This window comes from Nomascus leucogenys, chromosome 2 (genome assembly GCF_006542625.1).
Source record: "Nomascus leucogenys isolate Asia chromosome 2, Asia_NLE_v1, whole genome shotgun sequence".
Lineage (NCBI taxonomy): Eukaryota > Metazoa > Chordata > Mammalia > Primates > Hylobatidae > Nomascus > Nomascus leucogenys.
This window is the reverse complement of record NC_044382.1, coordinates 62,762,676-62,901,578: the sequence shown is the minus strand read 5'-3', so window position 1 is coordinate 62,901,578 and position 138,903 is coordinate 62,762,676. Positions and strand designations below refer to the sequence as shown.

The following is a 138,903-nucleotide window of genomic DNA, read 5'->3' as shown; positions in this document are numbered from 1 at the left end:
GTGAAGGAATCCTGGGTAGAGACCATTCTCAGGTGGTCAGGCCAGGCTAAAGACTGGGATTTGGGTCTATCTATGCCTTTCTGGCTGATTTTTTAGAGACGGGGTTTTGCCATGTTACCCAGGCTGGTCTCAAACTCCTGGGCTCAAGCGATCCTCCTGGCTCAGCCTCCCAAAGTGCTGGGATTACACGCATGAGTCACCGCACCTGGCCTCCTCTTCCTGTTGAGAAATATTCTTTTCATACAGCCGGTATGGGACAGCAGTGTCCCAGGTAAAGGACATAAATGTTACAAGTATCTGATCCTTTCTGAGGGAGCCTGGTGCCGCTCTGTAGGGTATTTGAAGCTGTGGAACTGGAGGAGGCCATTTCACTCCCTGAACCCAGCCTGACAAATCACAGTGAGAATGTCCACCTTATAGGCTTGCTGTGGGGCTCAGGTTGAAAGTGTGGGGGGTGACACTGCCTAGGCATCCAGCTCAGTGTCATCCAGGCCCTGTGTCCCTCCCAAACCCAGGGTCAACCTGCCTGCCACAGGCATTAGAAGGACTAATCTGCCTACTGCCCATGAACGGGGCCTTCAAGCGTCCTGGGATCTCCTTCTCCCTCCTGTCCTGTCCTTGCCCCTCAGGACTTCTGGAAAATAAATCCTTTAAAATAGTGTCTGCTTTGGTTTCCCGGCATTTGCTCTCCCTGTGAGATGGGGCAGGGGGCACCATGATTCCCTCTATCCCACTGGGGAAGCCTTCCCATTGAAATAGGTGGTGACTTGCCCAAGGTCACCCTGTGAGTGGTGGGAGTCAGGGATGAACACAAGGGCCTGGGAGGTGGCTGCATAGGTGCTGATGGAGAAGCCCAGACATTTGTCCCTGAGTTCCCAGCCCACCTTGGGACCAGCTGTCAGGAAGATTTGATGAAACCATTAAAGCAGTCCCCACATCTCGAGCTTTCAGCAGCATAATCACTCAACTACTCAGCCTTCACCTTCCCCCTGCACGGGCAGACACTGGAGAAAGGGAGGGAGTATTAGTCAGGAAAGGCTACCTCCTGCAACAAACACCTCCAAATCTCAGTGGCTCAACTCAGCAGAAGCTATTTCTTCTCACACGAAGTCTAATCAAGCATTCTCAGTCTTAGGCAACCTTCCACGTGGTCACTTCTGGGATCGAGGCCCCTTCCTTCTGGTACAGCCAGCGTGGTCACAGGCAGAGGAAATGCTAAGCACACGTGGGCAATCCTCCTTACTGGCCAGAAAAGATAAGCTGGGAGAGCTGGGTGGGGCTCGGCCCCAGGGGCCCTGGAGGTGGCGGCAAGGGTGGCCCCCTGGTTATGCCCATCCCTTCTCCCACCCTGGTCCTGCAGGAGTGCCCCCATCTCCCCATCCTCCTCTCCAGAGCTGTTTCTGTGCTACTTCCGGGGCTGGGGGCGTCCCTCATGTCCCTCAAGAACAGCACAGGCTCCCTGCTCTCTGGGGCACAGGGTCCTGGCCACCTGAGGGCTTGTGGAAGGTGGGGACAAGGACACCCCCATTCTCACCACCCCCACCGCACCCCAGAGGAAACTTTTTGCTGTCCAGTGCTACCCATTTTTTTTTTCTCATCATTACTCTAGTTATCCCTCAGTCCAAGACCTTCCCAGCTCTCAGGCCTGTGAACAGCATCCTCATTCTTCACTCCCGCTTCACAATTCTCTGCAGTTGGGCCCAGCCACAGCCTCCATTGGAGCCAATGGCATCTGGCCATTCCTCACCCCTGAATACATACTGTGCCTTCCACCCTGGTGAGGCTCTCACCTCTGCCTGGAATGGTCTGTCAAAATCTTGCCTAGGTGCATGCGGCAGGGTGCCAGCCCAGCATGCCACAGTTGACTTGCAAATCACAAGGGGACTAATTCTTCTACAATAAAGATGTCTAGCAATCACCCACCGATCCATCAATCCCACCCATCCAAGGAAAAGTGGAGCAACTGGTCCATGTGAAGTGTACAGTATTACTCATAATAGATTCTTGCCAAGAATATGTAGCCTGGGTCTAATCAAGCCTTTAGATCTAACTCTCAGTTTACAGGAAATAAATAGGATAGAGGAACAAATTAGGTGACATCACAAGGAAATAACTAAATAACTAAATTAAGAATGAGAACACCATATAAGACAATGGACTTGACTTTGCTCTTTTTTTTTTTTTTTTTTTTTGAGACAGAGTCTCACTCTGTCGCCCAGGCTGGATTGCAGTGGCGTGATCTCAGCTCACTGCAACCTCCACCTCCGGGGTTCAAGCAATTCCCTAGCCTCAGCCTCCCAAGTAGCTGGGATTATAGGCGCATGCCACCATGCCCACCTAATTTTTGTATTTTTAGTACAGACAGGGTTTCACCATGTTGGCCAGGCTGGTCTCAAATTCCTGACCTCAAGTAATCTTCCTGCCTTGGCCTCCCAAAGTGCTGGGATTACAGGCATGAGCCACTACACCCGGCCGACTTGACTCTTAAGAAAGTTGAAGTCATTAAAAAATGTTCAAGTGGTCTATGTAGACTCAAAAATACCCATATGCAGCACATAAACCTAGATTGGATCCTCCTTCAAAAAATAAAAGAAAGGAGGGAATAAAGGATAGAAAGAAGGAAGGGAGGGAGGGAGGTGCCAGGTGTGGTACCTCACGCCTATAATTCCAGCACTTTGGGAGGCCAAGGTGGGCAGATCGCTGGAGCCCAGGAGTTTGAGACCAGCCTGGGCAACATGGGAAAACCCCATCTCTACAAAAAAAAAAATACAGTAATTAGCCAGGCATGGTGGCGTGAGCCTGTGGTCCCAGCTACTTGGGAGGTTGAGCTGGGAGGATCGCTTGTGCCTGGGAAGTCAAGGCTGCAGTGAGCTGAGATTACACCATTGCACTCCCGCCTGGGTGACAGAGAGGGACCCTGTCTCAAAAAAATAAATAAATGGCCGGGCGTGGTGGCTCACGCCTGTAATCCCACCACTTTGGGATGCCAAGGCGGGCGGATCACAAGGTCAGGAGATAGAGACCATCCTGGCTAACACAGTGAAACCCCGTCTCTACTAAAAAAAACTACAAAAAAAAAAAAAAAAATTAGCAGGGCGTGGCGGCGTGCGCCTGTAGTCCCAGCTATTTGGGAGGCTGAGGCAGGAGAATGGCGTGAACCCGGGAGGCGGAGCTCGCGGTGAGCCAAGACGGTGCCACTGCACTCCAGCCTGGGTGACAGAGCGAGACTCCGTCTCAAAAAATAAAATAAAAAATAAAATAAAATAAAATAAAATAAGATAAAATAAAAATAAATAAAAAAGAAAGGGAGTGAGGGAGAGAAGAAAGGAGGCAGGAAGAAGGAAACAGAGAGAGGAGAAACTACAAAATACATTTTTGGGACAACTGGAGAAATTTGGATATGAATTGGGTGTTAGATGACATATAGGAATTACTGTTAATTTTGTTAGATGGGATGATATTATATTTATGTAAGACAATAGCTTTATTCTAAGGAGATGCATGCTGGAATATTTTGGGGCAAAGTGTCAAGCATCTATAATTTACTTTGTAATGGTTTGGCTAAAAAATAAAAATAAAAAAGATAAAACAAATATTAAAAAATGCTAATCATTGGTGGTAGAGGCTTTGTTTGTTTGTTTGTTTGAGGCAGAGTTTCTCTCTTGTTGCCCAGGCTGAAGTGCAGTGGTGCAATCTCGGCTCACTGCAACCTCTGCCTCCCAAGTTCAAGCAATTCTCCTCTCCCAGCCTCCCAAGTAGCTGAGATTACAGGCACCCGCCGCCACACTCGGCTAATTTTTTGTATTTCTAATAGAGACAGGATTCCACCATGTTGGCCAGGCTGATCTCCAACTCCTGAGCTCAAGTGATCCATCCACCTCGGCCTCCCAAAGTGCTGGGATTATAGGCGTGAGCCACTGCGCCCAGCCATTGGTGGAGATTTGAAAGTCTGTACGATTTTGTCTTTTGTATTGTTGAATATTTTCCAAAACAGAAATTTTAAAGACACTAAGCAAAATTCTGCCCATCTTCGGATGGAAAGATCATCTCTCTCACCCACCTTTCTTGTTTCCCCAACAAGCATGCAGTTCTCCCTTCCTCCCCGAGCCCACAGACTCTAGCCCTCTGGTAGGGCTGGCAACTTCTCTCTCCTACTGAGCTACAGCTCCTGGGGGCAAGGACTTCAGCTCACTTGCCTTTGTGTACCCCATCCCACCACATTGCCCGGCACGCACCGGGCTCAATAACAGATACTAATGTCTCCTGCTTGCCAGGCACTGTGAAAGTCCTTAGTTTTATTCACTGTCATGGTGGCTTGATGAGGTGGCTGTTTGCATCCCATTTTACATATAGGGAAGCTGAAATGCAGAGAGGGGTTAAGTCACTTGCCTAAGGGAACACCCCTTATCCGGGGTGGAGTCCTGCTGATGTATTTATTTATTTTTTTCAGACAGGGTCCCACTCCGTGCCCAAGCTGGAGTGCAGTGGCATGATCACAGCTCAGTGCAGCCTCAACCTCCCCGGGCTCACTTGATCCTTCCACTTTAGCCTCCTGAGCAGCTGGGACTGCAGGCACAGGCCACCACACTAATTTTCGTATATTTTTTGTAGGGAGGGGGTTTCACCATGTTTGTAGAGAGGGGGTTTCGCCAGGCTGGTCTCAGATTCCTGGGCTCAAGTCATCCTCCTGCCTCGGCCTCCCAAAGTGCTGGGATTACAGGTGTGAGCCACCGCATCCAGCCTGGAGTCCTGTTTAGCCTCAGGTCTGGCTAGCCTGAAAGCCTGGTTATTGTGTCCAAATTAAATCTAAATTCAGTACTTAACATCCTAATGAGATAGATGGGGGTGATCATTCCCATTTTATGGGGGTAGAAGCTGGACCTGGGAAGGGTAGAGGGTGCCCAAAGGGTCGAATGAGGAAAAGCAGAGCTGTGCTTTGCATTCTGTATTCTATTTTATGCCAGGTTCTGACCCGCACCCTATGGACATAAACTCACTTAGTCTTCACATTGGTCCTCGCAGTGGGGGTGGAGGCAGGTGGTGGACCCTACTGGTCTTGAGCTCAGACCTCAGAGCCAGCTGGCTGGGACGAATCCAGGATCCCTCATTTCCTGGCTAGTGAACCTAAGAAAATGTCTTTTTTTTTTTTCTTTTTTTAGACAGCGTCTCACTCTGTCACCCAGGCTAGAGTGCGGTGGCGTGATCTTGGCTCACTGCAACCTCTGCCTCCCAGGCTCAAGCGATTCTCCTGCCTCAGCCCCCCAAGTAGCTGGGATTACAGGTGTGCACCACGCCCAGCTAATTTTTGTATTTTTAGTAGAGACGAGGTTTCACCGTGTTGGCCAGGCTGGTCTCGAACTCCTGACCTCAGGTGATCCACCCATCTCGGCCTCCCAAAGTGCTGGGATTACAGGCATGAGCCATCGCACCCGGCCTCCTCCTCTGTTCTTACATGAATAGAGCAGAAAAAACACGACCTCAGTTTTTATCCCTCCTTGTCCCTCTCTGGGCCTCAGTTTCCCCAGTTATAAAAAGAGGGATTGGACATTGGGAATGAGAAGGCTACTAGCTTCCCATGTCCACAGGCCAGGACAGATTCTCTGAGCATGAGTGGACCTTGGCTCTTGACAAGGGTGCTCCGCTACTTCAAGAAGTATCTAGCCTGCTAAACCCTAACCCCATGCCCCAGGCAGCCCATTGGGTCGGGGGGGCGGTGATTGAGGAGAGAGAGGTCCCTGGCCTTGGGATCTGTGGCCCCTCTGCCCAGCCCAACTGGCTCATAGCGTGGGATGCTGGCTCCACAACTGGTTTCCCTCAGATTGGCAGCCCGGAGATACCAGTACAGCTCAGTCTTAGACCAAGGCGGAGCTGCTGATTCTTCTGGAGTCTCAGGGATTGTTGCCACTGCCTTTAGGGAAGGCTGCCATGAAGGCAGACTGTGTTTTAATGTGCTCCCAAGGCTGGTAAGCCTCTGCACCCTTCGGTGAGAGCGTGTTGGCTGGCCCTGTGTGGTCCTGTCGCCACCTCTCATGGAGAATGACCTGGGAGGGCCGGTGCTGAGAAGCCCCCTCCCCAGTGCACTAGCCCAATGCTCTCCTTGGGCAGATAGAGAACTCAGGCCCCACGAGAGGCAAGGCTTATCCAGGGCATGGCTGCAGAGTTGAGGAGCCAAGAGCCACAGAGTTATCAGGGATGGGTTGGCAGCCACCTTGTTCTTTGGGCTAACAGGGGCCACAGCAGAGGTGGGAGTGGGTGCAAAGCAGGGAGCGGGAGGCCGGGAGGTGGAGGCAGGGAGGCCAGGGCTCTCTCCTGGGTCCTGAGCTGTCCACATTCTGCTCATCATGGTGGTGGGAGGGGGGTCCTCCACTCTGATGCTGTGGATAACCTGGGGTGGCTGCGGGTCTCCGTTTCCCCATCTATCCATATGAAGTTGGACTCAATCCTTCTTTCAGCAGACCCTGCACTGAGCCCCTGCTGACTTCAGGCTCCCTGCTGGGCTCTGGAGATGCATAGATCAATAAGGTCCCCCAGGAGCTTGGGATTCTAAGAGGGGAAATTTGGGGGTCCATCTTGATGTGGGCAAGGCATTCCCTGGATCAAAGAAGAGTTTGTCAGACCCAGGATGGAGGGGCCCTGAGTCCCTCCCAGCCCCTTGGCACCCCACTCTCTATTTCATGGCCTGCTGGCCTTTTGTGTGTTGCCCACTTAGGAGCAAGGGCCCCAGGCCAGATCCTAGGGCGTGTTCCCAGCTCATGGCAGGAGAGGAGGCCTTTGTACCCAGGCAGGCCTGGTCCAGCCTCCCGGGGAAGGTCCCAGTATGACGAGCCTAGGATGGTGAGAAGCCCAGGGCCACAAAGCCGGCTTGGTTCCTTGGCAACATCCTGAGGAATCCAGCGGCTGCACACTGGCTCCCTTCCTCTCCCCTCCCACCCTCCTGCCTGCGGGGGCTGGAGGCGGAGGCAGCCAACCCCATTATAAAAAGCCACAGAGCTCTGGCGGCGGCGAGGGGACAGCACTGAGCTCTGCCGCCTGGCTCTAGCCGCCTGCCTGGCCCCCGCCGGGACTGTTGCCCACCCTCAGCCATGGCTCCGATATCTCTCTCGTGGCTGCTCTGCTTGGCCACCCTCTGCCATCTGACCGTCCTGCTGGCCGGTAAGTGGGTCCTGGACTTGGGCACGAACAGGGTAGGGAGCCCCCAGCCCCTTGTCCATCCCTCAAGCCTGACATCAGGGTCCCCAGACCCTGCCTGGGTAAAGCTCAAGGCTGGTGGCAGCCCCTTCCCCAGGGATGTGCGGGAGGGGGCGGGGAGCCTCCCTTCCCCCAGATGCAGCGCTGGACAGATTTCCAGTTGCCAGCGACTGCCCTGCCTGGCCCAGTGAGCAAAGTGGCTGTGCCTGGAAGCACGGAGAGGTGGTGTGGGTGGCATAAGGGAGCCAGATGTGGGTGTGCAAGGAGGGTGGGGGTGGAGGGAGCCTGCAGAGGCTCCTGGTGGGCACCGGGGTGGGAGGCCCTGGCTGACAGTGGCTGGCTCTTTCCATCAGGCGTTAATATGTAACCCGCAGCCCTGGCCCTGGGCCAGGCCACAGTTGGAACTTTCTCCTGTCCTGTTTTCAAAGCCCCCAGGATTAGGGGGCCCAGGACGAGTGAAGGTCAAGGTCACTGCAGCTCATGGTTGGGGCTTGCCGCTGCTGTGCTAGTCTATAGCCCCAGTTTTGCTCTGCCTGTGTCTACCCATCATGCTGTCTTCCTCCTCCAAGCACAGTGTAGAAAATGCTTTTGCCTCTAGTCACTTGCTTACTGAAGCCCAGGACCTGGTAGGGGTACATAATTAACCATCCTACCTGATATGGATAAGATGGAGGCCCAGAGAGGTTTAGAAACTGGCCCGAGGATGCACAGCCAGCAAGTAGGGCAGGAGAGGGTAAGACTCATGGGACTGAATGCAGGAGAGAGCACAGATGCACACTCACCACCTTTGTGGGCCACATCATCTGTATGAACCGCTAGCCAGCCCCCTCCTCAGGGAGTGCCCCCACCATCTGGCAGGGTGACATTCAGAGAAGGTGAGACTTTGCCTGTGGGCACACAGCAAGTCTGGGAGAATGAGAAGTAGTCCCCAGCATCCAGATATTTCCATGGAGCAAACTCACCCTGGGGCAGGGAGCAGGTGCGTGGGTGGGTGGGCACGTGAGGGTGGTGGAGGTGAATTCCTGCTGGCTTCCTGCTTTCTGGGCTTGGGCCCTGAAGCCTGAGGTGTCTGGGGACAGTGAGATCTGGAAAGTGGGGAGTCAGATGGTGGCTGCTTTGCCACAGTCTTGCTGTGTGACCCTGAGCAGGGTCTTGCCTCCTCTGGTCCCAGCTGCTGCATCTTTAAATATAGCTATTACCTCTCCGGTGGATTGGGGGAGGTTGATGAGGTTCCAATGCCTATGGGGGTGTTTTGAAGAGGGCGGAGGAGGAGGATTACTTTTACTAAGCTGAGAGGGGGAAGGGTCCTAGGCTAGGATGGAAAGGGGACCCTGGGGGACCCTGGGTGCTCAGACTAGCAGCCTGAGGCTTTAGAACCAGGCTTCTGCCCTCATCTTGGTCATTGGCTTTACTGGAAGATCCTGGGCATTATTGGAACCTTTCTCAGCCTCAGTTTCTCCTCCTGTAAAACTGGGCATTTGACCAGGCTCACCATGGAAGTCCTCTCCCGCGCTGACATGTATGGCTCTGAGAGGCCCTCGGGAGCCCCTACAGGACGAGGAGGTGGTTTGGAAGCCAGAGAGACCCCAAGAGGAGGCTGGGGGTTTCGTAGCTGCTGCCCTGACTAGTGTGGGGCAGCTGCGTCAGTCCCCAAATGTGGGTTTGTGGGGCTGTGTCAAGCAGGAGGCTTCTGTGCTTTATATAACAAACCTGCAGCTACGAGTCAGTGCAGAGCATTGCCCGCCCCCACCACTCCAAGAGCTGACGCATTCACTCCCACTCAAGTCCTGGCAAGAAAGAGAAAAAAACGAATCTGTTTTAAGCTCCCATAGCCTACCCGCCTCATTAGCAGTGGGGGTGGATGGGGAGGGCATGGGAGGATAAATTCAAGAGTGTCAGATCCAGGCCCCTGTCGAATTTAAATAAAAATTCCTCCATTTTTCTGTTGATTAAGGTATTATGTCACAAAGCGCTTCCTTAGGCATTTTGTCCATTCATTCAACAAATAGTTATTGGACACCTACTCTGTGACAAGCCTGGTTCTAGGTACTGGGACAACATCAATAAATAAAACAGCCAAGGACCTCAGCCCTCGGGGTGCTGTAATTCAACTGCAGAGGACAGATAATACACAAAGTAAATCAGTAAACAGTGTGGTCTGTTGGAAGGAGAAAAGGCACTGTGATCAAACAATAGAGAGGGGTGGCTGGGCGCAGGGGCTCATGCCTGTAATCCCAGCACATTGGGAGGCCAAGGTGGACAGATCACCTGAGGTCAGGAGTTCAAGACCAACCTGGCCAACATCGTGAAACACTGTCTCTACTAAAAATACAAAATTAGCTGGGTGTGGTGGTGCATGCCTGTAGTCCCAGCTACTTGGGAGGCTGAGGCAGGAGAATTGCTTGAACCTGGGAGGCAGAGGTTGGAGTGAGCCCAGATTGTGCCAGTGCACCCCAGCCTGGGTGACAGAGTGAGACTCCATTTCAAAAAAAAAAAAAAAATAGAAAGAAAAGAAAAGGAAAAGAAAAATAGAGAGGGGAGAAGAGAGGTGTTGACATTTTAAATAGGGGGTTAGGGTGGCCGACTGAGTAGGTGGCTTTGCACAGTTTGGAGGGGGGTGACGGAGGGAGCCATGTGGATATCTCTAGAGCAATGGTCTTCAGTGAGTAACTTTGCTCCCCCATGGGCCATTTGGCAATTTCTAAAGACATTTTTTACTTGTTACAAATGTCCCAATGTTTTTGGTTCAGTTGAGCTACTCGCCTCTAGTGTGTAGAGGCCAGAGATGCTGCTAAACCTCCTACAGTGCACGAGGCAGCCCCCAAAACAAAGAATTGTCTGGTCCAAAATGTCAGTAGTGTCACTGTTGAGAAACCCTGCCCTAAGGGAAAAATGCTCCAGATGTTAAAAAATGCTTATTCTCACAACCACACTGTGAAGCAGGTATTGTCATGTCCATTTTACAAGTAAGGAAACTGAGGCTCAGAGAGTCCGAGTGACTTACTCAGGACACACAGCTGGGCAATGGCTCAAGCTCTCTCTTTATCACCTCATCCAGCAACCCAGGACATTCCCTGAGTCTCCTTCTAAGACCCTGGAAGACTCTTAGAAGTCCTTGAGGTCCAGCCTAAAGGAGACTTCCTCCAAGAAGCCTCCCCTGATCATTTGAAGTTGGAAGTGGCCTCTCCCTCATGTAAACCCCAGTATGTTCGTGGTATGTTCTGGAACACTGTGTTTCTACCTGGCATCTAGGGTAGCCTGGAACAGTGGGGTGTTTAGGGACGGGGTAGAAAACTAGCTCTGCCACCACGCAGCTGTGTGGCACTGGGCACATTTAACCTCTCTTATTCCCAGCTTCTGCATCCGTAAAGTGGGGATAATAATACTCCCTTTGCAGGGATGTTGGGAATTAAAGAGAGCAGATGTGTACACGCTGGACACAGGGTCCGATACACAGTAGGTGCTCAATTAAAAATAAATAAATAAAAGCTCTGATACTTTGTGTGCCTGTTTTACCTGTCCATCAGGCTGGGAGCCTTCTGAGGCCAGAGGCATTCCTTGTTCATCTCACTGTACCTCACAGCACCCAGCACAGGGCCTGGCAAGAGCAACAAGCATTTGTTGGTTGACTGAATAAACAGAGTGATCTGATGGCATTTATTGGGATGGAAGCACTCTCTCCAAGCTCAGCACCAGTGCCTATGGGAGAAAGAGCTCAAGGTTAAGGATAAGAGGGCCTGAGATTTTTGTATATACTCAAAAGTAATTCCAGCCAGTGTTGGCGGAATCAGGAAGTGGATGGATGGATGGATGGATGGATGGATGGATGGAAGAAGGGATGGGGAGGGGATGATGAGGGATGGATGAGTGGGTGAGATAAAAGGGGGTGGAAGATTGATAGGTGGTAGGCAGGGGAGAGGGAGTGGGTAGATGGATGAATGGAGATGAATAGGGGATGGGCAGGAGGTGGCAGGTGGGTGAGGAATGGGTAGAAGATTGATAAGAGTGGGTGGACTGATGGATGGATAGGTAGATAGATGCATTAAAGAGAGATAAGTAAATTGAGAATAATTTCATTCAATGAATATTGATTGAGTATCCACCTTGTGCTTGATGCTGGGAAACTGTGATACCAAGACAGACGAGGTCCCTGCCTTCCTGACACTCCTATGACAGATAATATATGACTGGCTGGATGAGGCATTGCCTCCATTTACAGAAAGGAAAACAGCTCTGAGAAGGGACAGGCTCCCCAGGTTAGTTAAACAATCTTCCTGGCAGAACCAAGAACTGAGCCGGGCCAGGACCACTCAGGGACCGTGGCAGAGGGTGGGGACTTTGGAGACAGGATGACTCTGTGGCTCTTTAAAGCCCTGGAGGTGGGCAATGGCTTTCCCCATCTTGGATTTGGGACGCACAGAATGGACCTTCTTTCCTATCCACTGGGCAGCCTCCCTTGCCTCCTCCTGTCTCTGGTCACTCAGGGGCACCGTATTTTCTGGGGCTTCCCAAAGAAGACACCTGCAGGCCATTTTAGGGGACTGCTACCTGGCTTCACTCAATAGGGCCTGGGGAGGCTGCAGGTGAGTCAGTCTGAGGTCCCATTGCAGAAGGAGGGTGGCCAGCCCACACAGTGACTTTTATATCCTGGTTACTCAGAGAGAAAGGACAGCCCTGTGACCTGGGGAGCCCCTCCTGCACGCAGCCCCCAACCCCCTGAAGCTACTAGTGCTGCTCCTTGGTGACTCAACCCAGACCTGTCAGCTCTAAACCACCTTCCCACAAAGCAGGGTGGGCCAAAGCTAAGGGGGAGCGATGGAGAGAGGAAGCAGCAGACTCTACAAAGTCTCTGTGTGTGCGCACGCGTGCATGCGTCTGTATTTGGGAAAGTGGAGTATGTTTGCATGGCCACATATATGTAAGTATTTATGCATGAGCAGTTCATGTTCTGGTGGAGCCCAGGGATGCGCTGGGGGTTTCCCAGGCTCTGAAGGGCTAGATAAGATCAGCTTGCTCTCTTGACTGCCCTGGCCTCCAGATGTTTGCAAAACCCTCTGGGGTCTTGCTTTTGCTGCACATAACCTTGACCCAGATCTGAAACTCAAGCTCTTCCTTGTTTTTTTGTTTGTTTGTTTGTTTGTTTTTGAGACGGAGTCCCGCTGTCGCCCAGGCTGGAGTGCAGTGGCGCCATCTCGGCTCACTGCAAGCTCCGCCTCCCGGGTTCACGCCATTCTCCTGCCTCAGCCTCCGGAGTAGCTGGGACTACAGGCGCCCGCCACCGCGCCCAGCTAATTTTTATTTTTTTCTGTATTTTTAGTAGAGACGGGGTTTCACCGTGGTGTCGATCTCCTGACCTCGTGATCCACCCACCTCGGCCTCCCAAAGTGCTGGGATTACAGGCGTGAGCCACCGCGCCTGGCCTCTTCCTTGTTTTTTATACTTATCCTCCTTGAGCTCACACTAAGCAGAAAAAAATTTGCTGGAGATTATAGGGGAAGAGAAAAGGTGGAAATGCAATGTAAACAACTTCAAATGTTTATATCAAATAGTTGGGTTTATTTGTCCTGTCCCGGGGTTTCTCTCTGGTTCCACGTGACACTCAGCTACTGCCTGCCCCTTCCGCCCCGCTCTGCCCCCACCCTATTCATACCGTCCATCTCCAACCCTCCTCCTTACTCTTCTCGCTCCAGGAATTTCAAATGCCTCTTCCCTCCTAGGCAGGATGACTCAGTACCTTTCAGCAACTGCTCTCAGGCTCATTCTGGCTCTTAGCAGCAGAACAAAGGATCATCTATTCAGCAGACCCCACCTTCCTTAGAAAGCAGTTGTACTTATATTTTTTTTAAAAAGTTTATTGCTGGGCGTGGTGGCTTGCATCTATAATCCCAGCCATTCCGGAGGTTGAAGTGGGAGAATCGCTTGAGATCAGGGGTTCAAGACCAGCCTGGGCAACATAGCAAGACCCTGTCTCTTAAAACAATTAGCCAGGCATGGTAGCATGCACCTGTAGTCCCAGCTACTTGGGAGGCTGAGGCAAGAGATCTCTTTTTTTTTTTTTTTTTTGAGACGGAGTCTTGTTCTGTCACCCAGGCTTCAGTGCAGTGGTATGATCTCAGCTCACTGCAACCTCTGCCTCCCGGATTCAAGCAATTCTCCTGTCTCAGTTTCCCAAGTAGCTGGGACTAAAGGTGCACACCATCATGCCAGGCTAATTTTTGCATTTGTAGTAGAGACAAGGTTTCACCACATTGATCAGGCTGGTCGCAAACTCCTGACCTCAGGTGATCTATCTGCCTTGGCCTCCCAAAGTGCTGGGATTACAGGTGTGAGCCACTACACTTGGCCAGGAGGATCTCTTGAGTGCAGGATTTTGAGGTTGCAGTGAGCTAGGATTATATCACTGCACTCCAGCCTGGGCAACAGAACAAGACCCTATCTCTTAAAAAAAAAAAAAAAAAAAAGACAGCAGGAAGAAATAAGGCAGAGGTGAGGGGATAGGCAAGGCCACAGGCCCGGTGGGAACTAGAGCCGGCCTGGTAGGATAACCTGTTCCATCACTTGCTGGCTGTGTGACCTTAGCAGGTCCCTGTCACTCTCAGATTCATCCCCCCTGCTGCACAATGGACCACTTAATTTTAAAAATTAATCCGGGCATGGTGGCTCATGCCTGTAATCCCAGCACTTTGGGACGCCAAGGAGGGCAGATCACCTGAGGTCGGGAGTTTGAGACCAGCCTGACCAACATGGAGAAACCCCGTCTCTACTAAAAATACACAATTAGCCAGGCGTCATGGCACATGCCTGTAATCCTAGCTACTCAGGCAGGTGCGGCAGGAGAATCACTTGAACCCAGGAGGTGGAGGTTGCAGTGAGCTGAGATCATGCCATTGCACTCCAGCCTGGGCAACAAGAGCAAAACTCCATCTCAAAAAAAAAAAAAATTAAACTCCTAATATGTGCCAGGCAAAAAGAACTCTATAAATAAGAATTCACGTTTCTTATTCTTACAATAAGACTATGAGGTAGATACTATTTTTGTTCCTATTTTACAGGTGGGGAAACTGAGGCATACAGAAGTTTGGCGGGGGAGGGAGGCTGAGTCAAAGGCCTTGAAGGCCAGGGCGTACAGGGGATCAGCTTTGGCTTGGGTGGTGTGGCTGGGACAATCTGGCATGGGGTTGGGAAGCCAGATGCCCACAGACATCCCTGCTGACCAGGAACCTCTTTGGACTCAGGACAGCACCACGGTGTGACGAAATGCAAAATCACGTGCAGCAAGATGACGTCAAAGATACCTGTAGCTTTGCTCATCCACTATCAACAGAACCAGGCATCGTGCGGCAAACGTGCAATCGTGTAGGTACTGCCCTCGAGGCCTCTGAAATCCCGTACGGGCCCTTGGAATATTCCCAGACCTCTGAGAATCTACGTCCACACCTCTGCTCCCAGACCTGGGCCCCCAGGCAAAGGCCTCAGCACACGATTCTCTTGCCCCTGGCCTGCAGGCCACCTCAGTGACCTTAATTTCTGTGCCACATGGCTAAGGTGGAGAGTGGCTTCCTGAATGGCCCAGTGTGGCTGGGTGGCAGCCACCCTGGCTTGTGGCCTGTAGCAGCCATGAAGGGTGGTAATTCCTCTTGGGCTGAAGCACATGTTACCCCACGCTCGAACCCACTGTTTTTCATGGGGCGGTGTGGGTAGGCGTAAAGCATGACGGTCTTACTTAAAATGCAGTTTCCAGACTCTAACAGACCTGATGCAAATCCTGCCTTCCCTCTTACTGGCCGGGTGGCCCTGCTTCCATTGCTTACTTTTTGCACCTTGGTTTCCTTGTCTGTAAAATGGGTAGCTAGGACAGGATGTAACTAAAGTGCTTGGCAAGGGCGCAGTGGCTAATGCCTGTAATACCAGCACTTTTGAAGGCCAAGGCTGGTGGATCACTTGAGGCCAGGAGTTCAAGACCAGGCTGGCCAACATGGTGAAACCCCATCTCTACTAAAAATCCAAAAACTAGCCAGGCATGGTGGTGGGCGCCTGTAATCCCAGCTACTCGGGAGGTTGAGGCAGGAGAATCGCTTGAACCGGAGAGGTGGAGGTTGCAGTGAGCCAAGATGGCACCACTGCACTGTGGCCTGGGCAACACTGTGAGACTCCATCTCAAAAAAAAAGAAAGAAAGAAAAAGAAAAGAAAAAAAGAAAAAGAGAGAAAGACAAAGAGAAATAAATAAAGTACCTGGCAGGGTGCTGTCAGTAGGAGCTGCAGAGATCACTCTCTCCATTTGACAGACAGGAAACAGGGCCATTTCGAGACTTGGGGGAGGGAGTGAGCCATTGTCCCCCTGGCTGTTGAGGACCCTGGCCATCTTGGTCACTTGCTCCTCCTGGGGGCTCTCTTGGGTCCTGTCTAACCAGCCAGCCCTGAGGCCTTTCCCCAGGACTGACTTTTGGGACCTAAAGCAGCCTCAGCCAGACCTAGGGGCCGGGCAGCAGGAAATGGCCAATGGCCCTTTGCTTTCTAGGCTCAGCTAAAGGAAGTCTGGCACTTCCTCTCCTCAATTATGCAGTTTCTAAGGTGAGCAAGGTACTGAGCGTGCTCCTGCCAGACCTCTTTGCTGATCGGTCAAGGCTTACTTCCCCAAGACACCCCCAAGTATTTTTTGTTTTCTAGATGAAGGGGAAGAAGGAAGTGGGGGAGGGGATCACTGTGCCCAGGGGGCCTGCAGGGTCAGACTTGCTTCCTGGACTTCTCTGGCTTTCCGGCATCCTGGGGCCAGGTGCCCTTACTTCACCTCTCTGAGCCTTGGTTTCCTCATCTGTAAAATGGGGATGAGCCTGGTAGCCACCCTGTGGAATGAATATAAGGTTTAAACATGGGCAAAATGCCAAGCACAGGCCTTGGCATGGAGCCAGGGCCTCTGTCAGCTCTGAGCTGTGTGGCTTGGTGGTGAACCAGCCACACAGGGCTTCAGAGGAAGTTCAAGATTTGGAAGGCACCCGGGATCCCAGTGAGGCTGCCACATATTTGGCTCTAGCCCCTTCTGCCCATGAACATACATCAGGAGGGGAGGAGAGGGGCCCAGAGCACAGCCTGTAGCTGTGAAACCGAAGGAGAGGAGCAACAAGACTCAAAAAGTCTCATAAGGCCTGTTCCAGAGTGAGGAGGCCCCATACAGAGCTCACCTGAAGTCCCCCCCAGCAGAAGACTCAAAGCCCAGAGCCCCCTGCCTTAATGGTAACAATGTTATCGACATTGTGATTATTTTCAGCTACTACTGATCTATTCTGAGCCAGGTGCTTCACATAATTTACCTTTTTTTACAGTAACACAGAAGTAGGGTGATCAACTCATCCCTGTTTGCCTGGGGACTTCCCCAGTTTTAAAATGGAAAGTCCCCCATCCTGAGCACCCCCTCCATCCCAATTTTTCTGGGATGGCTGGTCACCCTACAGATGGGAGGCTTTCCTATCTCCATTTCTCGGATGAGGACCTGGGAGCTCAGAAGGGCAGGTTGCCCCAGCTGGTCAGTTGCCTCACAGCCGCTAAGAGGGAGGGCAGGGTTTCCAGCCGGGTGTGTTCACCTGCAGAGCATTGGTGCTGTGCCCCCACACCACGCTGGCCTGGGTTTCTGGTATCTGGGCATCACTGGATCCCTGTCTTCCTCCCTTGTAGCTTGGAGACGAGACAGCACAGGCTGTTCTGTGCCGACCCGAAGGAGCAATGGGTCAAGGACGCGATGCAGCATCTGGACCGCCAGGCTGCTGCCCTATCTCGAAATGGCGGCACCTTCGAGAAGCAGATAGGCGAGGTGAAGCCCAGGACCACCCCTGCTGCCAGGGGAATGGACGAGTCTGTGGTCCTGGAGCCCAAAGCCACAGGCGAAAGCAGTAGCCTGGAGCCGACTCCTTCTTCCCAGGAGGCACAGAGGGCCCTGGGGACCTCCCCAGAGCTGCCGACGGGCGTGACTGGTTCCTCAGGGACCGGGCTCCCCCTGACACCAAAGGCTCAGGATGGAGGGCCTGTGGGCACGGAGCTTTTCCGAGTGCCTCCCGCCTCCACTGCCGCCACGTGGCAGAGTTCTGCTCCCCACCAACCTGGGCCCGGCCTCTGGGCTGAGGGAAAGACCTCTGAGGCCCCATCCACCAAGGACCCCTCCACCCAGGCCTCCACTACGTCCTCCCCAGCCCCAGAGGAGAATGCTCCGTCTGAAGGCCAGCGTGTGTGGGGTCAGGGACAGAGCCCCAGGCCAGAGAACTCTCTGGAGCGGGAGGAGATGGGTCCCGTGCCAGCGCACACGGATGCCTTCCAGGACTGGGGGCCTGGCAGCATGGCCCACGTCTCTGTGGTCCCTGTCTCCTCAGAAAGGACCCCCAGCAGGGAGCCAGTGGCTTCAGGCAGCTGGACCCCTAAGGCTGAGGAACCCATCCATGCCACCATGGACCCCCAGAGGCTGGGCGTCCTTATCACTCCTGTCCCTGACGCCCAGGCTGCCACCCGGAGGCAGGCGGTGGGGCTGCTGGCCTTCCTTGGCCTCCTCTTCTGCCTGGGGGTGGCCATGTTCACCTACCAGAGCCTCCAAGGCTGCCCTCGAAAGATGGCGGGAGAGATGGCGGAGGGCCTTCGCTACATCCCCCGGAGCTGTGGTAGTAACTCATATGTCCTGGTGCCCGTGTGAACTCCTCCGGCCTGTGTCTAGTTGTTTGATTCAGACAGCTGCCTGGGATCCCTCATCCTCATACCCACCCCCACCCAAGGGCCTGGCCTGAGCTGGGATGATTGGAGCAGGGAGGTGGGATCCTCCAGGTGCACAAGCTCCAAGCTCCCAAGCACACCGCAGGAGGCCAGCCTTGACCATTCTCCACCTGCCAGGGACAGAGGGGGTAGCCTCCCAGCTCACCCCAGCCCCAAAACTCTCCTCTGCTGCTGGCTGGTTAGAGGTTCCCTTTGACACCATCCCAGCCCCAATGAACAATTATTTATTAAATGCCCAGCCCCCTCTGACCCACGCTGCCCTGTGAGTACTACAGTCCTCCCATCTCACACATGAGCATCAGGCCAGGCCCTCTGCCCACTCCCCACAACCTCATTGTGTCTCTTGGTCCTGCTGCAGTTGCCAGTCACCCCGGCCACCTGCGGTGCTATCTCCCCCAGCCCCGTCTTCTGTACAGAGCCCATGCCCCCACTGGTGACATGTCTTTTCTTGCATGAGGCTAGTGTGGTCTTTCCTGGCACTGCTACCAGTGAGGCTCTGCCCTTGGTTAGGCATTGTGGGAAGGGGAGATAAGGGTATCTGGTGGCTTTCCTCTTTGGTCTACACTGTGCTAAGTCTGAAGGCTGGGTTCTGATCCTAGTTCCACCATCAACCCACCAACATACTCCCATCTGTGAAAGGAAAGAGGGAGGTAAGGAATACCTGTCCCCCTGACATCACTCATTGACCTGAGGCCCTTCTCTCCAGCCCCTGGATGCAGCCTCACAGTCCTTATCAGCAGAGCACCTTAGACAGTCGCTGCCAATGGACTAACTTGTCTTTGGACCCCGAGGCCCAGAGGGCCTGCAAGGGAGTGAGTTGATAGCACAGATCCTGCCCTGTGGGCCCCCAAATGGAAGTGGGCAGAGCAGAGACCATCCCTGAAGGCCCTGCCCAGGCTTAGCCACTGACATAGCCTGGGCTCTGCCTCCCATCACCCCCTAAGAGGGAGGAGGGAGGGCTCCAGACACCTGTCTAAGAAGCCCAGGAAAGGCTCCAGGAGCAGCCACATTCCTGACGCTTCTTCAGAGACTCCTGCAGGCAGCCAGGCCACAAGACCCTTGTGGTCCCACCCCACACATGCCAGATTCTTTCCTGAGGCTGGGTTCCCCTCCCACCTCTCTCACTCCTTGAAAACACTGTTCTCTGCCCTCCAAGACCTTCTCCTTCATCTTTGTCCCCACCGCAGACAGGACCAGGGATTTCCATGATGTTTTCCATGAGTCCCTTGTTTGTTTCTGAAAGGGACGCTACCCGGGAAGGGGGCTGGGACACGGGAAAGGGGAAGTTGTAGGCATAAAGTCAGCGGTTCCCTTTTTTGCCTGCTGAAGGCTTGAGCATGCCTGGATGGGGCCGCACCAGCTGGCCTGGCCCCTCAGGGTCCCTGGTGGCAGCTCACCTCTCCCTTGGATTGTCCCCGACCCTTGCCCTCTACCTGAGGGGCCTCTTATGGGCTGGGTTCTACCCAGGTGCTAGGAAGACTCCTTCACAGATGGGTGCTTGGGGGAAGGAAACCCAGCTCTGCTCCACAGAGAGCAAGACGCTGTGCCGCCCTGCCCACCCAGCCTCTGCACTCCCGTGCTGGGCGTGGCGCAGTATATTCAGGAAGCTCAGGCCTGGCTCAGGTGGGGTCACTCTAACAGCTCAGAGAGGGTGGGAGTGGGTCCGATGCACTTTGTTCTGGCTCTTCCAGGCTGGGAGAGCCTTCCAGGGGTGGGACACCCTGTGATAGGGCCCTGCCTCCTTTGTGAGGAAGCTGCTGGGGCCAGCTGGTCCCCCTTCCATGGACTTTGTTCATTTCTCCAAGCAGGACATGGACAAGGATGATCTAGGAAGACTTTGGAAAGAGTAGGTTGATCCTTTTACTTTTCCAACCCTCATCACCAATGTCTGTGCCATTTTGTATTTTACTAATAAAATTTAAAAGTCTTGTGAATCAATATGGGTGATTTCTCTGGGGACAAGTCCAGCAACCAGGGCTTCAGAGGGGAAGGAGTGGGGCGGGAGCGGAGGGGTCGGGGGGTGGCGGCAAGACCCCTTTCAGCCCTGGAGACCCCCATCTCCAGTTCACCTGGGGCAGAAGAGCAGACATTTTTACAGTCAGCAAGAGAAGAAGCACCAGGGATTGGAGTGAGGAGTGCTGAGCCCTCAGTCCAGCTCTGTTCTGCCCGGCTGTGTGATGTTGGGCCAGGGCCCTCGCCTCTCTGGGTCTTATACATGTGAGTGTGAGGCCTCTCCTAGTCTGGCAGGACTCAGAATCCCTCATGAAGCCCTACCCCATGCCTGCTGAACCACCATCCCAGGGGCCCTGGGACCACTCTCAGTGAACTGGTGCCCCATGGGAGGAAACTGGCCCGTAGTTTCCTCTTTGCGGCCTTCCTGTTCAGATGAAGATCAAAGAGGGATTACTTCTTAAGGGACCTGGGAGTTCATAGATGTGCCCCAAGCGTGAGCCTTGTGGTGGCCCCTAAGCTCTTCAGTGTTCTGGGAGGCTTCATAAGAGCTGCTGTGTACAGTTGTGCAGGTTGGAAACTGCACAAGGCTGCCACAGACCAAGTCCAGCCTACTGGCATCCAATATTTCACGAATGTTAGGATGCATCCTTTTCACATTGTGACATGTGTGGAATTGAGACTTGTTTTGTAATCAATGGCTTGTCACAGCTTAATTGGCAGGCTTTTTTCTTTATTAGTAATTTGTTAAATATCAGAACATCTTACCATCAATCGTATCTTAGATTCAATGTCTACATGAATGGTGTTTTTTAGTAGGCAGGTCCAGGCAGCAGCTGCCATTTGAGATAGAGCAGGCTTGGGTCAGGAATCCGGTTTCCTACCATCCCCTCCACCTCCTGGATCTCCTGGACCTTGTGGCCACATCAGTTACCATTTATCATTGCTTTTCTCTTGTTTTTCTTGTAGTGAGGATATTTTTCTCTGAGCCAAGTCTCCATCAAAAGTAGGTCAAGGGTCGGCGTGGTGCCTCACACCTATAATCCCAGCACTTTGAGAGGCCGAGGTGGGCAGAGCACTTGAAGTCAGGAGTTCAAGACCAGCCTGGCCAACATGGTGAAACCCTGTCTCTACTAAAACTACAAAAATTAGCCAGGTGTCGTGGCACACCCCAGTAATCCCGCCTGCTTGGGAGGCAGAGGCAGGAGAATGGCTTGAACCTCTGAGGCAGAGGCTGCAGTGAGCTGAGATCCCACCACTGCACTCACTCCAGGCCAGGTGACAGCAAGACTCCGTCTAAAAAAAAAAAAAAAAAAAAAAAAGTAGGTCAAGGAAAGCCAGACCATGATGGGCACATGGCTTCTCTCATACCCTGCTGGCTTCCCTTGTTTCACTACCTGCTAAACCTCATAGATTCGGGCTTGTAGGAATCACTCTGCCTCTGTGCAATGCTGTAAATTCCGGCTCTCCCCTATGCAGTGAGCTCCCCCTGCTCTGCCCCAAACCCAAGCTTGTGTAGCTTTTGCCCCTTCCCACCCCCAGGAAGGAGGTCCACCGCAGGCCTCGTTCCAGCCCCCAAACTCTCCCTGCCCACCACCCAGCAGCAACACAAAACACCAACAGAGGCTTTGAAATGAAAAGATGTGTCTCTGTCTTTTCATCACATTCTTAGGTAAGATTGCAGCCTTCTCAGCAGGCTCAGGATGAGAAGCAGGAGTGGGAGAGACTTGTATTCTGGCTCAGTCCAGAGCAATTCCACAGGGATCCTGGAGTGTTTGTGTCGTTTCATTTTCTTTCAGTTTCAGAGCTAAATGTTAGCTGAAGCCATTCCCACAATTAATGCACAGTTTGGACGGGACCATTTTTTTTTTTTGAGACAGAGTCTCACTCTGCCACCCAGGCTGGAGTGCAGTGGGCGATCTTGGCTCACTGCAGCCTCCACCTCCCAGGTTCAAGGGATTCTCCTGCCTCAGCCTCCTGAGTAGCTGGGACTACAGGCGCGTGCCACCATGCCCAGCTAATTTTTTTTTTTTTTTGTATTTTTAGTAGAGATGGGGTTTCACCATGTTAACCAGGATGGTCTCGATCTCCTGACCTTGTGATCCGCCCCCCTCGGCCTCCCAAAGTTCTAGGATTACAGGCATGAGCCACCACGCCTGGCCCTTGACCTACTTTTGATGGAGACTTGGGCTCAGAGATAAATATCCTCACTATAAGAAAAACAAGAGAAAGGCAGTGATAAATGGTAACTGATGTGGGCACAAGGTCTGGGGGATCCAGCAGGTAGAGGGGATGGTAGGAAACGGGAGAGCTGACCCAAGCCTGCTCTATCTCAAATGGCAGCTGCTGCCTGGACCTGCCCACTGTCACCCTGGGGGAGTACGGGTGTTATTATATGACATTAGTTATAAAATAATAGCAGACATTGTTCATGTAATGTTTACCGTGTGCCAGGCAATGGGTGAAATTCTTTATGTACAATGATCCTCATCTTACTAATGATGAAAGCAAGGCTCTCAGGTTGGGCGTGGTGGCTCAAGCCTGTGGTCCCAGTTCTTGGGGAGGCAGAGGCGGGCAGATCACCTGAGCCCAGAAATTAGAGACCAGCCTGGGCAACATGGTGAAACCGCATCTCTACAAAAATACAAAATTAGCTGGGCCCAGTGGCATAGTGCCTGTAGTGCCTGTTACTTGGGAGGCCGAGGTGGGAGAATCACCTGAGCCCAGGGAGGTCGAGGCTGCAGTGAGCCACGATCATGCATGTGCATTCCAGCCTGGACAAAAGAGCAAGACTCTGCCTCAAAAAAACGAAAAAAAGAAACGGGAGAGAGAGAGAGAGAGAGAAAGGGAGCGAGAGAGAGGGAGGGAGGAAGGAAGGAAGGAAGGAAGGAAGGAAGGGAGGGAGGGAGGGAGGGAGGGAGGGAGGGAGGGAAGGGAGGGAAAAGAGGGAAGGAGAGAGAAAGAGAGAAGAAAGAAAGAGAAAGAAAGAAAGAAAGAAGAAAGAGAAAGAGGAAAGAAAGAAAGAAGAAAGAGAGAGAAAGAGGAAAGAAAGAAAGGAAAGAAAGAAAGAAAAAGGAAAGAAAGAAGGATAGAAAGAAAGAAAGACAAGAAAGAAAGAAAGAAAAAAAAGAAAAGAGAGAGAAAGGCTCTCAAAGGACACGTGACTTGCTCAGGGTGACGCAGCTTGTAAGCAGCAGAGCAGGGAGAGAACTCAAGGTCTTTCTCCAGAACTCAGCCTGAGCATTACAGAGAAAAGTGTGAGACACAGAGTCTCAAGAGTGCAGGCTCCTGAGCCCCACTTCTGACCTGCTGAGTTCAGGCTTCAGGCGTGGGGGTTGCTCCTTCAAGCTGCACCATTCTCCGACCCCTGCCTCAGCCTCCTTCTCTCTCCTCTTCCTCAGTTCACCCTGCACTGCCTCCAAATTAGGGGATTTGATGCCTGGCCAAAGTTTTGGAGCTCACTACACCGGACCACCGGCCCCCACCCCCCAAGGTTCTCAGGCGCTGAGCTTCTCACCCTCTGATCTTTGGCGTTGAGTCCCCTGTGTCCTCTGTACATTCCCCAAAAGGGTGAGGCCAGACAGAAAAACACAGAAATGAATGGCTGGGAATTTCCTGCTTGAGGTTGAATAACAGGCGCCCGGAAGGCATGGTGTATGTGTGTGTATTGTGTGTATGGGTGTAGTGTGTGTGTGTGTGAGCATTATGTGTACATGTGTAGTATGTGTGTATATGTGTAATATGTGTGCATATGTGTGTATGTGTATTGTGTGTATGTGTGTAGTATGTGTGTATATGTGTATAGTGTATTGTGTAGTATGTGTGTGTATATGTGTGTGTTCATTGTGTGTATGTGTGTAGTATGTGTGTATATGTGTGTAGTGTATGTGTGTGGTATGTTTGTATATGTGTGTATGTGTATTGTGTGAATGTGTGTAGTGTGTCTGTGCACCGTGTGTATGTGTGTAGCATGTATATATGTATGTATGTGTATTGTCTGTATGTGTGTAGTGCATGTATGCATGTGTTTATGCATATGTGTATATGTGTATGTGTGTGCTGCACATATGTGTGCATTGTACATATGTGTAGTGAATAGATGTGTGTAGTGTATGTATGTATGTGTGTGCTATGAATATGTGTGCATTGTGTGCATGTGTGTGTAGTGTGTGTATGCATGTGTTTATGTGTATGCATGTGTATGTGTGTACTGTGCATGTGTGTGCATTTTGTGTATGTGTAGTGTATATGTGTGTATTCATGTAGTGTATGTATGCATATGTTATGTGTGTGTATGCATGCATATGTGTATACTGTGCATGTATGCGCATTGTATGTATGTGTAGTGTATGTTTATGTGAGTGTGTGTAGTTTGCATATGCGTGTGTTTATGCGTATGTGTGTATATGTGTGTTCTGTGTGTATATGTGTCTGTGCTCTGCACATGTGTGTCTTTGTGTGTGCGCACATGCCCAGCTCCTCCCAGATGTACATAAGCGCTCAGGAGACCACCTGTGCCCTGTTCACTTCTGCTCAGTCATGTGCTTTCCTGGATAAATAATGATTTAGCTGCAAAGACTTAAGAAAAGATCTACTGCCAGGCTGGCTTTCCTGAACTGGCAGCAAAGTTCAATGGCTGAAACCCATGCAGGATCTCTTTAATCGTGCCAAACTGAGGTGAGGAGTGTGCCTCTGAACCCAGGAGAATTCCAGAGCAGCACTTGTTTTGAAGAGATGCCCCTCTCTTACCTTCAGGGGATCCTGTTATCCCCAGAGGCCAGAATAGTATTATTTGCAATGAGCAATTTCTAGCAATGCAGGAGCAAAACATAACATGGGACTCCCTGGCTGCGTGACTTTGGGCAGGTTACTTAACCTCTCTGGGTCTTGGTTTTCTCTGTTGTAAAATGGGAATAATAACAACTCATCTCAGGGGTGAAGATATCATGAGATAACCCTTAAACACGTAGAAAAATGACATTCCCATAGTGAGCTCTCAGTAAATAGACGTATGATCATGCAATAGATGTTTTCAAAGGGTTTGAAGTAACCTATTTATATTTGCTTTTGTTATTGGGTACCCAAACAAGACTATAGAATTATAAGATATCTATAAAGAAATGCAGTCTTCTTGGTTTTCAGTAAAGTAGGGTGAAGAAACATTATAGTGTCATTAACGAGAGCAGAATAATTTGTGACTGAGTGCAGTGTCTCACACCTGTAATCCTAGCACTTTGGGAGGCCAAGGCAGGAGGATTGCTTGAGGTCGGGAGTTTGAGATCAGCCTGGGCAGCATAGTGATACCCCATATATACAAAAAATAAAAAATTAGCCAGGCATGGTGGCACATATCTGTATTCCCATCTATTCAGGATGCTGAGGCAGGAGGATTGCTTGAGCCAGGAGTCCGAGGTTACAGTGAGCTATGATTGCACCACTGCACTTCAGCCTAGGTGGCACAGTGAGACCCTGTTTCTAAAAATAAATAAATAAATTGATTAATTAAAAAATAATCATCTTAATTTGCATAATTTTTCCCTAAGCTCATAGATGCTGTTCAAGTTGATGTAACTTTTCTAAATTACTTTTAAACTTGGTGCTATTGCTTGAATATGACTCCCAAAAGTTTGTGTGTTGGAAACTTGGTCTCCAATGGCGGCAATGTTGAGAGGTGGGATCTTTTGAAGGTGATTGGGTCATGAGAACTCTGCCCTCATGAATGAATTAATCCATTCATGGATTAATGGGTTATTGGCAGGGGGTTAGTTATCACAAGATTGTGTCTGTTATAAAAACCAGTTTCACTCTCTCTTGTGAGGCCCCTCACCATGTGATACCCTGCCCCACCTTGGGACTCTGTAGAGGCCCCATCAGCAGGATGGTTCTCACCAGATGCAGCCCTTCAACCTTGTGCTCTCTAGCGTGCAGAACTGTAAGAAACAAATTTCCTTTTGCCATAAATTGCCCAGTCTGTGGTATTCAGTTAAGCAACAGAAAATAGGCTGAGATACTTGGTAAGGTCAAAATGCACAAATCTCAACTAATTAATTGTTGGCTAGCAGGCTGACTTGGGACAGAAAGGAAAGTCTGTTTGCTTTCAAGAACTTGGCGACTGGAGTATTCAGTTTCCTGAATATTTCTGGTTGCTGCCTCCTGAGCACTCAAGGGGACTGCTCTTCCTGAGCCTTTTTGGGTTTTGATGGGGGTCAAATGACCAGTTCTGGCCAGTGATCTGGGAGTGGAAGCAGCGTGTGTCACACAAGCTTCAAGCATTTAATTGCTGGTGGAAGACCCACCAGAGCTTTCAGTACCTCCAGCACAGCATCTGACAACACTCCAGAAAATGGCTGGGTCCTAGAGTGAGGGTGACTCAGAGCCTCCAGCCATGGAAAGAGCCCCAGCTAATCTATGTCACGAAGTGTGAGGAAGAAATAAACCTTCGCGGTTTAAGCCACAGAGAGTTTGAGGATATTTGTTATTGCAGCATATCCTAGCCCATCCTGATGGATACAGCATCCAGGAAGAAAAAATATGACTGCTTGGACTAAATAGGCATGACTTGTCAGTAATCTGCATGATGCTATTAAAACGCTTGAAAACACCAGGCCCAGTAGCTCACACCTGTAATCCCAGCACTTTGAGAGGCTGAGACAGGTGGATCACTTGATCCCAGGAATTCGAAATCAGCCTGGGCAATGTGGGGAGACCCCGTCTGTACTACAAACACAAAAATTAGCCTGGTGTAGTGGTGTGCATCTATAGTCCAATTCCAGCTACAGGGACTCCAAAAAAAAAAAAAAAGAAAGAAAAAAAAAGCTTGAAAACAAGCTGGACTTGGGTGGCTCACATCCAGCGCTTTGGGAGGCTGAGGCGGGAGGATCGCTTGAGTCCAGGAGTTGGACAGCAGCCTGGGCAACATAGGGAGAGCCTGTTTCTACAAGAAAAACAAAACAAAACAAAAACAAACAAACAAACAAAAAACAAGTGTGGTGCCACGCACCTGTAGCTCCAGCTACTGAGGTAAGAGGATCTCTTGAGCTTGGGAGGTTGAGGCTACACTGAGCCATGATCATGCTGCTGCACTCCAGCCTGGGCAACAGAGCAATTCCTTGTCTCAAAAAAAAAAAAAAAAAAAAGCTTGAAAACATGCTGTTATCTGGCTTTCCTCTTCATCTCTTCATTCGTCCTTTTTGCAGATGCTTGGAGGTCACCCTCAGCACGGCCCACTGTCTATGGTGTCTATGAATTTATCTGGAATCCTCACTGAGTGGAGTTGGAAAGAGGAAAGGCTTTACAGTTCCCCTGAAATATGTTGGTGCTCGAGAGTTTTAATGGCTCAGATGTTGTGATGGTTAATGTTGAGTGTCAACTTGATTGGATTGAAGGATGCAAAGTATTGTTCCAAGGTGTGTCTGTGAGGGTGTTGCCGAAGGAGATCAACAGTTGAGTCAGTGGACTGGAAGAGGCAGACCCACCCTCAATCTGGGTGGACCCAATCTAATCATCTGTCAGCATAGCCAGAATAAAAGCAGGCAGAAGAACGTGAAAAGACTAGACTGGCTTAGCCTCCCAGCCTACATTTTTCTCCCATGCTGGATGCTTCCTGCCCTCGAACATCAGACTCCAAGTTCTTCAGCTTTGGGACTCAGGCTGGTTTCCTTGATCCTCGGCTTGCAGATGGCCTGTTGTGGAATGTCACCTTGTGATCATGTGAGTCAATACTCCTTAATAAATTTCCCTTTATATATACATCTATCTTATTAGTTCTGTCCCTCTAGAGAACCCTGACTAATACGGATATGCTTCAGCAGACAAGGAAGTAAATAGGGAAAAGAATAGTAACATTATCCAGCCTCACCTCGTTGCCAGTTGATCTGGGTCAGCCAATTTTGCAAGCACCTCCTAAGCCCAGAAGCCAAACCAGGGTAACCTGGGCCTGTGGGCACAGGAATCAGGTGTATAGGCACAGCTCTAGGGACCAGCAAGGGCAGTTTCTGCATCTTAGTTTTCCTGGAGGGTTTCCATGGGTCAACTGGCTTTACCCTCATCCTCCTACTGCCAGTTCCCATCCTTCTCACCCTCTCCCAGCACCTTTGTCCACAGATTTTTTTTTTTTTTTTTTTTGAGATTGAGTCTCGCTTTGTCACCCAGGGTGGACTGCAGTGGCACACTCTTGGCTCACTGCAATCTCCACCTCCTAGGTTCAAGCAATTCTCCTGTCTCAGCCTCCTGAGTAGCTGAGTTTACAGGCACACGCCATCACACCCAGCTAATTTTTTGTGTGTGGTTTTTTTTTGTTTTTGTTTTTGTTTTCGTTTTGTGTGTGTGTGTGTGTGTATTTTTTGTATCTTTAGTAGAGATGGGGTCTCACCATGTTGGCCAGGCTCATCTCGAACTCCTGACCTCAGGTGATCCACCTGCCTCCCAAAGTGATTGGTACTGATTGGTGCATTTTACAGATTTTTAAGTATTTTTTTTCTTTTTCTTTTTTGAAACAGAGTTTTTGCTCTTATTGCCCAGGCTGGAGTGCAATGGCACAATCTCGGCTCACTGCAACCTCTGCCTTCTGGGTTCAAGTGATTCTCCTGCCTCAGCCTTTCAAGTAGCTGGGTCTACGGGTGCATGCCACCACGCCTGGCTAATTATTTGTATATAGTATAGACAGGGTTTCACCATATTGGTCAGGCTGGTCTCAAACTCCTGACCTCAGGTGATCTACCCACCTCAGCCTCCCAAAATGCTGGGATTGCAGGTATCAGCCACTGCACCCCGCTGATTTTCTTTGTATTTCAAGTCAATCTTCTCTCTGTCTGAGAGAACTTACCCCTTCACTAGTCCCCTGGCCAACTTCTATTCATCCTTTGTCTCAGCTTAGACGTCACCTCTTCCAGGAGGCCTTCCCTGACTTCTAAGTTTAAGGAAGGTTTCCTGCTAGGGGGACTCACGGCCCCTGGGGTCTTCCCTCATAACCCTCACGTGACCTGGCTGTACCTGCCTGCCCCACTGTGTTTCTGAAAGATCTGTGAGGGAAGGCATGGATGTGTCCTGTTCCCCTTTGTGTCCCAGTGACCACTGCAGGTCCTGGAAAGGGTGAAGGGGAGAAAGGCCAGAGCCCACTCTTCTGTGTCTTTTCACACTCCTTGTGCCGTGCCCCTTTCCAACTGATGGAAAGCCCACCTTGTCCTTGTGGGGCGCCGCATTTCTAGGAATTTCCTGGTGGAAAATATTTAACTCCCTCAAAGGACTGTCAGAGACTGAAAGTGATCATCTGTGTTGTGTTCAAGTCACTCCTGAGCTCCTCGAATCCTCCAATTGTTACCAAGTAATGGACTTGCTGCCTGACATGAATAGAAGCCAATATTATAGCACCACTTTTGCAAAAAGAAAAGCTTTATTCCAAGTCACCTGGCAAGGAGACAGGAGACAACACTCAAATCTGCCTCCCGGATCCCCGGGTGGGTCAAGTTTTTATGGCACAGCTAACTAGTCCCAGGGGATGCCAATGTGGCCGGTTGCCACGTTGGTGGTGCTAATGATCAGGAGGGAGAAGTTTTCTCTGATTGCACCCAGCCAGGCTACATGGCATGCAGTTTTGGCTTGGTGCCATCTGTAACAACTTAAGCAATGGTTAATTGGTTTGAGCTGGTCCTGTGGTTACGCAATCACCAGCACATCCTGGCCAAGACATTGTCCCCAGGCAGGCCAGAATCCCCAGGAAGACTGGACTGGGTCATGCCCTGCTTGTCGCTCAATCTCTCCAGAAGAGTGAGGAGGCAAGGGAGAATCTAGAAGCTCTGGAGTCTCAGTGTGTCTTCAGTTGGTTCCTGCCAGTGGGTTCATGGTCTCGCTGACTTCAAGAATGAAGCCGCTGACCTTTGCAGTGAGTGCTACAGCTCTTAAAGATGGCACAGACCCAAAGAGTGAGTGGTAGCAAGGTTTACTGTGAAGAGCAAAAGGACAAAGCTTCCACAGCATGTAAGGGGACCCAAGAGGGTTGCCGCTGCTGGCTGGGGGTGGGCAGCATTTAGTCTCTTATTGGCCCCACCCATGTTCCATTTCCGTCCTATCAGAGTGCTCTTTTTTTCAATCCTCCCCATGATTGGCTACTTTTAGAATCCTGCCGATTGGTGTGTTTTACAGAGCACTGATTTGTGCATTTTACAGAGTGCTGGTTGGTGCATTTTACAGAGTGCTGATTGGTGCATTTTACAATCCTCTTGCTAGCTACAGAGTGCTGATTGGTGCGTTGTTACAGAGCACTGATTGTGGCATTTTACAATCCACTTGCTAGCTACAGAGTGCTGATTGGTGCATTTTTACAGAGTGCTGATTGGTGCATTTTACAATCCCCTTGCTAGCTGCAGAGCGCTGATTGGTGCATTTTACAATGCTAGCTACAGAGTGCTGATTGGTGCGTTTTACATTCCTCTTGCTAGACAGAAAAGTTCTCCAAGTCCCCACCCGACCCAGGAAGTCCAGCTGGCTTTACCTCTCAATCCCTGCTCTAAACAGGACACCCCAACTGTTGTTGGGAATTGGGTGATGACTGCTCTAGCTACTTCCTGCTGGATAGGGGCAAAGAAGGGGCCCTGTAGCGGTAGTGTCCTCCAGAGGGGAACTCAATGGGCCAAAGGGCCAAAAGGTCGATCCAGGGGTCCTCGGTAGAAGTTGTTAGTTGAGCTCATTTGGGGTTCCATTTGTAAGACCATCTATAGCTTGATGGCCTCAATCCTGGAGGAAACAAATTTGGCAAGGAGGTCAAAAATACAGGGCACGAAGGCAAATAATAGCAAGATGGCTCTCATGGGACCTAGAAAGGGGAGAAGCCATGTCGCCCAACTCCAGAAGTGGGTATGAGTTTGAAAGGCATTGTCTGATTTCAGAAGCCTTTTCCTGTAAAGACCGGACAATGTCTCATACTATCCCTGACAGGTTAGTGTAAAAACAACACTCTTCCCCAAAAAGGTACAGAGTCTTCCTTTCTCAGCAGTGAGGAGGTCTAGGTCTCAGCAGTTTTGGAGAGTCACTGCTGCCAAAGAGTCTATTTGGGATTGTAGAGTAAGAATAGATTTTGTTATTTCTTGCAAACTATCTGAGAAATCCTTTGAGAGTGTGTGGTAGTAGGATAATGAAGTAGACACACTGGCTATTCTGGTTCCTGTAACAGTGGCCATTCCTAACCCTGTAAGTAGGGGTATTAGTTGTATTGCTCTGCGCTGACAGACTTGAGCTTTGGGGGCACTGATAGGGTCTGATTTCGTGGGGCAATGTCAATGTTGGGACTTAGGAAGACTAAGGTTCATGTGCCTGTCCAGTTGGTGGGGAGGCAGATATAGGATGAAGTTCCACATAAGAAGAATATGCCTTGGCTAGGTAGACAGAACTGGTTGTGTATGTTAAAAAGGTGTGTGAGTTTGTTGTTTTCATTTTCCCGTACTCCTAGAGTACTTGCCAAGGTAGCTCTGGTGAGTGGTTGTAAAGGAGTGTTGGGAGGAAACTGAGTGGCTCCGTGTGTTCTATTTTACCGTTGGAGAAAAAATTGTTTTGTATCTACTAGGAAACATTCAAGAGAGTGATTGAAATAGGGGATGAGAAGGCATTCACTAGTGGTGGGGGCAGTGCTGCAGGAGGTCCAGGGGTGAATGGTCATGCAGGGAATATGTTTGCCATTACAAAACCTGGACTGTTTGTTAAGCTGGAAGCAGGAGATGATTTTTGGAGGCCCTGAGAAGCGGACAAGCCATCTGAATGGAGCTGTTTGGGTGAGTCAGAAGTTACTATGATCAGTTGGGGCTTGAAGTTGTAGGGTGTAATTACACTGATGGGATAGTAGGTGCCCCAGGGACAGGCCTGATAACAAGTTGCGTTGGATGCATAAAAGGGCTTGGAAAGTTAAGATGGTATTCGTGGTTACAGGGCTGTGTATGGGTTTTTCATTGCTTGTGTAATAGGTGAGGTTGGAAATGTAAGAGTGTAAAAGCTGGATTGCGAAGCTTTGGGAAAGCCCAAATCTAGGAATTATTTCATGAATTAGGACTTTAACCACTTCCTGATCCTTCTCTGTCTTGCAAGGGAAGGCTTCTATCCAATTTGTAAAGGTATCAACACAGACCAACAAGTATTGAAATCCCCTTGACTTAGGCATATGAGTGATGTCTAACTGCCAGTCCTCTCTAGGATAGAGCCCTATTCTTTGTTCCCCCAGAGGGGCCTTACGATGGGCCAAGGGATTATTCCTTTGGCACACATCACAGGCTTTGACTACTTGTCGGATTGTCTGGAGGAGATTTGGCCCTGTAAATAGGGATTTGGCCATTTGATGAGTGTTCTCAATACCCATATGAAAAGTTTGGTGGAGGGTCTTAAGTATTTTCCACTGGCCGCCTTCGGGTATGAGTGCCTTTCCCTCTTCTGTTATTAACCATTCCAAGGGGAGAAAACTATCCCCCTGTGAAAGTCCCCATTCTGTTTCAGTTGGGGAATACTGGGGCTTAATCTCTTGGAGAGGGTTGTTCCATCCCAAGGGTCCTTCCATAGATATTTCTAATGGGAGGTTCCACCTGGCAGCAATTTTGCCCTCAGCGTCTGCCCAATGGTTTCCTTCTGCCTTTTCTCCTTCACCTTTCTGATGGCTTCAGAAGTGTAAGACTGCCATTTCCTTGGGGTCTTGCGCTGCTTGCAATAACTCCATGATTTCCTTGTGGTATTTAATGGGAGTTCCCCCAAAGATTAGGAACTCCCTTCCTTTCCATATTGTAGCATGGGCATGTAGGATTAGATAAGTACACTTGCTATCTGTATACACATTTATTCTTTTTTTCCTTTCCCAGTTCTAAGGCTCAGGTAAGCGCCACTAGTTTTGGTAACTGGGCACTGGTCCCTAGGGGGAGAGGCTGACTTTCAAGTACTGTTACATCACTAACTATGGCATAACCTGCCCTTCGTATCCCATTCTCCACAAATGAACTTCCATCGGCATTTAGGTTAAAGTCAGGATTAGCTAAGGGGACTTCCAAGAGATCCTCTTGGGTGGCATAAGTCTGGGCTGCAATTTGTTGGCGGTCATGTTCAATTGGTTCCCCATCCTCTGGGAGAAAAGTAGCAGGGCTGAGGGCCACACAAGTGCGTATTTGAAGCACCGGTCCCTCAAGGAGTAGCACCTGGTATCTAAGCAGGTGGTTGTCTGATAGCCATAAATTTCCTTTGGCACCTAGTATGCCATTTACATCGTGAGTAGTCCAGATGGTGAAATCCTTTCCTTGTATTATTTTGATAGCCTCTGATACTAACATGGCCACCACTGCATCTGCTCATAAACAGTGAGGCCAGCCTTTTGCTACTACATCAATTTCCCTACTTAGGTATGCCACTGGTTGTGGGGTTGTTCCTCGAGTCTGAGTAAGGACTCCAAGAGCTATTCCCACTCTCTCTGTGACGTATAAAGAGTTTTGTCCTGTGGGAAGGCTTAAGGCTGGAGCTTGTACTAGGGCCTGCTTTAAGGTTTTGAAGGCTGTTTCTGCCTCTGGTTCCCATTCTACTAGATGAGTATTTGCCCTCTGGGTCTCCTTGATCAGAGTATAGAGAGGCTTGGCCATCTGGCTGTATCTGGGGATCCATAGTTGGCAAAAGCCAGTGATCCCAAGGAGCCCCTGCAACTGTTTTAATGTCTTAGGGTGAGGATAAGCCAGTATAGGCTGTATTCATTCTTTGCTGAGGGTCCTGGTTCCTCTGGGTAAGATTAGGCCTAGATATTTGACTTGTTGTAGGCAGAGCTGGGCCTTCAATTTAGATGCCTTGTACCCTTGATTAGCTAGAAAGTTCAAGAGATCTAGAGTAGCCTGCTGGCATGAGGCTTCCAAACTGGTAGCCAAAAGCAAATCATCCACATACTGAAGGACCAGAGTCCCTGAACTTGAGAAGTGGCCTAGATCTTAGGCCAGTGCCTGACCAAACAGATGAGAGCTATCCCTAAACCTTGAGGCAAGACCATCCATGTAAGTTGGGAGGTGTGGTCCGTGGAATCCTCAAAGGCAAAGAGAAACTGGGAGTCAGAGTGCAGGGGAATGCAGAAGAAGCCATCCTTGAGGTCCAGAACAGTGAACAATTCTGCTTCCTCTGGTATTTGAGAGTAGGGTATAGGGGTTGGGTACAGCTGGATATAGAGGAATTATTGCCTCATTGATGAGTCTAAGATCTTGCTTCAGGACTCTCTGAGTGCCAGAGCTTCTGACGTCTGGATATTTTCCTGCACCTCCCCTTCTCCCCACCCCTGGTTCTCACCTGGACCTGTGTGACCTATTTCCAGGTGCTTATACATTGCCACGACCACTATCAGATCAATGAAGTAGAAATCCCATCCACATGGCTGGGCCCATCTTTCCAGAGTGTCAGGGGCAGGTAACCACCAGGGCAACAGCAGTGGTGGTCTGGGGAGAGGTGGAGGAAAGGAGTCATTCATTTATTGCCAGAGATGCTGGTCAATAAGCCATCGACCTTCTTTTTTTTTTTTTTTTTTTTATTTTTGGAGAAGGAGTCTTGCTCTGTCGCCCAGGCTGGAGTGCAAAGGTGCAATCTTGGCTCACTGCAACCTCTGCCTCCTAGGTTCAAGTGATTCTTCTGCTTCAGCCTCCCAAGTAGCTGGGACTACAGGTGTGTGCCACCTTGCCCAGCTAATTTTTTATTTTTAGTAGAGATGGGGTTTCACCATGTTGGCCAGGCTGGCCTTGAACTCCTGACTTCAGGTGATCTTCCCCCTTGGCCTCCCCCAGTGTTGGGATTACAGGCGTGAGCCACTGCGCCTGGCCTGACATGGACCTTCTTCTCATCAGGTTCACTGTCCACATGACATCCCTGTGAGCCTTTGGATGCATTTTCTCATTGTCATCCCTGTCACAGCTCAAAGATGAGCTCGTGCTCATAGTGTCACCAAAACACCATGGGTGCAGTCTAGGTCCTGCTGCTCCCTGCACAGAAAGCCAATCACTGAGACACCAAGTATTGCCAAGGAAGACTTTAATCGAGCGCTGCAACCAAGCAGATGGGAGCTCAGTCTGAAATCCATCTCCCTGACTGACTAAAACCAGGAGTTTATACAGCAGAGAAGAAATGTAACAATGTATAAGAAAACAGGAACTGGCAGGACACGGTGGCTCACGCCTGTAATCCCAGCACTTTGGGAGGCCGAGGAGGGCAAATCACGAGGTCAGGAAATCGAGACCATCCTGGCTAACACAGTGAAACCCCATCTCTACTAAAAATACAAAAAATTAGCCAGGAGTAGTGGCGGGCGCCTATAATCTCAGCTACTTGGGAGGCTGAGGCAGGAGAATGGCGTGAACCCGAGAGGCGGAGCTTGCAGTGAGCCGACATTGCGCCACTGCACTCCAGCCTGGGCGACAGAGCGAGACTCCGTCTCAAAAAAAAAAAAAATTATAAAATATAAAAGAAAACAGGAACTAGACAGGGGCAAGGAAGCAATCATGGTGAATGAGGGGGTCTGGTATCTCCTACAGTGATCTGGTAGGTTTCAGTTCTTTGATACTTTTTTTTTTTGAGAGGCCCAACGGTCATTACTTGTGGAAGGAACTCAGATAAAGCAAATATAAGTTTCAAGCTTTAAGACCAGAAGGGTCAATTTCTATGTTTGTCCGAAGAACAGTGTATGGGAGCATTGGGCTGGTTTCCATCCGAGCCCCATTTTCCAGATGGGAATGCAAAGGCACAGAGAGATTCAGAAATTTACCCGGGCTAGGCACAATGGCTCATGCCTGTAATCCCAGCACTTTGGGAGGCCAACGGGGGTGGATTACCTGCGGTCAGGAGTTCCAGACCAGCCTGGCCAACATGGTGAAACCCCATCTCTACTAAAACTACAAAAATCAGCCATGCTTGGTGGCGTGTGCCTGTAATCCCAGCTACTTGGGAGGAATCACTTGATCCTGGAGGCAGAAGTGGCAGTGAGTCGAGTTGCACTCCAGCCTGGGTGACAAGAGCGAGACCCCATCTCAAAAAAAAAAAAAAAAGAAACTTACCCAAAGCCACGCACTTAGTAACTAAGCCAGCAGCAGCCTCACTCCAGACACCCTTCTTCTTATTCTTTTTTTTTTTTGTAAATTTGGTATAGTTGGTGTATAGAATAGCATACAGTGATGAAAAGAAAGAACTATACATTTGGCATGTATCAACACAAATGACACTGTCAGGTGTAATGCTTCAAGATGTGGAAGTATAGATACAAGATGATGGTGTCGATATAAAGCTTAGAAATGAGCATAAACAGGCCCTGTGTGGTGGCTCACGCCTGTAATCCCAGCACTTTGGGAGGCCAAGGCAGGAGGATCACCTGAGGTCAGGAGTTTGAGACCAGCCTGGCCAAGATGGTGGAACTAAAAATACAAAAATTAGCTGGGCATGGCAGTGCGCCCCTGTAATCCCAGCTACACAGGAGGCTGAGGTGGGAGAGTTACTTGAGCCCTGGAGGTAGAGGGTGCAGTGAGACAAGATCACACCACTGCAGTCTACCTTGGGAAACAGAGCAAGACTCTGTCTGAAAAAAAAAGAAAGAAAGAAAGAAATGTGCATGAACAATGCTATATATTGCTTAAGGACATACACACATGAGTTAGTGAGATGTGAAGAAATGCGTGGGACTAATGGCTGCCAAATTCTGTTCCTCTAGTGCATAGAGGCTGTGATTACGGGAGGAAAACAGGGCTCAGTGACGTGGTAATACATCTGTTAACCTGGTGATAGGTACAGTAGTGTGGTTAGCAACGCTGGTGCCTTACCCAGGCCCCATTGCTTTTGGTTGATTTTACTCTCAATCACTCTCCCGTGCCCTTCCGAGGAATCTGGCTGAAGCTGCACCCCAGGGATGTCACCTGAGGTCACACCCTTGCTGGACTTCCACCCCTTCTCTGTCTTCACTCCCCCACTTTCCCACCACTTCCCCAGGGAGCACATCCTTAATGAACTCAACCTGAGACAGTGGAGAGAGCCCAGTCACCCATAAGCTGAGAGAGCAGAGCCCAGGCAAGGCAGAAAGGAAGGGGGACACTATCGTTAGCCAAGTGTGGTTCAGTCGAAAGCCCAGTGGTGCAGAGGGACAGCCACAGCTCAGGGGGCAGCTGAGGTGCTTGTTCCTCCCTGCAAAGGGCATTCTAGGGACTCCTGCTTTCCAGGTCTGGGGCTTGCTCAGAAGTGGCCACATCCCTTCCCGATACCCTCAGCCCCTCAGCCTCCCCTGGGGAGAGCCATGACCCAGGTGGCACTGTGCGACATGTCAAATCCCCAAATGCTGTTGAGACGTGACCCCGTTCCCTGCTGGCTTTTGCAGTGGTTGAGATTCCCAAGGCCTTTCAAAGAGGCCAGATCCACCAGGCTCCTTGGAAAGGGTGTGAGGCTTCTTCCCAGGATGCTGGGTGCTTGTCACTGATCCTGGTGCTGAACAGATCTTCCTCGGGTGCCCAGAGGGTCGAGTTTGGCAGGACAATCCCCCCACCCCCACTGCAGGCAGGCTGCCACACTAGGAGCAGAGGACTTCTGAGTTCTCAGTGACTTCTGTCACTACACCCTGAGGGGTGAACCTCGAATTTTCCCAATGTCATCAGGGGACCATAGACCTGTCTTTGAAGTAGCTTGGAAACAGGGACAGATGTTCCTTGGAAAGAGAGTCAGACTCTAGCAATGAATAAAAGGCACTCATTTACAAGGCTTGAGTGGAAGCTCAGAAGTCCTGGAGCCCAGGCATCAGAGAGACGTTGAGACAAGTCCATTGGTAAAAATGGAGAGTAACAAGAAGGGTTTCTGCATTCTGCTTCAGGAAAAACACCAGCCATTTATCCATTCACTCACTTAATCCAAAAACTATATATTGAGGGCCTACCATGTGCCGAGACATATTCCATTAAAGAAAAGAAACAGAAACCTCTGTCCCATGCAACTTACATCCTAGTAGGATGGGGCCGGGGGTACAGGAGGGAGACAGATAGCAAACAGCAGACATAAGTAAGCAAATGGTCTAACATGTCAGAGGATATAAGCACTTCAGTAAAAAAGAAAAAAAAAGAGCAGAGGAAGAGATGGGGATGGCATGCAATTTGACTTCACTGAAAGATGTAATCTAAACAAATATACATATATATATATATATATTTTTTTTTTTGAGACAGAGTCTTGCTCTGTTGCCCAGGCTGGAGCGTAGTGGCGTGATCTCAGCTCACTGCAACCCCTGCCTCCTGGGCTCAAGCGATTCTCCTGCCTCAGCCTCCCAAGTACCTGGGACTACAGGCACCTGCCACCACACTCAGCTAATTTTTGTATTTTTAGTAGAGATGGGATTTCACCATGTTGGCCAGGCTGGTCTCGAACTCCTGACTTCAAGTGATCCACCTGCCTCGGCCTCCCAAAGTGCTGGGATTACAGGCATGAGCCACCACGCCCGGCCTAAACAAAGATTTGAAAAAGGTGAAGGAGTGAGTCCTGCAGGTATTTGGGGACAGAACATTCCAGGCTGAAAGAAGAGTCCGTGCAAACCTCCTCAGGAAGGAGCATGTCTGCCTGGTTGGTTTGAGGCATAGAAAGAAGGCCAGTGTGGCTGGGGCAGTGTGAACCAGGGAACCAGGAGACACAGGTGGGCAGAGGACAGGGCACTGAGTTCGCAGGGCCTCGTGGCTGCCGGAGGGTCTTGGACTTGTCCTCTGGGTGAGGTGGAGAGCCACGGGGACATTCTGAACACAGGAGATTCATGGTCCTTCTGCTGCTGTGCTGAGAATACACTGTAGGGGGCAAGGATGGAGACAGGGAGAGCACCCAGGAGGCAGTTGTAGGAAGCCAGGGATTGATGCTGGTTTCTGGGTGTAGTTGGAAAGCAGAGACATGAGCTCACCCAACAGATGGGAAGTTGGGGGCGAGAGGAAGAGGCGTCAGGGATAGCGCCCAGGTTTCTGGCCCTAGTAACCGGAAGGAAGGGGCTGGCAGAGAAGGAGGAGAGAGCAGGTGTAGGGGTGGGTGGGAATCAGGAATTCAGCTTCGGACTTGGGGGTTGGAGCTGCCTATTTGGCATGGCGAGTAGGCAGCTGGACTTAGAAGGAGGCTGGAGTTTGCGAGAGAAACTTGGGAGTGGCTGGCATATAGATGATATTTAAAGTCAGAAACATGTACTATTTGCCAGATATATGCAGTAAGGCAGTTGATGCACACCAAAGCCTTCTAATGTAATTATTGTTATTATTTTCATTTTGCAGCTGTAGAAACTGAGGCTCAGAGAGAAGTGACTTTGAGCTCACAGTGTCACCACCTGCTGATGGGAGAGCTGAATTCAAAACCAGGTGACCTGACCTAGAGTCTTTGCTCCTAACCCCACCACTGTGAGGTGACCCCCTCGCTGGATCTTTCATGGCATGTCTTAGAGGAAGGTGGATGGACTTTGGATCGAGGGAAGATAATCGATACACGAAGGGGACAGGAGTTTGGAAGCAGCAAACAAAGTCACAAAGTGAGGGGACGCACAGGCCCTCAAGGAAGCTGAATGTTGGGGAGCAGAGAGATGAAACTGAATAGGAAGGAGGGGCTAGATGGAAGGTACAGCTTCAAGATTGGCCTGAAAAGTTTTGACTGGATGGGGAAGGAAGCAGGGAGCCATTGATGGTTTTGGAGGAAAGGGGCATTATATGGTCAGGGCAGCCCTTGTGAAAGATCCAACACATGTGGGCATGCAACTGATGAGGGAGGTGTCAGGAGAGACCAGAGAGGAGGAAACAGGCCCAGAAGTTGTTGAGATTCTCTGGGTGTGAAGGATGAGGGCTGAGCCAGTGGAGATGAGGAGGAAGTGAGGAAGCCAAGCTCCCACTGAAGACAGTGCTGAGCAGAGTCTCTGCCTGATGTAATGTGGGGGATGGAGGCGAGGAATGAGTCGAGGGCAAAGTTTCAGACTGGGGGGCAGGTGGGGAGATGGGAAACAATGCTGGCTTGAACAGAAAAAAGGGAGGCTGGTGTGAGAGGGAACTCACACCAGTGGTGTGAAGGTTTTGCCCTTCTGGTACTTGGGGCTGAGTGAACCATAGCAGGACCGACTTCTGCTTCCCAGCAGCTCACAGGTTAGTGTGGGGGACAGAACTGCACAGAGCTGGCCAGGCTGCAAGGCAGAGAGAGCTGAGGGTTGCCACAGAAAGATGGGCCGGAAGGAGGAGTGTCCAGGTGGGCGTGTCTGATTGGTTACTGGTCAGGGCTGGAGACAGAGATTTAAGAAGTATTTATCCAGAGGTAGAATATCTGGGGTAGATGATGTCAGGGAGGAAGAGAAGGTTGCTTGAGGCAAAAACAAAGTCTAGGACAGAGGCCCAGGCTTGCTCCTGCCACCAGCTACCTCTATACCCATGAAGTAGTTTTTTTTTTTTTTTTATGGAATCTTGCTCTTTTGCCCAGGCTGGAGCACAGTGCCACAGTCATGGCTCCATCATGCACCACCATGATGGGCTAATTTTCATTTTATTTTTTTTGTAGAGACAGAGTCTCACTATGTTGCCCAGGCTGGTCTCAGACTCCTGGGCTCAAGCAATCTTCCCACCTCAGCCTCCCAAAGTGCTGGGATTACAGTGGACCAGTTGTTTAAACTGCTCTGGTCAGTTCCTAATTTTCTCATCTGTAGAAACTAATAGTTCTTACTCCCTGAAGCTGTTGTGAGGACAAAGTAAACAAATAGACTTAACTGCTGAGACTCCCCTGCCCCAACACCCACCCCAGCCTATAGTGAGAGCTCAGGGACATTTCTGAGAAGAGGAGCTCACAGGGAGCCCAGGGAAGAACCATGTCCCAAATCCCAGTGGGAGGAGCATGAAGAAGGGAGGTAGGTTCCCAGGGATGACAAGGCAATTCCCTGAGCCAGCTGGAGACCAGGAACTTTACAGACTTCATCTCAGTCAGTTTTCCAGGCCATACCATGAGGGAGTGTCTATCATCACACCCATTTCACAGATGAGAAAAGTGAAGTTCATAAAATTGCTGTTGGTCACACAACCAGGAACAAGTAGAAGAGTGACTGGGACTCAGGGCTGTAGGTAATGATTCCAGAGCCTCTGCTGGTAATCACTGCCCCACACTGCCCAATGTAAGGCAATGGGAGGTTCAGGGAGTGGCTGGAGGGGATCAAGAGGCTCAGTGAGAGCACCTTTCCTAGAGCATCAGACCTGGAAGCCACATTGCTGAGGATTAATTAAATCACAAGTGGGCAGAGAGGAAGTGGTAGAGGGAAGTACAGACCACACAGCGGAGCAGTTTGGTCATGAATGAAAGGAGAAATGGGAAGGCAGCATGCGAGTGTGTTGAGGTCAAGGGGAGGTCTTTACGGAAGTGGAGAGACAGGATCATGTTGTCAGCAGAGGGAAAGGGGGTCATGGGATTGGAGACAGTAAAGAGCTAGAAGATGGCAGCACAACTGAGGGAAGGAGGCCCCTCTGGGATGAATAAAGGTTGAGATCCAAGCCACAGTTGAAGCAATTTAGGTTTGGCAAAAAATGGCCACAACCACAAGGAAGTTGTAAACTAGATGGGGGAGGAGTCAGGGTGTCCTTGGTTAGATTCCTCTGCTTTATCCATGACAGAAGGATTCGGGTGTGTCTCATGAAATGATAGTACACACTGGTTTAAAAACAATTTGGATGAAGGAGGCCCTGGGATAGAATATAAGTTGAGCCCATGTTGTAGTTCAGAATCTCTAAGTGACCATCCATCTATCCATGCATTCATGCATGTATATATCCATTCATCATCTATCAAGCCATGCATCCATCCTTCTATTCATCCATCCAACCACACATCCATCTATCTATCCATACGTCTACACATACACCCACCCATCCACCAGTCCATCCATCTGCTCACCCATCCAGTTTCATGCATCCATCCATCATCCATCAACCCATTCATCCATCCTTCCATCCGTCCATCCATCTGTCATCCATCCATCCATCCATCCATCCACCTATTCATTCATCCATTCATGTATCCATCCATTCATCCATCCATCTGTCCATCCATTCATTCATTCATCTACCATCCATCCATTTATTCTTTTATCATCCATCTACACATCCATCTACCTGTCCGTTCATCCATTCATCTACCCATCCATCTATCTATTTATTCTTTCACCATCCATCCACACATCCATCCATCCATCCATCCCATCCATCCATCCATCTACCCATCCATTTATCCATTCATCTACCCATCCATCTATCCATCCATTCATCCATCCATCTATCCATCCATTCATCTACCCATCCATCTATTTATTCTTTGACCATCCATCCACCAATCCATCTATCCATCATCCATACACACATCCACCCATCCATTTATCTACCATCCATCCATCCATCCATTCTTTCATCCACCTTCCAGCCACTCATCCATCCATCACTCATCCACACTTCCATCCATCATCCATCCACCATCTATCCATTCACTCAATTTACCCATCCATATCCATTCACCCATTCATTCATTCACCCATCCATACAACCACTCACGTATTTATACATTCAGTAAACATATATATTTTTTGAGACAGGGTCTCACTCTGTCGCCCAGGCTGGAGTGCAGTGGTACAATCATGGCTCACTGCAGCCTCAACCTTCCTGATGTAGGTGATCCTCCCTACTCGGCCTCCAGAGTAGCTGGGACAGGTGCACACTGTAACACCTGACTATTTTTTTTTTTTTGAGATGGAGTCTCGCTCTGTTGCCCAGAATGGGGTGCAGTGGTGCGATCTCGGCTCACTGCAATCTCCGCCTCCTGGGTTCAAGCGATTCTCCTGCCTCAGCCTCCCGAGTAGCTGGGATTACAGGCACATGCCACCACACCTAGCTAATTTTTTTTTTGTATTTTTAGTAGAGAGGGGGTTTCACCATGTTGGCCAGGATGGTCTCGATCTCCTGACCTTATGATCCGCCTGCCTCGGCCTCCCAAAGTGCTGGGATTACTGGTGTGAGCCACTGCACCTGGTCATTTTTTTGCATTTTTTGTAGAGACAGGGTTTCACCATATTGCCCAGGCTTGTCTTGAACTCCTGGGCTCAAGTGATCCACCTGCCTCTGCCTCCCAAACTATTGGAATTACAGGTGTGAGCCACCACACTGGCCTAATAAACGTATTTTATTGAGCACCCACTAAGGCGCTAAGTCCTGGAGAGATAAGTTGGAACACAAAAGAGATCCTTCAAGGATTTTACAGTCTTTTGTGTGAGTCCCAACAAATAAACTAGCAATCACAATACAATATGAAGACAGCCAAGATGAGGGAAGTCAATGAACTCTGGGGACATAGAGGAAAGAAGGGAGTAAGGGTCCAAGCTGCGCTCTAAAATGAGAGTAGGAGTGAAAGGAAGTGAGACGGGGGAACAGGAAAGAATGTTCCAGACAGGAAGAACAGCATGTACGAAGGCTTGGGCATCAGTAAAGGCCCGGCATTTTCAAGGAACTGAAAGAAGGTCCACGTGGCTGGGACAAAGTGATGTGGTGGGTGATGGAGCTGGAGGAAAAAGTTGAGCCTGGAGAAGTAGGCAGAAATGTGGGCTTTGTCCTGAGAGTAATGGGAAGGCATTGAAGGATTTCAAGAGGGGAGAGCCTTGCTCAGACTTGTGTTTTGGAGATCACTGGGCTTTTGAGAGGAAGGTGGACTGGACCAGGAAGGCCTGGAAGCTGGGGCATGAGTTCAAGGCTGTGGTCCAGCAGAGAGATGGAGGAGGAGAAGGAGACGGATTCAGGACGCATGCAGGTAGCTAACTAACACACTTTGCTGATGGACTGGATGTGAGCAGTGAGGGAGAGCCCAGGGACAGAGATGACCCTTGGGTTTCTAACCTGAGGAACCAAGAGGACACCCTGTCAAGAATGACAGACACATCAATGGGCACGTCAAGCCTTTGGGACAGGGGATTGGGGCCTATTTTGGGGTCAGGGGTGGAAATACCATTTGGGACCCTCACATCTCAGCTGAGCTGGCCCTGATCCCTGATTCCCGGCCCCCTGGGCAGGGCAGGACGAATCCAGTTTCAGCTGTCAGCGATGGAGATGAGTAAACAAATGCTCAATCCTTACTGAGCTGCTCCGGGAGACCCCGGGCAAGTCACTGCCCTGATGAGACTCAGGTGACACTGGTGTGACCAGGATGACACTTCTGCCTAGCTGCCCCCTCCTGGTCAGCCACAGCTGTCAAATGCAACTGAAGATGATGAAGAGCTGCGGCCCCAGCAGCCTGGCTGCTCTGTGACTGAGAGCATCCTGGTTCCGCCCGCTGCCTCGGGGACAGGCTTCTCCACGAGCCTGGGCAGAGCCTGGGGTTGGAGCAGGAACCTTCCTTCCCTGTCTTTCAGGGAGAAGGACCCCATATCTGCTTGGCCCAGTGCCCTCTGGCCAAAGCCGAGTTGGGTGTTGCAGCAGCCCCTGGGGCAAGGGCTGCAGGTGCCTGGGTGGTGTGCCTGGCCATTTAGTCAGAGGCATTGAGTCAAGGAGTTACCACAGCCGCTCCTCCCACTCAGATCCAATTACCCTTCACACTCTCCTAATAGGCCTAACAGTGTCTGGCCTGCTTCCCTGCCATGGCCCTTTCCCTTCCTCTGGCCACAGCACTCTCTCCCCTGCTGCCCCTCCACAAAGCTCTGCCTCACTGCCACCTCCTCCAGGGAGCATTCCTGATTGCCCTAACAGACCTCCAGGTCCCAGAGTCCTCACAGCAGCATAAAGATCTCTCAGGATGCTTCTCACAGGCCCAGACTTCAGGATATTGTGTCTGGAAGGTCCCTTGGCATCCATCTCATAGCCTGAGAGAACTGAGGAGGAATAAACTCGGTTAATCCCTGGAGAGGAAACCACCTCAAAAATGTCCCCGGTCCCCACCGCCTCCCAAAGAAGACTGAGGCACACTGGGCCCTTTGCGTCCATCTTGCCTTCCCTTCCTTCAGTCCTGTGTTTACTCGGTCGGGTGACACTGAAGGTTCACTGCATGCCAGGCACCATGCTTGGCACTGGGGATGCCCATGGCGCGGGGCAAGGTAGACACAGCCTGTCCTCATGTGACTGGCTCTCAGCCTTGCATTTAGGCAGTGCCCCATGCCAGGGTTTCACGCTGTTGCCCTAATTTATCTCTGCACATTCCCCTCTCTAAACTTTTGCGCCCTACAGCCACCTCTTTCAGGCAGCCTTCCACAAATTCTGGCCAGAGGCAGCCTCTCCCCAGTCTGTGCCCCGAAGCCCTTTAATCTCACCTGCATGTCCCTATGAGGGGTCAGGCCCTGTTCCCCTGCCCTTACCCACTGTGAAACCCCACAACAGCAGGGCCTGGCCTCTGTCCGCCCTGTAGCCCTGGGCACAGCCCCAAGAGGCTCAGCTGCCCCTGCCAGCCAGGCAGCCTGCACTAGCCTTGAGCTTAACCAGAACCTTCCTAGTCCAGAACCTTCCACTGCTACTTTCATGATTTATTCCCCAGAACAAACAGGGGAATTTGGGTCCTTCTGGAGAAAGCTCCGAGTCTGTGGGAAAGCAAAGAGGACTCAGAACCCACCGGGGAGTTTCCCCAGCAGTAGGGACTGCAGCCGCTTCATCATTAATCAGGCTGCTCACTGGGTCACAGCTGTCCCTTCCAGTTGTGTAGCACAGAAGAGCATGTGGTGGCCTCTGCGGCAAGTGGAGCCCCCACAAGAGAGCAGAGCACATGGAGGGCAGCGAGGGCAGGAGGGGTGGTTGGCAGAGGTGCCCCTTCCTGCCTCTTCCCAGGACCCAGGCCTGGCCCTGCACCTGTGGGCTCAGGCTCTGTCTCCGGGTCAGGGCTGCCCTGTGCCTGCACACCTTCCCCTGCCCAGCATGGCCTCCTTTGCAGGGGGACTCTGCAGGGAGCTACTCTGAGGCTGCCCTTCCCTTTCTCTGGGATGTTGGCACCAAGGAGGTGCCCAGGCAGGAAGAGCAGGCTTCCCTCCCCCTCCTCTGCACGTGCAAATGGAAGCCAGCCCTGGGCACAGGAAGGGTGGCTGGGGGCAAAGAACCCATCTGGACTGTGGCTTGAGGAGGGGGCAGGGTCAGGGTGTCTGGCAGCTGAGGCGACCCCCAGAGAAGCAGAGAAATGTTGGTGCGAGGCCCACCAAGGTGGACCCCATCATCCTGAGATCCACCGTTTTGGCAGGGCTCTGTGGGACAGACCAAACTTCCCTGTATAGGTAATGAGATTGAGGTCCAGAGAGGGCCTGTGAGCCGCCTGAGGTCACATAAAGGATGCTGCCCACAGAAAGATTCTGCCATGGGCAGGGAAGCCCCACTCCCAGGTGCGGAAGCAGCCACAGGCTCCCAGGCCACCCTTGTTGAGGGGTGGGGAGAGGAGCGCCTGAGGCTCCTCCGAGGTCGAGGGTCTTTGGTTTCCTCTCATAGGATCCCTGCCCTTCTACCTAAGGACTGATGAGGTTAGCTCTGAGCGATGCTCCGGTAGTGTGGGGTTTCCACAGGTATCCCCAGAATCTAAAAACAAGAAACAGAAACCTCATGACAAATAGCAGCTGTTGCAGTTATCATGACAGTTAGTGAAAAACTTAGTAATGATTCAGTGATTAACACAGGGTGGATTGTGAGAGGGTGGAAGGCACCTGTGCCATGTTTTGGAGGGGCAGTGCTGTCATTTTGAGTTGGCCCTGGTCATGCAGGGACAGGATGAAGCCAGGCCAAGGTCCCCCATGTCACAATCAGAGTCCAGGTGCTGCCCTGCCTGGAGCCGCCCTTCCCTGGTGCTGCCCACCTGAAGGCCACGGGACTCTCATCCTACTGTAGGGATGCCCGTGCTCTGGCTCCTGGGAGCCCCAACAGGGTGACCGGTAATTTCCTTGGGTGGCCAGGGGCCTGACCCGCATACAGTGATGCTGTGACCTGGGGCTGAGACGCTGGAGTCACAGAGAAGCCAGTTCACCAACTTTATCAACCTCCCTATTATTGCAATTCTTGTTTTATTCCTGCCCCCACCGGAAAGTGGACTTGCGTTCTGTCATCTGCCCTGCAATGAGCTGGGGTGCCTGGAAAGTCAGCTCAGGGCCTGGCTCAGGCTGGACCCTGACCAGGTGTCCAGTACTGACTCTGGGACACAGCTCTGCTGGAAGTGAGAAGCAGCATCTCCCACTGACCCCTTCGTTCTGTTCTGTATCTTAGTGTAAGGCATCCCATTTAGGGGAACGTGGTTTCCTGAGCTATTTGGACTGAATGGTGATCGAAGCGCCACTGGGCTCTTGCCTCCTGCGGTCAGGGCCTCACCTGGGATGGGATACCAACCAAAGCTGCTCTGTGCCCTGGCTGGGCCTCAGCTTCTCCGAGGCAGATAAAGCATGGACCTCCCTGCAGAGTGATGCCCATGTGCCCATGCCCGGCAGCCAGGGTGGCCCTGGCAGCACCCTGAAGCTCACTCATGGTCCAGGAGAAGAGATCTGCTTGGTTTCTGCTTGGTTGACTTCCCAACACTTCCATCTACCCCCCGCTCAAGCCACCATGCATGAAGGATGCTCTCTAGCCACAGAGAGATGAACCCAGCTGTGCATGGAGGCTTTTCAATTCTAATAGAGGAACCAAGAAATGTCCCCTTTGAAAGGAGAAGTGTGTCACTGCCATGGGCTTCAGACACATGTACCCCACCTCTGTCTCTAGTTGAGTGCCCATTCTCTGGAAATCCACAAACATTCCAAGAGCTGGACTTCTCCTGAATTATCTCAAATTCTTCGAACTTCACTGGTCTAGGGAAGGATGTGAGGAGGTGACAGAAGGCGGGGCAAGACCCCCAAAGAGGTTAAATAGGTCACTGCCACCCTCGACTCTCAGCAGGGTGTCTCCCTGAGCAGAGGGACCTGCACACAGAGACTCCCTCCTGGGCTCCTGGCAGCATGGCCCCACTGAAGATGCTGGCCCTGGTCACCCTCCTCCTGGGGGCTTCTCTGCAGCACATCCACGCAGGTGAGAGCAGGGGACAGGTGGCCAGGGGCAGGCACTGGGAGGACAGGAGTTGGGGGCATGAAGACCACCGCAGCAACATACATCTTTGTGTATTATTTACACCCCACCTACTCCCACAAAAGACATGAAAAGCCCATAGCACTAGGATTTTGAGGGAAACAAGCAGAGAAAAATGTTGATGATGACGATGCCCCAGTTCTTGCGGGTGGGCTTGGTGAGGACCAAGGCGAGCACATCTTGGGCTGCAATGGCTGTGAGGTGGGGGCTGTGGCTGTAGTTGTGCAATGGAAAACGAACAATTCTCAAAATTGTTTATTAGCTTCTGTTTTATTAACAGGTTTTATGTACAATGAGGGAATCAGCATAAAGATATGAGAATTGTTTCCAAGAGCATGTAAAAAGGGATTCTTTTTTTTTTCTTTTGAGACGGAGTCTCGCTCTGTCACCCAGGCTGGAGTGCAATGGTGCAATCTCGGCTCACTGCAACCTCTGCCTCCTCGGTTCAAGCGATTCTCCTGCCTCAGCCTCCCAAATAGCTGGGAATATAAGTGCCCGGCCACCATGCCACCAACGGGTTTTCACCATGTTGGTCAGGCTGGTTTCGAACTCCTGACCTCAGGCCATCCACCCACCTTGGCCTCCCAAAGTGCTGGGATTACAGGCATGAGCCACGGCGTCCAGACTGAAAAAGAGATTCTTATATTAGGTTGGGAAAGGAAAGATGAAATAAGGTTGCCAGGTATAGACATATAGGGACGCACACAGACGCACAGAGACACACACGTAGGCACTCACAGGACACACAGGATCCCCCACAGACACACACAAACATGCATACCCACAAACACACGGCACTCCACAACATACACAGAAGCCTCACACACACCTGTGTACGGTAACACACATACACACACACATACACATAGTGATACACATGCAGTCACCACACACATGCACACATGGACCCACACATGCAGATCTTCCACGAACGCCCCCCAGAGGTCCCCGCAACACATATGCAGACACTCACAGACACCCCTGCCCCGCTCCTCTCCCTGCAGCTCGAGGGACCAATGTGGGCCGGGAGTGCTGCCTGGAGTACTTCAAGGGAGCCATTCCCCTTAGAAAGCTGAAGACGTGGTACCAGACATCTGAGGACTGCTCCAGGGATGCCATCGTGTAAGTCCCCCTGGCTCCACCCCTGCTCCTCAGGGCCAAGCATGGGGACAAGTGCACCCTGGAGCTCCCAGGACGGCCACTGGGGAGCAGGGAAGAGACAGCGGGGCCTTCCTCCCCGACCCCTGCAGGCTCCTTGGGGCAGTTCATGTTCCCCACGCTGTGGGACCCAAAAGGGCCGCAGGCCATGAGGTCCAACCTATCCCTTGATTTGTGGTGAAATCAAGGCCCCAGGAGCGATGAACACCCCCAGGTCACACAGCTGGTCAGGGGCAATGTCACCTCCCCTGGTCACCTCCCCTGGCCTGGGCCTGAGCCCTGCCCACAGTCTCCACGTCCCAGGCTCTAGGCTGTCTGGGGACATGGGCAGGCTGAGGGGTGGGCACAAGGTCCTGCAGCCCTGGCTCCCTGGGAGGGTCGAGATTACTCGGGACAGAGCCTGAAGTCCCAGATCTGCCACCAATGCCCTGTGTGACTGCAGCAATTTCCTGCCCCTCTTGGAGCCTTGGAATCCTGGTCAGCACAGGGCGGGCCGTCCCAGGGACTCTAGGGGCCCTTCCCCCTCTGCCACTCCTGGTAACGTCCTCTTTCTGTGTAGTTTTGTAACTGTCCAGGACAGGGCCATCTGTTCGGACCCCAACAACAAGAGAGTGAAGAATGCAGTTAAATACCTGCAAAGCCTTAACAGGTTTTGAAGCCTCCTCACCCCAGACTCCTGACTGTCTCCCGGGACCACCTGGGACCTCCACCGTTGGTGTCACCGCCCCCACTCTGAGCGCCGGGGTCCAGGGGAGGCCTTGCAAGGACGAAGAAGAGCCACAGTGAAGTAGATCCCATCCCCTTGTCTGAACTGGAGCCATGGGCACAAAGGGCCCAGATTAAAGTCTTTCTCCTCAGTCTGTGTCAGCGTGTCTGTCCCCACAGCACAAGATGCGCTTCCACTCCGGCCTGTCACTCTGGGAGGGTCCTCAGAGAACATCTGGTCCTGCCCTGTGCAGGTCGGAAAGGGAAACTGAGGCTGAGAAGGGCACGTGGCTTTGCAGACCACGTACCAGTGAGGGGAGGCCCTGGTGAGAGGCCCGGGCAGGGGCGGGGTTGGCGGGGTCCTGGGAGGCCGCCGCTGGATTCTCTCCCTACCCACCCCGAGGTCTCCCGGTTTCCCCCCAGGCCAGCTCCTGTTCTTGCCCCACGTGGAGCTGAGGACAAGCTTCCCCGAGGTGCTGGAGTCAATTTCACAGACTGGCCAGGACCCTGCCGCAGGCCACAACAGCTCTGCTCAGTGCTGGAGAGCCCCCTGGCCCAGGGTGGGGGAATCTTGCAGCCCTGTCCTTGCCTCCCCCTGCACTCACTGCAATCCAGCTGGCCCCGGCTCCTCCTGGCTCTGGCTCCCTCTCCCCGCTCAAACTCCAGACCTGCTCCAGGGCGAGGGGGCTCTGTGGGTCCTGGGTCCTGGGTCCTGGCGGGGACCCTGGGTTCTCTGCCTGCAGCTGCCTTCCTAGCCGCCTCCAGGCCCAGGCAGGCGGGCGCCACGCGGCCCTGTGGTTCCTCCTGACTGAAGTGTGATCCCCACCCGGGCCCGGGCTGACCTCCCCCCTAGCTCAGCTACGCCCAGCCTGCCGGAAGCCGGCCCAGCACAAACGCCCACCGACTCGCTCCCCCCAGCTCTTAGGGACTGCCCTGAAGCCGACCCATTCTCCGCGTGGTTCTCTCATTGGTTCGTGTGTGTGTGTGTGTGTGTGGGGGGTGTGTGTGTGTGTGTGTGGCAGTCCCAGTTCCTCCATTAGGTTGAGAGCTCCGTGAGCCACTCCGGGGACCCCGCACCCCTGTGCTTAAAAAGATGGGGACTAGAGGCTCAGGACACCCCACCCCCAGACCCCTCTGCCCATGCCCAGCTAAGGGCTGAGCACAGAAGAGTCGGGGCCTTCGCCTTCTAGTTCTCTCTCACTCTCCCAACCAGCGATGAAGCCATGGCTTCTCTCTGAACACAGTTTGGCGGCAGGGGCGCGGGTCCTTCTCTTCCGAGGACCTTGTGGCGGGCATTGTTTGGTGGGGCTGCGGTTAGAAGGGCAATTTCCAGGCCTGGCTGTTGCCTCCTGCTGCTCCCTTGTGGCCAGTCAGCTCATTGCAGGGCAGATTATAGAACGCAAGTTTACTTTCCAGTAGGGGCACAGCGATAACAAGGTTGATAAAACCAGTGAACTGGCTTGCCTGTGACTCTAGGGTCTCTTCAGCCGCAAGTGGGCTCATCTCCTGTCCTGATGCCGAGGAGGATCCCTTGAACAACTGCCTAAGACCCAGAGTCCTAGGGGTGGCCCAGTCTGAGTTCTTCATGGAAAATTGTCCTCTGAATCCACCGGGTGGAGGAAGGATGATCTAAAAAGGGAGGGAGGCAAGGAGAAGCTCCTAAGACAGCAAAGGCCAGAGACAGCCGGGGTCTGGACCCCTGCACCCTGCAGGCGAGAGCTGGAAGGACTCTCAGAGTGCAATGGCTCCATCTCAGCTCACTGCAACCTCCGCCTCCCAGGTTCAAGCAATTCTCCTGCCTCAGCCTCCTAAGTACCTGGGATTACAGGCGCCTGCCACCACACCTGGCTAATTTTTTTGTATTTTTAGTAGAGACAGGGTTTCACCATGTCGGTCAGGCTGGTCTCGAACTCTTGGCCTTATGTGATCCACTCGCCTTGGCCTCCCAAAGTGCCGAGATTACAGGCATGAGCCACCGCGCCTGGCCTCCAGCAAACTTCGTTTAAAAAAGCAAGACCTTTTTTTTTTCCCTACTGAAATCCTACTCAGAAGCCCGTATTGTAAGCTTAGTTAAGTAGAGCTGCCATGGAGGCCTGTGAGGAGGTGGGGAATTGCCAGAGGGTCCCTGAAAGTGAGATAGGGTGGGGGCGTTGCATAAAGGCAGAGAAGAGGTGGATCCAAGACTGGCAACAAAATGCAGGATTCAGAATCCAAGTATTCACGAGCAGCATCAGGTGAAAGTTGGGGGATGGTGAGATGCAAGAGATAGGACAACTGCCATGTGACCTTAGGGCATTTTAAGGAGGTGTGACCTGGAGACTGCTGTGATTGGAAAGACTGCCAGGAGGGAAAAAGAGGAATGGGCAGGTTCGGGGTGAAAATTGAGGAGGAGCGCCAGACTTACGTTGTTTCTTTCACTAGGTAGGTGCCTCCCCTCCTCCCCGACCCCCCCCCTGCTTTTTTTTTTTTTTTTCAGATGGAGTCTGGCTCTGTCACCCAGGCTGGAGTGCAGTGGTGCGATCTGGCTCACGCAACCTCTGTCTCCGGGGTTCAAGCAATTCTCATGCCTCAGCTTCCCAAGTAGCTGGGATTATAGGTGTGCGCCACCACACCTGGCTGATTTTTGTATTTTTAGAAGAGACAGGGTTTTACTATGTTGGCCAGGCTGGTCTTGAACTCCTGAGCTCAAGTGATCTGCCCACGTCGGCCTCCCAAAGTGCTGGGATTACAAGCGTGAGCCACTATTCTGAAATCTAGTTTTTCTTCGACGCTCAACTCAGTGCTGCCTCCACCGCAGCCAGCCTACTGAACCTCAGCTGTGTGTCCTCCACCTGCACCCAACGCTCACCTCAGTCTAATCCTGACCACACTCTACCCCTTGTAATTGGAGCTGCTTGGGTGATTTACCCAATAAACTCACTGAGCAGGTATTTGGGTCAGGAAACAGTACCAGACTCATTTATGAGGAGGGGAAAAAGCTTCGTACATAGTGTATATTTGATTTATACATTTTCATCAGTGCTGCTCAGGTGAATTCCACAAGGGGCACTAGTGGGGAAAGAGAAATTTCCTGGGGAGCCCTAATAACCGGGCTTGAAGCATATTGCATCTCCAAACGTGGAAATTAGAATTGGGTTGTTTTCCAATGGCCCACCAGAGGGCACTCTGCTCTTAGGAGGAAGTTCTGAGGCGGATGCGCCAGAGTCCCCGACCTCACCAGCCGGACTCCGGCCCCATCGCTGTCCCCAGGGGCTGGGACCAGCCACATCTGGTTGTAGCTGCACTAGGCCTTGGGGCAAGGGTGTCTGTAGCTGGCCAGCTCTCCTCTTGTGGGAACAGAAGCAAAGAAACCGTCAATTACACTGTCTGGGTTTTGCTGGATGAAGAGGAAGAAGGAAGAAACGCTGCTGGGACTAGCAGGGCCACTAGCTCCAGACGCAACCTGGGCAGTGCCAAGAGCTGTGGGCCGGGGTGTTTCACTGTATTTTCTTAGAGATTGTATTTGGTCCATTTGGCATCCATTTATCACAGGGCCAAATCACAGGGCCAAAGGCATTTATACCTCTGCTGCGAGCTGGTTTTTGCAAGTGTTTGAAAGTAATAATAGTTACAAACCCTCCAACCAATCTCAATCACAGACCCCCCAACCATCTCTGTTTAACTCTCACACCAAGCCAGTATTTCCCCTGCCCTAAATCACCCAGAGCCGGGTAGAGACAACTAGGGACAGCCCCTATGCCCAAGGCCCTCTGGAATTATTCCAACTAGCCAGACCTGGGCTGCTTCCCCCAGCCTGCCTTACCCTTCAGGTGGAAACCCCACAAAAGGCTGTGGCCTGTGCTGTTCTGATCCTTCCTTTCAGCCTCCTGACCAAACTTGGTGCTCCCCCTGTGGCCCCCGTGTGTGGTCTGCGTGTGTGCCATGCCCTGTTCTCCTGGGAGATGCAAGCGATAAATTCTTCTTTCAGTGGCCTTATTCGCTCTGTGTTGTCACTCAGTCACCTCCATCAATTCAAATCCTGTGGGTACATTTTAAACTTTTTAAATTGATGCATAGTAACTGTACATATTTATGGGACACATATGATACTGTGACACAAGCATACAATGCATAGTGATCAGATCAAGGTAATCAGGATATCCATCACCTCGAACATTTATCATTTCACTGTGTTGGGAACGTTTCAAATCTTCTCTTCTAGCTATTTTGAAATATACAATAGGCTGGGCATAGTGGCTCATACCTGTAATCCCAGCACTCTGGGAGGCCAAGGTGGGAGGATCACTTGAGCCCATGAGTCTGAGACCAGTCTGGGCAACATAGTGAGACTCAGTCTTTACGAAATGCAAAAATTAGCCAGGCATGGTAGCATGTGCCTGTGCTGCCAGCTACTCAGGTGGCTGAGGTGGGAGGATCACTTGAGCACAGCAGGTCGAGGCTGCAGTGAACTGTGATGGCGCCACTGCACTCCAGCAGGGGTGACAGAGGGAGACCCTGTCTCAAAAAGAAAAAAAAGGCTGGGCATGGTGGCTCACGCCTGTAATCCTAGCAATTTGGGAGGCCAAAGCAGGTAGATCACCTGAGGTCAGGAGTTCTAGACCAGCTTGGCCAACATGATGAAACCCCATCTCTACTAAAAATACAAAAAAATTAGCTGGATGTGGTGGCAGGCACCTGTAATCCTAGCTACTCAGGAGGCTGAGGCAGGAGAATCACTTGAACCCGGGAGAGGTTGCAGTGAGCCAAGATTGTTCCATTGCACTCCAGCCTGGGCAATAAGAGCGAAACTCTGTCTCAAAAAAAAAAACAGAAAGAAAGAAAAAAAAAAGAAATACACAATAAATTGTTTACTATAGTCACCCTACTGTGCAATCGAACACTGGAAATTATTCCTTCTATCCAGCTGTTTGTTTGTACCCATTAACCAATCTCTCCCCATCACCCCCTCTCCCCTAAATAGAACTACCATATGATCCAGCAATCCTACCACTGGGTATTTATCCAAAGGAAAGGAAATCAATATATCAAAGGGATACCTGCACCCCCATGTTTATTGCAGCACTATTCACAATAGCCAAAATATGAAACCAACCCGTGTCCATCAATGGAGGAATAAATAAATTTGGTACATGTACACAACGGAATACGATTCAGCCATAAAAAAAGAAGGAAATACTGTCATTTGCAGCAAAATGGATGGACAGTCATTATGTTAAGTGAAATAAGCCAGGCACAGAAAGACAAATATCTCATGTTCTCACTCATGTGGGAGCTAAAAAAAGTTTATCTTCGAAAGTACATTTTAACACAAAGGGTCAGGGACCTGTTTGGAGTCTCTGCTTTGCCACTGACTGGCCGTTGGACCTGGACACAGGAGCCTCACCTGTCTGAGCCTATTTCTCCATGAAGCAATGGAACTGGACCTTCTCTTACCTGTTTGGGGATGTGCCAATATGGCTACTCCTCTACCTCTCACGTTGCCCTTAGCGGACCACAGTCTTAGAAAACCTGCCATTTCTGTTCAGGCGCAGTGGCTCACGATCATGAGGTCAAGAGATCGAGACCAGCCTGACCAACATGGTGAAACCCCGTCTCTACTAAAAATACAAAAATTAGCCGGGCATGGTGGCGTGTGCCTGTAATCCCAGCTACTCAGGAGGCTGAGGCAGGAGAATCACTTGAACTTGGGAGGCAGAGGTTGCAGTGAGCCAAGATCACACCATTGCACTCCAGCCCGGGTGAGAGAGTGAGAGTGAGACTCTGTCTCAAAAAAAAAAGAAAAAAAAGAAAAGAAAAGAAAACCTGCCACTTCCTCATAATTGAACTGCCATCACCTGGATATTCCCTGTGCCCTTCTCCAAAGCCAGCATGGCAACCATAGGGGTGGAATACCCAGACGAGCAAAGGGATCAGGGCTTTAAGAAGTCAGCCTTCGGCCAAGCATGGTGGCTCACACCTGTAATCCCAGCACTTTGGGAGGCCAAGGCAAGCGGATCACTTGAGGTCAGGAGTTCAAGACCAGCCTGGCCAACAGGGTGAAACTCTGACAGTACTAAAAATACAAAAATTAGCTGGGCATGGTGGTGCACACCTGTAATCCCAGCTACTTGGGAGGCCGAGGCAGGGGGATTGCTTGAACCTGGGAGGTAGAGGTTGCAGTGAGCCCAGATCAGTCCACTGCACTCCAGCCTGGAAAACAGAGTGAGACTCTGTTTCAAAACAAACCAACCAACCAACCCTGACCAGTACTCCTCAAAATGATTAAGCTCATCCAAAACAAGGAAAGTCTGAGAAACTGTCACAGCCAAAAATCAGCTTTCAAAAGACTTGTTTAGTCCTTGCACTTACATGTTCATGGTGGGATATTTACTACAGCACAAAGCTGGAAACAGCCCAAGGCCTATCAACAGATGAATGGATAAACAAAAGTGGTCTAACCATACAAGGAAGATTTTTCTGCATGGATATGCCCTATGATATGGGTGAAGCTCGAAACACTCTGTTAAGCTAAAGAAGCCAACCGCAGAAGGTCACACACTGTATAATTTCATTCATATGACATGTCAGAAGTAACTCATGGAGTCAGAACGCCCACTGGTGGTGACCAGAGATGGTGGGAGAGGAAGATGGGAAGGGACTGCTTACTGGGGATGGGGTTTCCTTTTAGGGTAATGAAAACATTTTGGAACTAGATAGAGGTGGTGGTTGCACCACACTGTGAATGTACCAAATGCTGCCGAATTGTTTATTTTAAATCGTTCATTTTATGTTATGCAAATTTCATAAAAAAGACATATTCAATATTCACTTTTCTGTAGAGTAGCAGGCTTGGATGAGACATACATCAGCTCAGGACAAAGAAGTCCTCTGGGAGGGCAGCGAAAGGATTTCGCCACTGCTGTAACACTTGGGTACGAAAAAAGGAGCGATCGGAATCAAACACAGCAAAGGTAGTTGTCTGTTGGAAATTCTCTGTATTGGAAATCTTTCATGATTTAAGAGATAAAATGTTTAAGTAATTATAGAAAATCAAGAAGGAAGGAAGGAAGGGAGGGAAGGAGGGAGGGAGGGAGGAAGGAGGGAAGGAGGGAGGGGAAGGGATGGAGGGAGGAAGGAATGAAGGGAAGGAAGGAAGGAAAAGGAAGAAAGGGGAAGGAAGGAAGGGGAAGAGGGGAAGGAAGGAAGGATGGATGGTGGGAGGGAAGAGAGGGAGGGAGGGGGAGGAAGGGAGGGAGGGGAAGGAATGAAGGAGGGAGGGAGGGAAGGAGGGGAAGGAAGGAAAGGAGGGAAGGAGGGAGGGGAAGGAAGGGAGGAAGGAAGGAAGCGGGAAGGGAGGAAAGAAGGAAGGAAAGGAGGGAGCATTCTAACCCAGCTGAGTCTGAATGCAGTCTCCAGATCAGCACAGAGGTTTGCAGAGGTGAAAGCCTCATGCTGGATGGTGGGCCATGGGTAACCAATGACCAGACCACCAGCTTGACCACCAGGAGTGACCACTGAAGGTGAGACCTGAAGTCACTAAGGGCTGAGTGGGGGCTTCTGTCCCTGCTTTCCCTGAGAAGGGTGAAGTAAGAGCCACTCGAGAGCTGCCCCGTCGCCACCCCTACTCAGCACAAAGGTATTTTATACATTTGTGTAATTTGCAGCAAAAATTTTGGTCACAAACAGTATTCACCTGCTCTGTGACAACCTTCTCCCTCTGTTACTATTATTCTGAGGCAGCTTTATATAGATGCCATACTAGTTCCACTTTAAAAATTTTGCATGAGATGATAACGGGGTCAAGTGTTCCATGGAGGTTCGTGTTGGGGAGATGCAGGACTTTGTCCTGGGCTAGCAGTATTCTCTTTAAGACCCAGGGTTTTATGTGAGAGGTTTTCAGGTTTTTTCAATGAAGTTTCTTAGAAATACAAATCCATCGGTCGGGTGTGGTGGCTCACGCCTGTTAATCCCAGCACTTTGGGAGGCCGAGGCGAGTGGATCACCTGAGGTCAGGAGTTTGAGACCAGCCCAGCTAACATGGTGAAACCCTGTCTCTACTAAAAATGCAAAAAATAGCTGAGCATGGTGGCACATGCCTGTAATCCCAGCTACTTGGGAGGCTGAGGCAGGAGAATCGCTTGAACCTGGGAGGCAGAGGTTCCAGTGAGCCAAGATCACACCACTGCACTCCAGCCTGGGTGACAGAGCGAGACTCCTTCTCCAAAAAAAAAAAGAAGAAGAAATACAAATCCATCATGTATATGGCAGGTATACAAACCAATAAAAATAAACACTTGTATACCCACCGTCCAGCCTAAGAAATAGAACTTTCCTGCTGATGAAGTCCTGCCTCTTTCTCCCGTCTCCCTTTGGAGCCAACTGTGATCCTGAATTATATCATTCCCCTTGAGCTTCTTCATTAGTTTTGTCACACACATACACACGTGTGTATACATCATGTATATGCACATATGTATGTGTCTATCCTTAATGACAGGCTGATGGATCTGGCATGTTTTTGAACTGTATGTAAATGAAATATTTCACACACACACACACACACACACACACACTTCTGTGACTTGCTTTTGTGGCTTCTCTTGCTTCGTGATTCTTCCATGTTGAAGTGCACAGCTATAGCTCATCATTGCTGTGCAGTGTTCCACTGCTTGGACACACAGCTCATTCATTCACGCTCTTGTTAATGGCCATTTGGATTGCCTCTTAGAAGTACTGCTGCTTTGAATACTTGTTTCCTGGTGTATGGGCCAAAGAATTTCTCTAGGGCAGTGGTTCTCAATCCTGGCTGCACCCTACAATGACCTGGGACAGTTTTGCAAAACTGCTGATGTCCTGGGCCCTACTCCAAGGGATTCTGACTGAATTGGGTTTTGGAGAGGAAACCCAGGAATAGGCTTTTTTTTGTTTTGGTTTGGTTTATTTTTGGAAGCTATCCAGGTGATTCTAATATGCAGCTAGTGTTCAAAGTGACATGAGGGTGACATTGCCCAAAGTATCCCTACCAACAGTGAGTTCTCACCTGGCCACATTTTCACCAATACTTGGTAAGGTTTCTGTTTAGCCTTCTCCCTGCCACGAGGACAGGCAGCTGGGCTGTTCACAGCCTCTCTTCTCCAGTGCAGAGACCAGGGTGCTTCCAGCATGCCAGGCTCTACTGTGGGGTTCTCCCTTCAGCCCCACTGCCTGCCTGTGCATTTGGACCCCATTGTTACAAATGGGGGCCCATTCTGCAGCTCACAGGTATCTTCATCTGGAGCAGGTTTGCACCCTCATCTGCTCTCCCTTCTCTCCTGTCCACACTCTGGCTCCAAAGCCTCTGCTCTCATCTCCTTCCAAGTATTTTGTGGTTCTGTTTTGGCTGCCTCCTAACCCCAAGGAAGGTGTGATTTGTCTCTGCTGTCCCCTCCATTTACTGCTTTTGAGTGATTTCAGAAGGGGGAAGTCCCAAATGTACACTGCCAAGTTTTAAGCTAGAGACTTTAGAAAACTAAAAAAGAAGATATACTACACCCCCAGCCCCACCTCGGTCCACATTGGGCTGACTCAGAACGTCCAAGGACATCAGGCCTCAGTACTTTTTTTTTCTGAGATGGAGTTTCACTCTTGTCACCCAGGCTGGAGTGCAATGGCACCATCTTGCCTTACCGCAACCTCCGCCTCCCAGGTTCAAGCACTTCAACTGCCTCAGCCTCCAAAGTAGCTGTGATTACAGGCATGCACCACCACACCTGGCTAATTTTTGTATTTTTAGTAGAGGTGGGGTTTCACCATGTTGTCCAGGCTGGTCTCGAACTCCTGACTTCAAGTGATCCACCTGCCTCGGCCTCCCAAAGTGCTGGGATTACAGGTGTGAGCCACTGTGCCGGGCCAGGCCTCAGTACTTTTATTTATTTTTTTGAGACGGAGTCTTGCTGTGTCTCCCAGGGTGGAGTGCAGTGGTGCGATCTTGGCACACTGCTAGCTCCGCCTCCCAGGTCCAAGCGATTCTCCTGCCTCAGCCTCCTGAGTAGCTGGGACTACAGGCACCCACCATCATGCCCGGCTAATTTTTTATATTTTTAGTAGAGATGGGGTTTCACTGTGTTAGCCAGGATGGTCTCGATCTCCTGACCTCATGATTCACCCACCTCAGCCTCCCAAAGTGCTGAGATTACAGGCGTGAGCCACCGCACCCGGCCAGGCCTCAGTACTTTTAAGAGGTGCTCAGGTAAATGGTGGCAGCAGGTTACCCTCCCAGTCTCACCCTTTCCTCAGATATAAGATGAGGTTGCATTCAGTGATTATAAGAGCCCATGTTGGCTCCAATACTGTGAGCTTGCTGAACGCTGAAACCTCTAGCCTGTCTGGCTGTTGCCTCACTGGGTGCACGTGTAGGTGCAGGTGTGGCTGAGCCCCTGGCTCAGGTGTGTGCTGCTGATTGGCAAGGACTCTTCCCTCACTCTGGGCCCCAGACTCTGAGCTGGCTGGCTTGCCCCGGACCCTGTGGAGTGACACAGCAACTGCCGGCGTAAAATCATTAACTATGCCAACTGCAGCAGACAGGAGGTGGCAGCATCCTTTTTGCCAGCAGCAGCTGAGACTCAGAACAAGAATCGGCGAGGGCTTGTGGCATTTGCTAGGCCTGTCCAGGAAGCTCTGGCTCAGGATCTCTTGTCCTCAACCTGGAGGTTGAGATTTTTGTCCTTCATCTGGGCAAGTGCAGCAGAAGCAACCAACAGTGGCCCTGCAGCTTAATAATTATGTTACTATCGGGCCAGGTGCGGTGGCTCACACCTATAATCCCAGCACTTTGGGAGGCCAAGGCAGGTGAATCACAAGGTCAGGAGCTTGAGACCAGCCTGGCTAACATGGTAAAACCCCGTCTCTATTAAAAATACAAAAAATTAGCTGGGCGTGGTGGTGCATGCCTGTAGTCCCAGCTACTCCGGAGGCTGAGGCAGGAGAATCGCTTGAACCTGGGAGGTAGAGCTTGCAGTGAACCGAGATCACGCCACTGCACTCCAGCCTGGGCGACAGAGTGAGACTCCGTCTCAAAATAATAATAAAAAATAATAATTTTGTTACTGTCAAACCATTCTGGAGCTGAATTAGTTTCCTACTGCTGTGTAATCAACGACCTCACATTTAGCTGCTTAAAACACCCATTTCTTATCACAAGTTCTGTGGGCCAGGAGTCCTGGCACAGAAGACCGGGGCCTCTACTCAGGATCTTACAAGGTGCCGGCTAGGCTGCATTCTCATCTGGAACTTGGGGTCCTCTCCAAGCTAACCTGGTTGTTGGCAGAATGCGGTTCCTTGCAGCTGTGGACTAAGGTCCCCTTTTTCTCGACTGTCTGCCAGCACGTGAGGAGCCTGCACTCACAGTTCCTTGCCCATGGCCCTCTCCCTACTTGGCAACTGATATGGTTAGGTTTTGTGTCCCCACCCAAATCTCATCTTGAATTGTAATCCCCATAATCCCCACTTGTCAAGCGAGAGGGGTGGAGGTAACTGAATCATGAGGGCGGTTTCCCCCATGCTGTTCTGATGATAGTGAGTTCTCACAAGATCTGATGGTTTTATAAGGGGCTCTTCCTCCTTTGCTCGGCATGTCTCCTCCCTGCCGCCTTGTGAAGAAGGTGTCTTGCTTCCCCTTCGCCTTCCGCCATGATTGTAAGTTTCCTGAGGCCTCACCAGCCATGCAGAACTGTGAGTCAATTAAACCTCTTCCCTTTAAAAATTACCCAGTCTCGGGCAGTTCTTTATAGTAGTATGAAAACAGACTAATACAGCACTTACTTCTTCACGGCTAGCAAGAGAAATTCTTCTCTAGTTCTTTTAAAGGATCAACTGATTGGGTCAAGCCTACTCAGGATAATCTCCCTTTTAATTGATTTCAAGTCCATTAGGAACTTTAATTACATCTGCAAAATCCCTTCACTTTTGCCACAGAATGTAACCTAATTGCAGTAGGGATTATCCCATCACATTCACAGGTCCTGCTGAAACTCACGGGGAGGTTATTATACAACGGCATGAGTCACTAGGGGTCATCTTAGACCTGTGTATAAAAGGGGCTTTGGAGCCAAACTTCAATTAGCCACACAAACAACTAAAATCCACCAGCAGGGACTAGGATAAGCAAAGCAAACTTGGAGAATCAAATCAAGTTTCAAGGACAGATACCAATGAACACTTTTATTTACTGGTAAAATATAAAAATCCAGGTCTCTTAAATCCACACAATCTCTCCAAATATTTGGCAAGATTGATTCCAAGTCCGTACGGGTGGGTAACAAGAACAAAGGGGTCTCTGCTCAGAGAGACATATTGTTCAGAGTTCTGCCCTGCTTCCCTCTAAATGCTCACCAACCTGGGCTCTTCTAAAGTGGGCAGACAGGCCCTATTCTAAGCATAGGAATAGCCCCATTTGTGTGTGACACGAAGTTCCTCCAATGGTCCAAACTGAGCGTGGATGACTATCCAACATCACACACGAATGCACATCCCCTCTCTCTACAAGACATGCAGAATCTCAAGATATGTCAAGATATGCAGCAAGTTTAATACCTGAAGGTTAACATAAATGACAATAGGACACAGATGCAATGCTATAGTAAAATGTGGTTGGGGATGGAAGGGGGCAGAGGGACACTGGATATCATCACAGCAACCAGTGAGTGAGTCCTCTGGTGCCCTGAGGAGGTTGTGAGACACTTGATAACTTGTGTCACAAAGAATGGAGTAAACTAACAACTCTGAAAGACAAGCAGGTGGCAGCATTGCTGAGATGAGACTCAAGGCAGGGGTATGCAGCTCTGTCACAGAGTGTTAATGCTCAAGGATGCTTGGGCTCAAGAGCGTTCTGGTCAGCATTTTAACATCAGAAGAAGGGCTTCTTCAGGACACACTCCCTTCTCTTAACATGAGGTGAAGAAACCCATCCCATTCTGAGTAACCGGGCCCCATAATACCTTGGTCTTTTGATACACAGCAGCACTATACACCACTGTGCCCCCCAGCCAGCTTCACTCTGTCTGCTAAGCACCCACTCTGCAAATAGATCTCAGAGTGAACAAATCCAGAGGAGGTGGGAGAAGCCACCATGGTGGGATGTGAGGGACAGGAGTTGGCTGGAGGAGCAGATGGGTCCCCATGTCAGGAACCTCCTAGGCATCGTGAAGATTGCTATCGCTCAGAAGCACCTTTTCCCCAGGTTTGAAGGCTGGCATCCCAAGGTAGGGGCAGCTGGCACACCGGAAGGCATCGCCCAGGTAGCACTGCAGAGAGAGAATGGGGAAGCCAAGGGTCAGCTTATCTCAGGCATACCAGCCAGAAGAAAGAAATGTCTAATTTCATAATGTGGCCACAGTGGCCTGAAGGAAATGGCTGAGTATGTTTGCAGGTCCAATTGAGACCAAAATACTAAGAGTTTTCAAGATTTCTGGTTTCGTGAAAAACTATAGTCATGAAAAGTTCCCTAGGAGGCCATAGTTCTTTTGTTTTGGAGATGGAGTCTCCCTCTGTCACCCAGGCTGGAGTGCAGTGGCGTGATCTCGGCTCACTGCAAGCTTCGCCTCCTGGGTTCCCACCATTCTCCTGCCTCAGCCTCCCAAGTAGCTGGGACTACAGGTGCCCGCCACCATGCCCGGCTAATTTTCTTGTATTTTTAGTAGAGATGGGGTTTCACCATGTTAGCCAGGATGATCTCGGTCTCCTGACCTCTTGATTCGCCCTCCTTGGCCTCCCAAAGCGCTGGGATTACAGGCGTGAGCCACCGCACCCGGCCTTTTTTTTTTTTTTTTGAGATGGAGTCTCCCTCTGTCACCCAGGCTGGAGTGCAGTGGTGCGATCTCAGCTCACTCCACCTCCCAGGTTCAAGTGATTCTCCTGCCTCAGCCTCTGGAATAGCTGGAATTACAGGCGTGAGCCACTGCGCCCGGCCATAGTTCTATATTCTATGCAGTTCAAAACACAACCAAATTTAGCTAAATGTCTAACCATCAGGTCCCACTCTGAAGTACAAAGAAATGGGCCAAAAATAAAAAGCAACAAGACCAGCACAAGCACGCTAACCCACTCTCACTCTCAGGAGACAGCCTCTATCCCCATTACTACCTACGTTCGTGTGCTCACGCATTCGTCTGTTACTAAAATATTTGAGGTGCAGCTTGTCTGTGTTTAGTTTAGAAGGAGGTCTAATCCCCCTGGGGGGTTTATGAATGCTGAGGAATGATCCTGATATTTACGTTTCCACAAGCTGACTTGGGTTGGGAGCTCATCTGTTCCCTTGACTTCTCTTTTTCCAGTTCTTCGGCAAGGCCACAGGTGCTGTGGGAAAATCAGTAACTAATGAACGAGAATTGTCACCACCCAGAAATCCCAAATCCTAACAGTGCCAAAATGTGCTTTAAGCCTTTTCTCTTCACACCAGTGTCATAACTCAGAAGCCTATGGGCCAGGCAGACAGCAGCAATGTGAGAGGCTGCTGAGGGAGACAGAAGTGGGAGGAGGATGAGGGAAGTACCGTGTGTGCTCTGTCTACAGAGGGCAGCCACTACTCAGCTTCAGCTGGTTATCATGCTGGGGAAAGTGGACCCAGTTTGCCATATTTTCCAAATTCAAGAACAGAAGGGAAAAAGATCTGTGTTTTCACTTGAAATTTCCTGATTTGTAAATGCTGGCAGCTTTTACATTTAAAAAACACTGATGATTAACACTGATGATGAACACCGCTGATTACCTTTCTACAATCCTTCCCATCCATTTATAAAAACAAATGTGAAGACACCAAGGTCTCACTCTGATGCCCAGGCTGGAGTGCAGTGGCACAATCGTGGCTTACTGGTAGGGTTTTGAGGGAGAGTGAAATTAGATACATGGCACAATTACGGCTCACTGCAGCCTCGACCTCCCAGGCTCAAGTGATCCTCTTGCCTTTTCCTCCCAAGTAGCTGGGACCACAGGCACATACCACCATGCCTGGCTAATTTTTTTTTTTTTTTAATTATTTGCAGAGATGGTCTCCCTGTGTTGCCCAGGCTGGAAAATGTATGTTTTAAAAATAGTACAGCACCACAATGACTTGAGCATGAAGCCACTGGAGGCAGCATGGCAGGCTCTAGTCACCCCAACACTCACCAGTTCTTACAGGCCTTCCTCTTTTTCCCTTCCCCACAAGAAGCAGCCCGCAGGGAAGCTGGATCTGGCTTCTTCAAATCTTCCGGATCCAGCAGCTCATCTGAGTCAATGAGATCCTGGAGAGTGTTCAAAGCAATGAGTGATACAGTCGTGGTCTCTGCTAATGAAAAGCTAAAGTGACCGCAGGCTTCGAGAGGAAACGTGGAGTCCAGGGTAAAGAAGGTGTCCACCCTGTCCTCCTTTTGGATGATCATCATGTTCAACCTGACCACATGCTCAAGAGGCCAACGGTGAGTTAAACTACATCCACAGAAGATGCACTAGCATGCGAAGGAATTAGAAACAAATTTACATGAGGAAAAGCTGTATGACTGGCCAGCAATGTGTAGAGAATATACACATGTTGGGGGCTGGGGGCAGGAGTGGGGAGAAGGGAGGGAACAGACAGAACAGAGAGAGAGAGAAGTGTTTATGAAGAGTCATGTGAAAAAGGGAATAAAATATCTTTTACATAATCCCAGATAAAAATCAAATAATTATATATACCTTTATGTAATTCTTTGTAAATGTGTAGACAGTCTGTAAACCCTATGAGAGCATGAACCTCACTTATTTTGCTCACTACTCTAACTTCAATAGTAGAGGTGTAGAAATGAAGAACTTTATTACAGACACGGCCAATCAAAGATGGAAAATAGTGCTTTTTAAAGCATGGAACAGTCAGCAACTTGCCCAAAGGTGCCAATAAAACTATTTAAGCTGACAAAATCTTTTCAGGTTTACACATGCCCACAAGAGTTTTCAACATATTGCATGAAGTGAGAACAAGAAATTATGTGGGGAAAAAGAGATGCTAAAAAATTTAAAAGGCCACCAACATGGCTGAGCGCAGTGGCTCACGCCTGTAATCCCAGCACTTTGGGAGGCCGAGGCAGGGAGATCACTTGAGGTCGGGAGTTTTGCGACCAGTCTGGCCAACATGGTGAAACCCCGTCTCTACTAAAAACACAAAAATTGGCCAGGTGTGGTGGCACATGCCTGTAATCATAGCTACTTGGGAGGCTGAAGCATGAGAATCGCTTGAACCTGGGAGCAGAGATTGCAGTAAGCCGAGATCGTGCCATTGCACTCCAGCCTGGGCAAGAGAGCGAGACTCTGTCTCCAAAAAAAACCACCAACGTGGAGTTTCCTTCTAAATCAAAGATGTGACAGGCATAGTCACAAATCTGGGCTTTAAATACGTTCACACCTACAAGTCCAGAAAGGGCACTATAGCTGTTCATACCCAAACTGAGGCCTGAAAGAAAGTAATCAAGTGACAATGCCGCCAGCTCACCATGCTGTCGTCCTCCATATCATTGGCTGAGAGGGTCCACAGCTTGGCAGCAGCAGGGTCCACAGCAGGCTTCACTGAGTCCAAGCAATAAAAGAAAAAACTCCATAAACGCAGTCAGAAACAATTAATTACAAACATACGTAAATGCTTTCTGCTGTGTAGAAGAGAACACACTGGCCTGGGAGGCAGAAGATGTGGGTTCAAAGTCCAGCTCTACCCCTCTTAGAGGTCTGACCTTGGGCCAACCACTTTCTGATAGTTACAGAAGTCGCCATTTGCTAAGCTCTTGCTTTGTACCAGGCACCATATTAAGCACTTATATACATTATCTAACTTAATTCTGCTGACAACCTTATGAGGTAACTATCTGTCATCCTAGTTTTACCGCTGTGGAAACAGGTTTAGACACTTAGGCTGGTTCCACAGGCTGCAAAGCCTGTCTGATGCTTTTCACCTCCGTTCCATATTGCTTCCTCCTCGATACCTTAGTTTCCATTCTACAACATGAATCTAAATTGTACTTCCTATGTTACTGCAGGTGTTTTGAGGATTAAATGAGAAATGTGTCAAAACCTTCAAAAATAGCAGAGCTTTAGCCTCATGTAAACCTGCTACATACAAGAAAATAGGCTCTAGAGCTGCTGGTGGCAAGGTAACACCATCAGTGGCAGACAAAGCTCACACCTCCTGGTTCTCTGTCTAGTCAGGAGGATGCAAGGAAGAGCCAGAGAGCTGAGGCTCAGATGCAGTGTGGGCAAATCCTCGCAGGCCCTTGGGGTAAGAGTACCCTCTAGTGATCACTGTCACAGCTGGATGCTCATACCTTCCACAGGGCCAACTGTTCTAAGCTATTCCTACCCATTCTGGAACCATGAATCGAAAGGTTAGATTCCAAAGGATTTCTTGAAGATTGAGGTTAGACAGTCAAAACCATACAAGTGGGGATGTACCAGTAAATATCTGTAAATGTCTGCATACCTCACAGCTGGGTCAATTCAGGCATTTAAAAATAGTGATAGGAAGGATGAGAATGGGGCAGTGTGTGTGTGTGTGTGTGTGCGCGTGAGCGCACGCGTGTGCTTGTACACAATTTTCTAGGCAGAAGAAATATAGTTTTGTAAGTGTCTTAGCATCCTCAAAGTAAGAACAGATGCTTTTCCTGGCACGGGGAAAAAAGCACATGAGAACAGGAACAGGGCACTCTCTTCCACCATTATCACTACACTGTGAGGCCTTCTGAGGATAAACGTTTATTCTGGGACCTGGAAGGACCTCATTAATTAAACTGTGTGACTCAGTCCTGTAGAATTAGGAGGCCTTGGTATCTTCTGGTGCAGAAGAAGGAGCTGAACTAGATAATACCTATGTATTACTTCAGTTTTGGATCCTAATATGCCCATGATAATAGTACATTAAGTATTCTATGTGGAAATGGCAGAAATCAAAGGACTAATTCTCTAAAAATATCACCATTTCATTTATTGCCGGCTCAATTTCTAACATGTCCCTCTAAGCCCATTCAAACAGAAGAATGTCCCTAGGCCAGCCTTACCTGAAGGAGAAGACTTCTTGGTGATGGAAAGCTTAAGCTGCCTAGAAGAACCCACTTCAAAGTTTGGTTTTTTGCCTGTGATCTGAACAAACAGCAGGTTGTCACTTTCATGACCAAGGTGTTCTCGAACAGACCGTACTTCCTCAGGGGTTAGGGGCTCCCGCTGCAGCTAGAATTCAAGACATCAAAAGGATTAGTCCACCCTCCTCTATAAAATGGTTTACTATGTCTACCTACACAGGAGTTAAAGACTCATTTCTGTGCATTAAGGATGTAACAGTGGATGGTAACAGATATCACTTTATGCCTCACATTCAGTTTCTCACTGATCAGAACCCTAGAGTATAACCTTTGTCTGCATGTTTACTTGGAGCCTACCCCTTGGAAAATGTAAAAGTACTTAAAAAATATTAGGGATGAGGCATATGCTAGTTATTTGGGATGTAATATAATTATGAAAATGAACCAGATGTGGTCCTACTGTGTAACAGAAAGAACGCCCACAATGAAGACAGCAGAAATTTATATCCCAAAAGAAAAAGGGGGAGGAAGATCCTTTCTATGTTCCTTGGGATAAAGTAGCAGAGAGCAAAGGTAGAAAAAAAGGGTCAGGGTGCCACCTCTATGTCCAATAATTATAGACTGGTTACATAAATCATAGTCCATCTATTGCATGGAATACTATTACATCATTAATACGAATGAAGGGAAATACACTGAAGTAGGTAAGTGTCTATGATATCTAAGGGTGGGAAAAAAGCTGGTGATTGAACAATGTATACATATGATCTTATTTAAATTTTAAAAAAAGTATGTGCATGTAGATGCTTGTAAATACATAGGAAAAGGTCTGAACAGCCATACGAAAAGGCATTGGTGGCTTCCTCTGGGGAGGGAAGTGTGAGCAAGAAGTGGGATGTCACTTTATATTCTGTATGCTTTGGTGTAAAGTGAATTTTTATGAGGAGTCTGATATAGTTTGCATATGTGTCCCCCCTAAATCTCATGTTGAACTGTAATCCCCAATGTTGGAGGTGGGGCCCAGTGAGAGGTGACTGGATCATGGGGGCAGATTTCTCATGAATGGTTTAGCACCATCTGAATTCTCACCAGATGTGGTTATTGTAAAGTGTGGCACCTTCCCCACCCTGACTCTTCCTGTCTTTCTTGATCCTGCCTTTGCCATGTGATGTGCCTGCTCCTTCTGCCACGAGTAAAAGTTCCTTGAGGCCTCCCTAGAAGCCAAGCAGTTGCAGTCCCATGCTTCCTGTACAGAACAGTGAGCCAATTAAACCTCTTGTTTTTATAAATTATTCAGTCTTAGGTATTCCTTTATAGGAACAGAAGAATGGCCTAATACACATTCCTTATTTTAAAATCAAGCACAGAAAACCTTAAGCTAAAAGGAAAAATAAGAAAGGGTTGGCATAAAGAATCCAAGGCCTGGCAGGACACAGTGGCTCATGCCTATAATACCAGCACTTTGGAAGGCCGAGGCGGGTAGATCACCTGAGGTCAGGAGTTCGAGAACAGCCTGGCCAACATAGCGAAACCCCACCTGTACTAAAAATACAAAAAATTAGCCAGGTGTGGTGGCACACGCCTGTAATCCCAGCTACTCGGGAGGCTGAGGCAGGAGAATTGCTTGAACCCAGGAGGCGGATGATGCAGTGAGCAGAGATCGTGTCACTGCACTCCAGCCTGGGCAACAGAGCGAGACTGTCTCCAAAAAGAAGAAAAAAAATTTAAAGAAGAAAAAAATTAAAAAACAAAGAATTTAAGGCCCTACATTATGTAAGAAATAACAGGCACAACAGCTATCATACTGTAACATTTACCTCTCCCACATCCAAGAAAATTTTAACATCAAAGAGTGTAGAAACATAAATACTTCTGCTTAATTTAAACATTTCCACTGAATTGTCAGAAAAGGAACTTTGTCCCTTAACCTATTCCAGCCTCCCACCAAAAATGTGAGGCTGAACTAGGAGGCAGTGTTCACCCAGGCCTAGGATTCGGGTCTACTGAGAGGTGGGTGTTGGAAGCAGCAGAGCTGCTACTCATGCCCCTCAGCTGTCACCACCACTAAACTAGTACCAAGGAGACAAGAACAAGCCCCAGCCCACATGGGCCAAGCTGAGTCTCTTTGAAGTTGATTATTCTCACAAGTTTTTTGTTTGTCTGTTTTTTTTTTGAGACGGAGTCTCGCTCTGTCGCCCAGGCTGGAGGGCAGTGGCGTGATCTTGGCTCACTGCAAGCTCCGCCTCTCAGGTTGACGCCATTCTCAGCCTCCCAAGTAGCTGGGACTACAGGCGCCTGCCACCAGGCCCGGCTAATTTTTTTGTTTCACTGTGTTAGCCAGGCTGGTCTCGATCTCCTGACCTCATGATCCACCCGCCTCGGCCTCCCAAAGTGCTGGGATTATAGACATGAGCCACCACACCCGGCCGATTCTCCCAAGTTTTGTCCTTTGAAGCATCATGTATCTTACATGCACAGCATTTCTTGTTTCCTAGTTCTAAGCAATACTGATTACCTCACCTGCAGGGCAGCGAAGAAAGTTGTCTACAAACATACCTCTTTCACTTCCACAAGACCAGAAAGAGTCAGGGCTGAACACAGCTTAGATGCTGTCTTCACTTTGCTATTGTTATCTGCCAAAAGGAAAATCCCAATTAATAGCTTTATAGGTCAAAGTAGGAAAAATAATAAAGGCTCAATCCTATATGGGTTAGCAGGCATTCAAACAATAATAACCAGGCGGGCGTGGTGGCTCATGTCTGTAATCCCAGCACTTTGGGAGGCTGAGATGGACAGATCACTTCAGGCCAGGAGTTCAAGACCAATCTGGCCAACATAGCAAAATCCCATCTCTACTAAAAATACACACAAAAAAATAGCCAGGTGTGGTGGCACATGCCTATAATCCCACCTACTTGGGAAGCTGAGGCACAAGAATTGCTTGAACCCAGGAGGCGGAGGTTGCAGTGAGCCGAGATTGCACCACTGCACTCTGGCCTGCACAACAGAATGAGACTTGATCTCAAAGAAAAAACAAAAAAAAAATAACTTATTCTGTTTAATGTACAGATGGTCCCTGACTTAATGATGGTTCTACTTACAATTTTTCAACTTTTATGATGGTGTGAAAGTAATACTCATTCAGTAGAAACTGTATACTTCAGTTTTCAGTAAATTACATGAGATACTAAGCACTTTATTATAAATAGGCTTTGTGTTAGATGATTCTGCCCAACTGTAGGCTAATGCAAGTGTCCTAAGCATGTTTAAGGTAGGCTAGGCTAACCTAAGCAATTATGTTTAGTAGGTTAGATGAATTACATGCATTTTCATCTTAATAGTATTTACCAGGACGTAACTCCATTGTAAGATGAGGACAACTGTATATATATTTTAGTGATACTATTTTATTATTATTATTATTATTATTATTATTATTATTATTATTATTATTATTTTTGAGACAGGGTCTCACTTTGTCACCCAGGCTGGAGTGCAGTGGCATGATCTCGGCTCATTGCAGCCTCGACCTCCCAGGTTCAAGCAATCCTCCTGCCTCAGTCCCCACCAAGTAGCTGGGGTTATAGGTGTACACCACCACACCAGGCTAATTTTTGTATTTTTTGTAGAGACGGGGTTTTGCCATGTTGCCTAGGCTGGTCTCGAACTCCTGGACTCAAGCAACCCACCTGCCCCAGCCTCTCAAACTGCCGGGATTACAGGTGTGAGCCACTGTGCCTGGCCATAGTGAAATACTATTTTAATGTGACAAATCCTTTTTGTTGTTCGAAGTGTTTTTACCTAAGCTCTTAAATGTTATAATTCCATTATTATTGTTTTTTATCACTCTCTGCTTCTTGAAACCCCTTCCAGAGGTTGTGAGATAATGACTATGAAAAGAGGCTTATGAACTACAAAGTGCACAGAAATACAAGTATTCTTTCTGAATAGTTCTTTTTTTCTCTCTGTATAGTTCTAAGACACTACATTTAGTCATGTAAGGTTTAAATTCCCAGCAAAGAATGCTGATTTATACTACACACAACACAAAGTTCTATTTCCAAATAAACAACGAACACCTTTATACATTTCAAAATACTTTCATTTCTATTATTCTATTTGATGAAATTGTTATGTTTTGACTGAAAATCTAGTGAAAAATATTAAAAATCCAGACTTGAATCACTCTGACAGCTATACCACCTATCAAAAAAGTTTTTACTTCATGAACACTGTCATTAGTTTCACATGAATCAATAATTACCACATCATTCCCAGGGTTCAGCCATTATTTTTAAACTTTTTATTTTGAAATAACTACAGATTCACAGGAAGTTGGAAAAAACAAAAAGAAGTTCCGTATATTAAGGAGGTCTTCACTTCGTCTCTCCCCACAGTTAACATCTTACCCAATTATAGCATGATATGAAGACCAGGAAATTGATATTGATGGTCCACATAGCTTTTTCAGATTTCATTTCTTTTATATGTACTCGTTTGGCAGAGGGGGGCTATATAGTTCTATGTAATTTTATTACGTGTGTAGATTTATGTAACCACCACCATATTCAGAACACAGAATTGTTCTATCACCACAGGAACCCTCATACTACCCCTTTATAGCTCCACACACCCCTTTCCTCCCACTTCTAACCTCTGGCAAACTCTGATCTCCACTGCCATAATTTTGTTATTTCAAGAATATGAACGGATTTCTACAGCACAGAGCCTTTTGAGATTGGCTTTTTTCACTCAGCTACTTCCCTTGATATCCATTCAAGCTGATGTACATATAGTTAGCTTGTTCCTTTTTATTGCTGCATCACTTTCCATATTATGAACATATCAAAGTTTATTCACCTGCAAAAGGACCCATTTTTAGATGGCAGTTTCCTTCTATTTTATTACATAATGAGTCAGCCAAAGATTACAATTTCTCCAGATATGTTGCTTCAGATTTTAACAATTTATCCCCAAGGAAAAGGTTTTGCTACAGGAATACTGATCTCCCAATGATACCTCCTGCTCACGGAGATGCAGTACGCATACTCAAAGACTCAACCCTGTCAAACATGTTTTTCAAGTGAAGATCTCCTTACCTACAGCTGTCTCTACTGGCTCTTTCAGAAAAAGACATCCACCAGGCCGAAGGATCCGGGCGATTTCAGCCAAAATCTCAGCACTGTGCAGAGTGGTGCTTCCCGGGACTAAACCCGACAAAATAATGTCAAAGCTGGATTCTTTGTGGGCAGCTGAAATGAAGAGGACTCTAATTAGCAATCTCCTCAGCCTGGGACAATCTCCTGGTCCCTTCCAACCCCCAACAAAAGCTACGGACCTCACCCTGAGAGAATGGACACAACTCGATATCCATCCAAGAAGCTGGATGAATACAGTGAGTGTTTTAAAAAAACACGGAATAGCTACCAAGAAAGAAGAACATACTTATGGAAATCATCAACTACACTCCTAAGCTCAGTGTATCTCTGTTGCAGGAAGTCAGGGACCCCAAACGGAGGGACCGGCTGAAGCCATGGCAGAAGTACATAAATTGTGAAGATTTCATGAACATTTATTAGTTCCCCAAATTAATACTTTTATAATTTCTTACGCCTGTCTTTACTGCAATCTCTGAATATAAATTGTGAAGATTTCATGGACACTTATCACTTCCCCAATCAATACTCTTGTGATTTCCTATGTCTGTCTTTACTTTAATCTCTTAATCCCATCATCTTCATAAGCTGAGGATGTATGTTGCCTCAGGACCCTGTGATGATTGCATTAACTGCACAAATTGTTCGTAAAGCATGTGTGTTTAAACAATACGACATCTGGGCACCTTGAAAAAAGAACAAGATATCAGCGATGTTCAGGGAACAAGGGAGATAACCATCAGGTCTGACTGCCTGAGAGCCGGGCAGAACAGAGCCACATTTCTCTTCTTACAAAAGTGAATAGGAGAAATATCGCTGAATTCTTTTTCTCAGCAAGAACAGCCCTGAGAAAGAGAATGCATTCCTAGGGGAAGGTCTCTAAAATGGCTACTCTGGGAATGTCTGTCTTATATGGTTGCAGATAAGGGATAAAATAAGCCCTGGTCTCCCGTGGCCTATTAGGACAAGGAAATTCCCACCCAGTAAATCTTAGTCAGACCAGCTGTCTGCTCTCAAACCCTGTCTCCTGATAAGATGTTATCAATGACAATGCATGCCCTAAACTTTATTAGCAATTTTAATTTCACCCGGTCCTGCGAAATGGGGGTCCTGCCCCCATTTGCCTTATTTTATTGCCTTGTGAAGCATGTGATCTCTGTGACCCACACCCTATTCGTACACTCCCTCCCCTCTGAAAATCACTAATAAAAACTTGCTGGTTTGCGGTTTGGGGGGCATCATGGAACCGCAGCTTTAAAATTTCTGTCTTTTTTACTCTTTCCCTTTATTTCTCAGACCAGCCGATACTTAGGGGAAATAGAAAAGAACTTATGTTGAATTATTGGGGGTGGTTCCTCCAATATATCTCAACTGAAAAACAGGGTGACCAGCCACCACTATCACATGCCACCCTAAACAAAAACTCAGATATCAAGGAACCACAGAAATGCAACACTCCCATGGAAACCCCTCCAGCCTCATAAAGACAACGTGGGTGGGTACTCACACTGCAACAGCTGGTTGATGTTTTCCACAGACACGTGGCCCTCATTGCCAGTTAACACTTGAAGCTTATCCACCAGACCTTTCAGAGCCTCCACTGGGGATGACTTATCCCAGACCACTGCCACAAACTGGCCAGCAGAGATCCCAAAATCTGCCATTCTTGCAGTGCAGTACTGATGGACCTAAAAACTGCTGGCCAAAAGAGAATCAAGACTGGGCAGAGACAAAGTGCAATTTAATCTGTGAGATATCATAAAATGTGATTAGAATCCCAACCTAACTTGTAACCACCCACTAGGGAATGCTGACAACATCAGAAACCGTACTGTATATGCTAAAGAGTCTGAATACATGAACCCCATTATCTCAAGTCTTCATAATCCCAACATTCCCAAAGAAGGCAGATAGCTTCCTTGGTGAGAATCCTGACTTGGAAGAGTCAAGAAAGGGGATTAGAGGCAAGTAAGAAGGTTGGAGGCAGAAAGATGATTTCCTCTTTGACCTAAGATAATTCAGCATGAAGGGAATGGAAAACACACAGGACATCAATTAGGCAAAGTGTTACTCGGTAAGGAAGGCAAATAAATTGACAGAAATAACCCAACCACAGATTCAGTGTTGTTAAAAAGAAACAACACATTTAAAATTTGCAAACTGAATACTGGTATTTCCCCTTTCATCAAAATATGAAAATTTAATTCCACTGAATCTGTAGTGATCAAGAATACCTACTATGTCTGTACCATTTAATATTAGCCAGACTGTTCAAAGCATCTTCTAAATATTATCTCAACTGCATCTCAGAACAGCCTTAAACTAGATATTATTACCATTTTACAGTCTGGAAACTCAGGCAATTTACGTTGCCAAGTCACACAGCTAGTGAGTGCTAAATGGATAAAGTGAGAGCTGGGATTTGAACCCAAATTCATCTGACTGTAAATCCCATGCTTTTAACCTATGGAAATTTCCCTCCATAGATCAACTTTCTCTTCCACTTGATACTCAGGTGAGTATATAATATGCTCACAAAGAAATTGGGTCAAGAGATAGTAGTCTACTCAGTTCCTCCTTTCTTTCTTAAACATTAATGACACCAGTTTCCAATTTAAAATAGCTCAAATAAATGAAACAAACAATTTGTGGTAGAGGGGTCAAAATGGATTAGTTTTATGTTGAACACTTCAGACTTCTGCAGAGGTGGCCAACTCAGTGGCAATCACGCCACCACAGATACAGACTGAATTCAAGCCAAGTCACTACACTCGTTTCTTTTAAAATGTTGACTTCGGCTGGGCACAGTGGCTCACACTTGTAATTTCAGCACTTTAGGAAGCCGAGCCAGGCAAATTGCCTGAGCCCAGGAGTTTGAGACCAGCCTGGCCAACATGGTGAAACCCCATCCCTACTAAAAATACAAAAATTAGTTGGGCGTGGTGGTGCATGCCTGTAATCCCAGCTACTCACGAGGCTGAGGCAGGAGAATCGCTTGAACCTGGGAGGTGGAGGTTGCAGTAAGCCAAGATCGTGCCGCTGCACTCCAGCCTGGTGACAGAGCGAGACTCCGTTTCAAAAAAAATCAATTACTAAAAAATAAAAAATTATAGCTGGGCGTGGTGGCTTATGCCTATTATCCCAGCACCTTGGGAAGGCGAGGCAGGTGGATCCCTTGAGTCCAGGAGTTCAAGACCAGCCTGGGTGACGTGGTGAAACCCCATCTCTACTAAAAATACAAAAATTAGCTGGGCATGGTGGCAGAATCTATGGTAGTCTTATGTGGTAATCTTACGTAGTCCCAGCTACTGGGGTGGAAGAGAGGGCCTGAGGTGGTAGGACTGCTTGAGCTCAGGAGGTTGAGGCTCCAGTGAGCCAAGATTGTGCCACTACATTCCAGACCCTGTCTCAAAAAAATCAAAGTTCACTTCAAGTAACTCTCCTCTTTGCCTACAGAACATACCCAGGATGTTAAATATTTAACACTCAAGCATTAAATACTATAGCACTTTGATTTGTCACTCTTTTTCTAAAGGAGTTACTAAAGGTTTTATTTGCTAGAGTGATGTCAACTAGCCTTCTGGATCCACGGCCTCCATAATCTGGCTCTACCTGTATCTCCCACCACTCCAAAGTGATCCCTCCTTATTCTATGAAAACCCTTTGCATTTTCCCTTCATCATGCCTTTTATCTAGCTCCTTCCATATGATCCAACTGCAAGCGCCCCTAAAAGGATGCTAAGTGTTATCAGACAGGTAGGATTCTTTAGTCATTTAACTGTTTTTGTTAACGACAGAGGGCAAGTAAAAATGGAAAAAAAGAAAAAAAAATTAAAAAGAGAATAATTATGTTTTTTGGGGGGTGGGGGGGGAGGACGGAATTTCACTCTTGTTGTCCAGGCTGGAGTGCAATCTTGGCTCACCACAACCTCCGCCTCCTGGGTTCAAGCGATTCTCACGCCTCAGCCTCCTGAGTAGCTGAGATTACAGGCATGCACTACCATGCCCGTCTACTTTTGCATTTTTTTAGTAGACGGGGTTTCTCCATGTTGGTCAGGCTGGTCTTGAACTCCCAGCCTCAGGTGATCCACTCGCCTCAGCCTCCCAAAGTGATGAGATTACAGGTGTGAGCCACGGCATCCAGCTAATTCTGTGGTGTTTTTGTTTGTTTGTTCTGTTTTTTGAGACAGAGTCTCACTCCGTCACCCAGGCTGGAATGGAGTGGCACAATCTCAACTCAGTGCAACCTCCGCCTTCAGTGTTCAAGCAATTCTCATGCCTCAGCCTCCCAAGTAGCTGGAATTACTGGTGGACGCCACCAAACCTGGCTAATTTCTGTATTTTTAGTAGCGACAGAGTTGTTGGCCAGGCTATTCTCAAACTCCTGACCTCAAGTGATCCGCCCACCTCGGCCTCCCAAAGTGCTGGGATTACAGACATGAGCCACCGTGCCTGGCCGATTTTGGTTTTTAAATCCCTAAACAGCACACAATCAAGAACTGAAACTTTTAACTGGCACATGATGTCGAGGGAGAACCCTTGCAAACTTCAAGGTGTGCAATATGGGATCAATCTCACATTTAAGAACCAGCCAGGTAAGATGGGAGTATGGATTGCTGGGCATTAAGTTATAAGAAAAAAAAAATGACCTGTTTCTAGAATGATGTTGGAATAGGTTCTTCCTTGGGACAATAGAAAAGGATGAAAAAGACCCCACCTACTAGACTACTACAACTTTGCAGTGTACTTACAGAAAAACCCTCATAAAGAAAACAAGGGGCAAAAGCTTACTTATTAGCTAGAGAAAAACAAAAAGCCAAATGTCTAGACCTTTTCAGCAACATTTACGGAGGCTTTTATAGGGCACAGGTTTTGAGTGCAGATGACCTAGGGTTCTATCTACCACTGGATCCTACGGGCACATGACCATGGATAAGTTACTAGATTCTTTGAATTTGTTTTCTCATCAGTAAAGTAGGGATAAAAACCTCATATTTTGCGAGGCTGCTGTAAGAAGCAAATGAGAAGACAAAAATATGCAAGGCACTCAGCAGGCTCTAGCACACACAGCTCCGTAAAGTAATGTTCTAGAACTCTGGGCTTCCACTTCTCTGTGGCTAGTTTACCTGCCTTTGCTTCAAACAGTCCTATAAAACCCTGCTTCTCCTTAGCCATGCCTGATAGGAGGACACCCCAGGGAGTGATGGGAAGCTGCTTTTTCATTGTTAGAATTAGTGTAAGAGCTGCGCTTTATGATCTTTGGACAGTACTCCAGTGGGACTGTGTCAGTAAATTAGAAGAATGTAAAATGCTTTGCGTTCCGTATCTCCCAAAACTAATCTTACGGCAAGAGGAGCTTATGAACTACATTCATTAAACATCAACCCTCAAAAAACAGGCATAGCCACTACTTTCAGTCAGCATTTTTCAAATAAAATAGGAGATAATATTCTTTTAAATATCTAAAGCCAAAGTGTGATACTTTTCATCATCAGAGTTTTATGTTGCTGTTGTGAATTTGTCTTTTAAAACAAAAAAACCCGTAAGAAAAAAGTGTCCAGTATCTAAGACAACATGCTTAGAAGCTGTGAGTCAGGACCCAGTTTCATAATAAGAGGTAGCATCATTGTCACGTCACTGAGCTTGTTAGGTACCTCTCCAACTCTGACTGAGGCACACACATGTGCATGGCCCTTCTAAAATGTTACTGGCAGGCAGTAAAAGCGGATGTCTGAGAACAGACTGTTTTTTAGGTGCCCAGTAAGCATCAAATCTTGAGGCATTTGGTCTCTCTTCTGGTGAAAGGGGACAAAAGTAAAAAATAACACTGAAGTTTGGGCTTCAGTTCAAAAAATTCTTTAACTCGGGTGCATAAAAGTTCCAAGAATACTGACAGTTATCAGAAAGGAAAATCTTAATTAAAATTAACTAACTGGGCTGGGTGCAGTGACTCACCTGTAATCCCACACTTTGGGAGGCTGAAGCAGGCGGATCACCTGAGGTCAGGAGTTCAAGACCAGCCTGGCCAACATAGAGAAATCCCGTCTCTACTAAAAATACAAAGATTAGCTGGGCATGGTGGCGTGCACCTGTAATCCCAGCTACTTGGTAGGCTGAGGTAGGGAGAATTGCTTGAACTCAGGAGGCGGAAGTTGTAGTGGACCGAGATCTTGCCACTGCACTCCAGCCAGAGAGACAGAGTGAGACTCAGTCTCAAAATAAAAAAAAAAATTAAATTAAAAAAATAAAATTAACTAACTGAAGCTCTTGTGCACATACATGTCACTGCCTGGCTTCTGGGTGACCAGTACCAAGTGGGCCTAACCAGCCTGCTGTGCAATCCAAGTCAGCCATTGCCCCTCTCTGGGCCTCAGTTTCCCTGCCAGCTTTAGCAGAACGGTAGGAAGGCACAATTACAACCTGCAAATGAGACCAAAGAAACCTACTATGTGCCTGTCCCTACACGGGAAACAGACAAGAAGACACTTGTTCCCTGCCCTCAAGAGAATGCTCTGTCTAGACACTTAGACTAAGACCTTAGAGATTTTTTTTTTTTTTTTTTGGCAGAGTCTTGCTCTGTTGCCCAGGCTGGAGTGCAGTGGCACGATCTTGGCTCACCACAACCTCCGACTCCGGGGTTCAAGCGATTCTCCTGCCTCACCCTCCCAAGTAGCTGGGATTACAGGCACCCACCACCACGCCCAGCTAATTTTTGTATTCTTTGTAGAGATGCGGTTTTGCCATGTTGCCCAGGCTGGTCTCGAACTACTGAGCTCAAGTGATCCACCCGCTGCAGCCTCCCAAATTGCTGGGATTACAGGCATGAGCCTGGCCCAGAATTTTTTTTAAAAAGTGAGAATCAACAATTAAAAAGGAATGTCTCCAGGCATTTGGCGTGTGTCAGGAATTAGGGTTTCAGAAAGGATACCCAAATGTTAATTTCCACAGGAAAGGCTCATTCAAAGATGGATGGATAGAACTCAGAAACAAATCCTCATGGAGAGGAATGTTTTACCTAAAACCAGAAATATCGATCTAAAATTTTAACCTTTGGGGTAAGTTTTGGCTTAGGAGGTCTTCCCCACACCCGTGCAGGGGGGAGCCGGATATTCTGAAAAGACTAGATTTGACAAGGGGTGTGCAAAGCACAACTTTAACAGATACAAAGATGGGGTCTGACTGCAAACACAAAATCGACAGAATCACATGCTCTTGTCGTCAGTTACTCTTAGTCCAAAAACCATTTACTTCTTTCTACTAAGCCTTCTCTGATGACACCCGGTGAAGTGCTCTGTTAGTGGCTGGACCGTGACCTCCTTGAGCCATCCAGAGCTTGGCACTCAGTAATGTCAGAATGAAGGGCACCAGCCTTCCCCGAACTTGCAGATCCTACAAATCACCCGAGGGAGTGGTTAAAATGAGATTCCTGGACCACACCCAGACCCATTCAATCAATCCTTCTGGACAAAGGCCTAGCTGTCTGTTCTAGTAACAAGCATCCTTCCGATCTGGATACTTAATCATATCAACTCAACACGCTGGGGGTTCGGACAAGTTGCAGGTTCGAAATTACAATCGTGAGCTCAGGTACCCCCGGCTCCAAGGCTTTCGTGCTTTGCTGCCAGGAACCCCCAGGGACCGAAACGTCACGGGGACTGAGGCCCAAGGTCACAACGATTGGCTACTGGTAGGACCAGGTCTCAGAACCAGGTCTCCCGGACCCCAGAGCTCGGGGCCCTTTCTCCTCAGCGTGGTGTCCCCGGGGCCTCAGAGTAGGGCCGGCTGCGCAAGGGACGAGGCAGCCGGGGAACGGCAGAAATTCCCGGTCAGGACCCCGGGGCGGTTAGGGCCGGCCCTGGCCCCTCACACCGACTTCTTAGGAATAAACCAGCCGGGGCTTTCAGCGGGGCGGCCGTGGCTGCGTTCCCATCGAGGAACGGGGTGGGAAGAGGAAATGAGAGGATGTGGGGACGAGGGTGGGCCGGGAGGGGACAGTTGAGGGAGCGCTGGTGCTCAGCTGGCTCCCACCACTCTCACCTGCCGCCTGGGCTCGCTCCCGGCTTCTCCCCAGCCGTCGACTCCACGCCTCGCGCCTCTCGCGAGAGGAGGAGCCTCCACGGCGCGACTACTTCCGCCCTCCTTAGCGCCGTGGTCCCGACGCTGCCGGTCGCGTCGCCGTGGGCTACGTGCCCGCTTCCAAAATGGCGGCGGCGGCGGTGTCTGGTGCGCTTGGCCGGGTGGGCTGGAGGCTCCTGCAGCTGCGATGCCTGCCCGGTGAGGGGGCTGCCAAGCCAGGGAGAGGCGGGGAGCGCGGAGGGGGCGCGAGGCCGGCTTCAGCCGGGTTCGACGGTGGGGGGAAGAGGCCGTTGGGGCGGCCCGCGAGCAAGGTGAGGTGAAGGGCATCGGCGCGGGCTCGGGCGAGCCGCCTGGCTAGCTTCGGCCCTGCTCCGCTGCCTGTGAGGGGCAGGTGCAGCGGAGCAGGGCCTGTCACCCACATTTCATGGAGTTAGCAGAGCCTCAGAGAGGGCTGGGGGTACAAGGGTCACGCAGCCTGAGCCTGTTGGTTACAGAACTGGCAGTCGCAGACCCATTCTCAACTCCATCGCCAAGTCCACTGGAAGGACAGGTGGACACGGCCACAGAGAGCCTAGTCCATTGTTTCCCGAAAGCCAGTCGTTTCCTCACCACTTCACGAATTCTGTGATACTCTCTTACCACCTTTGCCACTATGTACTCAGTATTTTTATTTTTAAATAGGAATTCTTAAAGAGGAAACTTTATATCACTGTCATAAATGGAAAGCTAATATCGCCTTTCTTAATTAGAACGTATGCATTAACCCTTTAGCATACATACATAACTGATGAAACGTTCACCTGTATTTCACCTAAAATCTTCTCATAACCCTCAGTGGTACTACAGTCATACTTTGCATCTGCTTCTTCTTTTTCAAAGTTTTATGGGTATTTGTGCCGTATCTTTCCGTACATGTATTAAAATATTGATATTTATATACTATTCTGTTTCTTTTTTTTCTTTTTCTTTTTTTTCTGAGACGGGGTCTGGCTCCTCAGCCTCCCAAGGAGCTGGGACTACAGGTGCGTGCCACCCTACTTGGCTAATTTTGTTGTTGAGACAGAGTCTCACTCTGTCACCCAGGCTGGAGTGCAGTGGCACAATCTCGGCTCACTGCAACCTGTGCCTCCTGGGTTCAAGTGATTCTCCTGCCTCAGCCTTCCTAGTAGCTGGGGTTGTGCCACCATGCCCAGCTAATTTTTTATTTTTAGTAGACGGGGTTTCACCCTGTTGGCCAGGCTAGTCCAAAACTCCTGACCTCAAGTTATCTGCCTACCTCAGCCTCCCAAAGTGTTGGGATTACAGGTATGAGCCACCGCCTAGCCCCCTTTTGTTTTATTTATACAAAATTCTAAACTAAACATGTGTAGTAAAAGTAATGCCTATGACCCCGCAAATCCACCAAGGGAAACGAAGGTATGTGTCTACAAAAAAGTTAGTACAAGTATATTCATAGCAATTTTATTCATAGTAGTCAAACACAGAAACAGTCCAGTTGTCTAGCAACAAAATATTATTTTTTATGGAATACTATTCTGCAATAAAAACTAAAAATCAGTCAAAGAGAAAGCTGGACACTAAAGTGATAAGGACCGTTTTTAATTAACAGTAATAACTATTGCAATAGGGAAAACAGTCTAGCATGGACGGAGCCCAACCTTGAGTTTAGTGCATGCAGAAGTAACTGGGTGTTTCAAAGAAAAAATGAGGGAGGAGGGAGGAAGGCAGGTGGGGACTCAGTAGAGTCAGGAAAGTGAATAATTATAAATAAGATTGGTCTGCTAGCTGGCAGTTAACAAAGTTAGGATTCTGTTTTTCCACAGGGAGACAAGCCCTATCCTTCCTAAGTGTTAGCCAGAACAAACAGCAAAAAAATTTTTTGACAGCCTTGAGTTTTCTCAGGCAGGCACTTTAAAGAGGGGTAGGGTTATCTTAAGGGATGTGGCCCTGAGTGATGCTTATGTTAGTGTGTGTTCAAGTCTTTATAGGCCAAGGTTGAGGCCTAGATAAGAAGAGGGCTCAGAGGAGCCTGGTTAGAGCCTGATCAAGGAGAGAATCTTTGCCAGATCTACTGAGAGGGATAAAAATATGGATCAATCTCAAAAATATACTAAGTGGGCCAGGTGTGGTGGCTCACACCTGTAATCCCAGCACTTTGGGAGGCTGAGGTGGGAGGGTTGCTTGAGCCGAGGAGTTCAAGACCATCTTGGGCAACATAGCAAGACTCTGTCTCTATTTAAACTTAAAATAAATAAATATATATATATATACACACACACATATATAGTCCTAAGTGAAAGAAGCCTTACTGAAACATGTACATGTAGATGAAATCTTAGGACAGGCAAAACTAAGACAAGCAAAAACTAACCTAGAGTGAAAAATTCAGAACAGTATGAATGGGGAATGACTGAAAAGGCATAAGGGAACTTTCTGGGGTGACAGTAATGTTCTCTGTTTAGATTGGGTTTAGGTTGTGCAAGTGTATACATTTGTCAAAACTCATAGAAACTTAAGATGTATGCATTTCATTGTGTGTAAATGGCATCTGAATAACAAAACAGTGAACACAGAAGTCTTCCATGCTAAAATGTTTAGAGATGAATAATACTGATATCTGCAACAAATGCACTGAAAATCAAGATGGATGAATGAAGAACATGACAGATGTGTTGAACCTAGTGGCAGATATACAGGTGTTCATTCCATAATTCTTTCAATTTGCATGTTTGAAAATTTTTATAATAGGCTGGGCATGATGGCTCACACCTGTAATCCTAGCACTTTGGGAGGCCAAGACGGGTGGTCACTTGAGGTCAGGAGTTTGAGACCAGCCTGGCCAACATGGTGAAACCCCGTCTCTACTAAAAATACAAAAATGAGCCCGAGAGTGGTGGCAGGTGCCTGTGACCCCAGCTACTCAGGAGGCTGAGGCAGGAGAATCACTTGAGCCTGGGAGGCAGAGGTTGCAGTGAGCCGAGATAATCTCACTGCACTCCAGCTTGGCCGACAGAGTGAGACTCTGACAAAAAAAAAAAAAAAAAATTTAGAATAAAAAATGTTGGGAAATAACAAAGTACTATGAGTTGATGCTTAGGAAACATACTTCTCATCTTTCTTAAAGTAAATGGAGATGTTGCAGATATTGCAGATGAGAAAGCAGATAGAGATTAGTGACTTGTCCAAAGATACCATATAAACACTGGAGGAGTAGGACTGAGACATTAAATTACTATTCCAGAGCTCTTGCCATAATATATATAAATCTGTAACATTTGCAAAAGCACTTTTACTTTTTGTTTGGGCCACACAGTGCTCTCATTGAGCAAGTAGAGATTATTACTCTAAATTTGCAGATTTAAAAATCTGCACATTGGGGTGAAATTGTTTGCCAATTACCACCCAGGTAACAAGTGGTAGAAACAGGTCAAGATGCTAGGTAGATCTTTTTTCCTGGCTTACCACTTTTGCTACCACTTCATGTCCCAAAGTTCCCAGTTTACCCAGTATTTTTGTGTGGGACCCAACACTTGGATAAGTGGTTCTACAGGAGTCTCTGGCCTGCTTTTCCTCCTCCTTGTCTGTGTTACCACTCTGGGTCTGAAAGGGTCTTCTCTGTTGAATGTCCCTGACTGACCAGTTTCTGTTTCAGTGGCCCGTTGCCGACAAGCCCTGGTGCCGCGTGCCTTCCATGCTTCAGCTGTGGGCCTAAGGTCTTCAGATGAGCAGAAGCAGCAGCCTCCTAACTCTTTTTCTCAGCAGCATTCTGAGACACAGGGGGCAGAAAAACCTGATCCAGAGTCTTCTCATTCACCCCCCAGGTAGGCACCAATCCACCTATTTCTGGCTACTTCACAAGCTTCAGTATGTCTGTTCCTCCTTCACTTCCTCTCTCCTCTCCATCCCCTTTTGTACCTTCCTTCATTTCCAAGGCCATCTTTGTTTTTTAGAATTTTTTATTTTTTGTAGTGATGGCTTCTCGCTACGTTGCCCAGACTGGTCTCAAACTCCTAGGTTTCAAGCTGTCCTCCGCCTAGACCTCCCAAAGTGTTGGGATTACAGGTGTGAGCCACTGCACCTGGCCCCAAGGCTATCTTAGGAAAGAACCTATTGTTTTTATAAAATTGGTGCCTGTTTGTTCTAAAACACCTAAACAGTATAGAGACGTTCACAAAAATAAAGCAGTTTTATCCAAAATTACAGAGATAACCGTGCTAACATTTTTGTGAATATCCTTTTAGATGTTTCTCTAAGCTTATTTCATATGTAAATTTTTGTATAGAATAGATATAATGTGTATAAACTCTATATGCTGTTCTAGAACCTGTTCTTTCACTCAACAGTCCATTTGTAATGTCTTTTCATAGCTTAATAGTTGTATAACATTCCGGCAAATAGCTGTGCCGAAATTTATTTAACCTGTCTTTTATTGATGGATATTTAGATTTCCTTCACTAGTATAAGAAATAATGTGATAAAGTGTGTGAATCTCTCCTTAGGAGTGGGAGCACTGAGTCAAAGGATATGTACATTTAAAGATTTGTTACTTATGTGGGCCAGTTGCCCTCCAGAAAGGTAATACTAATTTACATTTCCATTAGTGTTTTTTTTTCCTAATCCTGCCATTGAAAAGTTTCTCTATATCTGAAATTAGCGTGTTCCTTTTCATTTTTCTGATTTCCTAACTAAAGTACTTTTCATTTCAATTCAAGAAATATTTTTTGAGGCCCTACTATCATGCCAGGCCCTGTGAGTAATACGGCATTACTCCTGCCCTCAGGGAGGTAGTCTGGTGTAAGTTTAGATGAAGAAACCTTCTGAGCACAGTGTGCTAAGGGCTGAAGACAGGGAACTCCAGGGTGCAGCAATGCCTTCATACCACATGGCCTCATTTGCTGGATTCCTCTCCGTGCCTATGGGGAGGGGAAGGATGATCTAGTTTTTACTCTGTTGGCATTAAAACATTGATACTGGCTGGACGCGGTGGCTCGCGCCTGTAATCCCAGCACTTTGGGAGGCGGAGACAGGCAGATCACTTGAGGTCAGGAGTTCGAGACCAGCCTGGCCAACATGGTGAAACCCTGTCTCTACTAGAAATACAAAAATTAGCCGGGCATGGTGGCACACGCCTGTAGTTTCATCTACTCAGGAGGCTGAGGCAGGAGACTCGCTTGAACCCGGGAGGTGGAGGTTGTAGTGAGCTGAGATCACGCCATTGCACTCCAGCCTGGGCGACAGAGGGAGACTCTGTCTCAAAAACAAAAAACAAACAAACGAAAAAACCACATTGATAGTGACACAAGAGTAAATGTCTTCCCAGCATGTGCTTAGAGGAGATCCAGAGCCCCTAGTTTCTGGTCATGCCCATTGTACATGCCAGGAGATGAAGTATGCTGGGCTGTGTCCTCTTGTCTCAGGTATACAGACCAGGGCGGCGAGGAGGAGGAGGACTATGAAAGTGAGGAGCAGCTGCAGCATCGCATCCTGACGGCAGCCCTGGAGTTTGTGCCCGCCCACGGGTGGACAGCAGAGGCGATTGCAGAAGGAGCCCAGGTGTGTATAGGCGAGGGTGGGGCCACCTGACCAAGATGAGCCAGGATGGAGTCACACCAGGCAGAGCGGAGGGCCTCATGCCTTCTTCCAGTCTAGCTCAAAGCCCCTCACAGCTGCAAGATTGACTGAGTTTTTTCCCCCAATAGGGTGGAACTGGCTTTATTTTGTAGTTATAAAGAACATACCATGGAGTTGGTTCTTGGGAGTTGTGTTCTAAAGGCAATCTATTAGGCAAGAATTGTCTGTGATCAAAACTGCCATGTTTCATTGACTCTAAGATGCCATTGGTTGTAAGAAGCACCGTTTTTAAATGCATCAGTAAAAAAGAAAACATACTGCCCTTCGAACTATGACAGAGCACTGCTATGATTCACACTGATTTTTTAAAATGAAAAATATATCTGCATCTTAGAATTAATGACATATGGTGTTTGAAAACCCCCAAGAAGGCACCACTTTGGAGACTAACACATCTTATTTTCCCAGAAACTAATAGCATTTCCTGCATTAGTACAGACTGCTGCTTTAGATTAGGCAGTAGGCTCATGTTCAGGCCACGTTGTAGAGGATCCTCCAGCATAGCAAGATACCATCCTCCAAGAGACTGAGGGGATGACAGAGTTGCATCTCCCATCCCAGGCTTGCTGCAGGGCATCTCCCCATGGACAATGGGCAAGGTTGCTGCTTTACTTAAATTTAACTGTTATTTCCTTGTCTTCTCCCACTCCCAAGTGCACATTTGGTAACAGAAGTCTCATTAGTGAAATGCAGGTGCTCTGACTCCACTGTAGGCTCATTGTGAAAACTGAACAATACAAACAAATATAAAAAAGAATGTAGAAAACACCTATAATCACACCAAAGATCATACTATCAACATTTATGCCTAGATCTTTCAAATTAAAACCCTTTATATGATTCATTCTTTAAATGTTTATTGAGCAAATAATGTGCCCTAGGCACTGTGCTAGTCCAAGGGACATGACAGGGGTCAAGGTGGTCAAGATGGACCTGCTTCCTGCCCTTGTTGAGCTTCCAGTCTAGCAACATTAATAAAATATATCCAGATGTTTACTTAGAAAATGTGGTAAGTGCTATCAAGGAAAGGTGCTGTTGGGCTGTATAATGGAGGGACCCGATCATTAGATCAGGTCACAGGTGCAAGATTGACTGTTTTTTTTTCCCTCAATATGGTGGAAATGGCTTTATTTTGTAGATATAAAAGTAATGAACCATGGAATTGGCTCTTGAGAGTTGTGTTCTAAAGGCAACCTATTGGCAAGAATTGTCTGTGATCAAAACTACCATATTTCATTGACTCTAAGATGCCATTGGTTGTAAGAAGCACCATTTTTAAGTGCATCAGTAGAAAAAGAAAACATGTTGCCTATTAAACTATGATAAATAGTTTAATTTGTCCTATTAAGGGGTTGGAGAGCTGGGCACAGTCGCGCATGCCTATAATCCCAGCACTTTGGGAGGCCAAGGCAGAGGGATTACTTGAGCCCAGCAGTTTGGGACCAGCCTGGGCAACCTAGGGAGAGACCCCATCTCTACAAAAAATACAAAAATTAGCCAGGCATGGTGGTGCTTGCCTGTGGTCCCAGCTACCTGGGAGGCTAGGGTGGGAGGATCTCTTGAGCCTGGTAGATCGAGGCTGCAGTGAGCCATAATGATGCCATTGTACTCCAGCCTGGGCAACAGAGTGAGATCTTGTCTCAAACTATATATGGGGTGGGTAACAGGGTGGTCAGGAAAGGCTTTTGAGCTGAGAATTGAAGAATGAATAGGCTTTACCTGACTTTGTGGGTAGGAGATGGACAAGTCCAAATACAGAAACTGCACAGGCAAGGTGGAAAGAAAAAGAAGGATGGTACATTAGAAGAACCACAGAGAACCACCATGCAGAGAGTGCAGGAAGAGAGACTGGAGATGAGCAAGGCTAGAAAGGTCAGTCGAGGTCAAATCAGGCAAGGTCCTAAAGGTCATGATGAGGAGTCAAGCTTTTCTTCTAAGAACAATTGAAGATATTGGATTAAATTTGGCATTTCAAAATGCTCATTTTGGCTGCCAGATGAAAAGTGGATTGGAGGCAGAGAGAGACTAATTGGGGGCTGCTGCCAGACATACAGGAGAGATGAGGTGGTCTGGCTTAGAGTAATGGCAGTGGGTAAGTTCAGGAATAGCTTGGACATGGGAGGGAGTGACAGGATGGCACCAGAGTTGCAAGTTTGCATGTGTGGGTACACAATGGTGGTGTTTTCTAAGGTGAAGGCCATTGGAAGAGGACCAGCTTTGGGGAAGGGTACAGTCTTGATCCTTGTTGAGTATGAGGAGTTTTTGAGTCAACCAGCGGAGGTATCAAGCATACAGGTCGGGAACTGGAGGAGACAGCTGGACTAGAAATACACATTTGGGCATTATCAGTGTGCATATATATAATGTATATATATATATATAATAATTATGGAAGTCAGTGAGATTGTCCAGGGCAAGAATATAATGTCATATGAGAGGGGAGTCCAGACTCTCAAGGAACGCGGACATTTAAGGGGAGAGTAGAATAGGATGGGCCGTCAAAGTCTAAGTCAGAGCATCCTGATGTTGGAGGCAAAGCAGGAGAGTGTGGATTAAGCAGCTAGACACTGGTTACTGGAGCAACAACTGTTTGGGTGGAGAACTGGATCAGGAATCAACTGGAGTGGATCGAGGTGTGCATAGAAGGCGAGGAAGTGGCGAGGCGTTTGGCTGCGAGGGGTAGAAGAGAACTAGGGTGCACCAAGCAGAGGAAACAGATGGAAGTTTGCACATGATTGAACACAAATGGGAAGAGTACAGAAACAAGAGTGGACCAGTCTCATATGTGTAATCTCAGCACTTGGGGAGGCTGAGGCGGGAGGATTGCTTGACACTAGGAGTTTGAGGCCAACCTGGGCAATGTGGCGAGACCCCATCTCTACAAAAACATTTAAAAATTAGCCAGATGTGGTGGCGCATGCCTGTGGTCCCAGGCTGAGATGGGACGATTGCTTGAGCCCAGGAGGTCAAGGCTGCAGTCATGCCACTGCTTGAGTGACAGAGCAAGACACTGTCTCAAAAAAAAAAAAAAAGAAAAAAGAAAAAGGAAAGAAACAAGAGTGAGGGTGAATTTACAAGAGAATATAGTCAAAATCAAGAGGATGAGGTTCCTTGAAGGCAAGAATTGTGGGATCTGGACAACAGATGGAAAGACTGGCCTTAGATGTGTTAAGTACAAAGTTGGAGAAAGCAGCTGCAGGCTTAGTTTCTAAAAAAGAAAGAAGACCTGTTGATACGTTCATCCCTGAGCTAGTCTCTGTGAACTTGTTATTCAAGCCTAGATCCCACTCTTGCACACACACCAAGGGGCTTTGCGGGGTGGAGGGACCAGTGGTGGTCAGTTTCACCAAAATCACATGGACCCAGAGTGAAGAAATCAAGGTGCTGTTACTAGGAAGAGACTCAAGTGATGAACAGGCAACAAATGTACCCGACATTTGGGCACTGCTTTTCTGTTTTCTGTCTCCCCTTTTGTAGTCTCTGGGTCTCTCCAGTGCAGCAGCCAGCATGTTCGGGAAGGATGGCAGTGAGCTAATACTGCATTTTGTGACCCAGTGCAATACCCGGCTCACACGTGTGCTGGAAGAGGAGCAGAAGCTGGTACAGTTGGGCCAGGCGGAGTAAGTCCCATGGCATTACTACTCAGGGTGGCAGCTAAGGATCAGGGAACTTGGGCCCTACCAGCTATCCCCAGGAGGCCAATCCAAGCAGAACCCAAAGAGAGCAGCATTGGGCAGCCCTTCTGCTGTGATGGGACTGAAACCTGGCAGCCTGTCTCTGACAGCTTTAGTCAGGCCAGCATCAGGAGCTGGTGGGACCCTCCTCCCTAGGGCTGAGTAAACCGTGGAGCACTGAGCCCCTGCCTTTCACTCAGAGACACACTGTTTTCTTTTCCCTCTCCCAGGAAGAGGAAGACAGACCAGTTCCTGAGGGATGCAGTGGAAACCAGACTGAGAATGCTGATCCCGTACATTGAGCACTGGCCCCGGGTACCAAGTCCATATCTAGGCCCCAGAGCAACAATAATCCTAATATTTATCATTCTCAGCACCTTTCACTCAGATGACTTTGTACACTGTTCAGAACTTAGCTCCTCAATCTCTATAAACCCGAGAATACTTAGTACACTTGGTGGAGCTGGGTTTCAAACTTGGGCATACTAAAGAGAGTGACTCTGAGCCATCTGTGTCTCAGTTCTTGGAAATGTGAGTGGTCCAGGTACTGGATCCCATCCTGGGTGGCGTTCTCCTAGTGGCCTGAGCGTGCCACCAGGTCTGCAGGGAGGAGGAATCCATGCAGGAGGTTAGAAGAGTGAGAAGATTTTATTGGCTGTCTTCACTTGAATAACAGCCCTGTGGCATTTTAGATCTCGAGGACTGGGATTTGTCAATTGTCAATGTGATGCTTAGGGACTGGCATATTCGTTGCAAGGGGTTTTTTCACCTTTTTTGAAGCTTCCTTTTTCCTCTGTTTTTAAAGCATGTCACAGTATGGGCCATTCTCTGAGTGAAGAAAGTACAGAGTGAAAGTACACCCGAAGTGAGAGGGACTCAGATATCTTGTGTCCTTTGCTCAGCTGGAAGACTACTGAGCACGTAGTTTCAGTCATTCAGTTGACAGACATTTGAACACTTATGGTGGTGCCTAACCCCAGGCCGAGTGTGACTCATTCCACCTTGCAGTTAAAGCAGTGGAAGTGCATGTATGAGGCCCTCAGCTGCCTTCCTGATTCAGCATAGTGTTTTCTTCTGGGCTACCTCACTAAGAGAAAACCTTACAGCCAATCCAGGACCTCTCTGACCACCTCCCCAGTGGATGTAGCATTGGTAAAGTGGCAGGACCTTGTTCTGTTTGTCAGTAGGAGCTGATGTGTGTGAACGGACTCCTATCTCTGCTTCTTCCTTTGTGTGACAGACTGGGGTATCTTTGCCCATCCTTGCTTAGACCAGTCTAGACCCTCTCGCCCTCTGCATTCCCAGTTCCAAATGCTAGGGATGGAGAATGTGCCTGGGCTTGCATAAGACAGGGCTATGCCCCTGGGCTCTCCTCAGCTGTAGTCAGCATTGCTAGCTGCCCAGAACTCACACCGGTGGGTGAAGATGCTGGTCTCAGAGAACCAGAGCTTGGCAGTCCCCCTCATACACCTCTTGGAGAGATAGATGCTGGTCAACTATGCACCATTACCTGTGAGCAGAGCTTACTCCTCTGCCATTCTCTCCCCAGGCCCTCAGCGTCCTCATGCTCCCTCACAACATCCCGTCCAGCCTGAGCCTGCTCACCAGCATGGTGGATGACATGTGGCATTACGCTGGGGACCAGTCCACTGATGTGAGTGCTTTCTGCAGGCCCACAGGAGGCTGGGAAAGGCTTGTGTTAAGCATTTCTTTAAGAAGCTTGTGAAATTTCTTTGATCACAAGCCCCTGCAGGGGGGCTGCAGTGTCATTCCCATCTAAGGTATGAGGAAGGTCATCAAGAAGCCAAAGTGGGATCTAGGTCATCTTCATTCAGGGACCAGCATTCTAGCCACAAACCAGTTATTATTTCTTCCAGCTTATGGTGACACCAGTTGTTAGAGAGCCTTTAGCGTTGGCAAAAGCTAACTGGGCTGCCATTTTATTATCATTTCCCTCTCTCCTAAGATGTAGATTCTGCAGCAAAATTCCTCTTTTGAAAAAAAGAAATGCCATGGAGGCACCCATTGCTTTAAAAAGAAATTCCCTTCCCCAGCCCATCTTGGCCTGTTTTGCTAAGAGATCAATAAGGCTCTTTCAACAGCACCAGGAAAGAATCTGACTTGTTAATGCTACCATATTTCTGGTAGGAAATTTTTTAAAATACACCTTCATAAAAGAAAATGTGATGATACTTTGTGGAATCCTGGATGAGGAGGCACAGAAATACTCCCACCATAGTTATAACAAAGTGTTTTAATAAACTTCCTCCATGTGGGAATATAACGCCAACAGAGACGGTAGGAAAATGAAATTAGAAAGCAAAGAAATTAGAGGAATAAAACACCAAGCAGCTGAGCTGGTCCTCTGAAGAGTAGTTTGCCAGAACAATGAGAAGTTGCTGAGGGACTTGAACTCTCAGCTTTGCCCAGGTATTGTAATCTGTCCATGAGCCTGTCTCAGCCCTCACTTTATTGATGAACACCAAGGTTTGGTCCTAGCTGGCTGATTACAGCATCTTCTGGGACTCAGATGTCCTAAGATGTAGGCTTTCTACTAGCAGTTCCAAAATGGATTGGATGTAGCCAAATCATATGGGATACTTATTAAGTTTCCTGATTCCTGGCACTTTAGATCCACTGACTCTGCTCTTAAGAGGTTGGGCCCAGGAGCTTGCATTTTTAATCAAGTAGGTAATTCTGATGCTCAGTCAAGTTTGAGATGGTAGTGTTGTCCAGAGGGCCAGATGTATCTGTGAGAGAAAGAAGTAGTCAAGAGGGAACCCAGGAGTTCCCATGGTCTTGGGTAGGAACTGCCTCAGACTTGCACCAGCCCACAGCGGTAGTGTGGGTTTCTTTGCAGTTTAACTGGTACACCCGCCGAGCCATGCTGGCTGCCATCTACAACACGACAGAGCTGGTGATGATGCAGGACTCCTCTCCAGACTTTGAGGACACTTGGCGCTTCCTGGAAAACCGGGTTAATGATGCAATGAACATGGGCCACACTGCCAAGCAGGTAGCTGGGGACTAGCCATTGGGGAACCCTCTTTAGAAGGCATACCTATTCTCCTCAGGTCACAGCTCGTCTTGCTCCCTTTTGGCCTCAGCTGACAGTCCTGAGGGCCTTCCCAGGGGGCCTGGCTGGTTCCTCCTCAGGCCAGCCCTTCCCTAAGAGCCACACTTTGCCCGTTTGTGATTGTGTTGTCCAAAGCTCTCCTTCCAGTAATGTGGCCCCCTTGTCTCCACCTTCTGGGGCTCATAGGCCTCCTGATTTGTCCTGCCTGTCTCAACTTTAACTTTGTGTTGGTGGCCTAAGGGAACCTGACACTGACTCCTTCTAGGTAAAGTCCACAGGAGAGGCACTGGTGCAAGGACTCATGGGTGCAGCAGTGACGGTGAGTACTGCCCAGCACATCTCTGCCCCTCCTCTCTCCACTCCAGCCCTGTGATACATGTGTTACTGACTTCACATCATTTTGTAGCCCTAACCTGGAAACAATAATCTAATAATAAAGCTGACAGTGGTTCAGCCCTAGTGTCTTGGTTCCAAAAACCCCACTTCTTTATTTTTTCCTGTCATCAGGAGATATCACTGACTCCTGGGACCCTGCTATATCAAGTCTCTGTATCATAGCCACACCTGCCACCTTGCAAACCTGGATCTTGGCCAGGTGCAGTGGCTCATGCCTATCATCTCAGCGATTTGGGAAGATCGCTTGAGCCCAGGAATTTGAGGCCAGTCTGGGCAACATAGCAAAACCCTGTCTCTATGCAAAAAAGAAAAAAAAAAGAAAGAAAAGGAAAAGCTAGGTCTTTTCTGTTAGTCTAGAGGCAGCCCTCACTATTCTCTTTATTTCCATTCCCTTGTCAGCTCAAGAACTTGACAGGTCTAAACCAGCGTCGGTGAGAGGAAGGGGTGTAAGCTACAATGCCTAGAAGAGAATGAGCGGACAGATTAAAAGAGCTTTGAAAAGTATAAGGTGCCATCCACATAACCTGGCGTTCATGAGAACACACTAAAGGACTCCTGAGTCACTACCACAGCCACCTGGAAACCACAAGGCATTTGATGCTACTGTTCTGGTCAGGGATTGGGCTGCTTCTTCAGGTCCTAATACCAGACCAAGCCTCCTGATGCCTTTCTGCACTGCAACTGTGTGATTGAAAAATGAGATGTTCATCCAGGCAGTCAAGCCACAGAAACCCAGCATGTCCCTGTCACGATCTCATGGGCACCTTGATCATGTCTTAACCTTCCCTTAACCTTGGGGCTCCCAAGCCAGAGTCAAGGTCTGACGCCACCTCAAGGTGACAGCTCATCTCCAGCATGGCACAGGCGTGTGCACACAGAGGTGTTCCTTGCAGCCCCCTCCCTCTCAGGTGTCCTGAGATGCTGCTCCTGGGAACCCCCTCAGAAAACTGCCTCACCTGAGACAAGTGCCTGCTGGACAGAGGTGTGATTCCAGGCCTGGTGTCACATGGCACCAGCATGCATAGCAGGATTATTACTGTATTTTGAGTCTGTAAAAATAATAAATATGTTTCAAGTAGTTTCCCGTTGTGTAGTTAGTTTCCTTGTCAATCATGATAGGTATCCAGGACCCCAGAGGGAGACAGGTTAAGTTATGGCAGCCAGGAGACCTGTGTTCTGGCGCTGCCACTACCTAATACGTAGTGGTAATTACGGTATCTCTGCGTCTCTGGGCTCAAGTCTTCCCATCAGTAAAATACCGGTAACAGAAGCCTTCCCACAGACCATTAGCTCCCTTGGCTGCTCTTGTCTGACGATTTTAGTGGTACATTCTTTAGCCCCAGTAATTTTCTCAGCCTCTACACTGGCTGGGTTCCCTTTGCATGTCTGGTTAGCTCTGTTTTCTGCTTTGCTCTCTTCTGCCTGTCAGCTGAATATTAATGGGGGAAGTCAGCAACTAATTGAATTTCAGATCTCTTGTGGGTCTTCCACTGGATCCTTTTTGCACCTCTCAATTCCTTGTATCTCTTGACATCCTGTGAAGTTTTTGCAGTAGCTGTTCCAGTTTTCATTGCATTCTTCTTTTTCCTTCATAACATCCATCTCACACTCAGCAGACAACATAATTCTTAATTTACCAAGATGACACAGGTTATGGAGCAGGGTTCTGTCAGTGCCCACCCTCTGTTTCAGGAAGAGGTGTCACTTTGCAAAGGCAAACTCCTCTTTATCTGGTTACTCTTCTCCCAACTCTTAAATGTAGCTCCTGCCAAGTTCTGTTTTAGAGCTTTTCTCTGTTGGAGCAGCTGCCACTTTTTTTGAGGCCCATTTAAACCTCTCTCCAGTCTGTTTAGGGGACTTCAGTAGTTCTTTGTTGAGCATGCACCCCACATGGTGCCCACTGCCAGGCACTGGGGATGCAGAGACAAAGAGCTCCCACTCACCCACCACAGCCACACAGACTGTAGAGGAAGCATTAGGTTAAAGAACATTGTATCTTTTCCTGAAGTTTTCAGAAGTGCATGGTCCATACTTGAGACTGCAAGGGAAAGGGTATTTACTTACAATTCAGGCATACTTTGCTAAAATATACGTTCATATTAAAATATACTTTTGTTTTTCTATAGATATACAAGTTCTTTTTAAGGGCTTCATAGTATTGCATGTGTGTATACTTCACCAGGTCTCTTATCAATGGACAGTACAAACAGTACTACCACGAACGTCCCTGCACTCGTATCTTTGTTTACAACTGCAAGTGTTTCTGCAGTATGAATTCTTAGAAGTGTTACTGTTGAGTCAAGGACGTATGCGTGTTTTGCCAAACTACCCTCCGAGATAGCTGAATCTGGTACATTTTAAAGCAGGAGACGGTAGAAGACACTCGGCGGTTCTGGCCTCCGAGCAGCAGGCGGCGCTGTGAGTCGTCTTTGCGGAAGCCGCGGAGGTCTCGCTGACTGACTTCCGGTGTTGGCGGTGGCGCCGCGCAGTCACCGCGGAGCTGTCGCGGAGGCTGGTCGCCAGTGGGCGCGATGCCGTACGCTAACCAGCCTACCGTGCGGATCACGGAGCTCACTGACGAGAATGTCAAGTTCATCATCGAGAACACCGACCTGGCGTAAGGCTGCCGAGGGAAGAGGCTGGCGGCTCTGGGGCGCCGGGAGGTCCAAGCCGGGGCCCCGGGGGCAGGGGGCGGGGGTGTAGTGGGGTGGGGTGGGGTGGGGGCGATGTCCTTCCAGAGCTGCCCCCCTGCACCAAGGGCTCTTTAGCTTTGGGAGCCTGCGGCGCGGGCCCAGCCTGTCGAGACTGCAGCGCCTTCACGCCCCTTGGCTTTTCATCTTTCAGGGTGGCCAATTCGATTCGGAGGGTCTTCATCGCTGAGGTGCCCATAATAGGTAAGCGACTTCCCTTCCTCGTTCCCGGGCCCACGGGTTCCTGCCCCGCTCTCCACCCACACTCCTTGGGGCTCCTTCCAGTCCTTGTTTCGGGCTGAGGGTGGTAGTGCTGAGAAAAGTGCATTGCTGGAGACTTGACCATACCCTGTGCCCTTGGCTCAGTGGCCGCCTCCCTGGCGCCCACGGGTCACTTAGGTCCACCCTTGTCCTGTGTATGCATTGCTGAGAAGCATGGGTTTAGCAGTGCGCAGACTTGGGTTCAAATACTGTTTTCACTACTATTGTTACAAAAGTTTTTTAAATGTTTTAAACTTTTATTTTGGAGTCGGGGTACATTGGTGCAGGTTTGTTGCCTGGGTATAGTGCGTGATGCTGGGGTTTGGGGTATAAATGATCCTTTCACCCAGGTAGTGAGCATAGTACCCAATAGGTAGTTTTTTACCCCCAGCCCCACTGCCTCCCTCCCAGCTCTAGTAGTCACCAGCGTGTTTATTGTCATCTTTATGTCCATGCGTACCCAGTTTTAGCTCCCATGTGGTGTTTGGTTTTTTGTTCCTGTGTTAATTCTCTTAGGATATGGCTTCCAGGCCGGGCTCACGCCTGTAATCCCAGCACTTTGGGAGGCCAAGACTGAGGAACACCTGAGGCCAGGAGTTTGAGACAAGCCTGGCCAACATGGGGAAACCCCGCCTCTACTAAAAATACAAAAATTAGCCGGGTGTGGTGGCTCCCACCTGTAATCCCAGCTACTGGGAAGGCTGAGGCAGAATTGATTGAACCCAGAAGGTGGAGGTTGCAGTGAGCCGAGATCATGCCACTGCACTCTAGCCTGGGCAATAGAGTGAGACTCCTTCTCAAACAAAAGAAAATAAAAAAGAGGATAGTGGCTTCTAGCCACGTCCATGTTGCTGCAGAGGACATGATTTCGTTCGTTCTTATGGCTGCATCACTTACTATTTTTGTGAAATTTAGGCAAGTTATTAAACTTCTGTGTGCTGCAGTTTCCTCATCTGTAACATTTGGCCACTAATGATCCTTATCAGGGTAATGTTAAGGATTAAGTGAGGTGATCCATATAAGTTCTTTGTGTTTAGTGAGTGCTCAGTGCTGGTAGATGGCTTTTTTATTCTATTCCTTCAACAGCATTTATGGAGCATGTAAGTGGCAGGCATGGTGGTAAGCTCTGGGAATGCAAAGCTGTAGAGAACAGGGTTTTTGCCCTCATGGAGTCCACAGTGAGGTTGCAGGGGAGAGATGAATCCACAGACAACACTAAAGCAAGGTAGACTTTGATCAGTAGTTCAGGAGAAGCATAGTTATGGTGCAGTTGGCTCTTAGAGGAGGGAAGATCAATTTCTGGTCTGGTTCCAGCCACTCTGCTCCAGGTGCTTAATGCATTGATTATACTTGCATGAAATACTTCAAGCATTTCTGAGAGTCAGCTCAGAGAGTTTGGGTTAGGCAAAATAAATATAAGTCATAGCTGTGGCATCAAATATTTAGACTTTTAAGGAAATAAGCAGGCCAAATGATTAGGCAAGAGAACACTGTAGTTTGTCCACTACCAGCACCCCCCCCCACTCCCCCCCTGCCCCAGTCACTTCTTCAATTCAGCTTGGAGTGCTGGACCTCCCCCTGCCTAAGCACTTCGTGCCTCTGGACCTCAGTTTCATCAGGAGTCAGGTGAGGGAGTTATACTTCGTGATGCAGCCCTGCCATTCTGAGTCTAAATGCCTCTTTCCCGACAAATTCAGTTCTACAAATAGTATTGAGCACCCATGCTAGGAATACAAAGACATCCCAGGACCTGCATGAAGGAATTTCTGAAGCTTGAGGTATAGACATAGCATACACAAATATGACACAAGGCACACTATGACAAGTGTCTTCAGGGAAGTCTGAACAGAGTTTTGTGAGAGAGGAGTTGAAAGGGAGGGAGTGTCACACCTGTAGCATAGAGGGTGGGCAAGGCTTAGTTTTCAGGAGGCACAGAGGATCTTAACCTGTACAGCGAGGAGGGGAAGGGTGTGCTGGAGGGAAGGGCCGGGGGATTAAAGAGGCAGAAAAGCTTGGGTCAGGGTTCTCTCAGTTGGCTTGGGCTGGGGAAGCAATGGGAAGCATAGCAGGACAGAGCAGGTGGAGGTCCTCTTTCGACTGCTGTTCCTAGCGTCTGTGTCCCTCATTTGGCAGTTGGGCTCCAGTGCCATTTGATTCCTGGATTTAGTTGGTTCCATGCAAATGTTTATGAATGAATAAATGTGTGTTTAAGTCAAGCGTGTGTGATCGCTAATACAGTCTTTACCCTCCTACCAGCTCATTGCTGCTAGGGATTGGGTTCTATATTTAGTATACTTTGTGCATTAAAAGAATTTGGGAAACATTTGTTGATTGAGTGTTTAAAAAGTGCTAAGTTGGGCAGTCCAGTCATTATATCCTAAAATGAGGTATGGCCCATAAGTCTGTGTTACTTCTGTGAGGTTTTCCCTGACTTTGAAGTGCTCAAATAGTTCATGTTCTTGGATTTAGTGGTGGCACAGGTAGCAGATTTAAGTGCTTCTCATGGAAATACTCAGCTCAAATAAACATGTTTCCACTCTTACGATATTCTATAAGTCAGTGTTTTCTGTGAAGCAGGGAGCCCCTTGCATTAAATTCACCTGGGCAGGGAGGTGAGGTGTGGTGTGTGTGGGTCTTATTAAAATGCAAGTTCCTGGGCCCCACTCTAATGCTGTGGAATCAGCCCAGCGATCTGCAGTTTAGTGTCAGGTGATTCCTAAATCTTGAGAACCACTGCATTAAGTCTGTAGGTAAATTTGATGGCTAAACTCCATGTCTGCTTCTTTCATTTTTTAGCCATTGACTGGGTTCAGATTGATGCCAATTCCTCAGTCCTTCATGATGAATTCATCGCTCACAGGCTTGGTGAGTACTCCTTTTATTAGAAGGTTAAAGGGAGGGTATTGTGCCTAGTGTCAGGAGAGGGCCTCCTTCCAGCCTCACCCCCAGAAGGCTTCTGGGTTCTCATTTTGGCTTGGCTGTTTGGTTTTCTTTAAAGTGCTTTTCTGTTTTTTACAGGATTAATTCCCCTCATTAGTGATGACATTGTGGACAAGCTGCAGTACTCTCGGGTATGTTGTGTGATTGGGCGGAATGTGAGGTTTGGTGGGGAGGCTTTAGTTCTCAAAGGGATTTTTCCTGACATTTGGCATCCAGCTTGAACAGTGTTGTAGTTCTGGAACAACAATATGGAGATGTTGTCTAGAGCCTGGGCAGGTCTTGGTCCTTGGTTCTGATGGGGCTTCAGATTGATTAGCACACAGAACATCAGGGAGTGTTGTTGGGCAGCTCCACCAGAATGCCCATTTATACTTAGAGTGGAGGTTCTTCCTTCCAAAGCATCTCTTCCCAGTAGCAGGGGCCTTAGGATGCTACAGGAGAGTCAACAGAAGGTTGGGGTAGGCAAGGAGGAGAGGGAATGGGAGCTGTCTCACAAGAGCAGTTCCTGGGTGACTAGTCCTGGTTTCTGCAGATTCATGCTGTCCCCTCCTTCGCAGGTGATGCTGCTTAAACATGGCCACACTCTTAGTGTCTCACCCCCTTCCTCCTGGTCGTGTTTGCTCCCTGATGGCATGTTAACAGGCCTTCAGAGTTTGGAGAGAGTGGGATAGGAGTAGGTTACCTTCATCCTTTCACTAGGCTGCATTACACAGCAGCTTAAGGCTACTCCCTCTTGATGGCTTTGGGTGATCCAGAATCAGTCCATTTTCTAAATTCTCAAGGGCCATGTCATTTTTGTGATGGCTAATTTGATTTATCTTATAAATATGTGTGTATTTTAAAAAAAAAAAACTCAGCTGGGTGCGGTGGCTCACGCCTGTAATCCCAGCACTTTGGGAGGCCAAGGCGGGTTTATCACGAGGTCAGGAGATCGAGACCATCCTGGCTAACACAGTGAAACCCTGTCTCTACTAAAAATACAAAATATTAGCCGAGCGTGATCCCGCTCTCAAGTAGTCCCAGCTAGTCGGGAGGCTGAAGCAGGAGAATGGCATGAACCCGGGAGGCGGAGCTTGCAGTGAGCCGAGATTGTGCCACTGCACTCCAGCCTGGGCAACAAAGCGAGACTCCATCTCAAAAAAAAAAAAAAAAAAAAAAAAAGAAGAAGAAGAAGAAAGAAATATTCAAGCACAGAAAAGCATGGAGCTAGTGTAATAAATACTCATGCTTCCACCTAATACTACGTTATCACATTTTAACATTTTGCCCTATTTGTTTCAGATCTCCAGATTTTTGTTTTTTAATGAATAAAACATAGATATTGGTGGGGACAGTTGTACAACCAATTAAGAGCAATTTGGCGATATCTTACATAAAGATACGCATGCTCTATCACCTAGCAGTTCCTTTCATTAAAGTTTTTTCTAGTATTTATTGCACAAAGATGGCATGGTCTCTCTCTCTCTCTCTGGCTTTTTCTGAAAATCTGTAGAAAAGTTGAAAAACTAAAATAATACACTTTACTTTTCACCTATAGTTACCAATTAATATTTTACATTTGCCTTATTTTTCATATACATGTTGTTATTTTTGCTGAACTGTGTGAAAGTTGCAGACATCCTAACACTTGCAAGTACTTCAGTATGCATTTCCTAATAAGAATAGTTTCCTATGTAACCACACTTTTATTGTGCCTAAGAAAGTTAGCATTAATCTGTAATATCAATATTCAGATTTTCCTAGTTTTTTCCCAAATTTCCTTTATTGTTTTTCTGTTTGTTTGTGGGTCAGTCTTGATCCAGTGAAGACTCATTTGGTCCTCATAGCACTTTAGTCTCTTTTCATCTCAGACAGACTCCTCTCCTTTCCGTACATTTTTTTTAGGTTAAATAACTTTTCATATTTTTATCTTGCATTACATTTTGATTCTCCCATTTCATATTTCTTTATTTTTCTATTTTTTCAGACAGGTCTCGCTCTGTCACCCAGGCTAGAGTGCAGTGGCATGATCTTGGCTCACTGCGACCTCAGCCTCTGGGCTCAAATGATTCTCCTGCTTCAGCCTCCCAAGTAGCTGAGACTACAGGTGCTGTGCACCACCACACCCAAAAAATACAATTTTCTTGTATTTTTTGTAGAGACAGGGTCTTGCCATATTGCCCAGGCTGGTCTCGAACTCTTGGGCTCAAGCGATCCTCCCACCTCAGCCTCCCAAAGTGCTGGGATTACAGGCATGAGCCACTGTGCCCAGCCCCATTTCATATTTCTAAAAGTGATTCTGTCTCAAGGGTCTGGGTTGCCCTCCTACCTCACCTGTGTGTGACTGCAGACGACCCAGGTGGGACCTCTAGCTGCTGCTGCTTCCTCATCATGCAAACATCAAGAGTTTTGGGTTTTCCTCACTGGTATGAGGGAGAGAACAGCCTGCTTGATTGCATCCTAGTAACTGTCTTCTTGCCTGAAGTGAAACTGCAATTAATAGTCCCTAACATGGGAATGAGTCAGTTGTTTTAAGAATAGCAAAATGTTAATAATTATGGAAGGTGGTTGATGGTTATGGGATGGCAGTTTCTTACATGCTTCTCTATTTGTGTATATGTACGAAATTTTCCATAATAGAAAGGATTTTTTAGAAAAGGTGAGTAGTCTAGAACTTGAAAGGTACTTTTTTCCGTTCCTTGGTGGTTTTATTTTAAATGATGGTTACATTCCCAAGCTGGTCCTCTTAGTTCTTGGGAAGCTGAACTATAGAGTGTGAAAACATCCTCCTCTGCCTCATAGCCTTGGTTCTCTGAGGAAGAGTAGTTCAAGGGCCAGAGGGAGATGTTAGCAGTGTGTTCCCAGAGGTGGCCTGGCAGCTGGTGGGAGTGGGAAGGAAATGTGGGTGCCAATGTATGTATAAGTTGTCTCTAAACTTGGGCAGTCCGTGAGAATGGTATACCAGATTGTCACAGCCCACAAGAACCTGGATACTGGTGAACCCCTTTTTACAGGTGAAGAAACTTAAGGAACTGGGCATTAGATGCAGGAAGCCAAGACAAGGAGCCAAGGCAGGAGTTGCCATCTCCCTGTTGACTCATTCCTGCTTCCCTTCCTGCCTTAGGACTGCACATGTGAGGAGTTCTGCCCCGAGTGCTCAGTGGAGTTCACCCTCGACGTGCGATGCAATGAAGACCAGACGCGACATGTCACGTCTCGAGACCTCATCTCCAACAGCCCCCGGGTCATTCCGGTCAGTGCGGGAGAGCATCCTCTTTTCCTTGGGATCTTATCTCTTCTCTTGCTGGCTCCAAGTGGACCAGACCGGCGTTGATCCTTAGAAAATGTTGACTTTCCCTGTTACCCTCTGACTTAATCTGATCCCTAGAAGTGCTAATTCTGGATTCTTCTTGGGCATCGTTAGCATCGTTGGTGCTGCGCGCCCTCTATCACCCAGGGACTCTTTTAAAGGCCATGGAATTGTTTTGCCTGAGGCTATCACCACACCCTGAAGTGGGGGTTGGAGGCCTGGGGGCATCTGTGCCACCACCTTGTCAGGTGTTCATTCCCTGCTTGACAGATTGCAGTCTAGAGGTGCTGGGATATGGATGCCAGAGGAGGTGACTGGGGAGGTGAGCAGCTAATGAATGCCTGGTGGACTCCCTACAGGTGACGTCCCGGAACCGAGATAATGACCCCAATGACTACGTGGAGCAGGATGGTAAGTCTTCCTGACCTGTCACCGTGTGGGCCAGCGGAAAGGAGGGACCAGACACAGCCTCTCGTGCTGCCTGGTCTCCTCAAAAATTGGCTTTAGACCATTTTTCCAGATGTGTGTGGTCTTGCAGTGGCACTCCAAGTCAGAATTTGGAGAACGATGTCTCTCCTGGCCCTTGACTGACTTGTGCCTCTCCCTGCAGACATCCTCATCGTCAAGTTGAGAAAGGGGCAGGAGCTGAGACTTCGAGCCTATGCCAAAAAGGGCTTTGGCAAGGAGCATGCCAAGTGGAACCCTACTGCAGGGGTGGCTTTTGAATACGATCCAGACAATGCCCTGAGGCACACAGTGTACCCCAAGCCCGAGGAATGGTATGTTCCCCTTAGGGGTGATGGCAGGCATTTGGGATGGGTGTGGCATAGAAATGGCTGTTGTTGACTGAGATGTGGCAGGCTGTCTAGGAACTTGGGTGCCCCAAAAGGAGCAGTGGCAACCTTGTGCTGACCTGTGTTTGACCTCAGGCCAAAGAGTGAGTACTCGGAGCTGGATGAGGATGAGTCGCAGGCTCCCTATGACCCCAACGGCAAGCCAGAAAGGTAAGAGCCTGGTCGGACATGGGAAGGTGAAGTGTGTAAGAAGGGATGGTTTTGGTTCAGGCCGAGAGTTAGGCAGTCCCTCTCCCCCACCTCGCAGTTCTCATAAGCTGAGGAGGGGCTGCTGACTGCTAAACTAGACCTGTGGTATGTGCACATCCCAGGGGCAGGTTGTCAGCCCCCTTTTGGTCACTGACAAAGAGGACCCTCCAGTTATCCAGGTGGTTCCTATTCTGATCTTCAGCCCCCAAAGAAGAGATTCTTCAGGCCGACACTAGGGGCAGAGATTGGGACCCCAGTTCCACAGGGTGACTGTGAAAGGTCTGTCACTGGTCACTGCTCACTTGGTTTTCCACTCTCTCCTCAGGGGGCATGCATACATACAGAACTTTAGGATTTTCACAGGTACCTTATGAGGTAGTTGTAGCCTCCTTGAGGTTTTGCAAAGTGTGTTGAAACTACCCTATGTAAGAGGTTTTACATGAAAGGAAGTTAGCCCTGGCCCAAGGTCAAGTTCCATGTGGGAACAGAGCCAAGACCTGGAAGGAGGAAGGGTTGTCCATGGCCAGAGCTCGGGTCGGCCAGCCTGCCTCACAGTGCGCTCACTGGACTCTTGCCTCCTAGGTTTTACTACAACGTGGAGTCCTGTGGCTCTCTGCGTCCTGAAACCATTGTCCTGTCAGCCCTCTCTGGATTGAAGAAGAAACTGAGTGATTTACAAACTCAATTAAGCCACGAGATCCAGAGTGATGTGCTAACCATAAATTAACTGCAGCTTGCCTGCTTCAGCAAAAACGGAGATTCAGGCCAGCAGCTGGATATGGGGGTCTCTCTTCAGACTCTTCTAATTTCTGAGAATCTAGTCTACTGTTGGTTGAGCTTCTTAGCAGGACATCAGTACCAACTAGAAGCGGGTCACAGATAGATTACCAGGGATGCAGTGGTGTTTAGGCAGGATAGGTCTTTACTGGCCCTGACTGCTGTTAATAATTGGCAGCAGTGCTCCCCAGATCCCAGAAGGTCCCTGCTGGACTGTTTCCAGTGCACCTGTAGGGAACCAACTAGACTTCTCTCCTGGTTAGTCCAGCTCTTTCCTCTAAACCCTTTCTGTCCAAAATGAGTCATTTTCAGTTGTACCTTAGATGTCTGGTGTTAGGATCAAGTGCCACAGCCTTTATTCAAGGGGCCTATAAACCCTTCCAGTCCTTGCCCCAGGGCTGGCCTGCTAGCACTTCAAATTCCCAGGTGTCCCTAATGTGAGAAGTAACCTTTTGGAATAGCATTAGACCCTGGCTGTCCCCTCCCCACCAAATAAACATGATATTTCATTCTCTGTCCAGCAGTTATGAACCCCTTCACCTCCAATGGCCTGATCATTTAGTTTGGTGGGGGTGGAAGCAGCCGCAGGAGCAAGGGCCCCTCCCACATACACAGGAGGAGTATTTCATTTCTCCTTAACGAAGGCTCTGGCCCTAACCCCTCAGCACTGTCTCCAGATAGGAACATGCACAAAGCAGTTAATTAGGCAGCCTGGAGAAAACCAGAGATCTAGTACAGAAAGGAAAGGATATTTATTGATTAACAGAAGTTGTCTTTTTAAAAGTGTTTATTTTTGGCAATAAAGAGCACAACATAATCTCCTTCATGCGTCATCGTGCCACTTAGCTGAGCCAGCCAGCTCTGCCTCCCTCCCCAAAGACCTTTGGACCCCAGTTCCCCTCTACAGGCTAGCTCATCCCTCTGGGTGGTCATTCCCCGGGTCACGTTGACAGCGAGGCTGACTGCACCACCTCCCTAGCTCAAGGGATCCTTTGGGAGGGGCCGAGTGCTTTATCATCCTCCTGCCACAACTCAAATAGTGGTTATTTACAAGAAGGTCTGTTCCCACAATTCAGGACCCTAAAGTATTAAAAAACAAAACCCAAAAAACAACAACAAAAAACCCCACACAACCAAAGGTTTGACGTGAATAGAAAGATAGCCCTTCTGCTTGGTAGTCAACAAATACCAGCACTAGAAAATCAATTGCTTTAATTGCATTACAGCAGGGAGCCTCAGCACCATGTGGGGAGGAGGAAATGGGAAGGTCTTGGTTTCAGAGTGCTTTTGGCTGGCCAGAGGGTGGCCAAACAGGGCCAGGGGGCTCCCTCTGCTTGGGCATTGTCCACCCCTGGTCAGTGAGAGGGGGGCAGCAGGGGTGCTCCCCACGGCAGTCCTGCTGCGGCCTTCCCTCCTGGCCTGGCCCTGGGGCAGGAACAAGCTCCAGCCTTCCTCCACATGGCTGAGGTAATCAGCACCCCTACCCCGAGGGCATCTACCCAGCCTACAAAGCAGGAAGGAGCCTGTGCAGAAGTTACATTTTAAAACCAGATTTTCACCTGAGGCGTCAACCAGATGTCACCTCTGCTTAAAACTCCAACTGCAAGGCTGGCAAGCAGCACAGTGGAAGCGCAGATCCTTCCTGTGTCACTCCAGGCCCAGAGGAACTGAGAAGCCACCTGCTGTTCCGGCCCTTGGGCTGTTTGGGAAAAGCCAGCAGTCAGAGTGCCAGCCTCAAGCTCTGATTATCCCCCTCCTCTGGCCCTGGTAGTTCAAGCAGGTCCTGGCAGCAGGAGGGCTGTGCCATGGAGGATGGACACGACTGCCCTCATACTCAAAAACAGCCTTGACCGTGGCCTGATCATGGGATTAAAAAATGTGTGTGTATTGGTGGGGAAGGATGGGGTGAGGGTGAGGGGATCTCATTGATACAGAGTATGTCATAAGCCATATATATTAAAATCATTAACAGTATATAGTCCCACAGTAGCTCCAACCCCTCACACATGCTCAGGTGGTGTGGCCAGCCCTTTGCCTCAGTCCAGCCTCATCCTTGAGGGCAAGGAGGGGGCAGCTTGCTCCCTTTCTCCAGGCTCTTGGCCGACAGCCCCCTGAGGCTGTCCACGGTACACTGCAGCCAGCCCCGCAGCAGGCAGCCCCCAGCAGTCATCGGTGCTCGCCAGCACTGTGGTCACTGGGATGGGGTCTTGGCCTCACTGCTGTCCCCCTGGCTGGGCTTTGGCTTTAGCAGGATGAATCTGTTGAGGAGGTCTGTTTCCGAGCTGGCCTGGGCTTCCCCATACCCCTCACCTGTGGGCACAGAAGCAGGCTCAGAACTCAGAGCTAGGTCGAAAGACCCCTGCCCAATAGGCCTCATCCTCCACAGAGCCTCCTGGCAGGTGGGTGTGGGGCATGGAAGCGACTCACCAGCATAGCTGGAGGCTTCAGCGATGTTCTGGGAACCCGTGATGTGGTGCCAGTAGGCACTGCGCGGCAGCATGGTCGTGGGTGTGCAGGGATACGAGTAATGTTCTGTGCCCTTGTTCAGCAGCTGTGGGGCAAAGGAAGGGGTCACTCCCATTGGTGGCTTACAGTATCCCTGAGCAGCCACCCCAAGACCCTACCTGCCTCTACTGTGTACCCCAGGCACTTGGCCCTGCCTGCCCGCCCGTTCCTCCCTCCCCCCTCCCCCCGTACGCTGGACTGATGCCCGCTGCCTCACCCTCACGTTCTTCTCCATTTCCAGCAGGACCCGCTTGTGCTGCTCTGCGATGGCCAGGGTGGCACTGTGGACGCGCTGGTAAATCTGCTCCCCCTCTTGTGTCTGGAAGGTATAGAGTCCTTCCCCAGCATCACACATCCTGGGGACACAGATAGCACAGAGGGCAAGATGGTGGGGACCCACCACAGACATGCATGTGATTAGTTAGGCTTTCCTGCAACTGCAAGCTATGGCTGCATTCCAGGCCGGGGAGGACAGGCAGGGCTGTGGTCTGGGGATCCGACCACACGGTGCAAATGTGCTGAGCATATTCTATACCAGCTGGTGCTTGAAATGCATTATAAGAATTAACCCATTCAGTTTTCTCTATCACCTCCCTCTGGTCTTTGTACCATTAATGGTTTCCTCATTGTTATGCATTTTCCCAAACCATTTTACAGATGAGGAAACTGAGGCATACAGAAGCTAAGTAACTCAACCAAGGTTCTGCAGAGGATTATATGGAATTTCAGTCTAGGCAGACTGACTCCAGAGTTCAAGCGAGGGGATACCCAGTCTTCACTATAATTCTAGGAGGTTAGGTACTTTATTATCCCCGAAACCCAGACTCAGATCCACAGTCACAGAAGTAATAAGTGCCTGAACCCGCATTTGACTTAAGCCAAAGTAGTATATGACTTTTGGTAAATAGCTTCACTTGACCTGCATGCTGTGGGCAAGTTACTCCTCTGAGCCTCCACTTCATTTCTTCATCTGTAAAATGGGAACATTACATTCCCCCTTGGGATTGCTAGGCCAATAAGTAAACCAAGCTCCTAGCACAGTGCCCAACACAGAGTGAATGGCAGCCACCATCACACCACGGTGGGACAGGGCTGGGAGGCGAGAGGGTCCTACCGGCCAGCCTCGAAGGTAAAGCGTGTGGCATCCCGGCCATAGCGACGCAGTGAGCAGAGGGGCCACGAGACGAGCTTCACACGGGGGTTGTGGATGTCCCAGAGGTAGATGTTCTCGTGGGTGATCTGCAGCTTGCACTCGCCATACACGTCCAGGTTGGGGCAGGGCAGCAGGAAGACATTGAAGCGATCTGGAGTGGGGGAGGGTGGACAAGTGGGCCCAGAGTTGCCCCAGATGGGGACTTCCTCCCTCCCTTCCTCTCCTCTTCCTCCTCCCCTTCCCTACCCCCAGGGCCAGGGCCCGGCCTCACCTGTCTGTTCACACTGCACCCCTGGGGCCAGGAGGTCAGGTTCTCCCAGACTGATGTCGTTGAGGCGGGACCCCAGACACTCCACAGATAGTGTCTTGTACCACTCCTCTGCCTCCAGCTCTGAAGAAAATGCTACTTCATCATGCGGCTCCAGAGCCCGGTAGCCCACCCCATCTGCCCAGCCTGACTTATGCTACCATGCACAGCAGGGAGGGTAAGGACAGTGGGTTCTGCCTGCCTGTCCTGCCTCAACCCTGAGGGCCTGCTCCCTGAAAGCACCCCCAACCCCACACGCACCACACCACCATCTCCACCCAGGGTTAGCCCTGCTCTGCCTGCTCCTAGCTGGACCTCTGACCACGACCACCCCAGGGGAGGCAGATGGAGGCCCATACTCGCGCCTCACCTGAGTCGCAGGTGAAGGTACGTGCCGAGTCGTCAGTGAATATGATGGCCACTGCCTGCCGCTTGGTCTCCTTGGGGAGCCGCGTGACACACTTGACGTTGCTGATCTCGGTCACCTGGGACAGCATCCACAAGGGACTTAGCCAGGCCAGTGCATCTCTCTCTCTCTCTCTCTCTTTCTCTCCCCCCCCCCCCTCTCTCGCCTCTCCCTCTCTCCCCTCTCTCCCTCTCTCTCTCCTCTCCCTCTCTCCCTCTCTCTCTCTCTCTCCCCATCCCCCACAGCCCTGCCACTTGGGGGAGCTAGGGCCCAGGCCTCCTAACCTTGGGGCAGCCCCGAAGGCACACCGACTTCTCATCTGGATACTTCTCCAGCCGCTGGGGCCCCTTGCTGGAGGATTTCCGGAACACTAGCCAGCACCTCCGGTAGATCTGTGGAGCGAGATGACAGGGGTCAGGCCTCCCTGGACCACTCCCACCCCACCAGCACGGCCCTGCAGCCACCCCTGCCTGCCACAGGGGGCGGTGCCACACAGCCTTCCCTGGAGCACCAGCCTGGGGACACCGGGGGTGGGAGTCACCAGCAGTGTCACCTCCCTGGGAGAGAAGCCTCCTCCCCAAATTGAAAAGTCATTGACTTCTTGGCTGGCTCCAAAACGCTGTTCCACAAAGGGTGCTCTCCTGACCTGCCATGTACTGTGTGCACCGCTGAGTTCAGTGTGAGTAGCCAACGTTCCTGAGTGCTTCCTGCTCACACCTGTTATTAGCACTGCACAGTCTCAGGGCCACTCCTGAGATCAGTTCTGTTAGCATCCCCATTTTATAGATGGGGAAAGGGAGGCATCAAAACACTAAGGAATGGTGATGCTGGTATTTGCAGCAGGCAGTCTAGATCCAGGGCAGACCCTCACAGCCCACTGCAGGATCTGGCCAGGGCTCGGGCAGTGCCAGCCACAACAGAGGGGTCTCCTGGGGATAGGAATTAGACCCTTGCCCCCTGCCCACCTGTACATCCCCGTGCCCCTAGTTCTCTGAGTCAGGTGAGGGTCTTTACGTAGGTAACCCCCACTCTTGTCTCCTGGGGCTTTCACTCACCCTCTCTTTTCATTCTCTTACCAACCCTGAAGAGTAAGGGGCCCTGTTCCAGCTGGGAACCCAAAGCTGTTTGAGGTAAAGGGGCGGAGCTAGGAATCTGAGGCTCCCACAGTATGGTGCCTTCCCTCCTGGTCCTGGCCACTGCTGAGGCCCCTGTACCTTAAACCACCTACGTTCTCTGTAGCTTCAGGGACTCCCCCAAGGGGGCGGGGAGGGGAGGGGAGGGGAGTGACCACTCTAGGATTGAAGGGACAGACCGGCCTATCATTCATGTGGGGTGGAGGGGAGGTTGGCCCCAGCCACCGGCCAGAGCTGCCCTTGCACGACCCCTCCCTCCTGCCTAGGCTTTTTTCTGCCCAAAGTCTGTGGCTGGGGTTTACCTACTCCTTCCAGCGGGCACTCCAAAAGCCCGGCAGAGCCTGTTCCCCAGGCATCTCTGGTGTTCCTCTTACTGGAAACAGTAGGGAGAATGAGTGGCGGCCGAGAGCACAGCAGAGGAGGCCGAGGACCGCTGGGCCCCACCCCCTCCTCGGCCCTACTGTGCCATGGGTAAACTAGGTCCTTGGCAGGCAGGGTCCCAGGGTGCAGTGGCCCTAGGCAGCCCCCATTTCAAGATACCACTCAGAGCCAGGCCATTTCTGGCTCCTATCTGGGACCCTAGGAGGCATGTCTGCTCCTGCGCCCCTGACCCTGGCTTGGCCCCTGTTCTACCCACCTAAACCACAGCAGCCCTCAGCTCTCAGCTGCAGCGCTCCTTTAAGACAGACACGGAATTTTATCCACAGAATCCTCACTCATATCCTGGTAGCCTCATTAACAGCCATGCTAAACAAGTGAATGACCACATGAAGGAACCGTGAATGAATGGATGGATGAATGGATGGATGCTGCCGACCCAGACACACCCTGCCAGGGTGGGCTCCATGCAGCCCGCAGCTTCAGGGGCAGAAGGCCTGGGGGCCTGAGCATGCCGGTTGCCTGGTTACAGGATACACATTCACAGCCCCAGGGAGCCACGCGCTCAAGAGCCCTCCTTCCCACTTCGCACAGGGCTTTGATCAGTGCTTCAGAAACACTCTGCCACAGCTCTGCCACGGGAGAAAGGCCCTGGCAGGTAGGAGAGCCGGCTCCTGATCTCTTTCAGCCCCTCCCCCCTCACCTCTGTGGGCTGAGATGAGAATGGCTGCTGGGGAGGGACCACAGCCTCTCACACCAGGGGAAGTGAGGCTCCTGGCTTTAGAGGGAAGAGAATTCCCTGCATGGATAGGGCCTGGCTGCACCCCCACCTCCCCATCCGGGCTGTGCCCACCTGTCAGCCACTCAGTCTCCCTCTGGAACAGGTTTGATACTGAGCCCAAGTGGCTGCCCTTGTGGCTGGTGCCTTCCTGGCACGCTCTGCCCTGGGCAAGGCCTCAGCCCAGCTGGCCCCTGGGGACCTGCTAAGTCTGAGGCCATAGGAATGAGGAGTGATGTTAGAAGCGAAGCCTCTGCCTCCTTGGCCTCCCTACCTCAGCCTCAGCTTCTCTCTTTGTTCTGTGCTCCAAGTCAGTGGGCTGATCCCTCTTTCAAAGGAAGAGCAAAGTAGCCCATGGCTGCCAGGGTCCAGTCTCAACTAGGTTGAGCCCCAGGGCAGGGAGGCACAGGAGGGGAAGTGGGGCCAGAACCACCTTCTCCAAGGCCAGCCCTGCTCTGTCTGGTACCCAGGTAGGGAAGCTGGGTGGCAGATCCCTATCCCACTCCGCATGTCCCCCACCCCACTCAGGCTGAGCCAGGGATCCTTGAGCAGCCTGAGCCGACCCGCCCCCTTCAAGGCAATGGGAGAGAGAAGGGAGAGAGGGACAGGAGTCCTGGGTCAAACAGAAGACTTGAGTGACCTCAGTCACCAGGGCTGTCCTTCCTACAGGGGAAGGGGCAGCCGCCAGACCTGTCTTTGGCAGGGGGGCCTGGCAGAAGAATAGAGGCAGCTCTCAGATAGCCTCGCTGAGATCATGAAGTTGATCCCCTCTGCTCCTGTCTTCTGAGGGGTCTTCACCAGTTGGGGGTCTACAGGGGGTAGGACAGGATGCATGCCCAGTAAGACCTCTTCTCCGTAGCCCCTCCAAGCCCCCAGTTCAGGGCCAAGCACCAAGCAAGCACAGAGTCACCTGCCAACAACTTGGAGGGAAGCAGCCTGTCCCAGAGCACTGGACCGTTCTGCCCAAAGTTCTCATTTGGAAACCACATAAATATCAGCTTCAGTGCCTCACACCACCCCATCTCCCCCAGCCAACCACTCCCCTTTTCAAACACTTCTTTAACATTAAACTCGACAACCAAAAATTTACTAAATATCTGCACACGGAAAGCAGTCAGAAGCAAGGGGAGAGGATGACCTAAAAGAAAAGAGGCCAGGAGAGGTGAGGGGAGGCCGGGGGCGGGGGGCAAACGGAAGGGAGAGGAGGCCGGGGAAGTGAGACACTGCTTCTCAGCTCAGACACAGCCTGGCCTTGCCAGCCGCCCCTGCTGCTGCTGTGGTGATAACTTCAACAATAGCAGGGGAGCCGCCTGCCCATCGGTGGCCACCATTGCTGCCACCATCACCACCGCTGGCCCAGCTGTTGGGATGCCAGCCAGCCCTCTGGGGCGGGGGCTGCAGCAGGCAGAACCCAGCCCAGGCACATGCCAGGCAGCACGCTGACGAGGAGCCCCAAGACCACAGATGCACGATGCCCAGCAGCCGGAGGGCAGCCGCGTGCCCCACACGCCATGCCTCCAAGCCTGGGACCGAGTCCTCAGGCCCCCATCCCTCAGCAGGGCCCCTCCGCAGCTCAGGGTCACTCACCCCGAGCTTCCTGCTCTTCATCTTCACGTAGCCTTGCTTGACGATGTCGCTGAAATTGGTCGCCATGGTTTTCCCACCTTTTAGGGGCGCAGGGCCTGGCAGAGGCGAGGGGAAGGATGCCCAGGTGCCTGGGTCTCCGGCTCCTCCAATCACCTGTTCCAGACACTCTGTCGGGCTGCCGCGAGGGGCTGCTCCTCACCTCACCCGCCTCAGCATTGTTCTAGCAGCTCCTTTGCCCCTCGCCTGCTGGAAATAAAAATGACAGGGAGATTAGCGACAGTGACATCTTTCTCTTCCTCTCGCTGTCTCGCTCTTTTTTCCTTCCTCTTCCCACACTCCTCCTCCCTCCCTCCTTCCTCCCTCCTTCCTCCCGCCCTTCTTCCTTCCCTTCCCTCCCCACCCCAGGACGACAGAACCATTCAGGAAAACCGAGGTGGAGGCAGCAGTGAGGAAAATGGTCCAGCCCAGTCCCCTCCCTCACGGCTGGGGCTGGCAGTTAACCCCTTCCTGGGAGGACTGGCTCCGGCTCCTACTGTGGAGGTGGGGATCCAGGAAGGGAAGTGGCAGGGAGCTGCCGTCCCTCAGCATTTTGGGCTCGTGGCCCCATCAGCTGTGATAACTCTGGTGCAAATTTAGGGCAACTTGCCAAGAGCAAAAGCCCCTTCCTGGGTACAAGAACTCCCAGGGGTAGCGGGGAAGTGCTTCCCAGAGATGGGGGAGGAGGGTCCCAGGAGATGACTCCTGGGTGTCTGAGTGAACCCTATGCTCTGCAATGTTAAAGACAATTTGCCTGGTCAGCTCAGCAGCCCCCACAAACCCCTCTGCCCTCCTGCCCCACCCGGTCCTCTACCTGTTTCTCTCCAGCCCCAGGCTAAGAATCACTACCTTGAGCTCACACAGGGCCTGTTCCCAGGCCCTGCAACTCTTCCGCACATAGCTCTGGGTGCTGCTTCCTGGGTGGGAGGGCAGAGTCCAGTGGGGCGGGCCCCCAGATAAGCCTGAGGAATGTGCTGGGCCGGCTGGAGGTAGCCACTGTGGGAGCAGACGCCTTGCCCTGGCCCTGGGGTTGGGAACGCTGGCCAGTCTGTGAGGGTGGGGCCCGGGCCCCAACAGGCCACTGGGTCTGGCCAAGCCAAGCAGGGCCTCCATGTCCTGAGCATGGGCAGGAGTTAATTATAGGAGAACCAGCCAGGGCCTGGGCAACAAGACATGCAGGAGACAATGTGGGACACCAAGGGGAGGTAAATATGGAGCAGGAAATGGGGGTACCAGCAGAGCCACCTCAAATCAGGCAGATCTACAGAAAACAAAGACTCAGACTCAGAGGGAGACTTCAGTGATGACCCAGTCTAACCCCTTAGTTTTATAGATGGGGAAAGAAAGTTGCCCAGAGAGGGTAAGCTACATGACTAAGGTCACACAGCAGGCCTGGGGCAGAGCCAGGGATGAAGGAGAAGGTCCAGGGTGGTGATGGAGACCAGTCTGTGGGGGGAGCATCCTGCTGCCATCTCTGGCTGCCTGCCACCACCTAAGCCTTCCCTGCCATCCAGCCTCGGGGGCAGGGTTATGCCAGCAATGTGGCCCCTGTGTCTTCAGGATCACTGGGTGGGAACGGAGCAGCATTTCTGGGGTCAGCTGGGTATCTGTGCTGCCAGAACGGGGCCCTGGGACAGGCACGCTGCTGGTTGTGCCAGCAGCTTGGCATTAATTAATGTCCTGGAGGCCTGTCTGTTGAGTGCCTAACAAGGAACAGATGGGACTACCCCAGTGGGCACACGCAAACAAGGGAGGGACAGAGAGGGTAATGTGCCCCTATCCCACTTGCACCCGGATAGCCCCTCAATTCCACTCCTGCCCATTCACTGCCTCTATCCCAGCTCCCTGGGGTCCAAGACCCTCCCACAGTTAGGCGGTCTACTTTCCTCCTATAAGGTCTGGTCTGGGGTCCCCTCACTGGCAACTGATCCCCAACAGCTCTGCCACACCTGGGCTCTGGCAGCCAGAGATGGGTCAATTTTCTCAGCTCTGTCTTCACCGTCTGCCTCTGGGGCTGCCTTCTCCCCAGAGCAAGGACCAGCTCAGGAGTTCCCCTCCAAGATGATTAGCAGGCTGATCACTGGCTGTGGGTCTACAGTGTGGAAGCCCCCAGTCAGAACACGCCCACAGGAAGCCACTGGACCCCCAGGTTCATCCAACATAGCCCAGACATAGCACAGCCCGGAGTGTGAATCCAGCTGGCTGTGTGGTCCTGGGCAAGCCACTTAGGACCCTGTGCCTCAATTTCCCCATTGGAAAAAAATGAGAATAAATCTACCTACTTTAAATGAGGAAATGAATTCATGAGGCACCTGCTTGCCCACTTGGGACACAGAGCTTCTACCCTTTTACTTTTTCCTCTTTTTTTTTTTTGAGACGGAGTCTCCCTCTGTCGCCCAGGCTGGAGTGCAGTGCAATGGCGCGATCTCGGCTCACTGCAACCTCCGCCTCCTGGGTTCACGCCATTCTCCTGCCTCAGCTTCCCAAGTAGTTGAGACTACAGGCTCCCACCACCACACCTGGCTAATTTTCTGTATTTTTAGTAGAGACGGGGTTCCACCGTGTTAGCCAGGATGGTCTCGATCTCCTGACCTCATGATCCGCCTGCCTCGGCCTCCCAAGGTGCTGGGATTACAGGCGTGAGCCACTGCGCCCAGCCTTCTTTTTCTTCTTTTGAGACAGGGTCCTGCTCTGTCACCCAGGCTGGAGTGCAGGGGTGCCATCACGGCTTACTGCAGCCTCAACCACCCAGGCTCAAGTGATCCACCCACCTCAGCCTCCTGAATAGCTGGGACTGCAGGTACATACCACCATGCCCAGCTGATTTTTAAAAACTTGTTTGTAGAGATGGGGTTTTTGTTTGTTTTTTTTGTTTTTTGTTTTTTTTTGAGATAGAGTCTCACTCTGTTGCTCAGGCTGGAGTGCAGTGGCCCGATCTCGGCTCACTGCAAGCTCCACCTCCCGGGTTCACGCCATTCTCCTCCCTCAGCCTCCCGAGTAGCTGAGACTACAGGTGCCCGCCACCATACCCGGCTAATTGTTTTATATTTTTAGTACAGACGGGGTTTCACCGTGTTAGCCAGGATGGTCTCGATTTCCTGACCTTGTGATCCACCCGCCTCGGCCTCCCAAAGCGCCGGGATTACAGGCGTGAGCCACTGCGCCCGGCCCCTAGAGATGGGTTTTCACCATGTTGCCCAGGCTGGTCTTGAACTCCTGGGGTCAAGTGATCCACAAGGCTTGGCCTCCCTAAGTGCTGAGATTACAGGTGTGAGTAACCGTGCCTGGCTAGAGCTTCTGCCTTGAAAACTCCAAGGGCTGTGTGTATGTATGTGTGTATATATGTATATATATATATATATATATATATATAGTTTTCTTCAAGAGTTGCTGCCCAGACAGGGCGGTGAAACCACCAGAAGCCAGCCTGCTCCTTCCCAGTGTTGCCCCACCAGGGACTGTGGCCCCAAGCTCTCAGGAGTGCTCCTGCTGCATCTGTCCATAGGCCCCACCCTGTCCCATACCCCAGGTCCCCAGCGGGAAGAGTGACCTTCACGGGAAAGGCTGGGTGCCAAAGTCCTGCCAGCTCACTCCGGCCCTGAGTCACAGGGACCCCTGGCCACACTTAGTCCTTAATGATGTTTGCAAGAGCAAGACCTAACTTAGGACCCAAAATGGTGTGGCAAAGAGGGGTTGGGAAGGGGAGGAGGGAAAGGTCAGGGCCAATAGGTGGACCCACAAATTTGACAGGCAGTGGGGTCAAGTGGTGAGGGGGGCCCAGAACCAACCCACCATCCTCCAGAAGGAATGCACTGCGTTAAGCAAGCGAAGCAGCCCCCAAGCTGAGCCTGTGAAGGCCCAATAGGACAGCAAGAAGTGAAGGGCAGACCAGGCACTGTGGCTCACACCTGTAATCCCAACACTTTGGGAGGCCAAAGTGGGAGGATCACTTGGGGCCAGGAGTTCAAGACCAGACCCGGCAACACAGAGAGACCCCGTCTCTACAAAAAATGAAAAAATAAGCTGGGCATGTGGCACGTGCCTGTAGTCACAGCTACTGGGGAGGCTGAGGTGGGAGGATCACTTGAGCTCAGGAATTCCAGGTAGCAGTGAGCTATGATCAAGCCACTGCACTCCAGCCTGGGTGATAGAGTGAGACTCTGTTTCTAAAAAATTTCAAAAAAATCAATTAAAAAAATATAAAAAGTGGAGGGCAGCTGAGGCTAGGCAGGCCAGGAATTGGGTTGAAGTAGCCCCTGCCCTGTTTGTCCCTCAGGCCCTTGTCCCCATCACTCCTGAGCCACCACCAGCCTCACAGGCCTGCAGCAGGAAGAATGCTTGCTGCTTCGAGAGGACCTGAGGTCTTGGGTCCTTCCCCCACACTGTGAACTCCAAGCTCCCAGCTAAGCAGGGTGTCCAGCAGCTCCTCTCAGGGTTCCAGTGAGGGAGGAGGGGAGCAAGGGCCCCCCGCATCTCGCCTCCCAGCCTGCTACCAACACTGCTGCTTATGCAGGGACAGTACCTGCCTGGTGCCAGGCCACCACAGGCTTCCACGCAGGGAGAGCCAGCTCCAAAATGCTCCTCTCCCTGGGAAGGGCAGGTGTCCTGGGGTGGGGGGAGCAGGGAGACTCCCAGGGCCCTCACTGCCCACCTGCCCCACGGGGCAGCCATGCTGAGCACTCCCTCTCGCACCTGGATTCTGCCTGGAGGCTTTGGCTCCAGAACAAACACTACTTGCTGAGGCTGGCAACCAGTGACTGAGCGGGCGGCTGCCTGCCTGGCTGGGCCTCCCCGCCCCTGACAGATCGGATCTTATCAGGGCTGCAGGAACAGCACTACCTGGACACCATCTCAGTGTCGTCTGGCTGTCTCCACCCGACAGCGAAGATCGGATCTGTGGGATTCTCTCCAGCACCAGGGCCATTTCCCATCACCTGCTGCTCTGCCCCCACCCCACTCCCAGATTGTTATCAGGGGCCGGCTGGGAGTGCTCCCAACAGATCCACATAGGGGCCACCAGCCGCAACATGGTGAGTCCCATCAAGATGGATGGCAAAGACAGACCAAATACACACCTAGGCAGACAGGGACGGCAGAAGGAGGGGACATCTGAACAGCCACGGTCTCCCAGACCCTAAGCCAGGAGAGTAATGCTGTGGCCCCATACCACTCTGGTTCTCCTGGGTCCCCTGCTCACCCCTCAACATGCCAAACCCCCTCCCTCGAGGGACCACTGCACTAGCTGTTTCCCACCTACAACACTGTTTCCTCACATGCTCATGGTTCATTCCACTGCTTCATCCACCTCCTCCAGGAGGCCTTCCCTGACTACCGTCACCAAAGGACCCCCACTAGTCAGCCTCTCTCACAACATCAGGTGCAGCTGTCTTCATCGCACACCACCATGGGATTTTCTTGTTCTTACATCTGTCCATTTGTTTCTGGCTACAGAGAGACATCTGGAATGTCAGCTCCCTGGTGGCTCGGCCTCATCTGTCTAGTTAACAGCTCTATCCCAGCTCCCAGAATGGTGCCCGGTGGGGAGGAGATGCTCAATATTTGGGGGCTGAACATGTAATTCTCTCCAGGACCTGTCCTCCTCCCCATCCTTTCTTCCACCACCACCAGCCTCCATCTGGCTGGACCTGGCTCAGCTTCTAGAGGTGCGTGAGCCACAGTGGACTCCCAGCTCCTGGGTCTCAGAGCTGACTGGCATGGCCAGCAGGCTGTTGTTACTGGAGAACCAGCTGCGCCCAAGCCCCGCAGTGTGGTTCAGAGCTGCCTCAGGGAAGAGCGTGCTGCTGACACCGAGGCCAGGCCTAGTTGGGTGGCCCCACCTTGGCCAGGGTTGTGGGGTGAGGTCATGCCCAGCCCTGCTGCCCTGCCCAGGAGGGAAGTGTTGGGAGTAACCAGTACCAGCACAGCAAGGCAAGCAACTGGGGAGAGGAGGCACAGCTCCTGGGATCAGAGTTGGGGGCGGGGGCAGGAAGAGCCTGTACCAGCGCCACATCCCTCTGAAAGGATCCACGAAAGAACCTGCCCTAGGCAAGCCCACCCCACACTGCCCAAGTGGAGTCTCCTAGAGCTGCTGCCAGGCCCCTCGCTGCCCTGGCCATCAGACCCCTCCAACCCACACCCTCCATCCAAGCGGAAGCGCCCCAGCAACTGATGTGTCCCCATGGCTTGGGAATCCCTGCTCTGCCACATCACCCAGGTGCCCAGCCTCGGCTCATGCCCCTTTTCAGTAATACAAAGCATGTAACTGGATCTAGGGCCTTGCGGGCCATGGGGGAGAAGGTGGACAGGACCTTGGGGGCCAATGGAGAAAGTCAAGGACAGGAGGCAGCTGGCCATGAGTTTGGGCTGTGGGGAGAAACCCCATACGCAGGAGGGGGTCGGCAGTGGGGGCCAGCTGGGGTACAGAAAATCATCTCTTGGAATTTGGAGGAGTTGAGAGAACAGGAGGCCCCGGGGAGGAGCAGGAAGGCAGAGAGAAGGTTGCGAGCTGCCAGGGGCTGGGTTATGCCCCTTCCGGCTGGCAGGCCCGGGAGCGCAGGGCCTGGGTTGCTCGGATGAGGTTTGTGTGGGTGAGGGTGAGGTCAGCTCGCGACCTGGGCTCCCTCGGAGAGGAAAGCTGCGGGTGGAGAGAGCGCAGGGAGTTTCAGGGCCCAGGCACTGGCTTTTGGGGGGCGGGTCTCTAAGTCCCCCACCCGAGAGTAGGAAGGTCCCATGGGACGGAGCGTCCTCAGGTTCGGGAAGTGACTGAGGGTCCTCAGGGGTGGGAGTCGCCGAGGCTCTCGCAGGCTCTGGGCGGCCTATGTCCCCCTCCCTGCCTCGCTCCCCCCAATTTACCTGGGCGCGGAGGCCCGGGCCAGGAGCGCCTGCTCAGCGGGGCCGCGGAGCAGGCTCATGCCCGCGTCACGGCGCGGCTGGCGGGGGCGGCAGGGCGGCGGCGGCGCCGGGCTCCAGGCGGGGACGGTGAGGGAGGCGCGGCCGCAGGGCGCGGGATCTGGCTGGGGCTGGGGCTGGGGCTGGGACTTCGCTCCGCTCCCTCCTCCGCCTGGTCTCGCCGCTGCGCCCCGCCCCCTGCCCCGCCCTGGCGGCCGGCCCCCGCCGTATTCCTCCGAGCCGCGGGACACGTGATTCTGCCCTGGCGCCCTGGCACCCCCGCACCCGCTTCAGGTCGCCCCCGGTACCCCCAGCTCATTCCCACCGCCCCTCCCTGGGCCCCAAAGCCCACATCGCCTCTCAGCCCCTGAAAGCTGAACTCCACATCAGCTCCCAGACCCCCACATCTCAACCCCTTCACTTCTTCAGGAATCACATACACACCCATTGCTCCCCTAACCCCATCATGACTCTGTGGGCCCTCAGAGCCCAGCTCTCCCAGTCCCACAGTGACCTCCTCTGCTACCCCTCCTCAAGTAGCCGCACCAGCGCCTCTGTCTTCCCTGGTCTCCTCTCCACCTTCAAAACATCCAGTTCTCCCATTCTAGGTCCCCCTGAGACTTTGTCCTCAAGCCCAAACTTCATTCCCCTTCATTGCTCCCCCCACCCAGCCTCCACCCCCTCACCTCTGCCCTTCGGGCCTGTGCAGCGGTTGAGTCACTGCTCTGTCGGAATCCCCAATCACAGGCCTCAGCTGTGCCAGGCAGGGACAAGAGAAGTTGCCCAGTGCCTCCTCTGGGGAGGAGCTGTCCCCCCTCTGGTTTTCACGTCTGTACCTTTTTACACCAGGGCTTCTCAAAGTGTAGTCCCTGGACCAGAAGCTTCCCATCACCTTGAAACTTGTTAGAAATGCAAATTCCCTGCCCTACTCAGACCTATGAAATCAGAATTTCTGGGGGTTTCCAGCAGAAAAGTGTGTTTTAACAGGCTAGGTGATTCTGATGCACACTAATGTGTGAGAACCACTGCTTTAGACCACATATACAAAACAAAACAATAGGCCGCCTGAACAGCCAAAATCCTGAGAAATGAAAATACCTTCACATCCAGCTACTGTCCAGGTGTCTCAGCGGAATAGGCCTAAAGCAGTGAGGGACCAAGGATCCCAACACCCACCCATGGAATGCATGCCCCTGCCCCAGAGACACCTGGGCCTCAGATGTCTGGAGAACCTTGCCCAGGGAGCTTAAAAGGAGGCTGCCTCTGGATGTCTGAAAATTTCCCTGATGGTCATTGTGGTGTCTGTGATCAGCCTGAGCTAACCAGCCCCAGGCCCATGGCCACGCTAGCCTGGGCCTCGACCTCCTGACCTCCCTATGCATCTTTCAAACTTGACCTCACCTGCTTTGCTTCAAACCACAGCCCATAAAGCTCCCAGCACTTGATTCATCACAGCAAACTGTTTTTCAATACCAGAAACCTCTAGGGGAGCTTTGGCCAACAACAACAACACAAATGAATTTTCACAATAAAAAGCCATCTTTTTTTGTTACTGAGGCTGGAGTGCAGTGGTGTGATCTCAGCTCACTGCGACCTCTGCCTCGGGGCTTAAGTGATCCTCCCTGCTCAGCCTCCTCAGTAGCTGGGTCTACAGGCGTGCACCACCATGCATAGCTAATTTTTTGGATTTGTTTGTAAAGACAGGGTTTCACCATGCTGCCCAGGCTAGTCACAAACTCCTGAGCTCAAGCAATCCACCTGCCTCGTCCTCCCAAGGTGCTGGGATTACAGGCATGAGCCACTGCACCCCATGTGATGATTTGCTTTTTTACTGTTGAATTTTGAGAGTTGTATATTCTACCTACTAGTCCTTTGTTGAATATGTGGTTTGCAAATATTTTCTCCCAGTCCGTAGCTTGTCTTTTCATCCACTTAACAGAGTCTTTCACAAAACAAAAGTTTTAAATTTCGATAAAGTCTGAATTATCCATTTTTCCTTTTATAGATCACACTTTTGTTGCCCAATCTAAACACTCTGTGAATTTTCTCCTGTGTTTTATTCTGAAAGTTCCATAATTTTATTTTACATTTAAGTCTGTGATTCATTTTGAGTTGAATTTTATAGGAGGTGTGAGATTTGATAGAGGTTTTGATGTCTTTTTTTGGTTTAGGTTTCTTTTTTTTTTTCTTTTTTTTTTTTTTTGCCTGTGGATGTCTGATTGTTCTAGCTCTATTTGGTGAAAAGACTCTCATTGAATTACTTTTGCAACTTTGTAAAAAATCAGTTGGACATATTTCTGGATTCTCTGTTCTGTTTCACTGATCTGCATGTCTATCTCTCTGTTAATAACAGTCTTGATTACTATACCTATATAGTAAGTCTTAAGGCTGGGAGCAGTGGCTCATGCCTATAATCCCAGTACTTTGGGAGGCCGAGGAGGGTGGATTACTGGAGGTCAGGAGTTCAAGACCAGCCTGGCCAACACAGTGAAACCCCGTCTCTACTAAAAACACAAAATTAGCTGGGTGTGGTGGCATGTGCCTGTAATCCCAGCTACTTGGGAGACTGAGGCAGGAGAATCGCTTGAACCTGGGAGGCAGAGGTTGCAGTGAGCCAAGATCGCGCCATTGCACTCCAGCCTGGGCAAAAAGCGAAACTCTGTCTCAAAAAAAAAAAAGTCTCAAAATCAGATAGACCAGTGGTCCCCAACTTTTTGGCACCACAGACAGTTTCATGGAAGACAATTTTTCCATGGATGTTGTGGAGTTGTTTTCAGGATGATTCAAGCACAATACCTTTATTGTGCACTTTATTTCTATTATGATTACATTGTAATATATAATGAAATAATTACACAACTCACCATAATGTAGAATCAGTGGGAGCCCTGAGCTTGTTTTCCTACAATTAGACAGTCCCATCTGGGGGTGATGGGAGACAGTGACAGATCACCAGGCATTAGATTCTCATAAAGAGCATACAGCCTAGATCCCTCGCATGCATAGTTCACAATAGGGTTTTGTTCCTATGAGAATCTAACGCCGCTGCTGGTCTGACAGGAGGCGGAGCTCAGGTGGTAATGTGAGCAATGGGGAGCGGCTGTAAATACAGATGAAGCTTCATTCATAGCTGCTCACCTCCTGCTGTGCAGCCAGGTTCCTAACAGACCACAACCCGTACGGGTCTGTGGCCCAGGGGTTGGGGACCTCTGAGGTAGATTGTTATTAATTCCTCCCAAGTTATTGGTTTGTTTGTTTGTTTGCCACAAGGTTTCACTCTGTCCCCCAAGCCGGTGTGCAGTGGCATGATCATAGCTCACTGCAGCCTTGAGCGCCTGGGCTCAAGGAATCTTCCACCCTCAACCTCCTGAGTAGCTGAGACCACCATGCCCAGCTAATTTTTTAAATTATTGTGTAGAGATGGAGTTCTTGCTATGTTGACCAGGCTGGTCTCAATCTCCTGGCCTTAAGTGATCCTACCAGCTTGGCCTCCCAAGTGTTGGGATTACAGGCATGAGCCACTGCACCCAGCCCCAACTTACTCTTTTTCAAAATTGTTTCAGCTGTCCTAGTAATATTCTCTTTCTATGTAAATTTTAGAATAATGTTATCTATATCTACAGAATATCTTGCTGGGATTCTGATAGAAATTACATTAAACCTGTGTATCAACTGGGGAGCATTGACATTTTTACTATGCTGAGTCTTCCAATTCAAGAACACAGTATGTCTCTCCATTTATTTATTTATTTTTAATGTCGTTCATCAGCATTGTGGAGTTTTCAGCATACAGGTTCTATACACATTTTGTTAGCTTTCCACCTAATTATTTTATTTACTTATTTTTGGTGACTTTAAATGGTATTGCATTTTTAATTTTGCTGCCTATGAATGAGTTCATTGCTAGTATATGGAAATAATTTTTGTATAATTATATTTTGCAACCTTGCTGAACATATTAGTTCTAGGAGGTTTTTTTCTTTTTTTTTTTTTTGGTAGATTCTTTGAGATTTTCTACATAGATAATCATGTGATCTGCATGTAGAAAAGGTTTTCTTCCTCTTTTTCTACCTATTTGTTAGTGGTTTATCGCATTGGCTAAAATGTTCAGCACTATGTTGTAGTATGAGCTGACATCCTTACCCTGTTGCTGATCTTCGGGGAGAGCATTCAATTTTTCATCGTTAAGGACCAACGTTAGCTGTAGGTTTTTTGTAGATGCTCTTTATCAAATTGTGGAAGTACTCCTCTCTTATTTTTTGAGAGCTTTTACTATTAATGAATGTTTAATTTAGTCAAATGCTTTTTTATACTGACTGATATAATATAATATATGATTTTTCATCTTCAGCCTGTTTTTTTTTTGTTTTTTGTTTGTTTTTTTGTTTGTTTCCTTGAGACAGAGTCTTGCTCTCTTGCCCAGGCTGGAGTGCAATGGTACCATCTCGGCTCACTGCAACCTCCACCTCCTGGGTTCAAGCAATTCCCCTGCCTCAGCCTCCCAAGTACCTGGGATTACAGGTGCCTGCCACCACACCTGGCTAATTTCTGTATTTTTAGTAGAGACAGGGTTTCACCATATTAGCCAGGCTGGTCTTGAACTCCTGACCTCATGATCCACCCGCCTCGGCCTCCCAAAGTGGGATTACAGGCGTGAGCCGCTGCGCCCAGCCAAAAACTTAGATCTTTAACACGATGAAGTAACCAAGATAGGTGGAAAAGCATTATTTCTTCTTTTCTTTCTTTCTTCTTTTTATTTTTATTTTTTGTTAATTTATTTTTTTGAGACAGAGCCTCACTCTGTCTCCCAGGCTGGAGTGCAGTGGTGTGACCTCGGCTCACTGCAAGCTCCACCTCCCAGGTTCACGCCATTCTCCCGCCTCAGCCTCCCAAGTAGCTGGGACTACAGGCGCCCGCCACCACGCCTGGCTAATTTTTTATTTTATTTTATTTTATTTTTTGTATTTTTAGTAGAGACAGGGTTTCACCGTGTTAGCCAGGATGGTCTCGATCTCCTGCCCTCATGATCCGCCTGCCTCGGCCTCCCAAAGTGCTGGGATTACAGGCGTGAGCCACCGCATCCAGCCTCTTTTCTTTTCTTTTTAGATGGAGTCTCTCTCTGTTGCCCAGGCTGGAGTGCAGTGGCATGATCTCGGCTCATTGCAACCTCCGCCTCCGGGTTCAAACGATTCTCCCACCTCAGCCTCTGGGTAGCTGAAGTTACAGGCGTGTGCCACCAAGCCTGGCTAATTTTTATAATTTTAGTAGAGACAGGGTTTCACCATGTTGGCCAGGCTGGTCTTGAATCCTGGCCTCAGGTGATCTGCCCCCCTCGGCCTCCCAAAGTGCTGGGATTATAGGCATGAACCACTGTGCCTGGCCTCAGCCATTATTTCTTTGAGTACTTTTTTTTAGCCCTGTCTTCCTTCTTCTCTCTTTCAGGGACTCTGATGGCACAAATATTAAATCTTTTGTTATAGTCCTACAGGTCCTGTATTTTTCAGTGTATTTTCTCTCTGTTGTTCAAATTGGGCAATTTCTATTGCTCTCTCTTCCAGTTCACTGATTCTTTCCTGTTCCCCGATTCTGCTATTCAGCCCACCCACTGAGGTTTTTATTTCAGTTACTGTGTTTTTCAGTTTGAAAATTCCCACTGGATCTCTTTATACCTTCTGTTTCTTTGCTGAGACTTTCTGTTTTATTTTTCACTTGTTTCAAGCACGTTCGCAGTTGGTCCTTGAAGCGTTTTATAATGGCCACTTTAAAATCTTTGTCAGATAATTCTAACATCTCTGTCATCTCAGTGTTGAAATCTATTGATTGCCTTTTTTTCATTCAGTATGAGATTTTTCTGATTCTTGGGATGAGTGCTTTTTAGAAACCTGGATATTTTCGTATTATGTTATGAGACTTTGGAGTTTGTTTAAGCCTCCTGTTTTAGCTGGCTTTCTCTGATTACTGCTCCAGCAGGGGAAGGGGAGCACCACCTAGTTACAGTTAGGTGGAGATAGAAGTCCACGTTCTCCACTTGGCCTCTGTTTATATCTTGCAGGAGGCTGCCCACTCATTACTACTGGGCAGAGATGGAAGTTCCAGCATCCTCATGTTCTCCACTGATACCACTGTGGAGGTGGCTTCATTACTACTGGGCAGTAGTGAAAGACTTGACTCTTCACCTCTGACACCACCCCAGAAGGGAGGGAGAGGGACACTTCATTACTACCAGGTCAGTTGCAGGTCCAGGCTTCCCATGTGGTCTACACTGACACGGCAGCAGGAGAGTCTCGATTTTGGCTGGTGGGAGAGTTAAGGTGCCTTGTTATAGACTGACGAGGGCAGAAATCTAGAGTCCTGGACTGGGCGCAGTGGCTCACACCTGTAATCCTAACACTTTAGGAGGCTGAGGTGGGAGGATTGCTTGAGCCCAGGAGTTTGAGACCAGCCTGGCCAACATAGCAAAACCCCATCTCTACAAAAAAAAAAAAATTAGCCAGGTGTAGTGGTGTAAGACTGTATTCCCAGCTATTCGGGAGGCTGAGGTGGGAGGATCACCTGAGCCCAGGAAGGTCGAGGCTGCAGTGAGCTGAGATCATGCCATTGCACTCCAGCCTGGGCGACAGAGCGAGACCCTGTCTCAAAAGAAACCTAGAGTCTCCACTAAGCCTTTGCTGGTATGGGTGGAGGTGAGACCAGTTTTTTTGTTTTGTTTTGTTTTGTTTTTGTGGTTTTTGGCTGGAGCTGAGTGCTTATTGTCCAAACATTTTATGTCTAGCCAGGATGTCCCTTTCTTGGTCCTTTGGCTGGAGAGAGCAGGCTTTTCTCATTTGGTGGTGTTTCTTGCTCTGTGCCCACTGACATTTCTGGGTTGCTGGCCTTTTCAGCTCCAAGTGTGCCATGTATGAGGCAAAAGGAAAACCCAGGAAAATCACCACTGTGTTGTTGCTTGAGTCCCACATTCCCTAGTCTGTCTGCCTTCTCTCCATCTTTCAGTTTGTTTTGGTTATAACTTCCAGGGTTTTTAGTTGTACTTACTGGGAAGAATAGGAAAAAGTAGGCCTACTCCATCATCTCAGAAGCAGAAGAACCAACTCACTTAAAAAAATAAAGAAATAAGCACCAGCTCTGCTCTGCCCTTGAACTAGGCAATAAGCAAGAATATCCATTAAATCACAGGTCTGATGGTGCTAGTTTGTGTGTGTGTGTGTGTGTGTGCATATGTATAAATAGTTTTGTTGAAGTATATGACATGCAGTAAACTTCACGTATTTAAAATGTACAATCTGATGAATTTTGACATAGTTATACACACAGGAAACTAACAGCACAATTAAGTTAGTGTGTATATCTGTCATTTTATAGTTTTTTTCTTCCTTACATTCCTTCTTCATCATTTCCCTGCCCCTGTCAGTCCCCAGGCAACCACTGATTTACCTTCAATCACTATCTATTAGCTTACATGTTTATTTATTTATTTATTTATTTATTACATATAGGGTCTCATTCTGTCACCCAGGCCGGAATGCAGAGGCGTGATCATGGTTCACTGCAGCCTCAACTTCCTGGGCTCAAGCAGTCCTCCTGCCTCAGCCTCCCAAGTAGCTAGGGTTATTGGCATGTGCCACCATACTTGGCTAATTAAAAAAAATTTTTTTATTTTTTGTAGAGACAGTGTCTCACTATGTTGCCCAGGCTGGTCTCAAACTCCTGGGCTCAAACCACCCTCCTGCCTCAGCCTCCCAAAATGCTGAGATTACAGGTGTGAGCCATTGTGCCTGGCCAGCTTGCATTTTAAAATAATTTAATAGACATATACATACATTGGAATACGGCTCAGCAGTGAGAGGGGTGAACTACTGCAACAACATAGATGAATCTCAAAATAATTACGCTGAGTAAGAGTGAAGGAAGCCAGACAAGTACATTCTGTACGATTCCATACACACACGCGTGTGCACACACACAGAGACACACACACATATGCTTACACACAATGCATATGTATCACAATACAGCATATACAATATATACCTCCATCACTTATCAAAATCTGAAACTGTTTCATTCACGTGTTACCTGGAATCGAGTATTTGCAATCTATTACTACGAAAAATCTTCCCAAGGTCCAGTTTCCAAATCTGATCTTAGAAGTTGGACCCTGTAGGTGTTCATGCCGCCTTTGGGTGTGGGCGGGGCCGGGGGTTGTGGGCACTGTGGATGACCAAGAATTGATTGAGTGGAGACTGAAGTGTGTGTCTCAGCTACGGCCCGATGTCCTCTGGTTGTGAGGCCATTGGCAAGTGCTTCTCCTTCCTGGAACCTCAGGGTCCCCAATCATGAGTGGGGCTGGGTGTGGTGGCTCACACCTGTAATCCCAGTACTTTGGGAGGCTGAGGCTGGAGGATCACTTGAGGCCAGGAGTTTGAGAACAGCCTGGGCAACATAACGAGATCCTCATCTCTAAAAAAAATTGTTAAATATTAGCCAGGTGTGGTGGTGCATGCCTTTGGTCCTAGCTACTCAGGAGGCTGAGGCAGGAGGATCACTTGAGCCCAGGAGTTGGGGGCTGCAGTGAGCTATGATAGTGACACTGCACTCCGTCTGGGTGACAGAGCAAGACACTGTCTCAAAAAATAAATTAAATAAAATCCTGGGTGGGACCCAGGGCTGCACTGAAATTTATAGATGACAGTCTCCGCTCCATCCCCCAGCACTGCCTAGGAGAGGTTAAATCAGGATGGTGTGACTGGGCACACCCCTCTAGCTCACTGCCAGGGGCCTCAGCCTGTTTCAGTCCAGCATTGATGCTGGGCCTGAGGCCAGGAGGGGCTGGGGGCAGCATGCTGGTCCCAGCTGTGTTTGCTTTATTAGATCCTTTGGGCCCCAGCCTGCAGAGTCAAAAGGCTGCCGTCACTGTCATGGGAGGTTAGCAGTCCATTGAGCCCCAAATGGCCCTCACCAGGGCCCCTCAGCCCCACCCGGCAGATGGATTTTATTGTCTTACATTTTCATTCCTCGGCCAACACTCTTTCTAGGTGGGAAGACTGGCTTTACTCCTCACCTGAGCATTATTGGGGCTTTTGGTGGCTCTGGGTGCTGGCTTTTGCCTCAAGTTGTCTAGGAGGAAATAGGCTTGAGCAGCCATGAAGGAGAGAGATGGAGAGATAGACAGCTGGATGCTCTCCTGGGCATTATCTGGTGAAGCCTGGGGTTGTGATGGCAGCCCCAGGTTGGCGCCCACACCTGGGGCTTCCCTCGACTCCTCGGCCGGGAAGGAACACCAAGGCCCTGGTAATCATGACCTCCAGTCAGAATGTGATGCTTAGGGAAACTGAGGCAATTAAGGGACAGTGAATGAGGTGGACTCTGTTCTGCACTTCTGTTTCCCCCTGGAAATGGGGGTGGGTGAACCTCACATGGCCTGCCCAAGAGGCTGTGCTGTAAAGGACGAGAAGATTCCAGGCAGAGAAGGATGGTGCTAAAGTACATTGGTTCTAGAGCCAAACCACGCTGCCTGAGCCCTGGTTCCACACTTGGGCAACTCACCTCGCCTCTCTGTGCCTCAGCTTTGCTGTCCGTAATGTGGGGTTGATGAGGGTGATAATAAGAGTGTCTCTCCTTCTAGAATCATGAGGAAATAGATACAAAGCTGTTGGAACAGGCTCCGGCATGTGGGGATGTGATTGCCCCTCCTCTACCCACCCACCCACCATGGGCTGTTTTGGGGGTGCTGTGGGGACAGTGTTCTGTGAGGGGTTACATACTGGACTCTGATTACCTCCTGGGCACAGATGGCAGCCCACGCCTCAGGGCCTAACCCAGGCATCCACTGGGAGAGGGTGGGAAGGAGGCGGCGTCCCTGGCACTTGGAAATCTACACTGAGAATGGAGGCAGGGAAGGATCTGGGGCCAATCCCAGCTCCACCTTGGGTCCTTTCACCATTGAGAGCCTCAATTTCCTCCTCTGGAAATGAGAACACTAAAAGTTCAGTGAAAGACCTGAGGAAGCACCCACCTGGTTCATGGAATGGAGGGAGGCCTGTTGTCGCAAGTACTGAGGGGTTTTGCTTTTGCTTTGTTTTGGTTTTGTTTTTGTTTTGAGACGGAGCCTCGCTCCATCGCCAGGCTGGAGTGCAGTGGTGCAATCTTGGCTCACTGCAACCTCCGCCTCCCAGGTTCAAGCAATTCTCCTGCCTCAGCCTCCCAAGTAGCTGGGACTACAGGCGTGCACCACCACGCCCAGCTAATTTCTGTATGCTTTTGTTTTTTGAGATAGGGTCTCACTGTGTTGCCCGGGCTTGATTGCAGTGGTGCGATCATGGACTGCAACCTCGAACTCCTGGGCTCAAGTGATCCTCCTGCCTCAGCCTTCTGAGTAGCTGGGACTACAGATGTGTGCCACCATGCCTGCTTGGCTAATTTTCATATTTTTTGTAGAAACAGGGTTCTATGTTGCCCAGGCTGGCCTCAAGCAGTCCTCCAGCCTTAGCCTCTCAAAGTGCTGGGATTACAGGTGTGAACCACTACGCCCAGACAACCACTGTTTTAATCATCTTCTCTGGGCCTTAGCCCCCGCAAGCCTGAAGTTTTCACCCAGGAAAGGCAAAGCCCTTCTGTGATGTGACTTTTCCACGCCCTCGACCTCAAACCGTGTTTATACCACACATGAAAGTTTTCAGGGAATTTTTGCCCACGCTATAAAAGCATTTTGCAAGCCCGGCCATTCTAGCTACTCTGTGATTTTTGCCAGATTCAAGCATCTCCTCTACTATTATTTGCTCAAGACCTTTCTTTAAATCACCTCACATTTTTCTATTTGCCTCAAGAACAAACTGTATAAATAAAATACCTTGAAAATAAGACAAGCACTTTCAACCGGGGCTGGCAAACAATGCCTGCCTGGAAAGCTCTAAGGCTTTTGTTAAAAGGAGTTCAGCACATGTCGGAGAGAGGCCAAACCCAAGCTACCACCTGTCTGAGGCTTTCCCCTTGACAATAGTCAGAGAAGGACAAGAAAAACGAATAGGGAATTGCTTTTTCATAGTTCAGCCCAGTGTTGGTTAAGGCCATTTTGTGGAGTGTGGCTCACATCACTGTATTTATCACCATGGTGTGCTCCACACCTGGGGAGACACCTTACTAGCCTATTGAACCTCACAGCAGCAATCCTCATTTCACAGATAGAGAAACTGAGGCCCAGGAAATAGAAGAATGTGTCCAAGATGATGCAGTCATGCCAGGACTTGAACTGGTGACCCTGGAGACTCCGTTGCTTGGGGCCTTGGCATAACCTAGAAGGATGGGGGTCCCTGTTCATGTCAGCCTTCTATGGGGTCTCTCACAAGGTCCTTGCTCCCCCCACACCCCCCAGGTCTACTCTTGGGGAAAAGGGTAAGTTCCACAGAGCCAGGTGCCAGGCCCAGGGGAGAGGAAGACACCTGGAGTCCCCTGAATCCTGGGCAATGTCACCGCAGGCAGCAGACTGGTGAATTCTCTCTCTCTCTTTTTTTTTTTTTTTTTTTAAAGACGGAGTCTTACCCTGTTGCCCAGGCTGGAGTGCAGTGGCACGATCTTGGCTCACTGCAACCTCTGCCTCTTGGGTTCAAATGATTCTCCTGCCTCAGCCTCCAGAGTATCTGGGACTACAGGTGCCCACCACCATGCCTGGCTAGTTTTTGTATTTTTAGTAGAGATGGGGTTTCACTATGTTGGGCAAGCTGGTCTCAATCTCCTGACCTCATGTGATCCTCCCGCACTGGCCTCCCAAAGTGTTGAGATTACAGGCATGAGCCACCACGCCTGGCCATGAATTCTTTTCAAATGACATTGGTGAGAGGCTGGTGTCTTGAGAGCTACACAGGAGCACTGAGAGCTGGCCCTGTTGGCCAGTTAAGATAAGGCCTTGGCCAGGTGCGGTGGCTCACGCCTGTAATCCCAGCACTTTGGGAGATTGAGGTGGGAGGATTGCTTGGGCCCAGGAGTTCAAGACCAGCCTGGACAACAAAGCGAAACCCTGTCTCTACAAAAAAAAATAATAAAAATTAGCTGGGCGCGGTGGTGCATGCCTGTGGTACCAGCTACTCAGGAGGCTGTGGTGGGAGGATCACTTGAGCCCGGGAGGTCGAGGCTGCAGTGAGCCATGACTGTGTCACTGCACTTCAGCCTGGGTGACAGAGTGAGACCTTATCTCAAAAAAAAAAAAAAAGAGAGAGAGAGATGAGGCCTCTTCCTGTCTCCCTCCCCGACTCGACAGTGACACAAACCAGCCTCCCCAGGAACCTTCACATCAAAGTGGACTGACCAGGAGGGGCGTGGAGAGGAAGGAGACAGGGGCCCCCTAGCTCCTTTAGCTTCCTCCTGAGGAGGCTGGGTGAGGGGCGATTTCTGATGGGCTCAGAGAGCAGCTCACAGGAAGGAGGCCCGGGACAACATTCCAGCCCCACCTCCCCGCACAGGGTTCTCCCTGGACTGCCTTCCTGAGCACATGCATGAGATGCTAATAGCAGGTCTGACAAGCTGCTCCCTGGACAGGCAGGAGTGAAGGGAGGCCAAGTGCTGGGGCCAGCCTCCTCTCCCTCCCTGATTCACGGATTCACTCAGCAAACATCTGAGCACCTACTCTGTGCCAGGCGCTGGGCACTGGGGACATGGTGTTCCACAGGAAGAGCCCATGGCCTTGAGGAGTTCACGGTCTAGTGCAAGTGACCGGCAAGTGCAACTGTGAGAAGGGCAGAGGGAGTGGAAACAGCTATAGGGTGCTAGAAGAGATACGGGGCTCAGGCACAGTGGCTCATGCCAACACTTTGGGAGGCCAAGGTGGGAAGATGACTTGAGGCTGTGAGTTCGAGACCAGCCTGGGCAACATAGTGAGACCCTGTCTGTACAAGGAAATATAAAAAAAACTAACCAGGCATGGTAGCATGTGCTTGTAGCCCCAGCTACTTGGTAGGCTGAGGCAGGAAAATCACTTGAGCCCAGGAAGTCAAGGCTGCAGTGAGTCAAGATCATGCTACTGCACTCCACCCTGGGCAACAGAGAGAGACCCTATCTCTAAAAACAAAAAACAAAAGACAGAGATACAGGGAGACCTGATTTGTCTGGGAAGGCTTCCTAAGGAAGGGACCCTTAAGGTGAAAGCGAAAGATTAGTTAACGTGGTGAAGAAGAGAGGGAGAGTGTTCTGGGTAGAGGAAACTGCACGTGTAAAGGCCCCTTGGCAGAAGAGAACCTGGCCTGGAGATGGGCTTGGAAGGAGGCCAGGGCGGCTGAGTGCAGTGAGGAGGGGAAGTGTGGTGCTTGGAGAGGCCAGACACAGGGTCTTGAAGGCCAGTCCCAGGGTTCCATCTCTGTCTTAAGAGTAACAGGGAGCCAGTCAAGGGTTTTACACGAAGCAGGAGATAAGGTCCAATTGACTTTTTGTTTTTAATGGAGTATCACTCTGTCGCCCAGGCTGGAGTGCCGTGGCACGACCTTGGGTCACTGCAACCTCTGCCTCCCGGGTTCAAGCAATTCTGCCTCAGCCTCCTGAGTAGCTGGAATTATAGGCACATGCTACCATGCCTGGCTAATTTGTGTATTTTTTTAGTAGAGATGGGGTTTCACCATGTTGGCCAGGGTGGTCTTGAGCTCCTGACCTCAAGCGATCCACCTGCCTCGGCCTCCCAAAGTGCTGGGATTGCAGGCATGAGCCACCGCGCCCGGCCCCAGTTTATATTTTGAGAAAGCATCCCTCTGGCTGTCCTTAGAGAGCATATGGAGGGGGCCGAGTGGAACTGGGGGAGCAAGACAGGAAGCAAGAGCAAGTCTTGAAGGAGAGAGGTGGTGAGTAGTGAGAAGGTTGGTGGCTCTGAAGAGGTCTGAGAGATCTTCAGAATGACAAGTGTCCCTGACTCCTTGGTGATTGGCTACTGGAAGCCAGGACACTCAAGGATAAGAAGGAAGAAAAACAATGACCCTGAGACGAACATTATGGTCTCAGTGCCTCCACAGATACAGACAGAAAACCAAGCCCACGTTGGACGCTTTTTTCCAAAACTGATTTTTTACTCACTCCCTCTTCTTTCGCAGGACAAGGTGAATTTTACCAACAGTCTCCGACATGCCCCTGGAGAAACACACTGTCATTTATTTAACCAGCCCCTGACCGCGGCCATTTAGCTGTCTCTATTTTTGCTTTTGTAAACAATGCCACAATGAGCACTCATGTGGCTAAATATTTGCGTCTGCACTTATAGATGATGTGTGCTTACAGACTTCCTTAGGAGAGATTTCTCAAAGTGAACTGTTTCTGCTGCATTTCGCCAGCCTGCCCTGTTCCCATCTGAGGGCGGGCATTGATGGAGGAAACCTTCTGATGCCCATAAGGTCAAAGCTGTCTTACCTTTAATATTCAGTACCTGAAAAAAAAAAAAAATCCTTCCAAGACCAATATGTTGACCAAAGGCTATTAGGAATTCCCCAGACGATTTAAATTAATTTGTTCCTCCTCTGCTATGTGGACTCCGAACTTCCACTTGACAAGAGTCATACCTGTTTGGGTGAAACATTATTTGCTGAGTCCACAGATGAGACTTGGTGAACATATGGGTTTGGGGACCCCCCTTGTCATACCCTTAAGTCCCCTCCCCAGGGTCTGAGACTTAGCGATGTGTGGAGAAATCATTCCCCACAAACTTGTGCATCCCCTGAAGGGCATCTGCAGTGAGCAGCTGGGAGGACCCGGGTAAGGTGAAGAGGGAAGGTGTGGGGATTAGGTCAACCCTCTGCAGAAACAGTCCATGTCCTAAAGGTATGGGCATTGCCCTGGGGATGCACCCTGTGGCCATTTCCTGAAGCAGCATTGTCCCTTGGCAGCAAGACCGGCCACATCATTTTCAGGGCCCAGTACAAAAAGAATATGTGCCCTGCCGATAAATTATTAATAAATTGCTGAGGAGTGACAATAGAGCATTAACCAAGCCCTGGGCCCTCGGAAGTGTAGGGCCCCAAGTGACAGCACAGGCTGCCCACACGACCATGAAGCTGGCCTTCTTGGCAAGTCTCTTCCTCCCAGAAAAGAGGTCTTGCAGGCGTGGAGCAGCAGAGAGGAGGTAAGGGTGGGAGACCAGCTCAGGGAGCAGCCCAGCCCAGCCCTGGCTCACTGCTGGGTAGCTGGAGAGCCTCTGGGGCCTCCTTGAGGCTGCCTGTCAGGCTGATGGAGTGGATAGGTGCGGTAGAAGCAGATGGGGCCAGTGACCTGGCAGACAGGTGCTTGCATAACACCTCTGCAGCCACAAAGCCGTGGAAGCCCAGCATGTGGGAGGGAGTGGCGTGCCAAGGATTTGACGGCTGCTTGGGGAGCGGGAGAAGAAAGCTGAGATTAACAACAGTAAGAGCAACAGAAGCTCTTCCTGCACACTCATGGGTGCCAGGTGCTGTGCTTGGCCTGAAGAGCCATCCCTTGAGACTGGAGCCACTGTTACCCCACTGAATAGAGGAGGAAAGAGGCCCAGAGGGGAGAAGGGGCAGCGTCTAGAAATCCTGAGTCCCCTTCTCTCTTCTTCCTTGTCCACCTCCAGCCCTGTCCTGCAAGGGACCAATGCCTGGAGTGGATGGGGTACTGGCCACCAGTGGCAAGGGAGAAACCCAGGAGTCCCACCTCCCAGAATGGGGCTTTGCCTCAATGTTGGGAGGCCTGTTGCCCCAGTCCCTTGTTGAGCCTCCACCTTCTCCTCCCTTTACGAAGCCTGTCCCTTGGGACTGAGGGCAGAGGGGTGTGTGTGTGTGTGTGTGTGCACGCGCATGTGTATCCTGGATGCATAGGGGCTTCCCTTCCTTCCTCAAGGGAGTCGGCCCCCCCACTGCCAGGACCCACAGCCAAGGCCAGCTCCATGGCCAGACCCCAGATGTTCCTCCCTGGCGCCTCTGTTACTGTTTTTGAATCAGCCGTGTGGTAGCCCCTCCACCCTATCCGGGTTTGATCGTCCATAAAAAAATTAATGGTCCCTGCAAATAAAGAAGCACAACAACAGAGGAAGGCTTTTTAGACAATCAATTAAAAGCCTAGGAGAGGGATTATCTCATTGAAATATCAATTTTTAATAGCACTGCATCTTTGAGTTTCCTCTCAAAAAACTTTGCGTGGTGCATTTGCCTGACTTGGTTTCTCTCTCCAGCTCTTGCTGCCTTCGAGTGCCCAGAGCAGGGGCCTGAGAGGGAGCATGGGAGGTTATCCAACCATCCATCCATCCAACCATCCATCCATCCAACCATCCATCCATCCATCCATCCATCCAACCATCCATCCATCCATCCATCCATCCAACCATCCATCCATCCATCCATCCATCCATCCATCCATCCATCCAACCATCCATCCATCCATCCATCCATCCATCCATCCATCCACCATCCATCCATCCAACCATCCATCCATCCATCCATCCATCCAACCATCCATCCATCCATCCATCCAACCATCCATCCATCCATCCATCCATCCAGTGCTTAATGAGCTCCCGCTATGTGGCAGGCATAGGTGGTGGGGGCACCAAGGTGAGCAAAAAGGAGGAACTCGCTGGCTGGCAAGGGCACAGGAGGGCAGCACCAGCTAGGTGAAAATATTGGCAATGAGGAAAGTAAAGCCATCTAGAAAAATCAATGTCAAGGGACTGAAATGCAGGTTAATAGGGGCACAGGAGAGGGTGTATCCTTTTAGCTAGAGGAGTCAGGGAAGCCCTTACCACTTCCTTGCCCTTGGGAAATGACCTTTAACTTTTTTTTTTTTTTTTTTTTTTTGTTGAGAGAGAGTCTCACTCTGCAGCCAGGCCGGAATGCGGTGGCGTAGTGTCCACTCACTGCAGCCTCCACCTCCCAGATCAAGTGATTCTCCTGCCTAGTAGCTAGGTTTACAGGCGTGCACCACCATGCTTGGCTAATTTTTGTATTTTTAGTAGAGATGGGGTTTTGCCATGTTGGCCAGGCTGGTCTCGAACTGCTGACCTCAAGTGATCCACCGCCTCAGCCTCCCAAAGTGCTGGGATTACAGGTGTGAGCCAGTGCACTTGGCCTGGAAGTGACCTTTAAAATGAGACTGGAAGGATGTGAAGGAGGGAAAGGTGGTTCTGGGCAGGAGGAACAGCCTGGCTGGAGGCCCCGAGGCAGGAGTGGGATTGGGGTGTTGGAGGAGTGGAAAGGAGGCCAGTGGACTGGAATATAGTCAGGGAGAGGGCGCTGTGGGGAGATGAAGCTGTGAAAAGAGACACCATCCAGACCTCAGGGCCCCGGGGAGGCCCGGGAAGAGGTGTGTGTTATATTTAGGGTGTGCCATGGGCAGCAGATGCAGTGGGGTTACCAGCCGTGGTTCGAGCCCTGCCTCTTAGTTGCTCTGAGACCCTGGGAAGCTGCTGAAGATCTCAACCTTGGTTTTCTCACCTGTAAGATAATTAATTACTATCCCCTTACAGGGGATAATTGTGATCACCTCACTGGGCTGTCAGGAGCATCAAAAGAAATAACGAAGTCAGCCTGTTTAGCCTGGCACCTCTTTTTTCTCTCTGCCCCTACCTTTCTTAGATTGGCAGCTTCTTCAGTTTACACTTCAGGGATTGGGGGACCAGATAAGCTTCATCTGATAAAGGATTTCTACCAGACTGATTCCTACAGGATTTTGTTATACACCTGAGTCCAGTTTATCAGCCATCAGGGCGGGGGTGGTGGGGACAGAGTGGTGGTCCAGGGACAGACAAAGGTGTCACTGCTCTCCAAGCATCGCCACTTCCCAATCCCATCCTATCCTGGAATTGAGATAGCTCAGCATTAAGATACCTAGGTGGGCCAGTAGCGGTGGCTCACGCCTGTAATCCCAGCACTTTGGGAGGCCGAAGCGGGTGGATCACGAGGTCAGGAGTTCAAGACAAGCCTGGCCAACATGGTGAAACCCCGTCTCTACTAAAAATACAAAAATTAGCTGGTCGTGGTGGTGCATGCCTGTAGTCCCAGCTACTTGGGAGGCTGAGGCAGGAGAATTGCTTGAATCTGGGAGGCGGAGGTTGCAGTGAACCAAGGTCACACCATTGCACTCCAGCCTGGGTGACAGAGTAAGGCTCTGTCTCAAAAAAAAAAAAAAAAAAAAAGATACCTGGGTGAGTGATCGGGTGGAGGTTTCTGAGGGGACTAAGGGCAGGGAGAGACATGTGCGGCTGGGTAGGGCAGGCCGTGTAGGCAGAGGCAGATCCTGGACAAGGATACTGCCCCAGTGTAGACAAGTGTGTTTTTTTTGCCTGAACAACTGGTCTCCCACACAGACCTGACAGGTGCCCTGGGACAAAGGTGGACACACAGCAATACTGGACCCTGTGCGAGGGGCATGACAAAGGTCCTTTCTAAGCCCCACAGCATATCCCATGTTACATAGGTGGAAACTGAGGCTCCGAGAAGTTGTGCGGCTTGCATGATTAGGGGTGGAGGCAAATCCACATCTGTCTGGTTACGCTCTCTGAATTTATGATAATGAAGGGGTCATTATTTCCTTAACTACGAAAAAAAAAAAGGAATGGGTGGGGGATAAAGGAGTGATGGATTATGGCCCAATTAAGAGGATCTGGGGATTCTCAGGACACAGATGCTGGGTATCCTGGGACAAACCACTTTGCTCTCGGGACCTCAGTTTACTCATCTAGGTAATGAGATTCCCAATTGCAACCCTTCTAAGTTAGGGGATCAGGTGAGACTCTGGGTGAGAAAGGGCTTTGCAGAATGATCTGAAGGGAGAGGGCTTGGTGACAGCTGTCAGCTCATCACTGGCTCAGTGCTGTAGCTGCAAATGCCCAGCCTTTGGAGCTACCTTGGTTCGAATCCTGATCCTGCCACTTCCTGGCTGGATCCTTCCCTCTCTGGGCCTCAGTTTTCTCATTTGCCATTTTTCACCTCCCAGGGG

At 49.7% G+C, this 138,903-nt stretch overlaps 7 protein-coding genes across 13 annotated transcripts in view; 5 read left to right on the top strand and 2 right to left on the bottom strand.

Moving 5' to 3' along the window:
- The window catches only part of CCL22 (C-C motif chemokine ligand 22), a 7,412-nt gene extending 6,752 nt beyond the window's left edge, over nucleotides 1-660 (top strand). Inside the window, exon 3 of the mRNA XM_003263096.4 lies at nucleotides 1-660. This exon is cut by the window's left edge and continues 2,016 nt beyond it. The gene's annotated coding sequence lies outside the window, so the exon portion shown is untranslated.
- Nucleotides 661-6,971: 6,311 nt separating this feature from the next.
- CX3CL1 (C-X3-C motif chemokine ligand 1) lies at nucleotides 6,972-19,876 on the top strand. 2 transcript variants are annotated; one of them, XM_003263097.2, is made up of 3 exons: nucleotides 6,972-7,152; nucleotides 14,424-14,544; nucleotides 16,859-19,876. In XM_003263097.2, exons 1-3 carry the CDS (start codon nucleotides 7,083-7,085, stop codon nucleotides 17,859-17,861), a joined length of 1,194 nt encoding a protein of 397 aa, XP_003263145.1. In that variant the 5' UTR covers nucleotides 6,972-7,082; the 3' UTR covers nucleotides 17,862-19,876. The 2 variants fall into 2 exon arrangements, with proteins under 2 accessions (XP_003263145.1, XP_030652378.1); XM_030796518.1 differs by lacking the exon at nucleotides 6,972-7,152 and adding an exon at nucleotides 7,617-7,655.
- Nucleotides 19,877-39,152: 19,276 nt separating this feature from the next.
- On the top strand, nucleotides 39,153-49,934 carry CCL17 (C-C motif chemokine ligand 17). 2 transcript variants are annotated; one of them, XM_003263098.3, is made up of 4 exons: nucleotides 39,153-39,216; nucleotides 47,734-47,862; nucleotides 48,924-49,041; nucleotides 49,637-49,934. In XM_003263098.3, the coding sequence occupies exons 1-4, from the start codon at nucleotides 39,192-39,194 to the stop codon at nucleotides 49,731-49,733; spliced, it is 369 nt and encodes a 122-aa protein (XP_003263146.1). In that variant the 5' UTR covers nucleotides 39,153-39,191; the 3' UTR covers nucleotides 49,734-49,934. The 2 variants fall into 2 exon arrangements, with proteins under 2 accessions (XP_003263146.1, XP_012360337.1); XM_012504883.1 differs by having other exon boundaries at nucleotides 39,187-39,216; nucleotides 47,731-47,862; nucleotides 49,637-49,933.
- Nucleotides 49,935-61,944: 12,010 nt separating this feature from the next.
- Nucleotides 61,945-81,191, bottom strand: CIAPIN1 (cytokine induced apoptosis inhibitor 1). Of its 2 annotated transcripts, none has more exons than XM_003263099.3 (9): nucleotides 81,005-81,191; nucleotides 74,475-74,686; nucleotides 72,911-73,063; nucleotides 70,368-70,444; nucleotides 67,791-67,959; nucleotides 66,239-66,312; nucleotides 64,903-65,018; nucleotides 64,011-64,092; nucleotides 61,945-63,041 (listed from the first exon to the last, which is right to left on the bottom strand). In XM_003263099.3, the coding sequence occupies exons 2-9, from the start codon at nucleotides 74,629-74,631 to the stop codon at nucleotides 62,931-62,933; spliced, it is 939 nt and encodes a 312-aa protein (XP_003263147.2). In that variant the 5' UTR covers nucleotides 74,632-74,686; nucleotides 81,005-81,191; the 3' UTR covers nucleotides 61,945-62,930. The 2 variants fall into 2 exon arrangements, with proteins under 2 accessions (XP_003263147.2, XP_030652363.1); XM_030796503.1 differs by having other exon boundaries at nucleotides 61,948-63,041; nucleotides 74,475-74,662; nucleotides 81,005-81,041.
- COQ9 (coenzyme Q9) lies at nucleotides 81,089-94,901 on the top strand. Of its 2 annotated transcripts, none has more exons than XM_030796481.1 (9): nucleotides 81,089-81,241; nucleotides 84,696-84,864; nucleotides 86,461-86,596; nucleotides 90,152-90,294; nucleotides 90,579-90,663; nucleotides 91,898-92,002; nucleotides 93,209-93,364; nucleotides 93,690-93,743; nucleotides 94,220-94,901. In XM_030796481.1, the coding sequence occupies exons 1-9, from the start codon at nucleotides 81,169-81,171 to the stop codon at nucleotides 94,253-94,255; spliced, it is 957 nt and encodes a 318-aa protein (XP_030652341.1). In that variant the 5' UTR covers nucleotides 81,089-81,168; the 3' UTR covers nucleotides 94,256-94,901. The 2 variants fall into 2 exon arrangements, with proteins under 2 accessions (XP_030652341.1, XP_030652348.1); XM_030796488.1 differs by lacking the exon at nucleotides 81,089-81,241 and adding an exon at nucleotides 81,297-81,354.
- A 1,347-nt stretch (nucleotides 94,902-96,248) lies between these two features.
- Nucleotides 96,249-105,641, top strand: POLR2C (RNA polymerase II subunit C). Its single transcript, XM_030796476.1, has 9 exons — nucleotides 96,249-96,437; nucleotides 96,665-96,714; nucleotides 99,568-99,636; nucleotides 99,790-99,842; nucleotides 102,815-102,943; nucleotides 103,360-103,411; nucleotides 103,611-103,779; nucleotides 103,930-104,004; nucleotides 104,626-105,641. The coding sequence occupies exons 1-9, from the start codon at nucleotides 96,352-96,354 to the stop codon at nucleotides 104,768-104,770; spliced, it is 828 nt and encodes a 275-aa protein (XP_030652336.1). The 5' UTR covers nucleotides 96,249-96,351; the 3' UTR covers nucleotides 104,771-105,641.
- DOK4 (docking protein 4) lies at nucleotides 105,590-120,142 on the bottom strand. Of its 3 annotated transcripts, XM_030796465.1 has the most exons (9): nucleotides 119,956-120,138; nucleotides 113,068-113,313; nucleotides 109,476-109,583; nucleotides 109,156-109,270; nucleotides 108,750-108,869; nucleotides 108,440-108,629; nucleotides 107,543-107,681; nucleotides 107,248-107,371; nucleotides 105,590-107,130 (listed from the first exon to the last, which is right to left on the bottom strand). In XM_030796465.1, the coding sequence occupies exons 2-9, from the start codon at nucleotides 113,131-113,133 to the stop codon at nucleotides 107,012-107,014; spliced, it is 981 nt and encodes a 326-aa protein (XP_030652325.1). In that variant the 5' UTR covers nucleotides 113,134-113,313; nucleotides 119,956-120,138; the 3' UTR covers nucleotides 105,590-107,011. The 3 variants fall into 3 exon arrangements, with proteins under 3 accessions (XP_030652325.1, XP_030652307.1, XP_030652315.1); XM_030796447.1 differs by having other exon boundaries at nucleotides 105,590-107,371; nucleotides 119,956-120,142; XM_030796455.1 differs by having other exon boundaries at nucleotides 105,590-107,371; nucleotides 113,068-113,310; nucleotides 119,956-120,142.
- Between the last annotated feature and the right edge of the window lie 18,761 nt (nucleotides 120,143-138,903).

Excerpts from the sequence above, each read along its gene's own strand:
- CX3CL1 (XM_003263097.2), top strand. The coding sequence starts at position 7,083 with ATGGCTCCGATATCTCTCTCGTGGCTGCTCTGCTTGGCCACCCTCTGC. Across the intron at positions 7,153-14,423 it reads TCTGACCGTCCTGCTGGCCG|GACAGCACCACGGTGTGACG; the intron begins GTAAGTGGGTCC and ends CTTTGGACTCAG. Across the intron at positions 14,545-16,858 it reads TGCGGCAAACGTGCAATCGT|CTTGGAGACGAGACAGCACA; the intron begins GTAGGTACTGCC and ends CCTCCCTTGTAG.
- DOK4 (XM_030796447.1), bottom strand. The coding sequence starts at position 113,133 with ATGGCGACCAATTTCAGCGACATCGTCAAGCAAGGCTACGTGAAGATG. Across the intron at positions 108,870-109,155 it reads TACCTTCACCTGCGACTCAG|AGCTGGAGGCAGAGGAGTGG; the intron begins GTGAGGCGCGAG and ends CATTTTCTTCAG. Across the intron at positions 108,630-108,749 it reads GGTGCAGTGTGAACAGACAG|ATCGCTTCAATGTCTTCCTG; the intron begins GTGAGGCCGGGC and ends CCCCCACTCCAG.
- CIAPIN1 (XM_003263099.3), bottom strand. The coding sequence starts at position 74,631 with ATGGCAGATTTTGGGATCTCTGCTGGCCAGTTTGTGGCAGTGGTCTGG. Across the intron at positions 64,093-64,902 it reads AGGAAGGCCTGTAAGAACTG|CACCTGTGGCCTTGCCGAAG; the intron begins GTGAGTGTTGGG and ends ATTTTCCCACAG. Across the intron at positions 63,042-64,010 it reads CCAAGTCAGCTTGTGGAAAC|TGCTACCTGGGCGATGCCTT; the intron begins GTAAATATCAGG and ends CTCTCTCTGCAG.
- CCL17 (XM_012504883.1), top strand. The coding sequence starts at position 39,192 with ATGGGAGAGCTGAATTCAAAACCAG. Across the intron at positions 39,217-47,730 it reads AGAGCTGAATTCAAAACCAG|CAGGGTGTCTCCCTGAGCAG; the intron begins GTGACCTGACCT and ends CTCGACTCTCAG. Across the intron at positions 49,042-49,636 it reads TGCTCCAGGGATGCCATCGT|TTTTGTAACTGTCCAGGACA; the intron begins GTAAGTCCCCCT and ends CTTTCTGTGTAG.
- COQ9 (XM_030796481.1), top strand. The coding sequence starts at position 81,169 with ATGGCGGCGGCGGCGGTGTCTGGTGCGCTTGGCCGGGTGGGCTGGAGG. Across the intron at positions 84,865-86,460 it reads TCTTCTCATTCACCCCCCAG|GTATACAGACCAGGGCGGCG; the intron begins GTAGGCACCAAT and ends CTCTTGTCTCAG. Across the intron at positions 86,597-90,151 it reads CGATTGCAGAAGGAGCCCAG|TCTCTGGGTCTCTCCAGTGC; the intron begins GTGTGTATAGGC and ends CCCCTTTTGTAG.
- POLR2C (XM_030796476.1), top strand. The coding sequence starts at position 96,352 with ATGCCGTACGCTAACCAGCCTACCGTGCGGATCACGGAGCTCACTGAC. Across the intron at positions 96,438-96,664 it reads ATCGAGAACACCGACCTGGC|GGTGGCCAATTCGATTCGGA; the intron begins GTAAGGCTGCCG and ends TTCATCTTTCAG. Across the intron at positions 96,715-99,567 it reads CGCTGAGGTGCCCATAATAG|CCATTGACTGGGTTCAGATT; the intron begins GTAAGCGACTTC and ends TTCATTTTTTAG.